At 43.7% G+C, this 144,179-nt stretch overlaps 1 protein-coding gene across 1 annotated transcript; it reads right to left on the bottom strand.

Annotated features, from left to right (window-relative positions):
• Positions 1–87,739: 87,739 nt before the first annotated feature.
• Positions 87,740–88,632, bottom strand: LOC131486246 (L-lactate dehydrogenase B chain-like). Its single transcript, XM_058686362.1, has 2 exons — positions 88,547–88,632; positions 87,740–88,298 (listed from the first exon to the last, which is right to left on the bottom strand). The coding sequence occupies exons 1-2, from the start codon at positions 88,630–88,632 to the stop codon at positions 87,740–87,742; spliced, it is 645 nt and encodes a 214-aa protein (XP_058542345.1).
• Positions 88,633–144,179: the final 55,547 nt, after the last annotated feature.

Raw genomic sequence — 144,179 nt, forward strand, 5'->3', positions numbered from 1 at the left:
ACTCGTGTGCATGCACTCTCTCTCTCTCCCTCTCTCTCTCTCAAAATAAACAAACCTTAAAAAAAAAAAAAAAGAAATCCCATCCTGTTCCCTCCGCTATTGTGGGCTGAAGAAAAACCCTAACTTTGTTGGGTTTGGTGGATGATGGCTTTGCCTTTGCATGTGACAGATACCACACTGCACCACATTTAATTTCCCCAACAAGTTGAGCAGATGGAGGGTTTCCAACAGTGCTGGGCAGAGAGGACGTGTCCCCTCCACATCAGATCTGTCATAAGCCAACTCGGTAAGAGTATGTGGAAGCCGCCAGGCTCACATGTAAATCACAGGGTCAGGGACTCCTGTTCTTTAGAAGCCTTTCCTCCCCCCAACACGTCCCCAGCAGGATATTGATTCTTTTGCCCCTAACTGTCCTTGGAGGCCCCCTGAGCACTGCTTAGCTGCCTCCAGGTGAGAAGCATGTTACCTGGGCAAGGTTTCCCAGAACTGATCAAAAGCCAGGTCGAGAAGAGAGCTGGGGAAGGACTGGCCAGGGGATGATGGGCTGGTCATTTCCTCCAGCTCCTCTCTGATCAGGTCCAAGAGCTGTGCGCCTGGGGCGACCCACTGCAGGCCCCCGGGAGGGCCCGATGCTAAACTTGCCTTCATGCGGCTCCATTGATGCCTTCAAAAACAGTCCAGGAAATCTTGGTTTTCCTATGAATTGGTAATCTGGATATAGAGATCTGATTAAATATAGGTTTTATATTTTTGGAAACACAATCTCATGGGGGGTGGTGTGTACTTTCATTGGGAGGGCTGTAATTTCGGTTGTCTCTTTTTCTTTTTCTTGCCTTTTTTTTTTTTTTTCCATGACCATTGCCTAGATTGATGCATGAATTTTAAAGCTCCTTTTGACTGCTCTGTGCAGAGAGGCTTGGGCGGGTGCTGAGCGTGGAAGTTGAGGGGGGTCTGGCAGTTGTCTGGCGAAGGTAGGGACGGTCGAGATAGGACAGATTTGTGGTATTTTGAGGGAAAATTGACGGGACTTCGAGTTGGGTTGGAGGTGGGGGGATTAGGGAAAGGGAGGAGCCGGGAGGGACTCTACCAGCTTCTGACCTTAGTAATTTGGTTAGATGGTGACGTTGTTTCTTGCGATGACTACGGAAGGACCTGGTTTGAGGATAAAATAAAGAATCCTGTTTGAACCCCATCTTGAATGCCATTTGGGATATCTCAGTTGAAGTATGGAGGAGGCAGTTGTATCTGCATCTAAGGCCCGGCGGGGGGGGGGGGGGGAGGGTGGTCCACAAGATGAACATCTGAAAGACCTTAGCACAGATGGCATCTACAGCCGTGGGCGTACGAGATCATTTAGGAAAAGTGGTGACATAGAAAGGAAGAGGTCCCAGGATATGGTGGCCTGAAGAAACCACAGCACGTGGAAAAGAGCAGCAGCTGGCAATCTGGGAGGAAAACCAGGAGAAGGTGGTATTGCAGATGCCAGAGAGAATGATGTGCGGATAATGAGCGGTCAATCAGGAGCAGAAGTGCTGAGAAGCCAAATGAGATGGGGACAGAGAAATGACCATTGGCGATTATATTTGGTAACCTGGAGACCATAGTGAGCTTGTCAAGAGTGCCTTCTGGGGGCTGGTGAGGCAAGAAGCCAGATGGGGAGTGGGCCAAAGAGAGAATGAGAGGTGAGGGGGCGGGTACAGTGTGTGTAAATGAACCCCAAGATGTTCTACTGTGAAGAATACTGGATTCCTTCTTAGCAATTGGCCTCTTTTTTTTTTATGTATTTATTTATTTTTTATGTATTTGTTTATTTTATGTATTTATTTATTTTTTATGTATTTTATTTATTTATTTTAAGAGAGAGAGAGAGAGCTAGTGAGGGTGGGGCAGAGAGAGAGAGGGAGAGAGAAAATCCCAAGCAGGCTCTGCAGTGTTGGTGCAGAGCCCAATGCAAGGCTCGAACCCACTAACTGTGAGATCATGACCTGAGCTGAAATCAAGAGTTGGATGCATAACTGACTGTGCCACCCAGGCACCTGGCAATTAGCCTCTTTTTTATCATGTGAAAATGATGAACTCGTGTTACCGACTGGGCTCTGTTTTCATGTTTGGTCACTAGAACCCAGTATTCAATGCATGACCCACCTATAAAAGAATTTAGGATTTTTCAACCCAGGCTAAATTTTATGTCCCTATGCTTGTTTTTCGTTCTCTCACTGTGTGTGTGTGTGTGTGTGTGTGTGTGTGTGTGTGTGTGAAACAAGAAAGGAATTGATTTCAGTGAGGCCAGCACCAGGAAGACAGTGGACTAGTGTCTCAAAGACTGTCACCAAAGTGCTGAAAATATTTCCAGTTTTGTATTTAAAAAATGTGGGACAAAGGGCAGTGGGTATGTGCAGGTGGGTAGCAAAGGTGAGGTAGTTACTGTCTTGGGGTCAATCACACGGGGTCTTGCTGACTCAAGACAGTCCTTATTGTTTGAGCAGGTAGTTTCTCGGTTCCCATCAGGGAAAGCTTTGCCCTCGGGGTCTTCTGCCTGAGTTAAGAGATAAGCTGGAAGGAATAATTTAATCAATTAGGAAGTACAGCCTCTTGACTCCTACTTCTAAGTCCATTGTTGATTTTATATACCATGTTAAGATGCCTTAAATATTATCTGGAGAAACCTGAGCATACAAAGAAATTATTTAATAGGCTCGAAAGCCTCACTAAACGATCAACCTCACTAAATAAAGTTCAGTGGATTTTTATTTATTTTGATCCAATTCTTGGCCCCAATTCTATTTTATGTCAAATCAGGTGTTTGGTATATAAACTGTCATTAGAAACAAGCTCATGAATTCCTGCTACGATATTGAGACGACTCGGTGGTGGGACGGGAGGTAGAGACCTGGCCACCTTTGCCACTTGGCTTGCCCCAGCACCTGCACACACGAACACATCCCCTCTGGAAACCCTAAGGGCTGAAGGCCAGCACTTCTCAAGCTTTGCCATGCATCTGAATCGCCTGGGAATCTGGTAAAAACGTGTAGGGAATCAGAATATGTCACCCTCAAATATGCCACTTTAGCGTTAGGATCCTGAGCTGAAGACAGTTGAAACAGCAGATGCCGAACCAACTCTCTGCCTTCCTCCTCTATTTGCCTAAGAGAAGGATGTAAATTTCCATTTGTCCAGGTGTCTCCCTCTCTCAGAGCAGGAAGAGGAAGGCAACTCTAGACTCACCAGCCGGGAGGCAATAGGGCAGAAATCTACATAGCAAACTTCAGCAGAAATCTACATAGCAAACTTCCCTAAAACAGCTCTTACCTTCTGTTAGCTCCCCTCCCCCCATATATTTGCCTTCCCACAGTTTGCCACCCCTAAAAGCCAAAACTACGTGGCCTTTGTCTCGTCACTTCTCCTCTATAAGCCCCAAGTTCTAACCACTCCTTTGAGTCATTCATCACTGAATTTCTCCTGCCTGTATGCATTCTGCCTATGTTAATAAACACTTTCACTCTCTTGACCTGTCTTGTTGGTTTCATTTCCAGGGTCCCAGTAGAACTTAAAAGGATATGAAAAAAAATTTTTTTTTCTCCCTTACAAATATAAATTCTGGTTTGGTAGGTCTGAAGTGGAGCCTGAGAGTCTATTTCTAACAAGCTCGCAGGTGATGCTGATGCCCCTGGGTCCATGGACATACTTTGAATAGTGAAGACATAGGTCACCAGGAGCTGCCTGCAGTAAAACACACCCAGCCTCTCCGGATTTGTTGTTTTGAGTTTATTTTTATTTATTTTGAGACAGAGATAGAGAGCAAGTAGGGGAGGGGCAGAGAGAGAGGGGGACAGAATCCCAAGAAGGCTCCACGCTGCCAGTGCAGAGCCCAATGAGGGGCTTGAACTCATGAACCATGAGATCATGATCTGAGCCCAAGTCAAGAGTTGGACACTTAACTGTCTGAGGCATCCCCTCAGATGCCCCACCCCTCTGGATTTCTGAAATGTGTCTTACTCTCAGCTGATTGACTGTAATCATCTGGGAGGAATGACAGCCACCAACGTGAATCTGACAGCCCACATACATTTGTAAAAGTTTGCTCTGGATTAGAAGGAACAGGCTTGTTTGTGAGAATCACATAACTTTCCAATCTCGTCTACTTAAAATTGAGAGCCAGATGCCATTTTAGGTTCCCTGATTAGATTTGCAGTTGGGTAGAATTTGTCCTGAATATTTTCCTCCTCTCTTCCTTTGAGGAATCACATGCTAATCACTGTAAATCTTTTGGGGCAGAATGCTGTTAACCAGTTGCTTTGGAGGATCTTCTAGCCAAAAATAGTTTGAGGGTGGTGCCTCTTGGGGGTGGGGGTGGGCGTGGCTTTGAGGATTAGCTCATTAATTATGCAGAGATGCAGACTGCATGATAACTGGCAAAGCCCCTGATAAGAGAACAGTACAAGGTATCTTTCAGACAAGCTTTGGGATTAGACAGTGCATTTCTAGAGGCAGGAATGACTCAGGAAGCCCAGAGCCCCAGGAAATGTCAGGCTGAGATAGGAGTGGTGGCTGATCTACCTCCCCACCCTCTCTTGGATCCACTGACTCCAACTTTGTCCTGAGAGAGCCGTGGAATTTCTCCTCACCCCCCTCATGCAGTCTCACCTTGTTAAAGCAGCTTTGCTTCGGGAGGGAGGATCTGTAAATTAATCTGTCACAGTGTCGCCATGGCAACATATTTCCAGATCTCAAATGCCATGAGCCCAGGGGGCCAGGATTTGAAAAACTCCTTTACCCAGTGCCCTAGCTAGCGATTAACAAAGGATTATGTTGTAGAGCACACAGGTCCGGCGGGTTGGTTCCAAGGCAAAGAAGGCTTAGGGACCTAATGTCCATTTCTCTCCTTCAGAAGGGACTGAGACTTCATTAAAGGATTGAGAACCAGCAGATCCTTTCTGGCGGGACATTATAACCTCTCGGGGGCCCCAAAAGAGAAACCCAAAGGAATTGGAGAGTGGGCATTTGCATCTTTAGCACAGTGGGAGCATTGTGTTGTGTGTGGGGGTGGGAGTGGAAAGACAGGGAGGCTGAGATGAATTAAGAATATAAGGCAGAAGTGGGGAAACAGGGCTCTCCCCCACTCCCGGCTGCTCCCCTCTCCTCCCCTCTCCTCCATTCATTTGACAGTTTGTGGCACGGAGGGGTGGGGAGTACCAAAGATGCAGCGAATTGATTCATCCACCTCAAGGCTTGGAGCATCATGCACTAGTCCATACAAGGTCCCTCTCCTGTTTCATTTTTCTCTCTTATCCCTGACTCCACACATTTCCCCCTCCTCATTACAGATGCTTCAGATTGGGTTTCTTAGAAGCAGAAACGGAGCCGGAGACTCTGGGTCAGTGATTTATTAAGAGAGGGCTCTCAGGAAATACCGACTAGGTGAGCAGGACAGGGAAGAGGGAAGACAAGTGTTCAAGTGACAGCTAGCTTCAGCCAGATGCCATGGGCGCTCTAGAGCATGAATGGCATCATAGAACGCTGCTTCCCCCATACCCCCTTCTGCTTCCCTTACCTTTGAGGCGAGGGAGCAGGCCAGCAGTCTGTGGGGTTCAGGGCTGCCCTTGAGGAAGCTCTCCTTCACTGAGGGCAAGTCTCCAAAGAAATGAGGCAGCCGTGCAACACCAGCAGGCAGTACTCAGAGTAGTTGGGGAGCTGGGGACCCCAGAAGGGCAAAAGAGCCGAGTAGGATATGCCCATAGCTGTAAGGGGCAACCACCCTGATGTGTTTAAATGTCCCTGTGTGGGTCTATTTACTCTTGTGAAATACTCGGTGCTCAGACATTTATTGAACCCACTATTTTCCGTCTGGTGCTATTCTTCTTTAAGTTTTTAGTTTTTTTTATTTTGAGGGAGAGACAGAGTAGATGAGAGGGGCAGAGAGAGAGGGAGAGAAAGAGAATCCCAAGCAGGCTCTGGGCCGCCAGCGCAGAGCCCGATGCAGGGCTCGAACCCACGAACTGTGAGATCATGATTTGAGCCAAAACCAAGAGTCAGATGCTCAATCGGCTGAGCCACCCAGGCGCCCGTGTCTAGTGCTATTCTAAGAGCAAGGAGGGTATAGTGGTGGTGGGGACAGGCAGGATCACTCCCCTCGGGTTGCAGTTAGGGGGAGGAGATAGATAGTAAACAATTATTCATACAAATGGATAGCCAGAGGGGCGCCTGGGTGGCTCAGTTCGTTAAGCATCTGACTTCCGCTCAGGCCATGACCTTACTGAACTTTGTGAATTCCCGCCCTGCATCCGGGTCTGTGCTGACATCTCGGAGCCTGGAGCCTGCTTCGGATTCTGTGTCTCCCTCGGTCTCTGCCCCTCCCCCGCTCGTGCTCGCTCTCTCAGGCCAGATTCAAGCTGGGGTGGAGGACAGGTATTTATGGCTAGAGCTGCTTCAATGTTCACGGAGGAGAAAACGGGAGGGCAGGTGCCTGAAGCAGAGGGAGGAACGTGAGCGAAGCCCTGAGGTAGAAACGACCCCTGTGGGCTCAGGGAATGGAAAGAAGGTCAGGGTGGCTGGAGCACAGTGAACAAGGGGGAGAAGGGGACACAGCATAGGGTGCTGGGCCTCCTAGGTTGCATTTGGGACTGAGGGTTACTGCAAAAGCTCAGCGGGAATCCATCAAAGGCTTGGAGCAGGGAAGGGATGTGATCCCCATGGCGGCTCAGGGGAGGTGACTGGTTTGGAGGCAGGAATGGTGGCCAGGAGGCGTATAGAGGAGTCTGGGGAGAGATGCCTGCGGCCTGGACCAGAGGGGTGACAGTGGACACGGAGAAGCAGAGGGCAGATGGTTTCAGATTAGCCATGGGTCTTGCTGGCAGTTTGGATGTGTGTGTGTGGCAGGTCGGGGCGGGGGGGTTGTCTGGTGAGGGAAGAGTAGGCCTGAGGATCCCCCTCCCCTGTGGACTGAAGTGCCATTTTCTGGAGGGGAGAGATGCAGGGCGGCCAACTGGGAGGGTGTGTTTAGAGCTTGGGACTGGGCTGCGCTGGGAAGTTAAGTCCCATGGCGGTCAGGGTGCAGGTGACACTTGCAACGCAGGGAGAAAGGACAGCTAAGGAGGAGGAGAAAAGTGAGAGCAGGGCCAAGGCCCAGGCAGAAGAGAGGCAACCAGCAGTTTCTGATGGAAAAACGAGAGAAGGAGGAGCAGCATAAGATGGCCGTCATGGACCCTCGAGCTGCTTCAGGAAGGAGTGTGGTCAGGCCTGGGGGAGGCAGTCAGGTGGCCATGAGACAGGCCCGAGGATGCGGCCACGGGGGGTGCCGTGGGGCAGCAAGGGTGCAGCCCCGCTGGGGGATGAGGGGGCAGAGTACCACCCACAGACGACTCCTCTAAGTAACCTTGGCTCTTTGTGGGAAGAAAGGGCAGCCTCTGGACTGGGAGTCAAGGAGGAAACTGAGGCGGGGAACATGTTTGAATGTGGGGGAGGAACTGGTTCCTGGGGAGCGGTCGAGGGTGTGGGAGAGAGAGGGGTTAGTTGCTGGGGGAAGTCTGCCGAGGCGGGGTCGGAAGGAGGCAGACCGTGGTCTCCATTATTTGGCCAGCTGGGGTTCTCAGGACTCCGTTCTTCCTATCCTGCACCCTGCCCCCCTCCGCAGACACAGCTTCTTCATGCTGCCCTCGGGATGACATTTCCAAAATGGCTCCCCGCTAACTTCTCCCTCTCCCCAGTCAAATAAGAAAACAAATTTGCGCTCTTGTAAGGAAAGGTTTTACTTGAAAGGGCTATGGAAGGGAGGGGAGTTGCTGTTGCCGGGCAAATGGGGTGGGGCAGATGGGATTCTGGCAACAGGAAAAGCACTCTGTCCATTAAGTCTGCAGTGTCTCGAGGGTTAGGAGAAGAGTTTATCTTTTATAGGGAGTATGCTAGAAAGAACCGGGTGTGGGCACATGGGGTGAAGGGGAGTGGCTTGATTGGACAGTACATCAGAGAATATTATACCCTGGGGCCAGCCAGCCTGCTTTCGGGATGGGCTGCGTGCTGGCTCAGGCTGAGGGTGGGCCAAAGTTCAGGGACCCAGGGGAAGGGGGGAGCTTAACCGAAGTTTGGTTAGCAAGCATTTTGTTCCTATTGATCAGTGGGAGACAACAGTTCAACCAATCATTGATGAAGCCAAGAACGGGCATCTGGAGGGTCTGTGTCTGGCCTTTAGGTAAACAAAGGAGGGCATCCGTGAGTCTTAGATGCGTCCGATGGAGAGGGACGGTTCTTTTCAGTAAGCCCTTTTCAGCAGCACAGAAGAGGGGAAGGATTTCTTAACCATTGCTGTTTTCCAGGAGCAGAGGGTTCAGGGAAAATCCCGCATTTGTCCCCACAATCCATGCCGTCCCCATTGGTTAGAGCAGCAACTCCGTGCTAGATGTTAAGAAATCTGTTTCTCCATTGATAAGCTCTCAGAGGTGTGGGGCTGCTACTTGAGATTTACTTAGTCCTTCTTTCACTTGTACGGGTTTGAGGAGCAGAGGCCTCTCCCGGGGTGGGGGTGGGGGGTTGTCAGAAAGGTCCAGCTTGCAGGTCAACTGGGAGGCACTGAGGGGGTTTGCAGGGTGACTGTAAATGTGTACCTCCTCCTGCAGTTTCCCCTCTGCAGGCTTCTGCTCTCCCCCAGCCCTGTTCCACAGAGTGGGAGAGGTTGGTTGCCCCGGTGACCTGGCCCTCAGGTGATCTCTCCATCTCAGCCGAGCTGCGGGCGCTTAACCGCCTGAGCCACCCAGGGACCCCTAGTTTAAAATATTTTTAACTTGCCCTGGAGATTTCTTCTTTGACCCGTGTGTTATCTAGAAGTGTATTGTTTAATCTCCATGTGTTTGGGGATTTTCCAGTTATCCTTCCGTTACTGACTTCTAGTTTAATTTTATTGTAGGTCTGAGAGCAGACATTGTATAATTTCTATGCTTTTTAACAATCTGTTAGGTGCATTTCTTCCACCATAGAATGTAGTCTGTCTTCATAAAAGTTTCACACAAGCTTGAAAAAAAAAATGTGTATTCTGCTGTTGTTGGATAAAGTAGTCTATTAGATGTTCATTAAATCCATTCGATGGATGGTGTGGTTGAGTTCAGGTATGTCCTTACTGACTTTCTGCCTGCTGGATCTGTCCATTTCTGAGAGAGGGGTCCCCAGCTATGATAATGTGAATTCATCTGTTTCTCCTGGCAGTTTTGTTTTTGCCTTGCATAGTCTGACACTGTTGTTAGGCACATACCCATTAAGGATTGTTTTATCTTCTTGGGAGAACTAATCCGTTTATCATGATATAATGCCCTTCTTTACCCCAGATAACTTTCCTTACTTTGAAGTCAGCACTGTCTGAAATTAACATGGCTACTCCTACTTTCTTTGACTAGTGTTAACATGGTATGTTTTTCTCTACTTACTTTTAATCTATATGTGTCTTTATATTTTAAAGCAATCCTAGGGAGCTTTAAAAAAAATACTGATGGCTGGAGGCACCTGGGTGGCTCAGTCGGTTAAGTGTCCGGCTCTTGATTTCAGCTCAGGTCACGATCTCACAGTTTGTGAGATCAAGCCCCACACAGGCTCTGTGCTGACAGTGCAGAGCCTGCTTGGGATTCATTCTCTCTCTCTCTCTCTGTCTCTCCCTCCCTCCCCAGCTCTCTCTTTCTCTCTCAAAACAAATAAATGAACATTTAAAAAATACAGATTCCTGGGTGCCGGTCTGATGCAGCCGATCTGAGGCATGGATTTGGCATTGGGATTTTTAAAAGCTCCCCGGGTAAGACCAATATGCTGTCAAGGCTGAGAACTGTTGGTTTATGGGCCGGCCAGCAACTCCAGCCCTCATGGTTTGTGACTCTGTGCTGATGGTATGGAGCCTGCTTGGGATTCTCCCTCTCCCTCTCTCTCTGCCCCTCCCCTGCTCATGCACGTTCTCAAAATTAAAAAAAAAGTAAATAAACTTAAAAACATAGAAATAAAAATATTTAAAACTAAATGAAAAAGAAACCAGCATCAAATCTGTGGGATGCAGCAAAAAAACAGAAAACAAAAAAACCCAAAAGAGACGGCAGCAAAAGCAGTGCTTCGAAGGAAATTTACAGCATTGAATGCATGTATAAGAAAAGAACGATCCAAAATCAAAACTCCAAGTTTTCGCCTTATAAAACTAAAAAAAGAATTGCAAACTGAATCCAAAGTAAGCAGAAGAAAAGAAATAAGCAGAGCAGAAACCAATACATTAGGAGCAGGAAGTCAGCATAGAAAAGTCAACGAAAGCAATGCAGGTCCTTGGAAAAGATCCGTGAGTGTCTACAGGCCATTCCAACGTGCACCCAGAGGTGAACCTCACTGCCCTCCATGTTCATTAAGGACAGTGCTTCTCGAACTGGAATGTACATGGGGGATATCGTCCAAATGCATGCAGATTCTCTTTGGCAGGTCTGGGGTAGAGCCTGGGATTCTGTATTTCTATCAAGTTCCAGGGGCTGGGGGGAGGGGACGTGCTGTGGGTCTGGGGGTCACATGTTAAGTGGCATGGGACGAGAACAGAACAGTGTCTCCACGTTGGAATCACCAAGCCAAGGGAACTTTAAAAATTACCAGTGCTCCTGTCCCAAATCTAGAGATTCCAAACTAATGATGCTACATGAGGCCCAGGTGCTATAGGAATTTTCAATGTTCCCAAGGTGCTTTCAGAGACTTTTTTCTTTTTTCTTTTCTTTTTTTTTTTTTTTAGTAGGCTTCATGCCCAGCGGGGCTTGGACTCATGACCCTGAGACCAAGACCTGAGCTGAGATCAAGAGTTGGTCACTAAATGGGCACCTGGGTGACTCAGTCGGTTAAGCATCTGACTTCGGCCCAGGTCATGATCTCGTGGTTTGTGAGTTGGAGCCCCGCGTCAGGCTCTGTGATGACAGCTCAGACCTGGAGCCTGCTTCAGATTCTGTGTCTCCCTTTCTCTCTGCCCCTGCCCAGCTCACGCTTGCTGTCTCTCTCTCTCTCTCTCTGTCAAAAAATAAATTAATTAAAAAAAAAAAAAAAAAGAGAGAGAGTTGGTAACTAAATGACTGAGCCACCCAGGTGCCCCGAAAGAGACTCTCCCCTACCAAGGTGATTCCAATGCACAGCTAGATCTAAACGGATGGATGTAGTGCCTTTAATGGTGTGGATATTATTCCAGGTCTTACCTCCCTTGGTGCTGTCTTCTTGCTCCAGACTGAGCCCTCTAATTTCCCCATTCCAGGTTCCAGAACTATCTGTGGAAGCAGGAAGTTCCTAAACCACATTTGTGCATCCCTCACTTGTCCTGCCTCCCAGAAGGCTTCATCAGTGAATCCCTCCCCGTCAGTGTGGACAGGGACAAGGAACTAAAGCATTCCTCGAGCTAAAGCTTCTTGAGCATGACGTCCCATCCTGAGAGAGGCTTGGACGGTGGAGAACATGGGCCTCGCCCCACCATTTCCACTGTGGGCTGCAGTGCATCTTGGACACCTCTTCTCACTTCCTCCCCTCTCCCCAAGCTCAGAGCAGGTGCCTACCTAACTTTTCCTGCCTTCCTCTTGGGCCAAGAGTCCCAGCCTTAAGCAGCCGGACCAACTTCAGTGATGGTGACCGCACTGGCCCAGACTCCCACAGGCGGCTCAGCCAGACGCTCCCTGAGGGGTCTGTGTCCCTGCTGGCCTGACCGCTGAACCCCCTTTGAGCCATCTGGCCCCTGCCCTGGTCAGCAACTCCAAAGCCCATCTAGCTCATGAGGGTGACCTTGTCCTCAGACCCCAGAGTCTCTCTACTCCTTGTCACTACCTGAGATGGGGCTGTCAACTCTGTTGGAATTGGAACCATTAATTTTATAAGAGAGGTATCTTAGGCAGAAAGGCTCTAACAACCACCATAAGTGATTTGGAGCCTCTTAAGGGCCGTGAAATGTGGGAACAGAGGATGGAAGGGCCTGTCGGAGCTCGCCCATTCCCAGACCCTGGACCGGAGAGGCCTTTGAAGCTCTACTTATCAGATGGCTTTGATCCTCCCAGGCCCAGAGATAAAGGCGAGATGAGGGAGATGTTATTATTTATGTTATTATGTTATTATTTATACTTAGTGCAACTTACATTTGGGACCTCTTTTGCAAAGTGCTTAATTTATATATAATTTCCCTTCTCATAGCATCACTTCTGGGCGGAGGGGAAAGGCTTTAGGCGGTTCTGGAAATCATCACCTTTCTCTAAGTGAGAGTACTCATTAACCCAGGCCAGATGGGAACATGTATTTCCTTTGGAGCTTGGCTTTTATGGGAAATTATGCCTTTGGTAGAAGCTTCTGTACTTCCGTGACCTAGAATGGTTTTTGAAAGGTTTCCATCATTCTCTCCTGCCGAAGTCCTATTATATGAAGCACGTAAGGGTGGGAGTCACAAGCAGTGTGGAAAGGGAGACAGTGATGAGCTGGCCAGGGCCGTGGTCTTGCCAGAGGATCTCCTCCGGGAAAGGTGATTTAAATACAAAGTGTGTCACCAGCATCTATGAAGTACCCAGTGAAATGGTGATTTTCAAACCTGAATATGCACCAGCATCCCCTAAAGGGCTTTTGAAAACTGGGATTGCTGGGCCCCAATATTGATTTTCAGATCCAGTACTGACATCTCTCTATACTGAGTCTTCTAATCCATTAACACAGCATGTTCTGCAAGTGTCTCTTTGGTTTCATTCAATATTTTATCACTTTCGCCATATTTATACCGTAAAGGCTTTTGTTGTTTTTATAACTAAGTCTTTTATTTTTCTTTGGAGTAGTTATCAGCGGTATTGAATCTTTAACTTTGTCTTCTACTTATTTGTTGTTAATATATAGAAATACAGTGATTTTTGTATGCTGATTTTGTACCCTGTCCTCACTTATTACTGAACCGAACTCACTTGTTAGTTTTAGGAGGGATGGTGTGTTTTGTTTTGTTTTGTTTTGGTAGATTTCTTGGAATTTTATACATAGTGATCATGTTATCTGAAATAGGGACAATTTTATTTTTTCTTTTAAATCTACATGTCTTTCTTTTCCTTGCCTAACTTCAGCGCTTAGATCCAGTATCATGGTGAGTAAGAATGGGGGGAGTGGACATCCCCATCTTATTCCTAGTTTTTTTGGAAAAGTATTCAGTCTCTCAGCATCAAGTATGATGTTAGCTGTAGATTTTTTGTAATGCACTTTTATGAAGTTGAGGACTTTCCCCCCTATTCTAGTTAGCTGAGAGTATTTTGATCATGAATGGGTGTCGAATTTGGTTCAGTGTTTTTTCTGCATCAATTTTCCTCTTTGGTCTGTTAATATGGTAGATTCCATGGGTTAGTTTCACATACTAAACCAACCTTGCATACCTGAAATAAATCCCATTTTGTCAGGGTCTGTTGTCCTTATTATACTTTGTTGGATTCAATTTGCTAGTTTTGTTGAGGACTTTGTGGAAATATATGAGAGATACTGGTTTTCTAGTTTTCTTTCTTTTTTTTTTTTATTGTGCCGTCTTAGTTAAGTTTTGGTATCAAGGTAATAGTGGCCTCATGAAATGGATTGTGAAGCATCTTCTGTTTTCGGGAGATACTGTGTAAAAATGTTAATTCTCTTAATATTTGTTAAAACTCTCCAGTGAAACCATCTTAGCCTAGGATTTCTTTTTTGGGGGGTTTAAAATTATAGATTCAATTTCTTGTAGTTGTAAAGCTAGCCAGGCTATCTATTTCATCTTGGCTGAGCTTTGGTAATGTGTGGTTTGTGGGGAATTTTGATCCATTTCTTCTAAGTTGTCAAATTTATGACTGTAAAGTTGTTCGTACTGTTCTGGTTACAGAATCTGTTACGATATTCTTATTAGTGATTTGTCTTTTCAAAGAGCCAGCTTCCCCCTGCCCCCATTTATCTTCTGTATTCTTTTCCTGTTTCCTTTTTTTTTTTGTTTAAGGGGACTTTATTAATTAATTAATTTATTTATTTATTTATTTAATGTTTATCTATTTTTGGAGAAAGAAAGAATGTGCGCATGAACAGGGGCGGGGCAGGGGGGTGTGGGCCGAGAGAGGGAGGCAGAGGACCCGAAGCAGGCTCTGCACTGACAACAGAAAGCCCCACGTAGGGCTCAAATTCAATGACCAGGAGATCATGACCTGAGCCAAAGTTGGATGCTCCATCAACTGAGCCACCCAGGCACCCCTCTTCTCCTGTTTTCAATTTCATCAGTTTCTGTTCTTTGTTGTTTCCTTCCTCCTGCTTGCTTTGCTCTTCTTTTTCGAATTTTCTTGAGGTAAAAATTTAGATTACTGATATAAGATCTTAACCCCTTCCTACCTCCCTTCCTCCCTCCCTTCCTTCTTTTCTTTCTTAGTTAGCTCTATGCCCAACACAGAGCCCAATGTGAGGCTTAAACTCACGACCCTGAGATAAAGACCCGAGCTGAGATCAAGAGGCTGATGCTTAACCAGCTGAGCTACCCAGGTGCCCCTTTACTCTTTTCTTATGTAAGCATTTGTGCTATAAATTTCCTTCTCAGCACTGCATCCCGCCCCCCCCCCCCCCCGCCCCACTCCTGCATTTTGGTATGTTGTGATTTCATATTCGTTAAACACAATCTTAAATTTTTCTTAAAGATTTTTGAAAGAACTAGTCTTTTTAAGATTTCCTTTTTGACTCATGGCTTACTTAGTGCATCGTGCATACCCAAGTGTTTGGAAATTTTTATTTTGACTTTCTGCTATTGATTTCCAGTTTTATCTTTTTTATTTATTATTATTATTATCATCAGAGAACATACTCTGTCTGATTTCATTTCTTTTGCACTTGGTAAGCTTAGCTTAGAACCCCAGATGTGGTCTGTTTTGCTGACTGTTCTATAGGCACTTGAAAAGCATGTGAGGTCTGCTATTCTGGGAGTAGAGTGTTCTATAAATGTCAGTTCTATCCTGTTGGTTGAGGGTGTTGTTCAGGTCTTCCATATCTTTATGGATTTTCTCTCTAGTAGTTCTATCAAGGACTGACAGATGAGAGTTGACGTTCCCAACAATGATAGTGGATTTGTCAGTTTCTCTTTTCAGTTCTATCAGGTTTGGCTTTATGTATTTTGAATATCTGTGTGGATATGAGGATCACTATATCTTGGTGTATTGATCTTGTGTCATAATATAATGTCTCTCTCTGTCCTTGGTAATTTTCTTTGCTCTGAAGTCTTCTTTGGTGTTAATATAGCCACAACTCTGTTCTCATCACAGTTAAAAAATTTAATTGTCTCAAATGTTTCTTCTGTATATACATCAGATGATGTTATAAATTTTGCTTACTTTTGTTTCAACCATAAAATATGATTAAAGAAATTCATGAAATGAATTTCTGTTATGCTTACTTTTACTTTTACCTATTCTGCTGTTCTTTTTTTCCTTTCTGGAAGTCCTAGCCATCTATTGTAATTTGGTTTTTTTCTGCTTTAAGAGCTTCCATTAACCATTCTTTTTTTTTTTTTTTTTCATTAACCATTCTTTAAGAGTGGGTCTGCTGGCGACCGATTCTTAGTTTCTCTTGGCCTGAGAATGTCTTTATTTCCCCTTATATTTCTAAAGAATTGTTTCACCGTATGTAGAATTTGTGGTTGACAGGTCTTTCTTTCAGCACTTCCTTCTGGACTCCATGGTTTCTGACGAGAAACCTGCTTTTGTTCAAATCTGTGTTCTTTTATAGGCAATATGTTGTTTCTCTCCTGCCGTTTCTAAGATTTTTTCTTTCTTTGTCTTCAGATTTCAGAAGTTTAATTATAATGTGTCTTGGTGTGAATTTTATTTGGTTTCTCCTTTTGGGAGTTTACTCAGCTTTCTGGATCTGCAATTTTATGTCTTTTCCCGAATTTGGGAAATTTTTTTATTTCTTCCAATATTTTTCACTCTCATCTTCTTTCCCCTCTCCTGGGACTTTATTTTATTTATTTATTTATTTATGTTTATTTATTTTTGAGAGAGAGACAGAGACAGAGGGACAGAGAGAGAGACAGAGTATGAGTGAGGTAGGGACAGAGAGAGAGGGAGACACAGAATCTGAAGCAGGCTTCAGGCTCTGAGCTGTCAGCACAGAGCCCGACGCGGGGCTTGAACCCACAAACTGAGATCATGACCTGAGTTGAAGTCAGCCACTTAACTGATTGAGTCACCCAGTGGACCTGTCTTGGGACTTTAATGATATAAATGATGGATCTTGTTATCACCCCATAGCTCCTGGAGGCTCTAACTTTTTCCTCTTCATTGTCCAGATTGAGTATATTCTATTGGCTCGTCCTCAGTTTCACGGATTCTATCTTTGTCATTTCTACTCTACTGTTAGCCCATCCAGTGAGGTGTTTTATTTATTTTTTTCATTTTTAAAAATTTTGGTTATTGTGTCGCTGAGTTCTATCATTTCCACTGGCCTCTTTTTAAGACCTTTTCTATTTCTTTGCTGATATTTTCTATGCTTTCATTTATTTCAAGAGAATGTGTAATTCATTGCTGAAGTGTTTCTGTGGAGACTACTTCTTTTTTTTCTTTTTTTTTTAAATATGAAATTTATTGTCAAATTGGTTTCCATACAACACCCAGTGCTCATGCCAACAGGTGCCCTCCTCAGTACCCATCACCACCCTCTCCTCCCTCCCAACCCCCATCACCCCTCAGTTTGTTCTCAGTTTTTAAGAGTCTCTTATGTTTTGGCTCCCTCCCTCTCTAACCTTTCTTTTCTTTTCTTTTTTTTTTCCCCCTTCCCCTCCCCCATAGTCTTCTGTTAAGTTTCTCAGGATCCACATGAGAGTGAAAACGTATGGTATCTGTCTTTCTCTGTGTGACTTATTTCACTTAGCATAACACTCTCCAGTTCCATCCATGTTGCTACAAAAGGCCACATTTCATTCTTTCTCATTGCCAAGTAGTATTCCATTGTGTATATAAACCACAGTTTCTTTATCCATTCACCAGTTGATGGACATTTAGGCTCTTTCCATAATTTGGCTATTGTTGAAAGCGCTGCTATAAACATTGGGGTACAAGTGCCCCTATGCATCAGTACTCCTGTATCCCTTGGGTAAATTCCTAGCAGTGCTATCGCTGGGTCATAGGGTAGGTCTATTTTTAATTTTCTGAGGAACCTCCACACTGTTTTCCAGAGTGGCTGCACCAGTTTGCATTCCCACCAACAGTGCAAGAGGGTTCCCGTTTCTCCACATCCTTGCCAGCATCTAAAGTCTCCTGATTTGTTCATTTTAGCCACTCTGACTGGCGTGAGGTGATATCTGAGTGTGGTTTTGATTTGTATTTCCCTGATGAGGAGAGACGTTGAGCATCTTTTCATGTGCCTGTTGGCCATCTGGATGTCTTCTTTAGAGAAGTGTCTATTCACGTTTTCTACCCATTTCTTCACTGGATTATTTGTTTTTTGGTTGTGGAGTTTGGTGAGCTCTTTATAGATTTTGATGTGGAGACTACTTTCAAATTCTTGTCACATTACTCCTGTCTGATTCATCTCAATATTAGCATGCATCGTCTTTTCTCACTCAAGCTGTGGTTTTCCTGGTTCTTGGCATGATGGGTGAGGTTTTTTACTGTATCCTAGACATTGTGATTCTTTGTAGGACGCTCCTTGATCCTCAATCTTCTCTTTTAGTGAGCCGACACGGGCTGTCACCGCCATGTAGGTTTGGTACATGGGTTCTGGTTGACTTTGTGGGCACTTGGATGGAGGACGGTTTGGTTTTCTGAGCCCTTCAATTCTATTTTTATCTGCTCTGTTCTTCCGGTGTGGCTGGGGCTCCCACTCAGCCCTCTGTTTCCTCTCATCTTGAGGCTCCCAACCAGTCTATCTTCTTTCTTCCAGAGTCCTTCCAGCTTCCAGAGTCCTCTTACTGCTGTCTTCAAATAATTCCCAGGGTATTTAGTTGTACCTAGAGGGGAGAGGCAGGGAAAAGTCATCTATGTCATCTTCTTTTGCAATGAGAAGCCCATTTAGATGACCATGATGTATTTTGAAAAACCCAGGAAAAACGAATCACCACTAAATGTACTTTGTTTGGTAAATACAGTATTTCAAAACATAGAGCCCAGTAAAGGAGATAGTAAGTTGATGTTATGGGTCAAAGTGCCATGCATAACCCCAAACCCTCAAGGTATGTAGCATTCCTAACCCCAGGATTCAGAGTGTGACCTTATTTGGAAATAGGGTCATTGAAGATGTGATCAAGTTATGATGAGATCATACCAGTGTAGGGTGGATTGGACACCAATCCATAATGACTGGTGTCCTTATAAAAAGAGGGAAATTTGGACACAGACGCAGAGGGAAGACAGCCATGTGAAGGGGCTGTTGGTAGAAATATGGAAGCAGAGGTTGGAAGGATGCATCTACAATCCATGGGACACCGAAGGGTCTGGCTATCACCAGAGGCATGGAACAGATTCTCCCTCAGAGTCCTCAGAAGGACTAACCTTACTGACACCTTCGTCATGAACTTCTGGCCTCTAGAACTACGACAGAACAAATTCCCGTTGTGTTAAGCCACCTAGTTTGCGATACTCTGTTACAACAGCCTTAGGAAATTAAGCCAGTGGGGAACTAGTGAGCTTGTGTGCATAAACCCTGGGGATTCAGAGAACAGAAATATGGACATGGGGCATCACAAAATCAGGACGCACTGTCTAGGCAAATGCTCACACAGTGGGACAGGGAATTGAGAGCAAGACCCAGGAGGTTGTGGTTGCTGCCCTCTGGCCTTCCCCAGAGGCCACACTACAGTTACTTGGGTGTCCAGTCTCCACTGCCTGCCTATGAGTGAACTACATGGCAAAGAGCATCTCCCCATAACTATGCTAGACTAAGGAGAGACACCCCCTCTGTGTGCCAGGCAGATTGTAACCCCCTTAGATTCTTGTGCAGCTCCCAAGGCTATGTGGTCCTTCCTGCCACATGGTTTAGATGGCATTTTTTACCACGTGGCATTACCCATACCTCAGTGTGGGGTTGTGGCATTAGAAAGCTATTTCGTTAGTTAAAGATGATTCACGTGGGCCATTTTTGGCTTTCCTGTTTTGGAAAATAGCTTCTAATGAAGAAATGGGGCAGAAAAAATATCTCTCCTAACCACCATCAAAAATAGGAGAACATATCTTTATGTCATCCTTTACAGTTTTTCCAAAAATATTTTCTCTTTGAATCCTCATTTTAAAAACCGATATGCCCGAAAGCTAGGTGACCTTTCAGGGCTATTCCCTGCTGAAAGTGGGCAATCTCTCACAATTTTATTACTTTTCTCAATTAGAAAAATTCAGCTGAATGATATTCGGATATTACGGATATTCTTAAAGTTGGTGCAGAACCAGGGCATTGCCGGGTCCAGTTTGGAGAGAGGGATTCAAGACCACAGCCCCTACTTTGATGTAAACATTGATGCACAGCTTGGATCTGATTTGAAAATTTTCAGGGCCATCTGGGGCAAATGGAAGAAGGCAGTTAATGAGCACCTACTGAGTTCCAGGCTCTGTGCAGGGCACATTTCACTGACATCACATCTGTTATCCTGTCGTCCTATGGCAGAAAGATGCAAAAGGAATGATTTCAAATGAAAAATATCCAGTTAGACTGCAATGATCCAAACACAATTTTATTTTATTTTATTTTATTTAATGTGTATTTATTTTTGAGAGAGAGAGAGAGACAGAGAGAGAGAGAGACAGAGTGTGAGCGGGGGAGGGGCAGAAAGAGAGGGAGACACAGAATCCGAAGCAGGCTCCAGGCTCTGAGCTGTCAGCACAGAGCCTGATGTGGGGCTCTAACCCATGGACCAAACTGTGAGATCATGACTGAGCCGAAGTTGGATGCTTAACTGACTGAGCCACCCAGGTGCCCTGGAACACAATTTCAAAAGAACAAGATAGGGGCACCTGGGTAGCTCGGGCCTTGGAGCGACTGACTCTTGATTTCTGTTCAGGTCATGACCCCAGGGTCATGGGATCGAGCCCCTTGTGGAGCTCCATGTTGAATAAGGAGTCTGCTTAAGATTCTCTGTCTCTTTCCCTTTGCCCTTCTCCCCCATTCTTGCATGCTCTCTCTCTCTCTCTCTAAAATAAAAAACAACAAAATAATAAAATACAAGAACATAGTATTTCTTCCTCTTATTAGAAACCCAGAGTCCACTTCCTTGGAATCTTATGAAATGAGCCTTCTCTTTGCAAATGCAGTGACTCCAGAGATCTTGTAGAAAGGAATCAAATCCTGGCTCTGTTCAGACCTTCTATCCCTTGTAATGAGGTCTCAAGCCCTGCCAGCCTGGAGGCAGCGACGGCCCCTGAGGCGCTTGTTCTCCAGACAGAGTTTCATTGTATTCAACACAGGATCCTCCTGCCAGAAATGAATCCTACAAGCTGCATCTTGAACAACATCCCCGCCCCATGCCCCACACAGTCCGACCGCTCCCCGGGAACTCTGAGTTGGAAACATGCTGGAGAGGGGGCGAGGGCATCTTCTGAAGTTGTCGGGCTCCCGACCGATGCCTTGAAGACCACGCTGCCAGTCACCCCAGAAGCCCGGCTTTGGTTCCTCCACTGTAATGAAGGAACACCACAGTTTAATAACCAGCCCCTGAGTATCGTGTTATCGGCAGCCCTGGGTATCTTCCAATGAGCCGGGCTAGTCCTGTGTCATCCCTGGTTGGCTCTCATCGCCATTGTGTGATTATCTGAAGCATCATGTTAAGACTTGGTGAGCTGGCTCTGGTGAGGTCATCTTCTGAGATTAACCGCTCAGCAAGCACCCTCCAGTGGCTGTCCTAGCCAGAGAGGCCCTGCTGCTTCTCAAATAACAGTTACTATTTGTAGGTTCCCAGAGTCTTGGCGGGTGAGCCGTAGGCGAGGCTTCCTCTGAAAAATCTCAGCAGCTCCACCTGCCACCTGCCTGGCCCTGGCTGCATCCTAGCGGATCCCCTCCCCATGCCTCTCCTTTGTCCCCCACCCCGATTAGTAGGAGTCTAAGATCTTCAGGCTTTACATAATATTATTGCTTATTGTACGTGGGGGTTGGTGGTTGTTGGTGTTGTTGTTTTTGGTTCGGTTTTTCTGACCTCAGTCAACCCGAATTAGTCTCTGAAGCAACGGAGTGGTTGGAATCTCAACCTGGGAATTTTAGGCCTTGTCAATCAGATTGTAATTTTGACCCGGCTGGGTGTGGTGCTCTGGCCACAGATGCGCCAGCCCTCCGCTCCCCCTGCCTCGCCCAACACATCATCCCCAAGCCAGCACCCGATGTGTCTTACTCAGATACCTCCAGGCTGTGCAACTGTCCAAACATGAAACCCGGGGTTGTCCAGCCAGGGCCTCCAAACTCGCCTGCTTCTCCCACCCCCTCCCCAGAGGAGACCCGAAACTACCTTTCCGACTGTCGTTCCCGCTTATGTTTTGTTTTAAAAATCACCTGGCTTCCTCTGAAGTTCCTAGAGATGAGTTCATGGCCAGATCCTGAAAAACTGTCCAAGTTCTCGCCTTCCTAGAGGTCTCCAACTCTGTGCCAAAGATGCCCATCCCCCCGTTGTCACAGCCAAGCCATGCTCAGCCTTTGAGGCCTGTCTCAGATGTCACTGCTTCCATGAAGACGTGCCTTATTTTCCTCCCAGGCAGGCAGGAGCACCCTTCCCTCCTCTGAACTCCCCATCCCTTTCCCTGCCCCAGTTGTGGCCTCAGACACCCCTTCCTCCACATCACGGCTGCTTATTTTCCTGCTTTGTCTCTGCTAGTAGATTCGGCCATATAGGAGCTGGCCTAGGTCATCTGTGCCCATCCCTCTGTACCTGGCCCAGGCTGTCCACACACCTGAAGCCCACACAGCAAATGGCCAACCAGAGTTTGCTTTAAGAATGTTATCTTGGGGGGTGCCTGGGTGGCTCAGTGGGTTAAGTGTCCGACTTTGGCTCAGGTCATGATCTCACGGTTCGAGGGTTTCAGCCCTGCATCGGGCTCTGTGCTGATGGCTCAGAGCCTGGAGCCTGGTTCTGATTCTGTGTCTCCCTTTCTCTCTGCCCCTCCCCTGCTCACTCTCTGTCTCTCTCTCTGTCTCTCAAAATAAATAAATTAAAAAAAAAAAAAAAAAAGAATGTTATCTCGGACGAGGGTGCACCTGGGTGGTTCAGCAGGTTAAGCATCCAACTCCTGATGTCAGCGCAGGTCATGATTTCATGGTTTGTGAGTTCGAGCCCCACATCAGGTTCTGTGCTGACAGCATGGAGCACGCTTGGGATTCTCTCTCTCCCTCTCTCTCCCTGCCCCTCCCCTGCTAGTGCTCTATCTCAAAATAAATAAATAAACAAAAAAGGGAAAAAAAGAACGCCCCCTAGAGATGGTTAGGGGGCGCCTGGGTGGCTCAGTCGGCTGGATGTCCGACTTCGGCTCAGGTCACGATCTTACGGTTTGTGGGTTCGAGCCCCGCGTCGGGCTCTGTGTTGACAGCTCAGCGCCTGGAGCCTGCTTTGGATTCTGTGTCTCCCTCTCTCTCTGCCCTTCCCTCGCTGACACTCTCTCTTTCTCAAAAAGTAAATCAATAAACATTAAAAACATATTAAAGATGGTTAAGATGGTAACTCTGACACTAGAAATTTTGTATTACAAAAATTTTTACATAATTTTACTGTAATTAAAAGAAAGGGATAATGTCGTGACAGCAGGTTGCATCGGAGGGGGGCTGCAGGGGGGAAGAGAGATCACCAAGAGGCGCCGCCTACGTCTCAAGGTGGTGTTGGGGGGGGGGGAATGTCATACCTGTGCTCGGTGATGGTGGTGACAGACACTAGAACAGGGAGACAAGGATTTGAACCCAGTTGTGCCACTTCTTAGCTTGGGAAACTTGGACAAGTCACTTAACCTCTCCTCGTCTCAGAGATGAAACGGGTCATCCCAGTAATAAGTGCTTGGCTCAGCGGCAGGGAGTGGTGAGGCTCTGTGCCTTAGCATTTCCTAGTGCCTTAGCATTTCCTAGCGCCTTGTTGCTCAAAGTGTGGACGGAGGACTGGCCGCATCATCACCAGGGAGCTTTAGGAATGGACGCTCCTGAGTCCTGCGCCTGCCCAACTCTACCAGAACTTCTGGGGGTGGCGCCCAGGAACCTGTGTTTTAACAAGCCTTACAGGTGATCCTTTTGCCCTGGTTGAAGTTTGAGAAGCCCTGGACTGCCATCACAGATGTGGTAACCAGTACTCAGAACTAAAACAAACAAACAAAAACCCAGCAACAGCTGGTTTGCATTGGACACATCTTCAAAGATCCAGAACTCGGTGGAAAGACAGTAAAACTTGGTCCTTGGACGCACACCTGATTTTATCATGAATTCTTCCGGCAGCAGGCCCTGGGATGGGCAATTTCGAAGCCCAGCGAGGGAGAGGACTGACTAGGGGAGCAGCAAGCATCATGTTAGCACCTCAACGCTGTGCATTAATTGCTCAGGGAGAGATGGCTTTTGCAAACTGTCAAGCAGTCAAGTGAATGGATTGTCCTCACTGGGGGCCTGTTCCAAGAAGGGCAGCTGGGGAGGGAGCGGGGCGGAGATAAGGTGCCCGTGCTACCTTTATCTTGGAGAGTCAGAGCTGAGATACGGTCTCCTGGCATGACTGAACACTGGCAGGGCCCTGGGAAAGTCAGCTCAGTGGGGTGATGTCACCAAAATGCATGTTGCCTTTAGAAGGAGCACCCGAGGAGCGCCCCGTCCTCAAGACCTCCCTCACTCAGGGGTGATACCTGGAAGAACAAGAAGGCCTGATAATAAAGACACTGGGTTCACGCCTCCACGTCTCGAGAATAAATCTGCTACAGCTACTCCATCTCCGAGGGCTGGGGGTGTTGAGAAAGTTGGAGTTTTCGCGGGACAAGACACAAGACTTCAGATCTTGTGAGCCCTGCTCGTTTAGAGCTAGAAGCACACAACCCACTTATGAAGGTTTGGGGACAGATTTATAGCCAGTAGAGGAGGGCCACACTGTCCTACTAGGGCCATCCTGTCTGGAGGTCCCTGGGAGGGGTCCCAGAATGCATTCTGCAAGGGACCCACCCTCTCTGGCATGGGTACCTACAGTTAAAAGAGCTTGCTGTGGAAGCTTCATGAGTGGCTCACAGACAGCGTTCAGGGCTGTGGCTCCTGCCCCCAGGCTCCGGCACAAGGTCAAGGCATCCACCTCTATGCCTTTTTGGCAGAAGTGGGAACCTGCAGCAGGGAGGCCATGTGGTGAATGAGAAGGAGGGGCTGGCTGAACAGCTTGTGTGGGGGATTTGGGAGGCTGTACTGGCTGGTGTGGCTGTGGGCAGTAGGGAGGCTTCAGAACTTAAAAGAATTTTATGTTTTATTTTATGGCGGTGAAGTTCATGCAACAGAACCATTTGTACAATTCGGTGGCACTTAGCACAGGCACAAGGTTGTGCCAGGATCACCTCTATCTAGGAGTAGTTTTGAACCCAAGTGAAGGGGCGGGATAGAGCCACGGGGCAGGGGGCAGGGGAAGGCACAGGACCTGGCCTTTGGGGGAGAGAGAGGGGTTGAGCGCACTGGCGGTGAGAAGCAGGTCTCAGACGATCTGGTGAACGCGGTGGGAAGTTTAGGCTGGGAGCCGGGGAGAGATGCACACGTGGGGACCGGCCACAGTTAAGGTTTGAGTGCGAAGGGATTCCTGAGAGAGCACACCCGAGAGAAGGAAGGGACCTCAAACAGAGTCCTTCACATTTATGGGAGAGAAAATGTGCCGGGGAAGGAGGCAAGGGCAAAGGAGGTCTCCCCTGAGGCGGGGCATTCCTTCCCTTTGTGCTGGCTGGAGAAATGTCCTGGGTGTGTGTGTGTGGGGGGGGGGGGGGGGGGGGGGTAAGGGGGGGGGGTTGCTGACGCATGGACGTGACTTTCCCAGATGTTTGGGATGGCTCTGTCAGCTCCTGCCAGTGGTCCTCCCTTCTCCCTTCCCCCAGCTGTACTGGATCTCACGATGACATCATTCTTCAGCCTTTCTTTGAACAGAGATACATTTTGTGAGTTCAGCAGAACAACAATGGTTCCACTAGATCCTGCTCCCAGGCTGTGGGCTTTGGAGGCTCTTCTCTGGCCCTCCCCAGCCACCCCCTGCCCCAGAGCGGGAAGAGCTCAGACAGCTGTCTGCCAGAGCTTACATTCTTCCTTCCACTCATGCTTCGGGTACCTGGACGCGGGGATTCCCAAGCCGGAAGCCCTAAAGATGCCTTCCAGGCCTGTCCTCCCAGGGTGGGCTGCACCACCCCTCCAATCACCCTCGGGCCAGGGGGTGGGCCGAGGGGCAGCTTTTTGAAGAAGCTGTGGATAGAGGTCAGCTGTGAGGCTTGGAGCATCCAGGTGCCTATGTGAGAGCCCCTCCAAGGCTGGATGAGGGAAGAGAGGTGGCTGGGGACTTCTCTGTGTTCTGGTGTGGAGTCCTGGGAGGCCTTTAGGAGGACATATTTGTTGACACCAAGGGACAAAGGATTTTTGTGTGCCGGTCTCTGGAAATCCTCATCCCAGCCTCAGGCTTAGCTCTTCCCTTCTCGGGAGACCCTGACCTATCATAGCCCAGTAAACATCATGACAATCGCTACGTCACCATCTCAACCACTGTCGCCTGTCTCCTCTCACCTCCACTGCCCCTCCCACAACCACGGCCATCATCACCATCATTGCACCGTCCTGCACCACCACTTTGCCGTTTCCAGTACCTCCCCTCTGCCACATCCTCACCACCATCACCGTGACTGCTACACCTACTACCCCCCGTCATGACCAGCAGCATCACCAGTATCACCACCACCGCCACCATCAGCAGCACTGTCACCAGGACCACCATGCGATCCTTTGACAGACAAACACTTACCGAGCATCCACTTTAGGCTAGATACTGTTCCAGGCACCTGGGACGCATCATTGAAGAAAACAGACAATGCCTCTGCAGAGCCTGCATTCTAGAGGGGGGTGAGGGGGAATCCAGTAAATCACAAACATAATACAGGAGATTATCTAGTATGTTGGACTTGATAAATGGCACGGAAAAGAAATAGAGCATCATAAGGGGGGCTGGGAGTGGGAGGCCAGCCGGCAGGCTGCGATTTCATATACAAGGTGGTCAGGGGCAGCATTTGAGTAAAGACATGAAGGAAGTGAGCGGGTTATCACTTACTGAGGGCTTATGGTGTGCTTTTTATACACCCACTAGTTTCTAAACAGGCTTCTGAGAAAGACTGAACCGGTAGGGACTAATTCCGCAATTTTAATCTGGCTCCAGATGAACATCTGAGCTGCAGAGAAGCCTTGCTCAAGTTCCTTTTGCAATGCTGCCCCCTTGTGCTGAGAAAAAGCAGTTGCAGGATCAACATATTCCAAGGCGGTCTGGAATTCATCAAGCCCGTGGCTCCCCCGCCCCAGAAAGCAACACAGTAAATGTTCCAAGACACAGAAAAACGATCGTGATGCAAACATGGTTTAAGTCTCCAAATCTAGCCTGCGTGAGACCCATCTTAAAAAACGCCCCTGTCTGCAGTCACACAAACACAATTCTGTTTTATTAATTATTAATAATTATTATATGTATTGAAAATATTTATGTAATATGTTTTAACCAAATAGAATTTATATCTTAGGCAAGGAAAATGATCACGATCACGTTAAGAAGAAAACTCAGAGAGGTCTGCCTTGTTAATGAGAGTTGAAGCAATTACCACTTACTAAGCATTTACTGTGTGTCAGGCACTGTGTTAGTGCTTTTCACTCATTCTCAGTGAAACTTCTCAGTATTCTACGAGGGAAGTATTATCCCCATGTTTTTAATGAGTTAACCTGAGACTCAACAAGACTATGAAGATCCTATAGCTGGTAGATGGATACTGATCCAGGATTTAACAAGTCCCAAACCAAAAGTTCTGATGAAACAGGCATGATGCGTTCTTGCCCAACCAGATAGCAAGTATATATTTTAAACCAACAATCAACCTGCTACTTAATATTGAGTAAAAAGGAATAGCTGGTCCCATCTTTAATAGGATAAAATACATCCATCTCAACCCAGACCTGAGCTTCATGGGAAAACACTGGGAAGCATCCTTATTCAAGTCACGGAGGAGACAAGTTACCTCTTGGCATCATATTATTTAATGTTCTTTTGGAGGTCCATGCAATTAGGTAAGAGAATGATTCCAGGAACTTAAAAATGAGAAAGGAGGTAAAATCATCCATATCTTCGAGATGGTATACAATTGCGTGCCCAGAAAATGCAAGAAAATAAAATGAAAGTATATTATAGAAGCAAGACAATCAGTAAAGTGGCAGGTAGAAAATTAACATATAGAATAAAATAGCGTCTCAGTAGCAATTAGAAGAGGCCCATTTACCACATCAATAAAAAAGATGAAAGATACAGACTTAAGCTGAATATGAGAGAACTCTATAAACAAGCCCACATGATGCCTCTGGGATGTACAGAGAAGACTGGGACCAATGGAAAGGCAGGCAGTATTCTGAGCTAGGAAAACTCACATCATCAAGGATCCTCTGAGTAACCGACTGGATGCTCGTGGCTTCGCAACTTATGTATAATTGATGAAATACGGTAAATATTCACTCTAAATAACGATAATTATCATGGTATAACAAAAGGCATAGTCATAATGGTGAATTTTATGAATAAGATAATGACCTCTGTTTTACGAAAAGTCAGAACTAAAATTTTAGACAAGAATGACATGGTAGGTAAGAGGAAGCTTAATATAGAAACTTAAACAACTGGAAATTACATATTTCATTTAAGAAGAGGACACAGGGGTACCAGTCCTTTAAGCGTCTGACTCTTGATTTCAGCTCGGGTCATGATCTTACCATCGGTGAGTTCGAGCCCCGCATCCAGCTCTGAGTTGACAGTGCAGAGCCCTACTCGGGATTCTCTTTTTCCCTCTCTCTCTTCCCTCTCTCTGTCTCAAAATAAATAAATAAACTTTTAAAAATTAAAAAAAAATAAGTGGATACAGATATTGTTTAGATTTTTGTGAGAAATATGTGAAAATGAGAAGAAGAAATAAAGATAACTACTAAACGAATGAAAATATGTGTTTTCCAAATAGGTGCCAGTGAAGAAAGAAGTCAAGAGAGCACGTGCAATCTCCTGGAAGTCAGGGAAGGAGAAAAAAAAAAAAAAAAGCAAAGAGGAAACAGGTAAAGAAAAAACACAGAATAAAATGGTAGAAATAAGTCCCGTGTAACGGCAAGCATCAGAAAAATATATAAATGATGGTCACTTAATAGTCATCTAAGCCATACACACAGAGATTTTCAGACTGAAGCAAAAGCAACAATTACATGAATGAAGTCTAGCTCTATGCTGTTTATGAGAAACACACATAAATCAAGGAGCACTAGACGGTGGGAACGAAAGGGTTAAAAGCCGGGCAAAACTTCACAACAACAAAATAAGATGGTGTTGCAGTACTAACAGCAGACAAAACAGGACTTTATGAAAAACAAACAGTGAAAACAGACAAGGGGGGCGGGTTGTCTGGGTGGCTCAGCTGGCTAAGTGTCCAACTCTTGATCTCAGCCCAGGTCTTGATCTCAGGGCCATGAGTTCAAGCCCCACGTTGGGCTCCATGCTGGGCATGAAGCCCACTTAAAAAAGAAAAAGAAAAAGAAAGAAAAAAAAGACGGATATTTCATATAAATCAGAGAAACAGTCCACCAAAAAGATACAAGATAGACACTGGTATGTCCCTAGAAGTAGAGATTCAAAAGGTAGAAAGCAGTACATAAATGACACAGTCACAAAGAGAAATAGGTACAGAATCAGAATTAGAGAATTGGTCACATCTCTCAGAACAGAGTAGAAGGGATAGATTGGATAGACTGAAAGGATGATAAATAGAATCAGGATGAGCAATAAATGAATGAACATCTGTACTACAGTAGGGTTGGGGGGATGGAGACGGGGGGTACTTTTTTAGTAGACACAGTGTGTCAGAGAGCACACACTTTATTTTTTCTAGCCTGCATAGGACCCTTCCCCCGATTGACCATATACTTGGGTACAGAAGAAATTTTAACAGGTTCTAAAGAATTTATTTACAGCCTATATTTTTCTGACCACAATGGAAGAAAATGAGAAATAACTCAGGGGTGAAGAGGGAAAACATACCAGAAGAATCGGAAATATTTAGAATTAATCAGCAACATCAATTTTACTTACCAAAACTTATGCGGTGAAACTATCTTGGTTCTTAGCAGTAAATATTCTAACATAAACTTGTTAGAAAACAATAAAGAGTGAAAAACCAGACCACTGGTTAGCAAGCTGAATGAAATCCAAAATAACTCATAAGTAAAAAAGGAAAAGATTTTGAACATCTCTTTTTAAAAATTAATATTTTAAAGATTACACCAAAGATAATCTCTGTTATATTTGGTGTATGTCTTCGTTGTATAAAATGTATCTTACAAGATACATCTGAGTGTAAAACATACATGCATCACATGTATATAACAAATTTGCCTTCAAAAAAGAGTCCTATTTTTAAATACTCAGAGCTGCTTGGGAGTTTGCTCTTGGCTTGATTCTTGAACCAGAAGCCTATATAATGCATCTGATGGCTGTTTATGGCATAAAAAATAAGCAAACTTTAGATATTCTATTTTTGTGTATAGTTTACCAGGCCAGGACTGGGCATGCATGAAGGTCAGGTGGATATGTGAAAAAAATAATAGGAAATAATATTCAACTTGGCCAACTTTATCTAAGGAGTATCTGGTTAGTTGTAGGAGAGTATTAGTATCTTGTGTTCATTTCAGATTTTCTTCTGGAAAATACAGCCCGTTTTCCAGTGGTACAAGTAACTGGCTACTATATTCAACCTGCATCTATATCACTTTGAATTTGCTAAAATACCTTCTTTATAATGATCCTCAGTGTATAGGATCATTTCTTAATCAATGTATACAAAATAAACTTCAATTCACGTTGCCGCTGAGTTCAAGAGAAGCTACATAAAATCTGAATTTTTATAAGTGTGATGCCTTTCCCTCATTGATTTACACTATAATTACACGTTTTGATTTCATTTAAAAAAATTTTAATGTTTATTTAATATTTAATGTTTTTAATGTTTATTTTTGAGACAGAGAGAGACAGAGCATGAATGGGGGAGGGGCAGAGAGAGAGGGAGACACAGAATCGGAAGCAGGCTCCAGGCTCTGAGCCATCAGCCCAGAGTCCGACGCGGGGCTCGAACTCAGGGACCGTGAGATCGTGACCTGAGCCAAAGTCGGACGCTTGACCGACTGAGCCACCCAGGCACCTCTGATTTCATTTTTAAAGCCTTTCAGTAAAAGGTGGGTATAGCCAATGACACTTTTAGCTACAAAAGTCTCTTTAAATGACTAATAATCCATCAGAAGCTTTTCAGTTGCCTTAAGTTCATTTTTAATGGAATCCTCTCCTACTAAATGTATTTATGGCTCCTAGTCACCAAACCCCATTCACTAAACCCTTCCACGTACAAATAATTATCTACCTAATTATGGTCATGCAATCCTCTTGTCAGCCAGGCTCTTTCCTATTCAACACAATGAAGTGCTATGCAGAGGTCACATGGTGAGTTAAGCTCACTGTGTGTTCCTGTGTGCCCAGAACATGGGCAGGAAAATATGCAACTTTTCTTTTTGGTGGAAATTCATTTTTTTCAATTTATGTTTGACCATGAGTTTGAAACCATCTCTCCTGTCAAACTCTACTTTTTTTTTTTTAATTTTTTTTAACGTTTTTTTAATTTATTTTTGAGACAGAGAGAGACAGAGCATGAATGGGGGAGGGTCAGAGAGAGGGAGACACAGAATCGGAAATAGGCTCCAGGCTCCGAGCTGTCAGCACAGAGCCCGACGCGGGGCTCGAACTCACAGACCGCGAGATTGTGACCTGAGCCGAAGTCGGCCGCTCAACCGACTGAGCCACCCAGGCGCCCCTACTTTTTTTTTTTTTTTTAATGTTTATTTATTTTTGAGAGAGAGACAGAGAGTGAGCAGGGGAGGGGAAGAGAGAGAGGGAGACACAGAATCTGAAGCAGGCTGCAGGCTCTGAGCAAGCTGTCAGCACAGAGCTCGAAGCGGGACTCGAACTCACGGACTGTGAGATCATGACCTGAGCCGAAGTCGGATGCTTAACCGGCTGAGCCACTCGAGTGCCCCTCTACTTTTCGTTTGTTTGTTTGTTTTTCTGATAATGGTTTATATTCTGGGAGTCCTGGAGAAGGAATAGACTATTTCAGCAATAAGAGGTGTTCCGGCCAAGGTGGATCGGGGGTATTGTAGGGCAAGTACCTGCAGCGGGGGGAGGATGAACTTGCTGACCTGAAATTGTGTGAGTCCACACAAGGGATGATGTCAGGCCTGGAGAGATAGTAAGGAGCTCCCAGTTCAGGGCCAGGCCTTGGAAAAAAAGGCAGGGGCCAGAGTGGAGCCCTGGTGTCCTGTGGACAAAGACTTTAGGCACCTCAAATACCTACAATAATAGTATTAATAGTAAAATATTTGAGTCCCTACTATGTATCTGATACCTGTCTAAGTGCTTTACATATTTTCTTGGCCTCCCCCAAGAACCCCCTGTGAGGAAATACATGAAAGAAATGGATTAGGAAGCCAGTCCAAGGATAGTCTGCAAGAAATGAGAAAGGGGAACTGAGCAGGGAAGGAAGGCAGACGGTGCAGAGTCAGGCTGGAGTATTTGTCCCCCCTGTTTCCCAACTGTCTGTTGTTACTTCAGATGAGCTGCTTGGGGCGGTGAAGGTTATTATATGTCGACTGGGCTGCAGGTACTCAGATATTTGGTTAAACATCATTCCGGGCATTTCTGTGATGATGTGTTTGGATGAGATTAATATTTAAGTTTATTCATTTTGGAGAGAGAGAGAGAGAGAGAGAGAATCCCAAGTGCCCGATGTGGGGCTTGATCTCACGAACCATGAGATCCTGACCTGAGCTGAAACCAAGAGTCCGATGCTTAACCAACTGAGCCCCCCAGCCCCCCCCTCCCCCGATGAGGTTAATATTTAAATCGATCTGCTGAGTAAAGCAGATCGCTCTCCCAACGTGGGTGGGCTTTATCCAATCAGTTGAAGGCCTGAATGGAACAAAAGGTTGACCCTCCTTTGAGTAAGAGGGAACTCCTTCCCACCAGACTGCCTGCAAGGTGGTACATCGTTTTTCCCCCTAATTTCGATCGGAACTGTCACATCAGCTTTCCTGGGTCGCAGGCCTTTGGACTTGGGCTGGAACTATTCCATCAGCAGCTCTCCTGGGTGTCCTGCTTGCTGACTGTAGACCTTGGGACTTGTCAGCCTCCATAACCACATGAGCCAGTTCCTCAGTGTGTGTGTCTGTGTATGTACACGTTAGGAATGATCAGACTCGGCTCTGTTTCTCTGGAGAACCTCCACTAACACGGACAAATAGATTCCCGGATGATCTGGCTGCTGCATGGGGGTTGGGCAGGTTCCAGCAGCCTGGCCCAGCCCTGCAATGAAGAAAAGCAGGGGCTGCCTGGGGGGGAGTGAGGACAGGAGAACCAGAAAAAGGAGAGGCATCAGGGAATAAGGGGAGACACAGGTCTGCAACACATGTAATAACTCATTTATCTCACACCAAGTTTGTGAACAGGTGCCACAATTACCCTCATTCCACAGATGAGGAAGCCGAGGCACAAGGGGAGTGAGTAATCAGTGACCCCAACTCACACTTGTAAGGGTCACAGCCAGCGTTCAGCCTCAGGCCATTTAACTCTGGAAGAGAGATGTGAAATACCCTGTTAAGCTACAGGTAGAGGGAGTAGTAATTAGTCATCGACACCCTAGGCAGGCTTTGCTAAAGGGTGGGACATGGGTAGAGGAAAGCAGCGGAGAGCGGTCAGGGGAGAAATGCTTGGAAAGGGGAAGGGACGTGTGAAACCCTCGCTGGCGCTTCCCGGGGCGGTCTCCAGTGTGAGCAGCGGTGGGATCGCGGTGGGGACGCTCTCCGCGAGCGCACGCTGGGTGCTCCCCGAGCCCTCAAACACTCCGCCCGGGAAAGCTGCCAACGGAACCAGCAGTCCCCCCTTCGAGGATGCTCCGGGCTCGGCCGGTGGAGTACCCGGAATGGCCGCGAGAGGGCGCTCCAGCCTCGGGCACCAACGCGATCGCATTCTCCGAAGGAAGCGGGAGCGACCCAGCTGTCCCCTCCAGGCAGTCTGCGGAGTGCAGTGCGGAGAAGGGGCGTCCCGGGAGGCGGTTCCTCAGAGCCCGGCAGCTCCGCCTCACCTTAGAGGCCCCTCCCTCAGGAAGTGTGCAGTCCCCTCCCTTTCCGTATGGGGCGTCCCCACCCCCTGCTAACCCCCACCTGCCCTCCCCACGGCCCCCCTCCCCGCCCCCTCCCCCCCCCCCCCCCCCCCCCCAATCTCAGTGCAAAGTCTGACAGTGCCAGGGCAGGGAAGTGGCCTTGTTGGGGCCGGGAAAGAATGTAAATTGGGACAAGTAAACAAAATCCGAGGCAGTCTCTCAAATTTAAAATCTGGGCTGTGCTTCTGTTTGCTTTGGACAGAGTACAATTATTTTTAAGAGGGGGGCGGTGAAGTAAAGATTAAAGGCAAGTTTTGTGGCTCACCATCTTCACACATTAGATGGTTCCCTCTGCATGAAACACTGTCCCCAACTATCCAAGGCAAGGGCCTCCCGAGGGCCACCTCCTCCAGGAAGACCCCAGGGGCAGGCGGACCCTCTGAACTACCGCGCAGTCAGGGTATCCCTGCCTGCTCCTTGGGCCCTCATTCTTCCGCAAAGCAATGCGCCGGGAGTATGCCTGGCAGGGGCCAGGTCCTGTCTGTGCCCCAGACCCTAAACCCTTGCAGAGACGGCACCATCGCGTGCCCATTACCCCCACAGGTAACTGAGGCCTCGAGCTCAGCTGTTCCCAGATAAAGGATAGTGCTTTCCTCCATTTGGAAATGTAGGTTGGAGTCTACCTGGAGCACGGCAAAGCCAAGCACTGGCCTGGAATTCCTAGAACCATTTCGTTCTGGGCCTTCAAGTCAGAGTTGGCTGCAGGTGCATGCCTTCGGGGTAGGGGGCTTACAACAGATTGGGCCATTTGGTGAAGGGGGCTGGGAAGGAAAAGGCCAGGGGGATTAACGTCCCTTTCAGGCAGTCTCCTGGCCCCTGGAGTGAGCGTTTACAGAAAGGAAACAAGGCCAGAAGGGGAAACTGAGGCCAGGAAGGGGAACTGTCTCAGCCGGCGTCACACAGGTTATCAAACACAATTCAGATACACAAATTGATTGGATCAATAGGCCAAAGATTTCAGGCCCGGCTGTGGGCAACTCGTTTACACCCTGAGATCCTCTATTTCTCCATTTGTAAAATGGAGACTTACCGTGGTGTGCGGTGTGAGATGGGGGGGTTGGGGGGTGCAAAGAGTGATGACGTCTCCGTCAGCCTCTGCCTCGGCCAGGAACGCGGTCTGACCCAGGCAGTCGCTGTGAGGGCCTCGGTTTCCTCCTACAGAGATGAGACAATAACAGCTCCTAGGACCTAACAGCCTCCATCCCAAGAATGAGGATGAGGAAATTCAAGGAAAACCAGAAGCAGAATAATTAACACTCCATTTTAACACAAGACCATAAAAATATAACAGTCGGCAACATTCTTTCCACTTAAACAATAAAGGTATTTTCTTTAAAATAGATAAAAACCAGAATGCGGAGTCTTTTTAAAAATTTAATGATCTGAAAGTTCTAGATATTTTAATGAAGAAATAAATTAGAAACAAAATTTTTAAACGTTTATTTATTTATTTTTAAGTTTATTTATTTTGAGAGAGAGAGAGGGAATCCCAAGCAGGCTCTACACCGTGAGATCATGATCTGAGCCCAAATCAAGAGTCAGATGCTTAATCGATTGAGCCACCCAGGTGCGCCTATTTATTTTGAGAGAGATGGGGAGACAGAGCGATAAAGAGAGAGAGAAGGAGAGAGGCAGAGGGAGAAGGAGAGAGAGAATCACAAGCAGACTCCAACTCAGTGCAGAGCCTGTGTGGGGCTCGATCCCACAAACCATGAGATCATGACCTGAGCCACAATCAAGAGTCAGATGCTCAACCTACTGAGCCACCCAGGTGCCCCAGAAATAAGATTTTTTTTTTTAACCCTTGGAAAGAAGGAAAGATGTTTTGTTTTGTTTTTTTTAACATTGTCATTATTTGAAGATGTTAGGATTTGAAAATTCACTTCTAGAAATTAAAAAAAAAATCTATTGCGAACACTACATTAAAAATGAGATAGGGGGGGCGCCTGGGTGGCGCAGTCGGTTAAGCGTCCGACTTCAGCCAGGTCACGATCTCGCGGTCCGTGAGTTCGAGCCCCGCGTCAGGCTCTGGGCTGATGGCTCGGAGCCTGGAGCCTGTTTCCGACTCTGTGTCTCCCTCTCTCTCTGCCCCTCCCCCGTTCATGCTCTGTCTCTCTCTCTGTCCCAAAAATAAATAAAAAACGTTGAAAAAAAAATTAAAAAAAAAAAAATGAGATAGGAAATAAGGTGGTTGGACATAACAGAAATATATGGCAAAAATGTTTTTCTGTGTGCCAACAATTACAATGCTGGAAAGTAAAAAGAAAATTTCCATTTGCAAAAATAACAAAGTATGAAATGCCTAAAAATAAAAGTAACAGAAAATGTGTGAGAGCTCCATGGGGGATAAATGAAAAGTCCACTGAGAAACTTAAAAAGAAACTTTAGTAAATAGCATCAAAGCATGGTCCTGGATGGGAACCGTGAAAACTCTAACAATGCAGGTTCTTTTCTAAATCATTTGTAATTTAAAAATAGTTCCAATGAAAAAACCTCAACAGGACTTTTATGGGAAATTAATGATTTTGAACTTATCCTGTGTTACCTGGAAGAATAAATGGGTAAGAACATTTTCTTTAAAATGAGGACAAACTGGTTCTACCAGATTAAAACAGATTAGAAAACTATAGTAAATAATGGAATTGTCTGTATTTCCCACTCACTGAAAGAAAGTTTAGTTACTTAAAAAAAAAAAAAAAAAAATATATATATATATATATATATATATATATATATATATATATAGTAAATAGAACAATATGGATCTGCATTAGGACTGATGGAGCAGTGGTAGGAAAGATATAACTCCAGGAGTAAAGTTAGCATTTATTAGGTTGAGTCACATAAAATAATGGTATTCAATGGTTTGACCTATAAAAACATGGATCTCATAGGGTTCAACCTAATATGTAATGCCAGGATTTTCTCATTTAATTCATAATAAGTACTTTTTTTGAGAGAGAGAGAGTGCATGTGCATCACATGCACACGATTGGGGGAGGAGCAGGTGGGGGGGGGAGAGAGAGAGAGAGAGAAAGAGAGGGAATTCCAAGCAGGTTCCATGTTCAGTGCAGAGCGCCATCCCACAAGCCTGGGATTATGACATGAGCCAAAATCAAGAGTCAGAAGCCGAACCAACTGAGCCACCCAGGTGCCCCTCGTAACAAGTACTGTTAATATCTTCATTTTACAGAAGGGGAAACTGAGGCACAGAGAAGGTTAGTGACTTTCCAGTGATCACACAGCCCATGGGTGGTGGAGCCAGGTGAACCCAGGCAGCCTGTCAGAACCACAGTCAGGCTACTCGGAGTTCACCTGACTCCACAGACCAAGATTTCATCACAATGCTTGACCTAATAGTAGGTGATGTGATTTGGTGGGAAGAAATAAGCTGTTTAAAAATAATGGTGGGAGTAATCACTGTGTATTAAAACAATCAAGATCGATCATTACAACACCACAAAAATAAATGATGACTAGATTAAAAGTGAAATGTAGGGACACCTGGGTGGCTCAGTCGGTTAAGCATCCGACTCTTGATTTTGGCTCCGGCCATGTTCTTGAGGTCTACAAGTTCAAGCCCCACATCGGGCTCTGTCCTGACAGTCTGGAGCCTGCTTGGGATTTTCTCTCTCCCTCTCTCTGCCCCTCCCCCACTTGTGTTCTCTCTGTTTCTCTCAAAATAAATAAATAAACTTAAAAAAAAGAAAGATTTAATTTAAAAAAGTGGAATGTAAAAAAAGTATCAAAACATTATGAAAAAATACTGATGGATGATGAATTGAGCTCAAGTGAGAAAGCCTTTTTTAGCATGAAAATAAAATAATCACAAGGGAAAGGAATGAAGATAAAATTGTGTGTCAAGAATTATCAAAACCAACTTTTAAAATCAATGGATAAAATAGAATGACAAAATATTAAATTGGAAGTTTCAACTGAGGTCTCCAAATAACAGGAACTATATTACCAACTGGGGCATGGACCCATCAGAACTTGCCGAAAGGATATGGGGAAAACATAATTTGCAGTCAACCTGACAGTTAATGTCCTTAACATGCTAAAAATAAAACATTAACATTCCAGTATAAATAGTGGCAAATACAGGAATACACAAATCACAGCAGAGAAATATACATGGCCAGCAAACATATTTCAAAAGCTCATCCACACTGCCAATCATAGAAATATAAATCAAAATGGATACAACTTTACCTATAAAATTGGCAAAGCTCTTTTAAAATTTTTTTTTTAATGTTTTTTATTTTATTTTTGCGACAGAGAGAGACAGAGCATGAGCAGGGGAGGGACAGAGAGAGAGGGAGACACAGAATCGGAAGCAGGCTCCAGGCTCTGAGCTGTCAGCACAGAGCCCGATGCGGGGCTTGAACCCACAGACTGTGAGATCATGACCTGAGCCGAAGTCGGATGCTTACCTGACTGAGCCACCCAGGTGCCCCGGCAAAGCTCTTTTAAAGAATCCACTTTTTTTGCTACTGAAGGAGGAAAGAGAGGCACCTTCATTCACTTCCTGTGGGTATGGAATTGATATGATCTTTCTAGTAAGCAAGTGGGCACCATGTAACAAAAGTCCGGAAGTGTCCACACTCTTTGATCCATTAATTTCACTTCCAGAAATTTATCCTTAAATAATAGCCAAGAATTTTCAATAAGGACATGTGTATGATGAGGCTCATCATAGCATTTTTCTCATGAAGAAAAACTGGAAAATGTAATGTCTAATGGGGAGATGATTAAGTATATTTTGTTGTATTCTTATGTGAAAAATATACAATCATTAGAATTTTTTTTTTTTTATTTTTGAGAGAGAGAGCACAAGCAGGGGAGGGGCCGAGAGAGAGGGAGAGAGAGAATCCCAAGCAGGCTCCATGCTGTCAGCACAGAGCTCAATGCGGAGCTCAATCTCACCAACCCTGAGATCATGACCTGAGCGGAAACCAGAAGTAAGATACTCAACTGACTGAGCCACCCAGCCGCGCCTGGAAATGATTTTAAATAGAATTTAATAATATGGGATAGTACAGTATGAAGTCAATGAGAAGAAAACAAGAGATTGAACTGCATATCCTGTGTCCCATGTTTTCGGGCAATGTATTTTATATAAATATACTGACTATACAGTATCTCAGAAAATCCACCTTTCCTCCATTTATTTATGATGCTTTATGCTTGCAAAAAGGCTGGAAAACCCCTATTCATATTTGTATATGAAAATATGAGCATGGCGACGAATGTGGATGGTTACATAGTGGATTGACTCAACATAGGTCACTTTGGAGGGAGCTGTGATGTGAGTGGAGCAGCGCGGGGGGGACCGGAAAGGAGAGGGAGCAAATAAAAAATAAAGGGAAAAAACCACTATTCACAAATTCCACAAACCGTGAATAAACTGTGATCCCTTTACTCCACCATGGGTGGGGTGGGGTGGGATGTTACTCTATATCCAACTTCCTGCTCTACTCCCCTTTCTGAGGGGTCAGAGGGGCAATGGGGGTGGGGGAGGCACGGAGGCATCAGGGGTCTTGGGGTGTTGTTTGGACCATGGACGCCTTTGGAGTCTTTATGGAGCCTTCTCAGAATTTCATCTCTAAAAAAATAAAATACTTAGAATTGCAAAGGAAGCCAATTACATTGGAACACAGTTACCAAAATACTTTTCAAAGACCCAGCTGATGACATAATGAGACATGTACATCTTTATTAACATATTAAACAACCAGATCCAGCAGTCGGGTGTCTATGATTTTGAAGTACTGTCTGAATGTAAATGACATCTTGAAGTATCTTCCCCAGCTGTCGTGTGACTTGAAATTACCTGTGTTTTCCCCTGGTGACAAAGTCATGGATTCTGCTATCACTCCCGGGGCTTGTCAAAACCATTCTCAAATGAAGAAAATGCTCAATATCAGGTGCAGGATACTGAAAACAAGAGTATTTTTTTCCCCCATGTAAGTTCGTAGATCCCCTGAATTCTACCCAAGGTCCCCAGATTCAGCGCCTCTAGCTGTTGTGACCCCCCAAGATCCCGTCCTGGCTTTGCCAGGCCACTGCCCCTTTTTGTTTTTGTTTTCCAGTCCACAGGAAACAGTGCAAATAGTTGTCCATGACCCCTGGCTAGACTAGAAGCGACACAATGTGGACTGGCCATACTCTGCCTCATGCTGTCCCCTGGCCTGGCCAGAAAGAGCAGGAGAAGCACCAGATTGCTGCGGAATGCTGGACGTTCTCGAACACACAGACGTGGACGTACACATTCATCCCAACCCCCAATTGTTTATTACTGTCCCCGTGATACACAGTCAGATATTGCCTCCGGACATTTTAGGCGCCATCTACTCCAGTATTATTGGGATAGCACTCTGGTTCCTTCCATTTCCAGGCCGTGATGACACAGAGGCTGGAGGTCCCCTTCCCACAGAGCCACTGTCACCCCTCTGTTTTCTTTACTGTCCTGTTTAGCTTCCACTTTTCAGTCTTGTTTTCCCCACATGCCTTTTCACTTGTGTCTGAAAGACTGTGAGATTTACTTATAATTTCATTTTCCCCCATCACCTTTTGTGACTCAGTGATGAACCAGCCTTTCAAAGGGACCACAGTGATCCTCTGACACCTCTCTCTTTCTCTCTCTCCCTAGCATTGACACAAAGCAAGTTTAGTGGCCCTTGGGACCACCTGCTTCATTTGTTATATCATTGCAGATTATATTTTTATTCAGTATGAAATGAATCTGTCCCATTGGATGCCTCGAATTCTATATAGTCTGAAATTAATTTTGCTATCCTTGCTCTTTTTGTGTTTTCTGATACACTTTGGCTGTTCTTTTTTTTTTTTTTAATTTATTTTTAACTTTTCGGTATAATTTTGTTTTAGGTTTGTTCCTGAAAGCAGCATGTAATTAGAGTTTCTATTTTAACCTAATAATTTGAGAGTCCTTCTTTAAAAACCTTTTTATTGTTTTCTTTTCCCCCTTGTCGCATGCATCCAAGCTCACTGTTGAAAATATACAGAAGCAAAAAGAAAACTAAAATTACCCAGTTTGGCCTACTCCGAAGTAACTACTGTTTCCTGAAGCTGGTTCTGTGTCTTTCCCTTTGATTTTGTTAACTCTCCTGTAACTTTCTAACACATTCATTGTCTTTCTGAATTACCCACGTTCCCAGGTTCATTCTGCTGCTTGCACTGGGCGGGGGGTGGGGGAGGGCTCCTGACATGTTCTCTAGGCTCAGAGGTGTGGCAAGAAGGGCTTCGGGAAACTGGGGAGGGGCACGTCTGCTCTACGCCCAGAAAGAAACTTCTCTCTTCACTCTAATGTCCATTTCCTTGGGTTTGTCTTCTTGTCACAGGGTTGGAAAGACTGTCAGGGCCAAGATTAGGGTGAGGATCTAGAGGAAAGGGTCAAGCAGGCAACTGTGGTGTTTAAAATACGTCTGCAAATTCTTTGACACTCCTGCCTTCAAAAGGTGGGACCTAACTCTCCTCCTTCGAATGTTGGCTGGGCTTAGTGAGTTGTCTTTGACTAATGGAATGTCATGGAAATGATGATATGTGACCTCAAGTCTAGGCCATGAAAAGGATGGCTTCTGCTTAGTGTCTTCTCTCTCTCTATCTCTCTCTATTTTTATCCCCCCTCCCCCTGCCTCATTACTCGCTCTGAGGGAAGATAGCTGCTATGTTGTACAGGTACTCAAATATCCCTGGGAGAGGCCCACATAAATAGTAATGGAAAATCTGCACCAAGATCCAGTACCAGCTTGCCACGTGGTGAGGGAGCCACCCTGGAAATGGATCCTCCAGCCCCAGTCAGGCCTTCAGATGAGCGAAGCCCCAGCTGAAATTTGACATAACCTCATGAATGATCCCAAGATAGAAACGTCTGGCTGAGTTGGTTCAAAATTCTGAGCCACAGAAACTGTGAAGATAGTCATGCTTACTGTTGTTTTAAGCCACCGAGTTTGGGATAATTTGTTACTCGGAAATAGAAAACTAATATAGCAACCGTTATGCCTTTAGCATGTGTGTTTGAGTAAAGAAACAAGAGGCTCATGTAATCCAGCCCAATTTACAAGGGTTGCAGACTTCACCATAGAGTTCAGGGCTAAAGCTCAGTCATAACAAACAAGGCCTATTTTCCTTGAACGTCCTTCACCACATCTCCCCCTTGGGTCTTGGGTCGTCCCTTTGCTGGTCAGAGGTACAGGAAGCATTGTTCTAGCTGTTTCATGGCTTCCCGTGGGGGAAGCCTCTGATATGTCTCAAGTGACTTCTCTGTAGCACTATTGCTACCACACTGGACAAAGACTTGTCTCAGGATGGGGTCCCCCAGGTGCAACTGTGAGACAAGAATCCGAGTGCAAGTGGTTTACTTGAGGTGATCTTAGAAAGCTCTGGTGGTGGGGGGGGGTGGGGATGTGGGGGAAGGAAGGGAAGGCAGCCCTACAGGATGGGTGATGAACAGATTAGTGGGCAGCTGAGGCTCAGTCGGCAATGGGCAACTGCGAGGCACCCTCCACAAAGCTGTCACCGGAAAGACAAGAGACTTGGAGTATTTGTCTCCCATCTTCTGCCCGTCACTTGTTGAGGGCCACTTCTGAGGACATCAACTCCTTAATACTTCTGGTTTGCCCCACATTTGAGCCTAGCATAGTTCAACAGCCAAGGAAAGAGAAACTCTCAGGCAGCAAGACACCCTCGACGTGTGGGGAATGATTAGAGCTGATGCTTATGGGTAGGTGACTCACAGCATCTGCTACAGACCTTCATCTTGTGTCTGAATAATTGCAGTAGCCTCCCAGCAGGTCTACTTTGCTTTGTTCTTTCACTCCTAAAATGCAAGTGCGATCAAAGTACTCATTTCTTAAAACATTACAAAGTTTCTTGTTTCCCTAAGGATAAAGTCCCCATTCCTTAGCACCATACCTGGCACCTAGAAACCATTTGGTGAACGTTAGCCTTCATATCATTAATCATTGTTATCATTGTCTCGTCACCATCATCATCACGAGGACATGAGCACTCGAGAGCATGTCCTTGTCTTTGAGGATCTTTTACTTCATCTTTTATTTACCTGGAACAATCTTTCATATAATCCACACCAGATTTTCATATGTTTCATGTGTCTTACCTTTCCAACTGGACCGTTACCTTTCTGAGAGTTGAGGTTGTGTCTTGTCCTTCTTGTTTTGTTTTGATTTTTTTTTTTTTCACACTGCCCATCCCAAGGAAGCTTTGAGGAATTAGTAGTTTCTGGTTGAGGCATTCCATTAATTACTATAAACTCCTCCTTTTCCCACCCCACTAATGGCCAAGCCATTGGCCAAGCTCCAATGCACTTCTCCCCATCTTTCAAATCTTTCCACTCTTTTCCATCTCAAAGACCACCACTCTAGCTCAGTTACCTTCATCTTTTGCATGGATCATTGCACAATCCTTAGTCATCATCCCTGTGTCCGGCCTCATTTTTCTCCAATTCATTCTCCACAAAGCAACAGAAACAATCTTTAAAAACCAACCCTAACCATGCCAATTCACATGCCTAAAAGGCTTCTGGGCTTTCTCATTATTCTTAGAACAAAGGCTTAGGGGTGCCTGGGTGGCTTGGTCGGTTGAGCTTCCGACTTCGGCTTAGGTCATGATCTCATGGTCCGTGAGTTCAAGCCCCGCGTCGGGCTCTGTGCTGACCGCTCAGAGCCTGCAGCTTGTTTCGGATTCTGTGTCTCCCTCTCTCTCTGCCCCTCCCCTGTTCATGCTCTGTCTCTCTCTGTCTCAAAAATAAATATACGTTAAAAAAAAATTAAAAAAAAGAACAAAGGCTTAGTCATGTTCCAGTCCCAGTATCTGCATGGATCTGGCTTCTCTCCACCTCCCCTCCCACCTTCCTTCCTCTTATGTCTGGGCACATGTGACACTGGTTTTCTTTCTGTCTCTCAGATGTTCCAACATCCTTTCCAACTCAAAAATTTTGCTAACACTGTTTCTTTTTTCTTTTCTGTCTAGAGTGTCCTCACATCCCTTACCCACCTATGCATCTCATCTTACTTAATTCTCCAAAGCTCTGTTTCAATGTCATTTCCTTGGGGAAGCCTTCACTGATCACCCAGAGTAGGTCAAGTCTCTCATAGGAGCTATCTTAACATCTCATATTTTTTCTTTTTTTTTTTTTTTTTTTAAATTTTTTTTTTCAACATTTTTTATTTTTTTTTATTTTTGGGACAGAGAGAGACAGAGCATGAACGGGGGAGGGGCAGAGAGAGAGGGAGACACAGAATCGGAAACAGGCTCCAGGCTCCGAGCCATCAGCCCAGAGCCCGACGCGGGGCTCGAACTCACGGACCGCGAGATCGTGACCTGGCTGAAGTCGGACGCTTAACCGACTGCGCCACCCAGGCGCCCCTCATATTTTTTCTTAAAATCACTTATTAGTTGTAACTGAGTCTTAGATTGTGGCTCCCCAGAAAACAGAGGCTTAGATATCTGTTTTGGGGAGGGATCCCAGGGAACAGGAGTTGGAGCCTGGAGACAGGAAGACATGGTGGGAGGGAAAGTTTATCTTCACTAACTTGTTAGCTCATAGATGCCTTCCATCCGTTGATTTTTGTCCAGTGTTTCTAGTTACTCTCAGTGGGATTGGTTTGTTGAGTTTCCTTAGCACACAGCTGAGGTAACCACTTTCAAACTATTTAGTTGTTTCTTCCAGTATGAACTTCCATGTTTCCAAATAATGTTTATATTGCTTTTAACATTTTAAGAAATTACCTGCTGTCTCTCAGAATCCTCCCCTCCAATTTCCTTTATTCAATCTTCTGGATACAGTTATGCCAAAAAATGATTTAACTAAGTGTTTAGAGATTAATCTACTTATTCAGATATTATTCACTATTCAATCAAATAATAAACTCTTAATGTTTTGTGTCTTGTGCAACTTTTTTTCTCTGAAATTAGTGATTGCCTCATTTTAGGGGCACCTGGGTGGCTCAGTTGGTTAAGCATCTGACTCTCGATTTTGGCTCAGGTCATAATCTCATGACTGTGAGATTTAGCCCTGCATCCACCTCCATCCTGGGCATAGAGCCTGTTTGAGATTTTCTCTCTCTCTCTCTCTCCCTCAACCCCTCCTCAACTCACAGCATGCATGGGTGCTCTCTCTCTCTCTCTCAAAAAAATTGCCTCATTTTAAAGTTTGCTTAGTTTTTACTCTGATTGCTAAGTATTTCCTCCTCTATGCCGTCATAAATCTGTGAAATACCTAGTAAGCAGCCAGTGATGCAGAAGACAAACCAGAACAGTGTGATATTCTGGAGGCCAAGTATAGACAGTGTTTTGAGGAAAAGGGTGTGATTGACTGTGTTACCTGCTAGTAGTGAGTCAAGTGAGATGAGGACTGAGAATTGACCAATGGATATGGCAATGTGGAAGTCACTGGTGACCTTGACAAACAAGAGTAAACTCATGGGGATAGAGGTTTGATTGGATGAGGCACAGTCAGAATCAAAGAAATGAGAACAGAGGAAGGAAAATCATACATTGTGGTTTTCTTAAAAAAATAATGTTAACAAATTGTTTGAAAAAGGTAAAAATTTAAGGAATTTTGCTCTAGAGGGAGCAGAGAAATGAGAGAGATGTAGGATCAAGAAAGGGATTGGTGGCAACCAGCTTCCAAGATGGCTGCCAAGGGTCCACACCTCCTGGTAGCCACACTGGTGTCTAGTTTCCTCCCGTGTTGGAGTGGAGTTGATGTGTGTGACCAATAGCACAAGAAGTGATGGTATGTCATTTTCAAGGTCAGGTTATAAAAGACTGCAATTTCTGTGTAGGTGCTCTCTTGCTCTCCCTCTCTCTTGGATCTCTCATTCTGAGGGAAGTAAGTGCTATATCGTGAGTAACCTTTTAGAGAGGCCCACATGATGAAGAACTGAGGCCTGCCAATAATTGGGTCAGTGAATTTGGAAGCAGATTCTATAGCCCCCATTGAATCCTGAGATGACTATGGCCCCGGCCAATAGCTTGACTAGAGAGTTAGAGAATAAACCACCCCAAACTACAAGCGTACACACAGAGCTAAAATCAAGACTTTGAGGTAGATTCCTTGAGGGGCAGATGCTTGTCCCACTATCACATCTGTACTAGCAAGGTTTCGGAGAATGGTTCTATGGCTGTCTGTGAGGGATGAGAAATGGAGCAGTGGCCTGGGTGTCTCAACGAAGAACACCTATGGCTGAGCCTACTATTGATGGGTACAGTTGCCCAAAGAGTTCCCTTTTAAAAAATGGTTTCTAAAGTGGTGCCTGGGTGGTTCAGTCTGTTAAGCACTGGATTCTTGATTGCGGCTCAGGTCCGTGATCTCATCATTTGTGGGATTGAGACCCACATCAGGCTCTGTGCTGACAGCGTGGAGATTATCTCTCTCTCTCTCTCTCCCTCTCTCTCTTCCCCTCCCCCACTCCCTCACTCTTTCAAAATTAATAAATAAACCTAAAAATTTGTTTTTATAGCTCTGAGCAGTAGCACTAGACGTCTAGTGGAGATTTAGTTGGTGGTAGCAAACGCCAATGGTAGAAAAGATAGCCTTAGTCCAATGGACAACAGAGCTCTCCCAGCCTGTAAGTTGAAGTCTGTGGTTCTGCCATTTTGGTTTATGTACACCTGGCTGTTATTTTATAAGCTGGGTCAGGGTGGAGGACCAAAAGTGAGATACTGGTCTTCCTACAAATCTGGGGGAAGTGGTTCTAAGCTAGTTTGAGAAACCAAGAAAAGTGCTTCCACCCTAAGTGCTATTTACACTGTTAGACGTGTAACTGTTGGGTTAAACAAGCATGATTCAGGGCATGTATTTGGGAAACATCTCACTTCCCCTGGAGCTAGATGCTCTTTCTGATCCTTTGAGGCTGTCTCGCAGAGAGCACTGTTTCAGAGGCTTGACAAATGCAGCATTCTGACACATACTGGATTCCTTTTGTGAAATGTACTTGGGCTGGTACAATGGTCTCTTCCTCCTGTTTAGAGAAATTCCAAGTCATGGGAGAAACTGAAGTCAAAGGGGTAGGGCTTACCAAACCTCTCATACTTCAGCCACATTATCCTGAAACTCTGGTATAATTACCTCATTATCTGAGATGATTGCAAAAACTGAACTTATCAAACTGGACCACCTCATTATAAGTTCCAAGTACGGGGTAGGTATAAAGTTTTACTATGCCGCTGGGGCCATCTTGGTTATATGGTATTGACAAGAATCAAATAAGTGTAGTCATGTTGCTCATATGTAACGATGACCAGTCTGAGAAGGAATAAACGAATTAGGGACCTGCAAGGGCCTGAACCCAGCAGGCCTGCCTAAGAACGATCCCATCCTTTAGGTATGACTGTGGAGGGTGGACAAGGTCAGAAAAGTTCTTACTTGTACTGGTACTGGTACTGGCTTAAGATTGGTGTGCCTTCTCTGGGCTTCGTACATGTTTGAAACTGAGTCTCATGGATGGCCTCTCTAATGCTACCCTTTGGTGATATCCTTTGACTGGTCACTCCCACTGCTCCCTTGACTTCTGGTTTTCCAGTGGTCCACCCTACTGTTAGGGTTTTCTTGTTTTCTGGAAGAAATATTCTTATAAGGTAGGTTCCTTTTCAAAATGACCCCAGGCCAACATTCTTATTTTGTGTGGCAAGAACGGTCCCAATTGTTCATGCTTAAGAGTTTAATAACTCTCCCTTCCATGCTTTTTGCAGTGCTCCCAGGGTGGCTTCTATATCCATACCCTTTGAATCTGTCTTGGCTTTGAGACTTGCTTTTGCCAATAAATACAGTGAACGTGATGATGTGTCAGTTCTGTGTCTATGTCTTAGGAGGCTATATTTAATTTTCTATGGTTATGTAACAAATGACCACACGCTCAGTGGCTTAAAACAATACCCATTTATTATCTCATACTTCTGTAGATCAAAAGTCTGGGGTTGGCTAGTTCCAGTCCTATGGAACTCACAAAGCCAAAATTAAGATGTCAGCAAGTTCGGCTCTTATTTGGGAAAGAATTCTCTTTCCAAGCTCATTCAGGACGTTGGCCAAATTCAATTCCTTGTGGTTGTGGGATTGAGGTCCCTATTTGTTTGCTGGCTGAGAGGCCACCTGATATTTTTAATCTGATTTGCTCTTCTGCTACCAGCTTGGGAAAATGCTTTGCTTTAGGGCATTCATGTGATTAGATCAGGCACATGCATAATCTTTTTTTGATTAACTCAGAGCTGACTTGTTGGGAAAAGCAGTCTCTCGATGCCTAGGCAGCTGTGCAAGAATGGGCTTTGGCTCTGGAACATTTCCTTACCAAGAGAAATCACCTTTTGTGGGAATATCTTTCCTTGTTTCATGCTCAATGAGCTCTCCCTTGTTCTGCTTAAAGTATGTGCAACTTATGGCACCTGGTTAACCCCACTGCTCTGTCTTATGCAGGGATGAAGTTTCTCCCACTATGGCACAGGAGAGGTGCATATAGGTGAATTGCTCTGCCTCAGCTGCTGAGAGAGATACTTGCTGGCCACAGGTGACCGGGACAGCTGAAAGATAATGCTTTAAAGTTTCCTAGAAGCCTTCTTTTTTTGAAAGATCTATGAGATCTTTTACTGTTTTATTGAAAAGATCTATGAGAAACACCCTTACTCGAAGGATTTTTTGGTGTGTGGTTGAGTAGACCAACCTTTTGATCTCATCCTTTTAAGCTAATGAGAATTAGATGAAATCTGAGGTTTCCACATAGGGCAGGATGGTCGCACACTCAGATTTTTCTCTGTGTCACAATTTTCAACAGCTGTTTTGGACTTTTAGCATGTTTGACATCTGGAGAGGCTGAGAATTTCCAAAATCATCCTGGTTCTTTTTTGTTTAATAGCTCTTCCTTCAATTTCTCTCTCTCCTCTTTCACCTTACTATAAGCAACAAGAAACCAGGCAGCATCTCTAACACTTGACTTGGGAATCTCCTTAGCTAAACATCCAAGTTTATTGTTTACAAATTATGTTTTCCACATGACTGCAGGACACAATTTTGGTAAGCATTTTGCTGCTACATAACAAGGATCTCCTTTTATCCCATTTCCAAGAACATATTCTTCATTTCCTTTTCAGCCTTCACCATGAGCACTCTTAAAGTCAAGATTTCTACTATCAGTCTGCTTATGGTTTAATATTTCTTTATCACATACTTCCATCCTCTCTTTTGGAAGCTGGATTTGTGTCCTATAAACAAGCCCATATAAGCCTGCTACAGGATTAGACCATGTTAAAGACAGATGAGTTGTTTAACTGAGGGCAGAGCTTATTCTAGACTATCCAGTCCACAGCAAACCCACCAGCTAACTGACTGTGGGTGCACGAGCAAACTCAGCCAAGATTGGCCAAGCACAGCATGGCCTAGAACACCCCAGGTGACCCATTAACTTGTGAGTTAAATATTTACTTAATGTTCTATACTACTGAGGTTTTCTGGTCGTTTGTTATGCAGCATTATAATACAGCAGAAAACTAATACAGATGGGATTTACGTTTAGCCCCTTGGACTCTTACAACTCTGACCTAGCTTGGAAAGGACAGTAGTTAGTTCAAAAATAGCAACAATTCTTTCCTTTTCTTCCTCTCTCCCTCCCTCCTCCTTTTCTCTGCTAGCTTAGGCTACCTCTAGAATCCTCAGGCCAGTAAAATACACTACTGTTCCTCATAATTGCAGGAATAGAAATAAGTTTTCCAAATGGTTACATTGAAGAATCCCATATTTGGCCTGAAGAGAAAAGCACCCCAATCCTTTCCCTTTAGGGGGAAGCTTATGTAAATGCTCATTTGCAGGAAATCCTCCCCCTTTCTCCAATTACCCAGTGCTCTTTCACTTGTGCCCTTTAGGGAAGGGTTTTGACAGACCTTTTAAAAACTCACCTGTTGTTCTGGCAACTCATTTTGGAATGCATTGTGATACCTCAGTTGAAACTTCCATTTAATACCTGGGTGCGCGTAATTTGGTTAACTTCTGTCTCTTCCACAAGACTGGTCCATGAGGAAGAAGCTCCTCTTGCTCATGTCTTTAACATCAGCACCAAGGACAGTGTCAGGCCCAACCCATGCTCCACAAATACTGTTTAATGAGTCGGTGTGAATGAACCTGTTGTACCTCATGCCATGAATATGAATGTGTAAATTGACTATATTTCTCTTCCACAGAGCATGGATTTGGTCATTCTCCAACAAATATTTTTTATCTCTTTTGTGGAGTGCCACATACATTAAAGATCCCTCTCCAGGGGTGCCTGGGTGGCTCAGTCAGTTAAGTGTACAACTCTTGATTTCGGCTCAGGTCATGATCTCACAGTTGTGAGACTGAGCTCCATGTCAGACTCTGAGCTGAGTGTGGAGACTGCTTGGGATTCTCTCTCCCTTTATCTTTGCCCCTCCCCTGCTCTCTCTCTCTCTCTCTCTCTCAAAATAAATAAATACACTTAAAAAAATATCCTTTCCCAGAAATTCTTAGCAAGGTGAATCTCAGTTGACTTTCCCATTTGATGCATTGTTGCCTGGGAGAGGACAAAATGAGGTAAGTCTTACATAAGAGAGAAGTCTTCCCTGATAAGTTTTCTCCGAAAATTCTTTCACCTCAAAAGCAAAGATAAAAATCAGGATGTTGCATTTCACAGATATTATCACAGCTGTACTTTATTCTACCCACTTATGTATATGAAGGGTCAAATCTGGCTCCTCTCTGGCTAGAATACCATTTATGAGACTATCCAGAGGAGTAGCAATGAAGTTCTTTTGGTTCTAATTTTAAGGCAGCCCAATTAAAATGTCTGACTCACCAGGCTGTTCATGGGAAGCATTCATGCATTCATAAATTATGGAATGGGCTGTAAAGGCTCTGAATGTTCCCTGGAAGCAGTTTTAGTATCTTTCTAGATAAGAAATGAATCCAGATTCTCTATCTTTTCAATTATTACCATTAGTCATTATTATTTAAATTACATAGCATGATTCATGTCTGGAGATCAAGAGATCAGAAGGATTTTAAGGGCAAACTATGAAAATGAGAATGAAGATAGGAAATGAGAAAGACAGGGACTAAGAATTTAGGATCACTGAGTTCTTTCTTTCAGTGGCTATTTATTTGTTGGTAAATCGATAATCTGATTAAATTAGTAAACACTTGTGAAGATTTGGTAACAAACTAAAATCTGATTCATTTAAACATAATCAAAGCCTCAGGGCCAAAGAATAATATTTATGGAGAACATTTAAGACATGAACAACCAGGGGTGCCGCGGCAGCTCAGTCATTTAGGCAACTGACTCTTGATTTTGGCTCAGGCCATCATTTCACAGTTCATGAGTTCAAGCCCCGAGTAGGGGCTTGGGATTCTCTCCTTCTCTCTCTGCCCCTCCCCTGCTCATGCTCTCTCTCTCTCTCTGTCTCTGTCTCTCTCTCAAAATAAATGAACTTAAAAAAAGATATGAACAACCAGTTTCTAGGAGAAGAATGGGGTGGTCCTGGACACTCAGGAATCATTTTCAGTAGGCAGGTCTGCCACAAGGGGCTGAAAAGTCATAAAAGATGTAACTAATACTTTTTCTATGTGATAGTTCATATTATTAAATAGGAAATGTTTATTCTCTTTCCACCTCTAATTGTGGGCAGAGCATACCTCCCTGCCCATCACTGACACTGAGTTTGGCCAGAGAACTTGCTAGTGAACATGATGCAGACCAAGGCTTGAACTGTGCTTTCAGGGGACATCTGGCTGGCTCAATAGATCAAGCACGTGACTCTCGATCTCAGGGTCATGAGTTCAAGTCCCACATTAGGCATAGAGTCTACTTAAATAAAACTGAACCGCGCTGTCAGGTTTGGGCTTGCCCTTTGGCGCTTCTGCTAGAGTCTTGTAAAGATTAGTCTGTCCTTGGTCATCCCTTGGTCCAAGGAAGATGAGAGCCACATGAAGCAGACCTAGACCTTATCAAAGCTTGGAGCTGAGTGCAACCAATCTCATCCTAGATCAGCTGAGCGACTGATGTGTGAGAATAAATAACGACTACTTTAAGCTACTGAGTTTTGGAGTGGTGTTATGTAACAGAGAATTTGGCTGTTTCCCTCCTCACCCCTTCACTTCTGGGAGCTTCTAAATCCTTGGAACTTCCTGACTGATAAGAGAATTTTTTTTTATTCATGGTGGGCCCCTTGAACCACACCTGAATTTATGCTAATAAGATGACTCAAGATGGGGGCTGGTCATGCCGGAAAGCCAATCACACGATTAGAATTTGGGAGGTTTGAGCCTTGTGATATCAGCCCAACCTTCTGGGAGGGAGCATGGGCTAGAGACTGAGTTAAGTCACATGGTTGATGATTCAATCAATTGAGCCTATTTAACAAAATTCTAATAGAAACTCTGAACACCAAAGCTCTTGTGAGCTATTCTGTCTGGTCATACACATCAATATGCAAGGAGGGTAATGCATCCCGAAGGCACAGAAGCTTCATATTTGGGCCCTCTCAGACCGCATCCCTGTGGGTGTCTCCTTTCGGCTTGTCTGATTTATATCGTTCAAAATAAAACTATAATAATCAGTATAATGTTTTACCAATTTCTATGAATCCTTCTAGCAAATTATTGAACCTGAAAGAGTGGTAATCCTGAATTTGTAGACAGTTGGTGAGAAGTGTGGGGGCTGGGAACCCTGTAACTAGTGTCTGGTGTCTAAAGTGAGGATAGTCTTGAGGAGTACTGTGCCCTTAATCTGTGAAATTTGACCTAACTCCAGGTAGTTAGGATAAGAATTGCACTGTAGGTGTTTTGTTACACATTAATACCTGACTGATGTATCTACATGGAATGATAGTCAAATAAAATACGACTATGACGGTATGCATATATATGTATTTGAAAGTGTTTTCCACTGTAAATGCGATGCAGAGGTAAGAAAGTGTTACTGTAAGCAAGCCATAAATAAATGTGTTTACTTCTTCAGAAGCAAGGCAGAGTCTCGTGATTGTTTAAGGTTTTGTTCATCTGATACCTTCCTCATGATGTGTCTCTGATCTCCTGCTTTTGAATGCATGGTTCTCTTGTAGCTGTGATTACTTTCTGCCTCAGAGATGATTGTGTTTATGCCTGTGTCTCATCCCTTCTGTGAAATTGTGGATTTTAAGGTCAAAAGTTGCCTCTGACATCACACGCCTGAGCATTCCTGGTATACCTAGGACAGCTCTTGACATTTTCACGGTATTTGACCTATCCAAGCATGGAACCTGGCCTCATTTCTGATCCTTTTGAGTTGGCTAGAACTCAATCACTCACTCATTCATAATTCATTCATTCACCAATTATTGGATAGTGTCCACTGCGTGCCAAGGCATTATATCTGGCAGTTGGGAGACAACGGTGAACACAACAAAATTCCTGACTTCCTGGAATTTATATTCTGGCCAGAGAGATACCTAGTAAACTAGTAACAAATGTCTTAGTATGTCAGATAATGTCAAAAGCTATGTGGAGTGGTTATTTCCTACAAGATGGTATAGAAAAGTCTCACTGAGCGTATGGTGTTTGAACAAAGAAAGACCTGAAGGAAATGAGAGAAAGGGCCATGTAAATATCTGGGGGAATATAGTTCCGGGCAGAGGGAACAACAGAGGCCCCAAGCTATGAGTGTGTTTGGAGAATGTGAGGATCAGCAAGGAGCTTGGTGTGGGTGGGGCAAAATGAGCGGTGGAGAGACATTCTAGAATTGAAGTCAGAAAGGTTCTGAGGGTAGAGAATGAGGGGCAGATAATTCAAGTCAGTAAAAGTGTTGGTTTTTACTCTTTATTGGATTTTTGAATCTGTCTCCATCCCCTCCTGACTTCCGGTTCCTGGCAATTCTCAGCCTCAGCCACTGTCTCAGGTAGAAGTTTCTGTGTCAGCCTCAGCCCCTGATCACCTATCCCCAAACCAGAGGGCAGGGCCAGCCCTGCCCCCTTGTGAGATGGGAGGCGGATGAGCATTGACTCTTTGTCAACGTAGATAATGTTTCTCCCCACACTTTTTTTTTTTTTTTTTTTAATTTTTGAGGAAGTTGAAGTATCAGGATTCCAGCAGAAAACAGATAGCTTAAGGGAGGTAATTGATAAGAATTGGGCCTGTTTGTAAAGTAGTCTGGGGTCAAGGAAGCAAAAAAAGAATTGGTAAGTAGGGGGAGTTTTACCTACCCTAGATGGAAGGGACAGCAGAAGAGATGTTTGTTGTAACACAGCAAACTCAGAGACACCCAGCAGGGAGGAGGTGGGGGGTACACACTCCCCAACCTCACCCTCCTCCCTTCCACTGATCTCTTGCTAATACTTCTCATTCATTGGACTCAAACTGAAATCAGAGGGTCAAAGAGCCTATTGTGGTAGTCTTTACTGGTTGGCCTCAAAAAGAGCAAGATGGGGAAAGGGCGTGAGTGGTCTGAGCATCAAACAAAAAAAATCCAGCCCAGAAAGGTCATGTAATTCACCTGAGATCATGCGGGTGGTCTAGCTGAATCCGCATCTAGCTTTGTCTGAATCCATGGCTCCAATGACTGCACTAAGTTCTCTTGTATAGCGGTCACTATTTCTATTTAAACACTTAAATTGTGTTCTGGTTTTGTACGATACCTTCTCACACTTCCCTTCGTGGAAACCTTGTGTTAGAAGACAAGCCACTTGAAGGCCAAGATTGTTTCTCCCATATTTATGCTCTACCTGATGTATTCAGCTCTGTGCCTCGTGCATCCTGGTGAGCATACAGATATGCACAATCAAGATCGAAAGTGACAAATGCCATAAGCAGTAAGGGAAGTGAGCAATTATCTTGTTAGCCGGAACGATCCAGGAAGAGGCCAGGGCTCGAAGGAGTGGTTGGATAGGAGAGCAGCAAAGGAGAGCATTCCAGACAGGGAGAACGGGGCCCAGGGAGAAGTAAATGGCAGGAATATTCCAGGAGGCCGCTATGGCGAGAGGGCTTGGTGACAGCAGGGCAGAGCTGTGATGATGAGGAAGGAAGAGTCAGGGACCATGGCCCATGGGCCCCTGGCTTACAGACAGAAGGTCAGCCCCAGGAGAGGCTTCTCATGTTCTGCTGGAATTCATGGAAAACTGCCGCTTAAGCCAGGTGTATTCTTGCATCAAAGTAGCAGCATAGAAACTGAGAAACTCAGTCCAGAATTGGTGAATCTTTAGAGTGTCAATTTGTTGAACTTCTGTTTACCAAATCCACTGGTTAGACACAAGTGTTTCACAGTATAATCCACTTCCCCACAGGTTACCCGTGACCCTTTAAGAAAAAAAAAGTATGGGATGAAGCCCTGAGTTTCCCAGGAAATTTGATAACATGTGAACACAATTAAAATGAGCAATGATAGACATATATGGGCATGATAATAATAGCTTGATGTGTTACTTTTGGAATGTAAGCATGAGTGAATAAAGCAAAATGAATATCCCTAAACTATGCTTCTTGGTTCCTTCTTTTAAGAAACCAAAGCATTAAGACAAGTCCTTTCCAGGACAAACGTCTGCTCCTTGTGGGTGCCTCAGCTTGTCCACCTCTGATCAGAAGTCCTCTTTGAAGCTACCAATTGAAGGTGACCAATCTTCTCTTGTACCAAAAAAGCCTGACCTTATCTCTTGCAATAAAAAATTCCAACACACAAGTGAATATGGAACAAGGCATATGTCTAATGTGTTCCAGTAAGTGTGAGTTCCTCCATGTACGGGATAGGTGAATTCCAGTAAAAAATGGCTCGATATCTGCAAGGGGCATCTTGTTTCCCTCTGGTGTTCTTTTATACTTTTGGAAATGTAATTGAAGAGCCTCTTCTCTATAAACAATAGTGGTAAGATCCTTATAAGTCTGGAGCCCCCACAATGCAAAGAAAAGAGCCTTCTAGGTAGTATTTATGTAACTCAAACAAAGTGGGTTATAGGCCAGATGAATTCCTTTTTAACTCTAGTATCTATTTTTAAAATAAATGTTTTATTTTAGAACTCTTTATGTTTGCAGAAGAGTTGCAAAGATAGTACAGAGAGTTCCATTTACCCCACACTCAGTGCTTCCAACTGTTAACATCTTACATTCGTATGGTACATTTGTTGCAAAGGATGACACAATATTGATACATTAAGAACTAAAGTTCACAGTTTATTTAGATTTCTTTAGTTTTTACCTAATGTCCTTTTTATGTTCCAGGATCCCATCCAAAATGCCATGTTACATTTACTTGTCATATCTCTGTAGGCTCCTTTTTCACAATTTCTCAGACTTTCCTTGTCTTCGATGACCTTGAAAGTAAGGTATTTTTCTTCAGTTGGGGTTTGAATGATGTTTCCTCATGACAAGACTGAAGTTACAGGTTTGGGAAAGGAAGATCACAGAGGTCGAGTGCCATTCTCACTGCTTAGATCAAGGGTATAGTCAGTTAAGCATCTGACTTCGGCTCAGGTCATGATCTTGTGGTTCGTGAGTTTGAGCCCCGCACTGGGCTCTGTGCTGACAGCTCAGAGACTGGAGCCTGCTTCAGATTCTGTGTCTCCCTCTCTCTCTGCCCCTTCCCCACTCATGCTCTGTCTCCCTCTCTCTCTCTCTCAAAAATAAACAAACATTTAAAAACTTAAAAAAAAAAAAAAAGGTTTTAAAAAAACGATGTCAACTGACACACTAAATGGCCTGAATGAGTCACCAGAAAATTATGCTCTGTGAAAAAAGTTAATCTGAAAAGTTCACTTACTGTATTATTTCTCAGTTTCCCTAAGTTACTTGGAGTCTTTTCTGTAGTTAACAGTATGTACAATGATCATTGTCCAACCAGTAACTAGATCTATTCGGTATATTCTCTAAAATGGAAAGAAAAACACATTAGTAATTTCAGTAGATATAGCCATATTGCCTTTGCAGGGTGCATTCCCATTTGAATGCATGAAAGTGCCTGATTTCCACACACTCACCCACACCATGTGGGCTCACAGGCAAGTCACTAAACTCTCTGTGCCTCAGTTCCCTTATCTGTAAAATGGGGAAAAGATGGGACCCGCCTCGTGAAGTTACTGTGAGGACCAAATGAGTTAATACATGTAAAGTGCTTGCAAAGGTGCCAGGCACAGTTAATGCTGTGTCCAGGTAGTAGTGGTAATTGTCACCGCAGCCAAGCTTTTTGACCTTTGTCAATCTGGTTGGTGAAAAGTGATATTTTGTTATGGTAGTTTCAATTAGTATTGGTCTTATTCTGAGATTAAGCATCATTTCAATTGTTTAAAGCCATTTTCATTTCCTTTTCTGTGAATTGTTGATTCAAGTCCTCTTACACCCTGGTATCATTTCCATTCATATCCCATTGGCTAGAACTAGCCACACCTAGATACAAAGAGGTGCTTCTGGGAAATGTAGTCCATTGGACAAGCCTCTTTGTGGTGATCATTCTATACTGTGTATGTTTTCCATATTTGTGTCCCTCCCTCCCTCCTTTTGGACTAAGATGGGTAACTATTTATTTAATTTTTTATTTATTTATTTTTTTACTAAACAGTTAACAGGCTTGTTTATTAATTCTATTTATTGTCGTTACATTTTTAATTCATCAGTTTCTGTTTCATACTAATTTTTTCTTTCAATCTGAAATCATTAGGTTTACTTTGTTGTTTTTTAGTCTTCTTGACCTGGGTCCTTAATTATTATTAATTTATTTTTATTTGATTTCTTAAAATATTAAAGGCTAAATTCGCCTCTGAACACGGCTTTAGTCATGTTCCATATGTTATTATGTAAGTGGTCTTCATAGTCTAGACATCTGTCACTTATGAGTTTGGTTTTTCTCTTTTAGGTAAGAATTATTCCAAATTTTAAAATTCTAGATGTGGGGCGCCTGGGTGGCGCAGTCGGTTAAGCGTCCGACTTCAGCCAGGTCACGATCTCGCGGTCCGTGAGTTCGAGCCCCGCGTCAGGCTCTGGGCTGATGGCTCGGAGCCTGGAGCCTGTTTCCGATTCTGTGTCTCCCTCTCTCTGCCCCTCCCCTGTTCATGCTCTGTCTCTCTCTGTCCCAAAAATAAATTTAAAAAAAAAAAAAAAAAAAAGAATTAAAATTCTAGATGTATTTGCGTTAGCCTCAGAGAATGTCATCTGCTCTAATAGTACTTTTTTAAGTCAACTGGTCTAATATAGAATCATTTTATGAACATTCTATGGGCATGTGAAGAGAAGAAAAACATTTATTCTTTATTTTCAGGGACGTACACAAACACAAATACACACTCATATATAAAATCTTTATGTGTATTATATACTTATAATCTTTAACAAGAGATGTGACATTAAGTCTTAAAATCATTGAAAAGGCCCCAACCTAGGTGGGTGGACACCATGGAATCATTTAGAATTATTTCTTAGAAGGGCATTCAGGGAGGGTTCTGGGAAGAATCTTCACATGGGTCCTAAACTTCTTAGAACTTTCCATGTATTAATTTTTCTTATTGTTAGGGGGAGGATGTTATTGGGTAATTATGGCCTTGGCTCTTAAAAGTTAACCAAGCTTACTCACATCTGTAAATTTGCAGATGTATATATATATATATATATATATATATATATATATATATACACACACATATATATACATACATATATGTATATATATGTGAATATATATGTGAATATATTTAAGAGCATATCTTTTATTTAAGAACACTCTGGGTCTTTAGTTGAGAGGTACGGACCCAAAATTTATTGAGGCAGAGACTTGTCTGTGTGTCCCAAATAAATCAAGTGACTGTTTTTAAAATAAATGTTTATTTATTTTTGAAAGAGAGAGAGAGAGAGAGAGAGAGAGCATGCGAGCAAGGGAGGGGCAGAGAGAGAGGGAAACAGAGGATCTGAAGCTGTCAGCACAGAGCTCGATGCAGGGCTTGAACCCACAAACCGTGAGATCATGACCTGAACCAAAGTCGGATGATTAACTGACTGAGCCACCCAGGTGCCCTCAAATGGCTGTTTTAATGGGATTTAGTCTAAATAGAAATATGGGGAATTGGTAAAGGAGTAGGTGTTGAGCAAAATTTGCCATGGGCCTGAAAGCACTACCCTAGAAATGGTGACACAAAAAGGTCAAAACATATGTTGCATTTGCTAGAATCATAGCCCAGAGATTTGGTTAAAGGTTATGGGCAATTCTGCTGTCATTGCCCACCCATATTACTAAATGAGAAATGCAAGCTCTGTGACTAGGTCGTCTTCATGTAGACAAGGCTGAAAGAATTATGGACAGCATCTAAAGATTGCTTGAATGTTGCATGTGGCTGAGAATAAAAGACAGGTGAGGTTTTTTTTTATTATTATTATTATTCTGTTTCTCAGCGTCCTAAATTTCCATTTCATTACAAATAAAGGAGTCATACTGTGGTATGGCCTAGAATGGGGAAGAATACTCAATCACATCAGATCACACTGCAAAGGAAAATTGCCATTGGATCACTGAGAGTAACCTCCAAAGACCAGCTTAGAATTCTGTAGTATCCGAGGTGAGTTTCCCTTAGAGAGCTGGGTGATCAGTTGCAATGTCCAAGGAGAGGAAAGGAAAATAGACTTTAAGATTTGCAAGGATATGTTCCTGACTAGCGGTGTGGGTCCTTGGAGATATGAGGGATCCATGAAGTGGGGAAGCCTGCCTTGATTCTTGAAATCACTTAGTGTCCTGAGAGGTGGGTGCATGTATAAATGAAAAAGAAAATAATAAGCAAGCAAGAATTACAAATTTGGGACACAAACTGAAGTGGGGGTGGGGGAGGCCCGGGCAGAAAGACCCAGGAGGGAGATGACGGATGTTGTGCTAATAAGGCAAGTGGGGTTTAGGCTAAAGTTTGGAAAATCGAATATGATGTTCTTGTTTTTACCCTGAGTGTGTGGGGCAGTTCTTACTGATTAACTTCTTCACTATTGGCTATTAACTTTTTAAATTTAATCCATGGATTCCTTTTCCTCTTGAATATGATTATCCAATTTGGGATTATGTGAATAAATAACCGAAGCATATGCTCCTAAATGTATAAGTTTGCATAGAATTTCAGCGATGGGGGAGGGGGGCTCAAAAATGTGTGGAACATTCCTGCACACTTGAATGAAGACCGTTTTCTCTAGGAGGCAGACAAGATCTATGTTATCCGTGCCCTATCAGTGAGGAAATGGAGACCACAGCGGACAAATGACTTGTTCTAGGTCACTCAGTAATTGAGAGTCAGAGCAGAACTAGAACCCGGGCTTCTTCATTCTCTGTCCCCAGAGAACCCCTTAGCATGCCATCAGTATGCTGATTTCCAGCAAAAGCCACTGGGAGTGTACCTCTTTGCCAGGACACACTGTTGTAATGTAAGAAGGGCTTCTGGTCCAGGTTTTTGACAAGGGAGCTGAGGCTGGAGGAGGCTGCACTGCATTCTGCTTAATTTCCTCATCGATAACCTTGATGGACTTGCCAGTCCTTGCAAACACCGAGAAATTGGCTTGTCTTCGAATTTTTCAGTGCATTACTATGCTTCCAATCAATATGCGAATCTCTACAGTCCTCTTGCCCTTGGAGAAGGAGGCATCAGTAGAAATTTGTATTCCGAGTGCTGCCTTGTAGTTATTCTCTGGGAGAGAGGTTGAGAGCTGGAGCTTGCCAGGAGACGGAGACACTTGAAGTGGGGTTGTTACCAGGCGTTTTTGTTATATGCACCCCTGGCTCAACACAACTGGCCTCTCTGGTTAAAAAGCAGACAGGAGTGTGCTGGAGCGTGTTTGTAGAGGTGTACAGTTTCCCTTTGGTGGTCTTTTGCCTCCTGCTTGGATATCCTGCCACCTTCTGGGGCTCTTGCCCTCTTCCCAACACCCATCTTGCTTGTCTGTCAATCAACTGCTAACTGACATCTGTGTTGGTGTTAATAATGGTGTAACTGCTTCAATCTCGGAGGGATCCTTACCTGTTAATAAAAAGCTCATGGAAAGCACCACTAGATGCTCTAATAACAGGCTACATGACAGGTCACTGAGAGACGCTTTAGCATCAGAGTATCCCCTGAATAATGTCGTGTAGGGAACCATCCCCCTTTTCTCCCATGCATAAGAAAGACCTTGTGATGAACGTTATGGCTGCTTGCCTGGCTTCTGTTACATCTCCTCCTATCATACAAAGCCTAGAAAGCCAGAAACCATAATTTCTACGCTATCCTGGGTTTAGAGTTCCAGGTATGGGTAGGCTCCACCGATCAGATAAACTTGTGCAAAACTTTGAGTTGGAGCTTGGGAAGAGAGGAAGAGTGTGGAGAGTCTCTTCTTCTGGTGGGGACTGTGGCATCATTTTGTAGGCTCTGCAGCAGGGATGATAGCTTTCCTGGTGTGCTCGTTCAGCAGGTGACAGTGGGAGCGTTTCCTGATCCATCAGTTGCTGCAATAGGCCTGCACGGTTCTGCAGAAACAACTCCTGGATGCTCAGGCTAGAGTCTTTTCCCTTGATTTTTCCAACAAAGTTTGGACGCACCTAACTCCCCGCATCGTATTCCTTTCTGGTGACACCAGCTAGAATGAGTGCTGTTGTGTGCACCCAAACTCGGGTCAATTCAGTAACGGATACCAGAAATGGCTGCGGGTGAAAGGTTTTCAAGGCCATGGGAATCTGGGTTTGACCATCTGACCCGGTTGGACTTGAAGACAATGAGGGCCCAGTTGCACATTTTTAAGTTGACATCCAAATGTGTGTTTTTTTTTAATTACAAATTTAAGTAGCATCAGTAAAATAAAAAGGGTATAATTTCTAGCATATTGTAAATACTAGATTAAGATTTCAAAATATAACAATTACATCACTCTGTTAAGCATTTCCAGTGAAATCTAGCTATCGTGGTGATTTATTACCCGCAATCGCCCACTTTTAAAAGTACACAGTCGTCTTTAGCAGAAATTTTACAATATTTACATTGTCTTCTTGAATTTGTATTTCTGTTTCACATCTACCATAAATCATATCTTAATAGAAAGTGTTTTATGCTCAAACATCTTTTATTGTTTGCCCTAATGTACTTCTCTGCCAAAAAAGAAGTTTATAAAATGAAATTTTATTTATTTTTTTATATTCTGTGGCCATAGAGGTCCTCAAGTTTAGGAATTTCCTTATGAATTGTTACTATTACAATTATGAGTAACATAATTAATCAAAACCATATAAAGGTGTTACATATTAAGTAATTATTGAACATAAAAGTAAGCTACTAATGGAAACGTTGCTCTCAATGAGACAGATGAAGCTATGTTCACATGAATGAATATTACTTTGTACTAGAATGAGAGTTTCAACATCAATTATATTCTCATTTTTCATTTTTATATATGTAACCATTGAAAAACCTTACTCACATCAACAAATCAAAGGGAATGTAAAGAGTTTTGTTATAAGAACTCAGTTCTTTGAAATCCTTCCCAAAATAGTTCTTAAAATTATTTTAATGATCATTGAAAAATTCTAGTGGTCCTCCTTCAATTTTTTAAAAACAGAAAGCGAAAACCTCCTGATTTTCAAAAAGGGAGAAAAGGAGAATTGTTGCCTAGTCATCAGATTCAACCACTTTCTCAATTTCTGGGAAACGCACCAAGAAAGCTTTATGAAAACCTATAAATGACCATTAATTATAACATTTGTCTTTCACTTTAAAAAATTTATTTAACCTCATAATTCAGAAAGGTTTGGGAGAATAAAAAATATTCTTAATTTCAATATATTTTTATCAATACATTTTAAAGGTAAGATAGCTTTATCTTAACAATGTGATTTAAATATCTTTTATCAAAATTGTAGAGCTGGAGATTAAGCTCATTCAGTTTATGGGAAATGCCTGCCGTATATCCAAATTGGCAAAGTCAGTTCTCATGGTCAGATTAATGAGCCAAGTCAGATCTAGTTTCTGTCTGAAATACTCTGACTTATTTTTCAATTCAAATAAGTGTGCTATTATGCATTCCTATGACAGCCCTTTAACTTCTGAATTCTAGGTCCGAGACAGAAAGAAAGGTGGGATAAAACACAGAGCCTTACTAAGTTACCACCTAGGTGAGATATCAGATGTCTCCATCTTCAATAACGCTCACGGATCGTTTTTTTGTTTTGTTTTCATGGCAGTTTCCATAAAGACTGATACATCCTTCATTAAGAGTCAGACAATACAAGTGATGAGATCATTATGACACTTGTCCCCACTCTACAATATATGACAGCACCTCAGCAGAGGCCAGATACCTGTTTCTAATGCCAAAGTCGTCCCTTACTAGACATATACAGAAGACAAGAAGTATCATTTTTTTCTTAAAGTTTTTATTTTAATTCCAGTTAGTTTCCATTGTGTTATGTTAGGTCCAGGTGTATAATATAGCAATTGCATATGTTATAATTGTGTACATTACTCAGTGCTCATCACAAGAGCCCTCCTTAATCTCCACCAACTATTTCACCCCTCCCCTCTGGTAACCATCAGTTTGTTCTCTATAGTTAACAGTATGTTTCTTGGTTCCTCTCTCTTTCTCTCTCTTTTTCCCTTTGCTTGTTTGTTTTGCTTCTTAAATTTCACATACGAGTGAAATCGTATGGTATTTGTCTTTCTTTGACTGACTTATTTCACTTAGCATTATACTCTCCAGCTCCATCCATGTCATTACAAATGGCAAGATTTCATTCTCTTTTACAGCTGACTAATATCCCATTATATACATTCCACACCTTCTTTATCTGTTCATCTGTTGTTGGACACTTGGGCTGCTTCCATAGCTTGGTTATTGTAAATAATGCTGCTATAGACATAGGGGTGCATGTATCCCTTTGAATTAGTGCTTTTGTAATATTTGAGTAAATACCCAGTAGTGTGATTGCTGGATCATAAGATAGTTCTATTTTTCACTTTTTGAAGAACCTCCGAACCGTTCTCCACAATGGCTGCACCAGTTCGCATTCCCACCAACAGTGCGAGAGCGTTCCTTTTTCTTCACATCCTTGCCAACATCTGTTGTTTCTTGTGTTGTTGGTTTTAACCATTCTGACAGGCGTGAGGTGACATTGCGTTGTAGTTTTGACTTGCATTTCCCTGATGATAAGTGATGATGTGAATCTTTTCATGTGTCTGTTGGCTATCTGTAGGTCTTCTTTGGAGAAATGTCTGTTCATGTCTTCTGCCCATTTTTTAATTGGATTTTTTTTTTTTTTGCATGTTGAGTTTTATATATTGAGTTTTGCATGTTGAGTTCTTTATATATTTTGGATATCAACACTTTATTGGATATGTCACTTGCAAGTATCTTCTCTCATTCCATAGGTCACCTTTTAGTTTTGTTGATTGTTTCAGAAGCATCACTCTTGATAGGTCTTGGATTAAGGAAGCTTCTTGATGCAAATATTTGGAATTGTACTTTTGATTGATGCCCCGGAAATGTTTAGCTCTTGTGCCAATGCAGCATATGTGGATGAAATGTTATGATTCTCTTTTGAAAAGTAGCTAAAGGTCAGTTTTTAAAGAGAAGGTTGAAATGAAAAAAACTGGCATGACACTCCAACCTTTAGGTAGGTCAATTTTAGGAAAGCACATACGGAAAATAAGGAGGTAGCAAGTGATTCCTTTAAAACTATCTGCATCTTAGAAAGACTTGTAGACATACCCTGGTTTAAAAAATGCTGTTGTCTGAAGCTGGAATTTGACCAATGGGAAGGAAATATTCAGAAACTTCACCTGCAATAGTATCCATGCTGCTGGGGCATTTAAATAAGAGTTGGTACTAGTCGTTTAGAAGAATGTCTTCATGGTTCTTTTTCCAAAGTGACGGACTATGGATGGTGCTCAGTGGCGGCCGTGGTTGGACCTGGGGGAGAAGAAACATGTACACTGAGATTCTGGGCCGGATAGTGGAGGTGGGGGGAGATGATAGAGCAGTGTATGCAAGGAGTTTGGTATATGTGGAGAGATAAGAAGCCTGAGCAGAGCGGGGAGTGTGAAGTCATCACAGAACACAGCCATCGGTAGGAAGACAGTCATCTTTGGGTAGGTATTGTAACGGACTTCAGCAGGGTTCAAACGCAGAATAGCATTGGAGTGAAGGGCAAAGGCAGGCAGATCTCAGGCCCCGGAGGAACTGGAGTAACAGGTTACTAAGGTAGAGACTCCATTCAAATAATAAAAGTAAAGCCCAGTTATGGAAAAACGAGAAGCCACTGTTAGGAAGGCAGTTTGGCAAAGCGGTCAGGGTGCTGGCTGTACCGTTAGAGGATCGAGGTGTGAACGCTCACTGAACCTGGTGATCAGCTATGTAACTAAAAAGATTGATGGTCAAAAAAAAAAAAAAATGGCCTCAATTCTCCACGCCTCCCTATAGCCTCACCCTTTGCAACGTATCTTTGCAGCTCTTCCCATCAAGAGGAGGAATCTATTTTTCTATCCCTTGAATCTGGGCTGGCCTTGTGGCATGCTGTGTGTAGAATTGTGATGTTGTGCCAGCCCTAGCCCATAGCTCCAGAGGCCTGGCCGACCCCAGATCTTCTTTTGGAGCCCCATGTGGCTGCCATGTGAATGGGCTAAGCTAGCCCACGGGAGCAGAGTCAGCCCATTTGTCCCACTTGAAGCCCCAGGCGTGTGAAAGAGTCAAGGCTGACGTGCGGCTGAGTCCAGATGTTGGAGAAAGCCCATCCAAGACCAGAACCACGCAGCTGAACCCCGCCTACGTTGCTGATCCACAGAATCGTGAGCCAACTAAATGGTTATTGTTCTAATCCACTGGGTGTGGGGTGGGTTGTTACACAGGGGTAACTAATACAGTGATCCTGGGAAAGTTAACAAGCCTCTTCCTGCCTCTTTTTCCCCTACATAAAACACAGATGATAACGGTGCCTGCTTCATACAGTTATTATGAAGATCTAATGAATTCATGCCTAAGAGTATTTAAAATGCCACCTGGTAACTACTTGGTGCTCAATAAATATTTTTATGATGTTATTCCTAGAACTGAGGCATGAGGAGGGTTGCAGGAGATAGGGTGGCGACACAAGGGGACCCTTAAGATCCTCCCCAATGTATTATTCCAAAAGCTAATGGGGGAAGTGGGTTAGTAAATGCATCTATGGGGAAAAGGAGCTGGGTAGGAAGCCAGCTTGGGCTTTATAATGAGTAACTACCCTCTTATTTATGAGGTTTGTAAATCTAGGTTTCTGCATTTCAAGCTTTCTGAAAACAGGGCTTGTCTATATTAACTATTATACATTCTCAATATAGAAATCCAGATGAAGCTGTTCTTTTGTAAGGATTTTCGAACCCCAGCCCTCTACGAGGCAGTAAAAACCTATTTCAAAAAGAAATCTGAAGGCTGTTTAGGTACTAATTGTGCTGGAGCTATTTTTAAGAAACCATTTTCGTTCGGCTTACAATTTCCCATTTGCTGATAGCCCTACACAGGTAAAATGAAGTACAATTCATCTTGCCAGACTAAAATATCCATCTAGCGCTGAATGGATTTTAATCCAAAGCAAGAAATTAATCGTCATAGCCTAGTAATTACCAAGTAGGGATGGGATTTCATAAAAATTGCTGTTGGATAGAATCATGCATGACTCCATCCAATTTTAAAATTCTTATTGGACTTAGCCTCTGATTTATGGGTCAGCTGCAAAAGGCTGCAGCAGAATTTGGTGCCAGCCCTTGTCCAAGTGAAATCTCACTCTCCATTTAAGTAATTAATGGAAGCCACTACAACTCAGGTCTAGTTAGGCTCCTTCATCATCAGCTGCTTCCAGGGATTGAAATGAGATTCTTGATTGGGGAACGTGAAGGAGACCCAGCAATCTCAACTTCCTGATTGCAGGGCACAGTTTTTAAAGCTTCAGTCACTTGAACTTGACAAATAATACTCCTAAGAAACACTTCAGAGGCGTGGAAGTCGGCAAGGTAGCCCAAGTCAGAGGACTGGCAACAGATCCAGAAGAATCACGATATAGTTCCTGACAACTGGGTTTCTGCACACACTGGTTTATTATTATTTTTGTGTGTGGTCATGTCGTATACTTCCCATTTAGATGAGGCCAACTCAAACAGCGGCGTCTATGTCTTTTCTGTGAGACCCGTTATTCTGATGTTTTTAGTGTTTCTAAAATTTTTTAAAAATTTTTGTTTATTTTTGAAAGAGAGAGAGAGAGAGAGAGAGAGAGAGAGTCAGAGCGCAAGCAGGGGAGGGGCAGGGAGAGAGGGAGAGACAGAGACACAGAATCTAAAGCAGGCTCCGGGCTCCAAGCTGTCAGTACAGAACCCAATGCAGGGCTTGAACTCATGAGCTGTGAGATCATGGCCAGAGCCAAAGTTGGACACTCAACCCACTGAGCCACCCAGGCGGCCCTAAAACATTTTTAAACTTTATTTATTTATTTGAGAGAGAGGGCACAAGTGAGCAAGGGGCAGAGAGAGAGAGAGAGAGAGAGAGAGAGAGAGAGAGAACAAGAGAGAAGTGGGGCTCATCCGAAGCAGGGCTCGTGCTCACCCGATATGGGACTCAAACTCAAGAACTCAGATCATGGCCTGAGCAGAAGTCAGATGCTTAATGACTGAGTCTACCCAAGTGCCCTTAAAACTTTTATTGCACAAAAGATTCATCAAGGGATTTTTCAAAATGCATATTATTGGTTGTACGTTTGATTTGGTAGGCCTGGGGTGAGGACCTAGAATTGGGATTTTTAATAAGCTCCCTAGATGATTTTGATGCAGGTACTCCAAGAACTACACTTTGAAGATACTGTTCTAGGCATGGATTTCTTGAAGTTCTGTTTGTCTGAAAGGAAAGGAGGACGAGACTGTTATGTTTGCAAGGCCTCTATGGTAACCACAGCAATGCCCTGCACACAGTGGTATTCCAGTATAAACGATCATATTCCTCATGGGGCTAGAATTTGAACTCAACCATTAATTTATGCTATAGAAAGTTAGGGATGTATTAGTGCACAGATAAAAGTTGGTTCTTTGAGAAGAGTAATACAATTGATAACTTCTTAGCAAGAATAATCAAGAAAAGAAAAAGAGATGGCATGAATACCAATATTAGGAATATTAAAAAAAAAAACGTTATCACTACAGTAGCAGACATCATGTATTAATCACGCCATTTTATTTTCTGATATTTTCACATCTGAGGCCTTGTTGACCCCGTCCCAGGGCCGGCCAATTCCTAGAGATGGTAAAGGATTGTCCCGCAAGTTCACCTTGCATATGCAAATCAGTCCGATGCCCATACCCCTCAACACCTTCTTACTGAGCTCTCACATGTCACATCATTATCCCCCTGCCTTAGTCACCCCAGGGCCGGGCATCAGACAACTGGGGGCAGCCCCTCCACCCTGGAGCTCACCGAAATCAGTCAAACTGGTCAAGCCCACACCTGCTTCACCCATTCCTTCCTGTGAAAACCAGAACAGAGGCTCTTATCTGTATCTTCCACTCCCTCCCTCTGCTTCCTTGACCTTGATGCTTCCTCATATAGCCCTTAGTGGTGTGCTATGCCTTCTGCTTCTAGGGAGTGACTAAATCTTCTTTCTTCAGCATAGTTATTTTCAGGTCTGCTTGCTTTATCATACTCCATTAAAACAAATCCCAGGTACATTGATACAACACATCAAAAAGATAGTCAGAGGATATCATAAACAAATGTATGCTACGGAGTTTGAAACTTGATGAAAAGGGACAAATTGTGAAAAAACACAATTTATGAACACAAGAAGAAATAAAAGTCTCAGTATCCCACATCAAATTAAAGAAGTTGAATGTGTAACTAAAACATCTTCCCATAAAACAAACAAAAACAAAAAAAACCAAAAACCAGGTGCAGAAGACTTCACTCTCGAATTCTTCCAATTTATTTTTTTTAACTTTAAAAAAATTTTAAACAGAGCTCCAGAATTATACTTTGAGATGACTTTTACTTAATTTTCCATTACCATTATTTGAGTTAGGTATATCAATGAAAAGAAAGCATTAAGGCAAAACTGTATTGTGAATTCAGAATTAGTGAAAATACTACATTATTAACTTCTTATTTTGTTACAACAGAGACCTAAGGACAGTCATTTAATTAAATTTTAAAAATTTACACAGATTTAGATGAATTTTTCACTCTTCATTGCATTAGTAAAATACAGTCTCAATATCCATGTGTAAGGAAATATCTCCACTAAGCCCATAAATTAATTTTTAAGTAAAAAGGAGATAATTTGTTTAGATATATTTAGAATTATTCATCTCGTTTTAAGTGCTCGTTTAATTTTTTAATAGACTTTATTTTTTAAAGCAGTTTTAGATTCACATCAAAATGGACTGGAAAGTACAGACTTACCATATACCTCCTACCCCAATGTATATACAACTCTTATTATTTTATTTTATTTTATTTTATTTTATTTTATTTTATTTTAATTTTATTATTAAAAAACTTTTTAAAAAACATTTATTCATTTTTGAGAGACAGAGATAGACAGAATGTGAGCAGGGGAGGGGCAGAGAGAGAAAGGAAGACACAGAATCTGAAGCAGGCTCCAGGCTCTGAGCTGTCAGCACAGAGCCCGTCATGGGGTTCAAACCCACAAATTGAGATCATGACCTGAGCCGAAGTCGGACGCTCAACTGCCTGAGCCACCCAGGCGCCCCTAGCCTCTCCTATTTTAAACAACTCACACCAGGGTGGAACATTTATTCTAATCCATGAACCTTCATTGACACATCGTTATCAATCAAGGTGCATTGTTTACATTAGGGTTCACTCTTGTACATTCTATAGGTTTTGACAAATATATAATGACATGTATTCACCATTATAGTATCATACAAAGTAGTTCCCTAAAAATCCTCTGCGCTTTACCTCTTCATCCCTCTCTCCCTACTAAGCCATGGGAACCACCGATCTTTTCTGTTGATTTCATAGTTTTGTCCTTTCCAGGATGTCATATAGTTGGAATCATCCAGTATTTAGCCTTCTCAGACTGGCTTCTTTCACTCAGTCATATTATTTAAGGTTCCTTCATGTCTTTTTGTGGCTTGATCGCTCACTACTTTTTAGTGCTGCATACTATTCCATAGTCTGGGTGCACCACAGTTTACCAACCCATTTACCTACTGAAGGACATCTTGGTGCTTCCAAGTTTTGGCAATTATAGATAAAGCTGCCATAAACATCAGTGTGCAGGTTTTTGTGTGGACGTTAAGTTTTAACTCATTTGGGTTAATACCAAAGAAAGCGATTGCTGGATCATATGGTAAGAGTATATTTAGCTGTGTAAGAAACTGCCAAACTATTGCTTTCCCCGGTAGCTGTATCACTTTGCGTTCCCACCAGCAGTGAGTGACAGTTTTTGGTCTCTCCACATCCTCACCAGCATTTGGTGTTGTCAGTGATTTGGATTTTGGCCCCTCTGATAGGCGTGTGGTGGTATCTCACTGCTGTTTCAATTTGCACTTCCCTAATGCCATGTGAGGTTGAAATGCTCCTTTAATTTTAAGTAACCTATTCATGTTAATTTTATTTCTTCCTGAAACATCTGCCATTAAGAGTACCATTACTACATTCTAGTACCATTAAAAGCCTTATGATCTCAACTGTCTTGTCTTAACCACGCAGGTGCTTTTAACTGAAAGAAATTCTCATCTATATAATTACAAATGATAAGGGGTTTACTCAAATATTGATATCAATATACTAATTTATGTATTATTTTACATGAGCTATGCATATTGACAATAAATTATAATTAATTAAAAAATAAAGGGGCGCCTGGGTGGCTCAGTCGGTTGAGCTTCCAACTTCGGCCCAGGTCACAATCTCACCTTCTGTGAGTTCGAGCCCCGCGTCAGGCTCTGTGCTGACAGCTCAGAGCCTGGAGCCTGCTTCGGATTCTGTGTCTCCCTCTCTCTCTAACCCTCCCCCACTCATGCTCTGTCTCTCTCTGTCTCAAAAATAAAATAAAAAACATTAAAAAAAATAAAAAATAAAATAAAATAAAATAAAATAAATTTCAAGCCCCCCCCCCCCAAATAAAACAATGCTTATAACATTTATGGCTTAATTGCCACCTACTGTAGTCATTTTTAAAATAAACTTTTCGGGGTGCCTGGGTGGCTCAGTCGGTTGAGCATCCGACTTCGGCTCAGGTCATGATCTCGCGGTCTGTGAGTTGGAGCCCCGCGTCAGGCTCTGTGCTGACAGCTCAGAGCCTGGAGCCTGTTTCAGATTCTGTGTCTCCCTCTCTCTCTGACCTTCCCCCGTTCATGCTCTGTCTCTCTCTGTCTCAAAAATGAATAAATGTTAAAAAAAATTTTTTTTAAATGATAAAATAAACTTTTCATTTTAAACTAGTTTTAGATTTATAGAAAAGTTGCAAAAAGAGTACAGTATATTATTAAGTAAAGTCCATTTTATTCTTATTTCCTTAGTGTTTGTTTGCTTGTTTTTGTCCCAGAATCCCACCCAGGATGTCACAGTAGGATTCTCTAGACTGCGACAATTTCTTAGATTTTCCTTGACAGTTTTCAGGAGTCCTTGTCAAGTATTTTGTAGACTGTTCCTCAGTTGGAATTTGTTTCAAGTCGTCTCATGATTATATGGGGATACGGGCTTTGGGGACAAAGACCACAGAAGTAAAGTACAATTCTCATCACGGCGTATCATGCTATGGACACGACATCACTGAAGATGTTAAGCTTAATCATATGACTGAGGTAGTGTTTCCTCTAGAGAATAAACCTAAAGCAGACCTTTCCACTGTAAAGTTACTCTTCTTTCCTGATTTTTGTACTGCATTCTTTGGAAGAAAGTCACTATGTGACTTGAAGAGTTTTAAGAGGTAAGGAGTTACGTTCCATTTCCTTAAAAGGGGAGTATCTGCATAAATTATTTCAGTTGTTCTCTCCCATTTATTTGTTCAATCATTTATTTATATCAGTATGGAGCTGTAGATATTTAGTTTACACTCTAGGTTATAACCCAATGCTACCTTATTTATTTTGTTGGTCTCATTGTTCCAGATTCCTCCAAATTTTCAAGAAAGAAATAATATCATTGTTATATAAACTCTTCCAAAGAAATGAACAGAAGGGAACACTTTGAGGACACACTAGTCTTCATACCAAATATGACAAAGATGTTATAAAGAGAGAGAGAGAGAGAAAGAGCAAGCAAGTAGAATTTCTTTCATGAACATGGAGGCCAGCTTTGGATGGTACTCAAGACACATAAGGATGTAACTTCAGGGGCTCCAGATAAATAGGCTGGATCCACCAGGCTTATATTATCCACGATTGGTGGATCCCATGGTCCTCAAAATTTTTGTGTCAGTTTGGGAAGTTATGTAGGACATTTGACAAGTCCAATATGAAAACTACAGAGCAGACCCAAGGATTTTTGGAGCAAGGCAATTAGACTTCCAATAAGTGACAGTTATCCTTTAAGTAACAGTTTCAGGCTTGATATTAGGCTACACTTGATACTGAACATCTGATCTTGGGAGACCAGGTGATCATGAGTTCTGAACAGCCAATCATGTCTGGGTGCTGTGTTCTCTAATTCGCCATGAAGTAAGACATTTTCAGGAGTCAGCATCAGTGGAAAAGGGTAGGTATAAGACCAGGCCTCAGTGGGTAGGTCCTGAAGGGGCAGGTTGGTTTCAGAAGGTGGTGACTCAGAATCCCTCTATGCACTTTTTTTTTTTTTTTTTTTTTTTTTTGCCACTCTTCAATATGCACCCAGATACGGGGGAAGTACCTTATGACTAGTTAACTAAGAAGGAAGAAATTACCTTATTTACAGGTAACTGTGCACAATATATCATGGGTTACTATGGTATTAGAGCCTTGTAGCCTTCAAGGATAATAAAGAACAGGAAATTCTCCTGTGGGTAGAACTTTGATGATTATATATATTTCCCACTTTTCCTAGAAGGAGAGATGGACTGACATAAGGCTCTACACTGAAAAATGAATAGTGGTTAACGTTTTGGCTGGAGGTTAGCGACAAGGAGAATGAAATATGAGTGATAAAGAGGTTTGGGAAATATATGTGGGTCTAAAATGTCAGAATATTTCTACTCCATTTAAATTTCATCACAAATCCCTCACTTCGGCAGAGCATTTTAATAACCAAACATGGATGGGCTCATCCGGATGTCAGTCATCCACCTTCCCTAACCACCTGGGGTATTGTTCATGTGGTTCAGGACCAAAGATGCGATGGTAAAAGAAACTTTCCCTCACCACCACCAGAGCCTAAAATGGCAGCAAAATAATCATCTTTAAGACCCTCCTATGTGGCCATACCAAATACTTGGTAGCTAGCCAGTTTCACTGGACCCTTCCCACCACATGAACTCCAGTGAATTTTCCTTACCAAACTAGACACTTCCGGGGCTAGATTTTCTGTCCCTGCTTGACCCATCACACGTGGACTTATGGAAGGCCTTATCCACCATTACAGTGTCTATCCCATACATCACTTCCTCTAACTAGAGACTCACTTCTGAGTGTGAAATTGAAGGCAATGGGTTGAGAGGATACACTGGTCCTATCATGTCCCTCATAACCCGGAAGCAACTGACCTCATAAAATGGTGGAATGGTCTGTTAAAAATGTAGAAAAGGCAACAGAAGGAACTCAAGGGACTAGGGCCTTTCAGGAATGAAAATTTGGTCACCACCTGGAAGGAATCCTACCGACTGAGGAGCTAAATAAAGGCAAAGCTAACATTGAATGCACAGGGGAGGAAAGAACTCACAAATAATAGCTAGGGCTTAGTGAACAGCTGCAGAAACAAAGGTCTATTGGTCATGGCTCAATTGGCCTTTTAGTCTGTAGGCTACAAATTTTTGAGGGGGGTCTGTGACAGACCTAGAGGGTGAATGAAAAATACCCAGTGACTTAGAGCAAACCCCGAGACAAGACTTTGTGTTCACTTCATTTGAGATATGAGGTATGGCTGTGTAATGTTGGATGAGGTTATTAGTGAAATTCTATGGATGAGAATATAGGCAAATGGATAGCCAGGAGAAACAATGTAGCAGACATCTACATACAGCTTCCACGTACCCCGCATCTCTCTGGGAGAATTTGCCCGTGAATATTCTGTTCTGGTAGAACAGTTCATCGGAGGACACCCTGTCTACTGACTACAGGAGTAAGCACATGCCCAAGGTAGGCCAATCCAGTTGTGCCCCTTCGGAACATAGCTCTGAATGGGAATATGCAGGGACGGAAGGCGGTTGATTCTAAGTTATGTGAAGGCAATGCTGTAATGAAGAAGTCTGTGACTTTCTATGGAATCCGTAGAGCTGCACTGGTTGCATCCTTCCAGAGGCTGGTTTGTTCAGCTCTTCCTTCACTTGTTTGAAGTACGAAGCATTCCTGCAATATGCCCCCCTTTCGCTTAGAATCAGTTTGGGTAGCTTACCTCCAAACAAGCCGCATGCACACAAAAGTTCAAAGTTCCTGGAGTGCCAGAGTCAAAATTGCTTGTATAAGAAATTACATGAGCCCGTTTCTAAATAATTTCAGGTTTATTTTCCCCAGATGACATTAATTTCTCTGAAGAAGGAGGAAAGTGAAGGCCAATAAAAAATTAAAGCTGGATATCTGCCTCTTTCAAGTTCAACAGGAGAGAGATTCATTAAGCAACTACAAGACCAAAACATTTGGCATGAAGCCAACTATTGATACAAACTGATTAAGCTTCAAAGTGCTGAAGTCTTCAGAGGATGGAAAGTGACATGATAAAAGAGGGAGAAACCAGGCAAAGTTATTTGGAATCCATCTTTCTGAATGACTCTTAGGAGAAATTCACAGCTCTAATGAGAAGTCACTTCAGCAGTCCTTGAGGATGCCCTGTTGTCGCCTGGACGGTGGGGAGAAAAACGATGCCATGTAACATGGTGGGCAGGGAAGGTGAGTTGCCAGTTGGCTCACCTCTCAACTAGAAATTTCTTTGTATGATGGAGAGGAAATTAGGTAGCAGCTGACTTGGCAACTTTCATGGGCTTTTGGATAATAATGAGCTGTTGTGAATAAATGCCAAGAAAGGTTAAATGCCTGTGATATACCAGTCTACACTGATTTATTGGCTGTGGCTAAAGACAGGGTGAGAATAGATTAAAACTTTCAACATGCGGCTCATTTAGAGTTCTAAAAGCATGTAAATTTGTAAGTATCTTCCCAATTCAAAGGCAAGATTTTTTAAAATTTTATTTATTTACCTTTTTATATTTATTTATTTTTGAGACACAGAGAGAGACAGAGCGTGAGTGGGGGAGGAGCAGAGATAGAAGGAGACACACAATCCAAAGCAGGCTCCAGGCTCTGAACTGTCAGCACAGAGCCCGATGTGGGTCTCGAACCCACAAACTGCGAGATCATGACCTGAGCCGAAGTCGGACGCTTAACCAACTGAGCCACCCAGGCGCCCCTCAACTGCAAGGTTTTTCAGAGAAGGCTTTGACATTTATACTTAATACCTGTCTTGGTTTGGGTTCCCCCAGCATCAGAGGCTAAGATAAGAATTTGGGTGCAAGGGGTTTGTTTGGGAGGTGACCTCAGGAAGCACTAATAGAGGGGTGGGGAACTGAGATGGAGAAGGAAAGGCAGCTAAAACAGAGGAGCTATTGACCAAGCTAGTTCTTCTCCTTCCTGAGTTTCTTGCCTTTCGTTCACATTGTGGATTGTTCTGGAAGTCTTTGCTTATCATTATTATTATAATTTTTTTTTTTTAATATCAGCTTTGGGACACCTGGGTGGCACAGTCAGTTAAGCATCTGACCTCAGGTCATGGTCTCACTCTCAGGTCATGAACTCTCTCTTGTGAGTTCGAGCTCTGCATTGGGTGAGCCCCGCATTGGGTGAGCTTAAGCCCTGCTTTGGGCTTTGCACTCTCTCTTCCTCTCTCTGCCCCTCACTCACCCACAGGCGCTCTCTCTCTCTCTCTCTCTCTCTCACACAGAAAAAATAATATTTTAAAAAGTAATAGCTTTATTAACATATGAGTCACATACCACAAAATGCATCATTTTAGATGCCCTATTCAATGTTTTTTAGTATATTCACAGACTTGTACAACTTCCCCACTAGAATATTTTCAATGCCAAAGAAAGAAACCATGGGGGAAGGGAAGGGGAAAAAATAGTTTCAAACAGAGAGGGAGGCAAACCATAAGAGACTCTTGAATACAGAGTACAAACTGAGGATTGATGGGGAGGTGAAGGAAGGGGAAAATGGGTGATGGGCATTGAGAAGGGCACTTATTGGGATGAGCACTGGATGTTGTATGGAAGTCATGAATCCTGGGAATCCACTCCCAAAGCCAAGAGCACACTGTATACACTGCATGTTAGCTAACTTGATAATAAATTGTATTAAGAGGAAAAAAAAAAAAAAGAAAGAAAGAAAGAAAGAAACCCTGGATTCATTAGCAATCACTCCTCATTCTGTCCTACCCTCTGGAAATCACTAGTCCACTTTCTGTCTTTGTGGATTTGCCTATAGAATGGGAAAGAATATTTGCACATTATATATATGATAAGGGACTTGTATCCAAAATATCATAAGAACTCAAATTTAACAATAAAAAGATGAATAAACACGGGCAAAGGATTCGAATAGAAATTTTTTTCCAAGAAAAACATACAAATGACAAATAAACACAGGGAATGATGTTTAACATCATTAGTCATTAAGAACATGCAAATTGGGGGCGCCTGGGTGGCTCAGTCAGTTAAGCATCCGACTTCAGCTCAGATCACGATCTCACGGTCCGTGAGTTCGAGCCCCGCGTTGGGCTCTGGGCTGATGGCTCAGAGCCTGGAGCCTGCTTCCAATTCTGTGTCTCCCTCTCTCTCTGCCCCTCCCCCGTTCATGCTCTGTCTCTCTCTGTCTCAAAAATAAATAAACGTTAAAAAAAAAATTAAAAAAAAAAAGAACATGCAAATTGGATGTATAGTGAGCTACCACTAGGTATCCGCAAGGACAGCCATTATCAATAGAAATAGACAGTAAAACGTGTTGGGGACGATGTGGAAAATCTGGAACCCTCATACATTGCCACTGAGATTATAAAATGGTGCAGCCACTTTGGAAAAGAGTTTGAAAGTTCCTCAAAATATTAGACAGGAAGTTGCCGTATGGCCCAGCAATTCCATCCCTAGATACGTGCTTCCGAGAAATGAAAACATATGTCCACACTAAAGCATGTGTATGACTGTTCACAGCAGGATTATTCATAATAGCCAAAAAGCGGAAACAACACAAATGTTCATCCGCTGACGAACGCATTAAAACAAAGGGGTATATCCAAACAATCGAAAATTATTTGAATGATAATACTTATTTGATAACAATTATTTGAATTATTCAAATGATAATACTTATCTCAAAGGGCTATTATAGTATTAGCAAACGTATGCAAAGTGCTCAGCGGGAAGACTGGCACAAGAGAGCATGTAAGGGGTGGCGGTGATAAGCCTGCTGTCATCAGCTGACACAGGACTAGATAGAACAGATGCTTCGAAAGGACATTTCGACAGCTCCAGAAAATTCCATGGTTGGCTAACATTCTAGGACACATCTGAACCAAAACTGCGAGTCTGGCCGCTGTTGGGCAGGCGAAGAAACGCTTTCTAACTTCCTGATCCGGTGGCCCCGCCAGAGCTGGCCTCTGATGAGATGCCACACATCCTCCCCCACAGGGCGACAGTGGCCACCCACCTGACTTAGAAAGACATTCTTCGAGCAATGAAAAAGTCACGTAGTGTTCCAAGAAGATTTAAATCTGGTCTCCTGGAAAACTCTGTTTTGGGTTTCTTTCTTTCTCTGGCAATTCACTCTGTGGAATCTTTCTACCCTTTTGCCCAAATTTAAACAGCAGAGTTTTATGGAGCAATTGGCCTGTGGAAGACCTCTCAGGGGAACGGTTTGTGGGCCCAGGCATGCTGACCATGGTAACTGAATCCTGAAAGACAATATCCCTAAGAGATAAGTCAGTTTTGCTCTTCTCTGGGTCCGGTCGGAGCAGATACTTTACAGGCTTTCTGCTTTAACCTGTGCCTCCTTGCACAGTAAATTACTCATCCAGAAGTGTACCTGCGACTCAGGGATGTGGTGCGGGTATGCACAGGGTATTTTTCACAATCAACAAAGATCCAGGGCACTTAAAAACATCTATTCTCAGGGCACCTGGGTGGCTCAGTTGGTTGAATGTCTGACTTCAGCTCAGGTCATGATCTCATGGTTGCCGAGTTCAAGCCCTACATGTTGCTCGCTGCTGTCATCACAGAGCCCGCTTCACATCCTCTGTCCCCCCTCTCTCCACCCCTCCCCAGCCTGCATGCTCTCAAAAATAAATAAAACATTTAAAAAAAAGACACAAATAATCAATAGCCAAGTCGCTAGTAAGACCCTTGATGATTGCTTCTTGAATTTTTGGGTCATGTTCTTGCTCATTCGCTCACTTTGACCCACTGATCCCTTCCCTCAAGATCTCATAGTGGGGGAGAAGCTGCCTCACAAAAAGAAAATTACTGGGCATGGGACATTGTGAGTTAAGCCCAAGATGAGGCCAGCCCAGGATCCAGAGGGAGCATGGAGGGGAGGGCAGGGTGCATTGGTTTCTAGGGAAGGTTCCCATCTGAAGGAAGAGACACCCAGCTGAACCTTGCAGAGAAGGGGTGGAGTGAACAGGGTGCTTGCATTGGAGCTAAAGAGCACACGACACTGGCAGATGTCCAGATTCGACACGCAGCTCAGAGTCTGCGGGCACCTGTGGTGGCTGAGAGAGAACTGGGGTGAGGGGTGGTGGCAGGCCTTGGCAGGGCTTTGTCCTGAAGGCAATTGATGGGGGGCCCCTGGGGAGCAATGACGAGTGATAAGGAGGAGAGGGGTATGGTCAGGCTTGAACAGGGGGGTCCAAAAGTCTTGGTGGAGTTTTAAGCTTTAAAACCATGAGAAGTATAAATGCTACAAACTTTCAAAACACCATCACTTGTGAGTTTCATTATTCGAATTTCTTTTGTCGTCTTGTGTGAATTTTGTTTGAATAAATGCCCTTCAATCAGACTGGAGAAGCTCCAGTCGTGTTACGTTAGTTTCGGGTGTAATCCTAGATGTATTTAAATCCTGTGGAGAACGCTGATATTTTTGTTCTAGTAGGTAACTGATCCAGCTGGGTTCAGATTGCACCTTCTGACCTGGCTTCTATGGTCTGTGGGTCCAATGTCAATTCCGTTTTCAAAGCCTTGGCGGTGCTGTTCAGATCTGTCCCATATACATGCCGTCCAGTGCCCCATCTGGGATCTGGGCTGCGGTCTGCCCTATAGTTCAACTCTCAAAGTCTGTGGTATGCTGTTTAGGAGTACAGTCACGCGTGTGCAGCGTGGAGGTGAGCCCGAGAGGTCACAACAATTGGGGGGGATTACTTTTCTCCACCTCTCATTCCCTGTGACCTCCCTGATACTTTCTGGTTGTCTGGGGATTCTCTTTTCAGTCCTTCCGCCAGAAAGATGGGGCTTCATGTATTCTGTTAGGTTACACGCTTCCTGATACTGGGCCTGTTTCTGGGGCCAAGTGGTGGGAGAACAGAAAAAGAATAAAGGCAGTAGGGGTTTCCCCACCTTTTGGGGACCACAATGCTCTTGCCTGGAAAGGAGGGGTACCCTTTCTCACAGTAGTAGATTCCTTTGTAGCCACCCCCTAGCCCCCTGTTGCAGCCCCTGATGCGTTGGATGCTTGGGTGGGAGGGAATGGAGAAGAGAAACAAGGACGGGAGATCTCCCCACTCTCTAAGTGTTGGGAGACATTTCCCACTTCTCTCCCAAGAACTAGAGGGCTTCTGAATCCCCCCGTTGACAGCAAAGGCCGCCTCAGTGTCTCAGGCTGCGTTGCATTCTGGCCAAGGGGTCCTGGGGCAGGATGTCAAGCTCACCGCCAGCTTGGTGTTATTTCAAACACTCATCTTCCCCATCTGTCTGCTATAATTGACTTTTTAGAGTCTTCAAATAGTCCTTCCATGAGTGCTGCCTGGGGTTTTATAGCTGTACTCTGTGGCAGGGACATTTTGGCATGAGCTTACTCCGTCTTGCCTTGGCCCACGAAAGATAAACTTTTAATTTTAATGTTTTGTTTCAGCGAACATTTGCTGTTTTCAGCCGGAAGCATATTGGGTAGCGAAACTGTTTGCTCGTGCGCACGTGGTGCCCACAGGAGTACAGAGTTTGCCCAACCACAGCAGGTGGCCAGCCCAGAGGGTGGCATCCCCAGAGGACTGGGTGGCATTCCTCTACAGCAGGGGTGAGCAGCGTTTGGTTTGTTTGTTTGTTTGTTTGTTTGTTTGTTTGAAAGGATCAGAGAGTAAATATTTGGGGCTTGCGGGCCATGTGGATTCCATTTCAGCTACTCAACTGCACTGTTACAGCATGAAAGTAGTCACGGATATTATGTAAACCAATGGGCAAGGCTGTGCTCTACTACATGATTCTTTGCAAAACCAGGTGATATATGGGGCGCCTGGGTGGCTCAGTCGGTTAAGTGTCCGACTTCAGCTCAGGTCACGATCTCGCGGTCCGGTCCGTGGGTTTGAGCCGCGCGTCGGGGCTCTGGGCTGATGGCTTGGAGCCTGGAGCCTGCTTCCGCTTCTGTGTCTCCCTCTCTCTCTGCCCCTCCCCCATTCATGCTCTGTCTCTCTCTGTCTCAAAAATAAATAAAGGTTAAAAAAAATTTTTTTTTAAAGAAAAACAAAAAAAACCCAACCAGGTGATATAGGCTGGATTTGGCCTGCAGACTGTAGTTTGCTGACCACTGATCTGAGAGATCGGTTAGGGCTGATGAGAGCAGCTATCTTTCTTCTGAAGTGAACTCCTTTACTCTTTCTTCAGTTTTTACCTCCCGGGAGCAAGGGTTTCTATCCTGGGAGTTCATGATCTAAGAAAAGAAACAAATATATATATATTTCTTTTCATTTATCTACAGCCAAAATCTAGCATTTTTTATCATGAATGTAGGCAACAAAAGACAGTAGTGTTAACAGTACCTGTGACTTTGCCACAAATAGAAACCACAGATCTTTTACCATATCGTATCAGTTCTTGTAGATTTTCCAAAATGTTGTTTTTGCTTATCACCATTTCACGATCAGGGAAATTCTCCCACATGTCACTGGGTCTTGATCTGATCATTACATAAATTATTACATGTTACATGTTGACCATTGGTGGTAATGGGCCAGCCATCCCAGAGTTCTTAGCTCTTGCTTTTTCTTTTTAAAGTGAATTTATTGAGGTGAAATTCACATAACACAGAATTAACCTTTTTTTTCAATATATGAAATTTATTGTCAAATTGGTTTCCATACAACACCCAGTGCTCATCCCAAAAGGTGCCCTCCTCAATACCCATCACCCACCCTCCCCTCCCTCCCACCCCCCATCAACCCTCAGTTTGTTCTCAGTTTTTAACAGTCTCTTATGCTTTGGCTCTCTCCCACTCTAACCTCTTTTTTTTTTTTTTTCCTTCCCCTCCCCCATGGGTTTCTGTTAAGTTTCTCAGGATCCACATAAGAGTGAAACCATATGGTATCTGTCTTTCTCTGTATGGCTTATTTCACTTAGCATCACACTCTCCAGTTCCATCCACGTTGCTACAAAAGGCCATATTTCATTTTTTCTCATTGCCACGTAGTATTCCATTGTGTATATAAACCACAATTTCTTTATCCATTCATCAGTTGATGGACATTTAGGCTCTTTCCATAATTTGGCTATTGTTGAGAGTGCTGCTATAAACATTGGGGTACAAGTGCCCCTATGCATCAGTACTCCTGTATCCCTTGGGTAAATTCCTAGCAGTGCTATTGCTGGGTCATAGGGTAGGTCTATTTTTAATTTTCTGAGGAACCTCCACACTGCTTTCCAGAGCGGCTGCACCAATTTGCATTCCCACCAACAGTGCAAGAGGGTTCCCGTTTCTCCACATCCTCTCCAGCATCTATAGTCTCCTGATTTATTCATTTTGGCCACTCTGACTGGCATGAGGTGATATCTGAGTGTGGTTTTGATTTGTATTTCCCTGATAAGGAGCAACGTTGAACATCTTTTCATGTGCCTGTTGGCCATCCGGATGTCTTCTTTAGAGAAGTGTCTATTCATGTTTTCTGCCCATTTCTTCACTGGGTTATTTTTTTTTTCGGGTGTGGAGTTTGGTGAGCTCTTTATAGATTTTGGATACTAGCCCTTTGTCCGATATGTCATTTGCAAATATCTTTTCCCATTCCGTTGGTTGCCTTTTAGTTTTGTTGGTTGTTTCTTTTGCTGTGCAGAAGCTTTTTATCTTCATAAGGTCCCAGTAATTCACTTTTGCTTTTAATTCCCTTGCCTTTGGGGATGTGTCGAGTAAGAGATTGCTACAGCTGAGGTCAGAGAGGTCTTTTCCTGCTTTCTCCTCTAGGGTTTTGATGGTTTCCTATCTCACATTCAGGTCCTTTATCCATTTTGAGTTTATTTTTGTGAATGGTGTGAGAAAGTGGTCTAGTTTCAACCTTCTGCATGTTGCTGTCCAGTTCTCCCAGCATCATTTGTTAAAGAGACTGTCTTTTTTCCATTGGATGTTCTTTCCTGCTTTGTCAAAGATTAGTTGGCCATACGTTTGTGGGTCTAGTTCTGGGGTTCCTATTCTATTCCATTGGTCTATGTGTCTGTTTTGGGGCCAATACCATGCTGTCTTGATTACAGCTTTGTAGTAGAGGCTAAAGTCTGGGATTGTGATGCCTCCTGCTTTGGTCTTCTTCTTCCAAATTACTTTGGCTATTCGGGGCCTTTAGTGGTTCCATATGAATTTTAGGATTGCTTGTTCTAGTTTCGAGAAGAATGCTGGTGCAATTTTGACTGGGATTGCATTGAATGCGTAGATAGCTTTGGGTAGTATTGACATTTTGACAATATTTATTCTTCCAATCCATGAGCAGGGAATGTCTTTCCATTTCCTTATATCTTCTTCAATTACCTTCATAAGCTTTCTATAGTTTTCAGCATACAGATCTTTTACATCTTTGGTTAGATTTATTCCTAGGTATTTTATGCTTCTTGGTGCAATTGTGAATGGGATCAGTTTCTTTATTTGTCTTTCTGTTGCTTCATTGTTAGTGTATAAGAATGCAACTGATTTCTGTACATTGATTTTGTATCCTGCAACTTTGCTGAATTCATGTATCAGTTCTAGCAGACTTTTGGTGGAGTCTATCGGATTTTCCATGTATAATATCATGTCATCTGCAAAAAGCGAAAGCTTGACTTCATCTTTGCCAATTTTGATGCCTTTGATTTCCTTTTGTTGTCTGATTGCTGATGCTAGAACTTCCAACACTATGTTAAACAACAGCGGTGAGAGTGGGCATCCCTGTCATGTTCCTGATCTCAGGGAAAAAGCTCTCAGTTTTTCCCCATTGAGGATGATGTTAGCTGTGGGCTTTTCATAAATGGCTTTTATGATCTTTAAGTATGTTCCTTCTATCCCGACTTTCTCAAGGGTTTTTATTAAGAAAGGGTGCTGGAGGGGCGCCTGGGTGGCGCAGTCGGTTAAGCGTCCGACTTCAGCCAGGTCACGATCTCGCGGTCCGTGAGTTCGAGCCCCGCGTCAGGCTCTGGGCTGATGGCTCGGAGCCTGGAGCCTGTTTCCGATTCTGTGTCTCCCTCTCTCTCTGCCCCTCCCCCGTTCATGCTCTGTCTCTCTCTGTCCCAAAAATAAATTAAAAAAAAAACGTTGAAAAAAAAAATTTTAAAGAAAGGGTGCTGGATTTTGTCAAAGGCCTTTTCTGCATCGATTGACAGGATCATATGGTTCTTCTCTTTTTTTTTGTTAATGTGATGTATCACGTTGATTGATTTGCGAATGCTGAACCAGCCCTGCATCCCAGGAATGAATCCCACTTGATCATGGTGAATAATTCTTTTTATATGCTGTTGAATTCGATTTGCTAGTATCTTATTGAGAATTTTTGCATCCATATTAATCAGGGATATTGGCCTATAGTTCTCTTTTTTTACTGGGTCTTTGTCTGGTTTAGGAATCAAAGTAATACTGGCTTCATAGAATGAGTCTGGAAGTTTTCCTTCCCTTTCTATTTCTTGGAATAGCTTGAGAAGGATAGGTATTATCTCTGCTTTAAACGTCTGGTAGAACTCCCCTGGGAAGCCATCTGGTCCTGGACTCTTATTTGTTGGGAGATTTTTGATAACTAATTCAATTTCTTTGCAGGTTATGGGTCTGTTCAAGCTTTCTATTTCCTCCTGATTGAGTTTTGGAAGAGTGTGGGTGTTTAGGAATTTGTCCATTTCTTCAAGGTTGTCCAATTTGTTGGCATATAATTTTTCATAGTATTCCCTGACAATTGCTTGTATCTCTGAGGGATTGGTTGTAATAATTCCATTTTCATTCATGATTTTATCTATTTGGGTCATCTCCCTTTTCTTTTTGAGAAGCCTGGCTAGAGGTTTGTCAATTTTGTTTATTTTTTCAAAAAAACCAACTCTTGGTTTCGTTGATCTGCTCTACAGTTTTTTTAGATTCTATATTGTTTATTTCTGCTCTGATCTTTATTATTTCTCTTCTTCTGCTGGGTTTAGGCTGCCTTTGCTGTTCCGCTTCTATTTCCTTTAGGTGTGCTGTTAGATTTTGTATTTGGGATTTTTCTTGTTTCTTGAGATAGGCCTGGATTGCAATGTATTTTCCTCTCAGGACTGCCTTCGCTGCGTCCCAAAGCATTTGGATTGTTGTATTTTCATTTTCGTTTGTTTCCATATATTTTTTAATTTCTTCTCTAATTGCCTGGTTGACCCACTCATTCGTTAGTAGGGTGTTCTTTAACCTCCACGCTTTTGGAGGTTTTCCAGACTTTTTCCTGTGGTTGATTTCAAGCTTCATAGCATTGTGGTCTGAAAGTATGCATGGTATAATGTCAATTCTTGTAAACTTATGAAGGGCTGTTTTGTGACCCAGTATATGATCTATCTTGGAGAATGTTCCATGTGCACTCGAGAAGAAAGTATATTCTGTTGCTTTGGGATGCAGAGTTCTAAATATATCTGTCAAGTCCATCTGATCCAATGTATCATTCAAGGCCCTTGTTTCTTTATTGACCATGTGTCTAGATGATCTATCCATTTCTGTAAGTGGAGTGTTAAAGTCCCCTGCAATGACCACATTCTTATCAATAAGGTTGCTTATGTTTATGAGTAATTGTTTTATATATCTGGGGGCTCCGGTATTCAGTGCATAGACATTTATAATTGTTAGCTCTTCCTGATGGATAGACCCTGTAATTATTATATAATGCCCTTCTTCATCTCTTGTTACAGCCTTTAATTTAAAGTCTAGTTTGTCTGATATAAGTATGGCTACTCCAGCTTTCTTTTGGCTTCCAGTAGCATGATAAATAGTTCTCCCTCCCCTCACTCTCAATCTAAAGGTGTCCTCAGGTCTAAAATGAGTCTCTTGTAGACAGCAAATAGATGGGTCTTGTTTTTTTATCCATTCTGATACCCTATGTCTTTTGGTTGGTGCATTCAATCCATTTACATTCAGTGTTATTATAGAAAGATACGGGTTTAGAGTCATTGTGATGTCTGTATGTTTTATGCTTGTAGTGATGTCTCTGGTACTTTGTCTCACAGGATCCCCCTTAGGATCTCTTGTAGGGCTGGTTTCGTGGTGACAAATTCCTTCAGTTTTTGTTTGTTTGGGAAGACCTTTATCTCTCCTTCTATTCTAAATGACAGACTTGCTGGATAAAGGATTCTCGGCTGCATATTTTTTCTGTTTAGCACACTGAAGATATCGTGCCAAGCCTTTCTGGCCTGCAAAGTTTCAAAGGAGAGATCAGTCACGAGTCTTATAGGTCTCCCTTTATATGTGAGGGCATGTTTATCCCTTGCTGCTTTCAGAATTTTCTCTTTATCCTTGTATTTTGCCAGTTTCACTATGATATGTCATGCAGAAGATCGATTCAAGTTACGTCTGAAGGGAGTTCTCTGTGCCTCTTGGATTTCAATGCCTTTTTCCTTCCCCAGTTCAGGGAAGTTCTCAGCTATAATTTCTTCAAGTACCCCTTCAGCACCTTTCCCTCTCTCTTCCTCCTCTGGGATACCAATTATGCGTATATTATTTCTTTTTAGTGTATCACTTAGTTCCCTAATTTTCCCCTCATACTCCTGGATTTTTTTATCTCTCTTTTTCTCAGCTTCCTCTTTTTCCATAACTTTATCTTCTAGTTCACCTATTCTCTCCTCTGCCTCTTCAATCCGAGCCGTCGTGGTTTCCATTTTGTTTTGCACTTCATTTAAAGCGTTTTTCAGCTCCTTGTGACTGTTCCTTAGTCCCTTGATCTCTGTAGCAAGGGATTCTCTGCTGTCCTCTATACTGTTTTCAAGCCCAGCGATTAATTTTATGACTATTATTCTAAATTCACTTTCAGTTATATTATTTAAATCCTTTTTGATCAGTTCATTAGCTGTTGTTATTTCCTGGAGATTCTTCTGAGGGGAATTCTTCCGTTTGGTCATTTTGGATAGTCCCTGGAGTGGTGAGGACCTGCAGGGCACTTCCCCTGTGCTGTGGTGTATAACTGGAGTTGGTGGGCAGGGCCGCATTCCGACCTGATGACTGCCCCCAGCCCACCGCTGGGGCCACAGTCAGACTGGTGTGTGCTTTCTCTTCCCCTCTCCTAGGGGCGGGATTCACTGTGGGGTGGCGTGGCCCGTCTGGGCTACTTGCACACTGCCAGGCTTATGGTGTTGGGGATCTGGCGTATTAGCTGGGGTGGGTAGGCAAGGTGCACGGGGGCAGGAGGGGCAGGCTTAGCTCGCTTCTCCTTAGGTGATCCACTTCAGGAGGGTCCCCTCTTCCGTGGGCCTCTCGTCTGCGCTTGGCTCCGGAGACTCCGTTCTGCTAATCCTCTGGCGGTTTTCTGGGTTCTTTAGGCAGGTGTAGCTGGAATCTAAGTGATCAGCAGGATGCGCGGTGAGCCCAGTGTCCTCCTAGGCCGCCATCTTCCTCAACCCGAATTAACCATTTTTTAAAAAAAGTTTATTATTTACTTTGAAAGAGACAGAGCCAGCACCAGCAGGGGAGGGGCAGAATTCTTCCCCTCCACAGAGGGAAAGAGAGAGAATTCCAAGCAGGCTCCACACTGCCAGTACAGAGCCAGTACAGGCTGGAACTCATGAGACTGTGAAATCATGACCTGATCCAAAGTCAAGAGTCAGATGCTTAACTGACTGAGCCCCCTAGCACCCTGGAATTAACCATTTTAAAGTGAATGATTCAGGTACTTAGTACATTCACAGTATTGTGCAACCACCACCTTTATCCAAACATTTCTAATCACTTGGAAGTTAAACTCCTTACCCATTAAGGAATTTCTCCTCATTTCCCCTCCTTCCTCTCCCTCTCCCCAATCTCTATGCATGTATCAGTTCTGGATATTTCATATAAATGGAATCATACAGTGTATGACCATTTGTGTCTGGCTTCCTTCGCTTAGCATAATGCTTTGAGGCTCATTCTTATTGTACCATATATTGGTACCTTATTCCTTTCTTCAGTGAAATAATACTCCGTTATATGTATGTATATCAGTTTATCTACTCATCCATTGGTGGGCATTGTATTGTTTACACCTTCTAGACATTGTGAATAGTGCTGCTACAAATACGTGTGTACCTGCACTTGCTTGAGTATCTGCAACTTTTTTTTTTTCTAGCAGCACACTATTATAGTTAGTTTTATTTGTTTAAGGGCTCCTGTTGCAAGCATGGGCTTTGAGACCGTGAGCCCAGATGTGCATAGTTAGGAAGATAAAAGCAAACCGTGATCCATGTACATGGGTGAAAACTAAAGGTCTCACGGTTAATCACGTTGTAGGGTTTAAATTTCTACAGCCCAGAAGCCAGAAGTCACAGGTGAATTTTAGGTCTTTCTGGATGACCCATAAGGTCTCTGCCCCTTAAATCATCCTTCAGCTTCCAGTTGGTAACGCTGGTTAATCCCTGAGCATTCAGGAAACACGGAAGGCTCAGGAAGACTTCGTTCTCAGTGCCATACATTTCCTTCACCATTGTTGACATCGGATGAATCCTGGATAGGTTTTTCAACATGGATTCAGTGAGATCAGTCACACTTGATCCAGTAGCCCTGTTGGTATATCCTTTTAGCTTGATGACGTCATAGGTACTTTCAACATTTCTTCCAAGTTTCACTGCTACTGCCTCCTCCCAAGTCTGGATTCAGTTCCTGGAGAGAAACCCCTCCACATGCACTCCACTCCACCCAGACACGCTTGAGTTGCCATGTTCTCCCCAAATCCATCCACGGCAACTTCTGGGATGGATGCCAACTTTTTCAGCCACATGACAACAAAATCTAGCAGAATTCAGATTATTACACCCACTTCCAATCACATGGTGCTTGGGTAGTCCACTTAATTCCCTGGTAACATATGTGAGAATATCCACTGGGCTAGAAACCTCAATTATGGTGGAGTCAGGACTGTACTTGACTAGCTGAGAAATAATACATTTGAAGACATTAATATTCCTCTGCACCAGATTGAGATGGTTCTCTCCCTCCTGCTGGAGGACTCCTGCAGTTACCACCACAGTCTTAGAATTGGAAATCACAGAGTAATCTTCATCTGCCATAATGTTAGGTGTCTGAAAACATAAGCTCCCATGTTGCAGATGCATCGTTTCTCCTTTGAGTTTATCTTCCAAAACATCCACAAGGGCAAGTTCATCAACCAGAGACTTTCCTAGAACGCTGATGGCACATGCCATATCGACTTGTTCTGTTGGACAGGACACTGCAGTGGTTTTTTTTTTTTTAATTAAAAAATTTTTTTTAATGTTTATTTATTTTTGGGAGAGAGACGAACATGGCATGAACTGGGGAGGGGCAGAGAGAGAGGCAGACACAGAATTGGAAACAGGCTCCAGGCTCTGAGCTGTCAGCATAGAGCCCGACGCGGGGCTCGAACTCACGAGCCACAAAAACATGGCCTGAGCCGAAGTCAGATGCTTAATTGATTGAGCCACCCAGGTACCCTTACAGTGGTCTTATTGTTTGGGACAGTTTCCTCATCTGCAACTGGTGCAATCAGTTTTTCCTCAAGAGTTGCCATTGTGCCTGGGAGAGAGACGGCTGTAAGAGTCACGCGAAGAAGACAATGTCATCCATGTGCATCTCCTTGGATGCAGGGTCTGCTTCAGTTTTTTCATATAGACCCAAGGGTGAAATTATAGGGCCATATGGTAATTTTATGTTTAATCTTTTGAGGAGCTACCGAACTGTAAGTGGCCCAACCATTCTGTATTCTCCCCAGCAATGTACAAACCATTCAATTTCTTCAAGTTCTCACCAATACTTTTTATTATTATTATAGCCACCGTAGTGGGTGTGAAGTGGCACCTCCTTGTGGTTTGAATTTGCATTTTTCTAACTAATTAAAATTGAGCATCTTTTCCTGTGTTTGTTGGCCGCATATTTATCTTCCTTGGAAAGATGTCTATTGTGTCCATTTTTTTTTTTTTAATTTTTTTTTTCAACGTTTTTTATTTATTTTTGGGACAGAGAAAGACAGAGCATGAATGGGGGAGGGGCAGAGAGAGAGGGAGACACAGAATCGGAAACAGGCTCCAGGCTCCGAGCCATCAGCCCAGAGCCTGACGCGGGGCTCGAACTCACGGACCGCGAGATCGTGACCTGGCTGAAGTCGGACGCTTAACCGACTGCGCCACCCAGGCGCCCCTATTGTGTCCATTTTTAAGTTGGGTTGCTTACCTTTTATTGTGTGAGAATTTTTTACATAATTGGGATACTAGACTGCTATCAGGTGTATAATTTGCAAAAATTTTATCCCATATGTAGGTTGTTTTTTCAGTTTTTTGATAATGTCCTTTGGCGTTTTTAATTTCTTTTTAATTTTTTGATATTTATTTATTTTTGAGAGACACAGAGACCGAGACAGAGAGTGAGCAAGAGGAGGGGCAGAGACAGAGGGACACACAGACTCTGAGGCAGGTTCTAGGCTCTGAGCTGTCAACACAGAGCCTGACATGGAGCTTGAACTCACTGACTGTGAGATCATGACCTGAGCCAAAGTTGGACACTTAACCAACTGAGCTACTGAGGTGCCCCTGGTGTTTTAAATTTCAATGGACATTTGATTTATCTGTTTGTGGTTGTTGCTCATGCTTTTGGTGCCATATCTAAGAATCCATTGTCGAATCCAAGGTCATGATTTACACCCATATTTTTTTCAAATAGTTTTTTAGTTTTGGCCCTTATGTTTAGGTCTTTGATTCATTCTGAGTTAATTTTTGTATGTAATATAAGGTAAAGGCCCAACTTCATTCTTTTGCTTGTGGATATCCAGTTTTCCCAGCAGATTTGTTGAAAAGGCTGTCCATTCCTATGGATTGTCTTGGGATCCTTGTTGAAAATTAGTTGACCACGTATGTGAGGGTTTATTTCTGAGTTCTCTATTCTATTCCATTGGTCTATGTGTTTATCCTTATGCCAGAACCACATAGTTTTTTATTACTGTAGCTTTAGAGTAGACTGTGAAATTTAAAAATGTGAGTTCGTTCATTTCAAGATTGTTTTGATGATTTGGAGCCCCCTGTAATTCCATGTGAATTTAAGGTTTTGCTTTTCCATTTCTTCAAAAACGGCCATTGAAATTTTGATTGGGAATGCACTGAATCTATAGATATTTTTGAGTAGTACCGACATCTTAACAATATCAATTCTTCCAATCGACGAACATAAGATGTTTTTCCATATATTTAGGTCTTCTTTAATTTCTTTCAGCAATGTCTTATTGTTTTCAGTATATAAGCCATTCACCTCCTCAGTTAAGTTTGTCTTTAGATATTTTATTGTTTAGGATGCTATTGTAAATGGAATTGCTTTCTTAATTTCCTTTTCAGATTGTTCATTCTTGGTGTGCTGAAACACAAATGATTTTTATGTGTTGAACTTGTATCTTGCAACTTCGCTAAATATCTTACCTCTGGTTGCTATTGTGTAGATTCTTTGGATCTTCTACATGTGGCATCGTGTCACTGGCAAAAAAGATCATTTATTTCTTCCTTTCCAATATGAATGCTTCTTATTTATTTTGCTTGTCTAATTGCTCTGGCTAGGACCTCCAGGACAATGTAGAACAGCAGTGGTGAAAGTTGCCATCGCTGTCTTGTTCCTGATCTTTGTCCGTGATGTCACCCCTTAGCTCTTGTTTTGAGGGTCTTCTGCCTCAGGACACCTGGTTTCCCAGATACAGGGCAGTAGTTTCCTCTGAAATAAAGCTTTTGTAGCCATATGGGTTGAAGTAATGAATCACGAAGCCTTTATAGAGCCCAAACATACCTATTTCTGATGGTCAGTGAGAAAACAGGCAGGATCTAGAAAGAGGGATGTGTTTTATCTGTTGACCATAATAAGACCTAAGCATGTAAACAAGATTTTTTCACTTTGGTGCCCTCAACAGCTCGCCATCTGCAAATGTGGATCTGGGCATCGTACAGGCAAGTGACTGCTTAGGTTCCATGACTGAAAGAACTGAACCTGAACCTTGTTCCTCAGGCCACTGCTTGGCTTTCAATCCCTGACTTGGAAACTTCCCAAGCATAGTTCCAGAAGAGCCCTTAGGCATTCGCTCCTTCCCTTCACATTTTCTCCCCTCTGGCCGCACTTGTCCAGGTAGAACGTGAACTGTCTGCTTACTGGTGTGGATTAGACCTTGGTTGTCCCTGATGTTCTTTAGTTTTGTGGTGGCGACTTTCAGGAGCTTCCCATTTGTTGGTAGATAAAACCCTGCCCATCTCAACTGCCACCAAAGCCGATAGGCTGAGCCTTGACAGCGCACCCCAAGTCCTCTAGGGGGCACTGTTGGCCCCAATTGCAAGATCCTTAAACTACACCAAGTCCTCACCCGCCCATGGATACATTCCAGTGCCATATGGGGGCCCGGATGCCAACACAGGGCCAACCTGAAGTCTGGCTAGCTCACGTTCTCTGCTTCATGTATATATTTCTTCTTTAAATAAAGACAAATAAAATGCTTACCCTTGTAAAATGCAAACAATACAAGAAATGCTGAAGGTAAAAGATTATGTTTAGCCTTGTGTTTCCTAACTAGTGGATCCAACACCCCCGAGTGTGCTTAGGAGAGCTTGTCTGTGTTGCTCCAAATGAATCAAGGATTCGGCACATGGGAGGAACGCAGTCATCACAGAATCTGCCTTCAGAGGGTCCCAATTACGTCCCAGGTGTGCCATTCACTGTTGCACTAGCTGGATGGCCTTCAGCTCATTTCTCTACTTGTTACACGGGCATAATTATAACACATACCCTCCAGCGTGGCTTTTAGGGTTGAGTGAAAAGTGCTGGGTCTACCCTCATGTTTGGCACAAAGTGACTTTCAGTACTGGGGGGCCATGAGTGAGGTGAGAACGTGTCTGAGCCCGGGTAAGCACAACAGCAAAAAACACAATTCCAAAAATAAGAAAGGGGTCTCCGCTAGAGCCCCCAGAGGCCCCCCCTCCATGGCCCCCTGCCTCTCTGAGCTCTGCAGAGGCCAAGGAAGCTGGCAAATCTCCTTGTTCAGGCTGACAGCTTCCTTCATCTGCCCGCATGACCGCCACCCTTGTTTCCTTTTCTGCTGGGGCTTCTGTCTGTTTATGTGAGACAATCAGTTCTGATAATCTGAGCTCCCTCTTACCTTGAGTCTGGGCCTGTGCTACTCCGTGCACAGGCTGCTTCTTCCCCTAGTCAGAACCACAAGTGCTAACCCTATGACCTTGAGACTCAAGATACAAGAAGGCATTGCCCAGCTGAGGTTTGGGGGACATCTTCCCCTGTAGTTGTGATTGTGTTTATTCCTTTTCTAGTCTTTACTACCCCTCCCATTGCTTAAGGCTGGGGTGGGGGGTAGGCGGCGGTGCTTAGACTGGAGCTCCAACCGGATCTGGCATAGGATATAGGAGGTCTATGGACTTGGGCAGGGAAGAAAATTACATCTTAATTTTCATCAACCGATGGTTGAAATTTAGTATTTCTTCCCATTATGAAAATAATCATCATGCCCTAATGGAATTAACAATAACTGATTTTGTCACCAATAGAATTAATAGATATTTCACATGCAAATGATAGATTATTTATGCTTATCATGACTTGAAAATGAGAGTCATTATTAGACCCACAGCTAGATCTTGTATTTAATACAGAGCTTTTCAGAGCATTGGTCTGTGGCCTGCTGCCAGTCCACACACCATTAGAGCTTCATGACAAGGGAATACAGGAATTGAGTGTAAACACTTAGAAGCTTTTATAACAATTTGACAAAATAATGTTTTTTTGAATCATATAAAAATTGGGTTTTGTCTTTCAAATGATCTTTTATTTCATATTTTTATTCAATTTGTGAAAGTTGATAGTCTGAGATGGATTAGATAAGTAAATTAGTCCTTCCCCACAGAAAGTGTGAAAGCATGATTTAATGCATTCACAAGGAAGCATACATCAAAAAATATTTTGATAACTATGTTTCAGCATAGTTGGTTTCCTTTGTCGTCCTGTGCTGTTTTATTTAAAACACTATTCTGAAGTAGGATCAGTTTGCGTCACCGGAAGGCTAATGGAATCCATGGCAGAGAATAGGTCGGGGATATTTGAGGAGGGGCTCTGGGACCCTTCATAGGCTTATACCTAAGTCTCCGAGTGGGTAGAGGCCTATCCCTCATCTCAATTCTGGAACATGAGTGAATAACCTTCTCCCCTCTCTCCTGGGCATGATGGGATATGTCCACTTCAGCTTCCCTCCCAACATTCCCTCCATATTTTGATTTCCCACTTCAGATGTATAGATGGATTCACCTTCTCCTTGAGTTTATGATCACACTATGTTCTTTCTTACCATTGCCAAAATTAGGAATAACCTCTCCTAGAATGCATACTTGCCTTAACTTTCTCTATGCATCAAGACCCAGCTGAAGCCCAACTCCTCCAAAGGAGACCAAGACAACAAGTCCATTCCACACTAATCTCTTCCTCGTCTGAGCTCCTATAGGGCCGTGACCTGGCGGGGTAGGTGGAAGACTGGACAGAAAGGGTGGGCAGGTAGGTGGTAGGGTGTCTACAGTACTAGATACTCGCAGCCATTCTAGCTGACATGAGAACAGTTCCAGCTGGTGAAGTAGAGGGAAGATGTTACTGAGCAATGTCAAACTGTGCCAAGTTTTAGGGAGGTGCATCTTGCACAGGAGGAAGTTTTGCCCACACCTTACTAGTATCTGTCTGTTAACAAAGGCAGAGCTGGTAATCTGCCTGTTCAGGCCACACGTGATTAGATCAAACCTACTTAAGAGTCAGAATCCCTGGTCTTGCCCGTGTATAGGTCTCCGTCTCTGGCCCTCTCTTCTGTTCTCATGGTGGACCTTTCTCTCCAGCCATTAGAGTCACACATGAGCATGTTGACCTTTGCTTTTGGCTTAGATTTGAATTCCCAAAATAGCTTTAGGAGGCCTCTGGTAATTAATGTCCGATAACCTCACCCCCAATGCAGAGCTGAGCACTTTGGATAGCTATCTCTTTATGGCTGGACTGGTGGTTTCTTCCCTAGCCTCTAGCCTTATTCTTTCCACAGACAGGCTACTTATATGCACTAATGTCTGGGATTAACATTGTGGCAGTTAGAACATAATAAATTGGACTTAGGACTGTCTGAAACTAGGGTCTGAATTAGAAGAAGACTGTTATCAATGTCCAAGCACTGGCTCCAGTCCCTTCCAACCCCTTTCACTCTCACATCTCACCATCCCCTGAAATCAAGGTCTCACTGGATTTCCAGGATGGGGAAATGAATACAAGAGTCTTAGGGAACCATCTAGCCCTTGGGGTGTCTACTGGAAGAAAGGAGGTGAGCACTGTGACATCTCCAGCTCAAAAAGTAAACCCTTCCTCAAATTCCATAAAAGCAAAGCTTTTTCTCCAAATTATAGCATCTTCTCCAACCACCTTCTGAGTTTGCTTTCTCCTATCATGACAACCACTCACCTTCCATAATAAGCAGTTGGAATCATTACTGAAGGAGGCAAACGAGTAAAACTTTTGATGTTTCTCTTCCTCCTTCTTATTTTTCTTCTCATCCGCCTTTTTCTTCTTCATCATCATCATCATCATCATCTTCATTATCATTCCCATCACTAACATTTGTTACATCTTCCCATGAGCCAAACACTAAACCTAAATTACTTCATTTAATGCTTTCATTGTCCCCATGAGACACATGCTATTAATATACTGTTCTCTTTCCTACTGGAGATGTATATGTGAATGATGGTTAATAATTCAGGTTCTGGAGTCAGAGGACTTGGGTTCAAATCTTTCTTCAATATTTATCGCTCATGGGACTATAGACCAGTTACTTAAACTCTATAAGCTTCAATTTCCTCATCTATAAGTAAAGATAATATAGTGTCTACCTAGTGCTTAAGGCTACTGAATGTGCAAAAGGAAGGAGAAAAGACAGGGAAGCCTAGATATGGTTACAGAAAGACATTTCTTACAAGTAAATGGTGTGATTTGGCTCTAAATTATGGGAAAAAGGTGAGTGATTACAAAGAATTGGTGAATTAGAAGAATTGAAACTTTGGTCCAGAAGGTCGTGAGAGGGGAGTGTCGGTGTTGCTCAGTTAAGCATCCAATTCTTGATCTCAGGTCAGGTCTTGATCTCAGAGTTGTGAGTTCAAGCCCTGGGTTAGGTTCTGCCCTGGGCATGAAGCCCACTTAAAAAAAAGAAAACGAAAAAGAAAAGGAAAAGAAGGTAATGAGCGTACATGGGCTACAATTTCCAACACTCCTGGGTTCAGAGGCTGGACAGCCATGCTAAGATGGTCACATAGCCTTGAATACGGGAATCTGGGGAATGGGTACAACTGGAAGTCAAGTGGATCCCACTGATACCCAACTTTCCCCCTGAAGCATTCCTCCTTTGTTCTCATAGTGACTTTGTATGCTGTTGGGAATGTTGGGACAGAAGGGGCTCCCTCCCCAACTCCTGTGTCTCCCTCTGCCTTTTGGGCTCTGCTGGACCAGGTTGAGGACATCTCCCACATAACCATTCTTATAAGTGGGAATGGGCTTGGGGTACAGAAAGCCCATCTCTCTCAACTCTCTTACTCCCTCTTACATGTGCACATGCACACACACACACACACAGATGAAATGCTTGTACAGACTTGCTATGTATGAAAGATGTCAATGCCTGTTCTCCAAAAACTTTATGAAAGCTCCACGGCCTTATAAACAAGAAAACAGAAAGATATTCCCAGAAAACAAGATGCTTCCAGATCTAGAGGTCCCAATTTGTGGACTGGGTTCCAAAAGTATGTGTCAGTTTCAGTGGTTGGAAACTCCCATTGAAATTTTTCTTAGTAGTCGTATTCTTAATGGTAGTTGTGTCCCAATAAAAGTCTATATCACTCAATGTGGCTGAAATGCTGTATATCCACGGTAAAAAATATGAAGCTATATTCCTTCAAAATTTATAAATAGAGCATCAAATGCTAACTCGGACTCCGAGCAAGGCTTTTTCGCCCCCTTGACTATTGGTGGTTGATAGCAAGAATACTTAGTTGAGGAGGAAAAGAGGGTTGATAAAGAACTGAATAATTTCTGGACACCAGTAGACAGTAGCATTAAACACTTCGGCTCAGGCCACGATCTCACAGTTGGTGAGTTTGAGCCCCGGGTGGGGATCTGTGCTGACAGCTCAGAGCCTGCAGCCTGCTTCGGATTCTGTGTCTCCCTCTTTCCCTTCCCCTTCCCCACTCTCAAAAATAAATAAACATAACAAAATAGAAATAAATAAGCAGGTCAGGCAGGTCTTTAATCTTGACTGCTACCTGGAGCTGGAGGAGAAGGTGAGATAGAATTTGGAGATTTCAGAATGATTCAAAAGAAGGGGGGCTATATCAAATTTGAATTTTGCATGTGTAAGTCTTTGAAGAGTCAGATATTCCAACTCAGGGTTTGCCTATATTTGCCCACCCCCCCACCGCCCATAACAACTGCTCATCAAGTGATTATTAAACTGAATATTTTTGTCCTATTATCACTCCCACTAACTAGAGTCTGGCATTGACTTATCAAAAAGTGGGATTTCTGGGTCTGGAAAATCTGGATCAATTGTTGGATCAACTGCTGGATCAATATGTTCCATTACTTCATGCATATATGTGAACAACCTTCTACGAAGCATCACAGATCCCCTCGTCCACACCAAACTCTGTCTCTAACTGAGCCATTGAGTCCTCACACAATTGAGAAATCTGACTAAACACATGATGTGTCTACAGCAGCAGTCAGAAAGAAGAGGGAAGAATTTTGTGAATGGAGATATTTCTCTTCGCTAGACATGGCAATTCAATAGAAATGGTTATCAGATGAGTCATCCTTGACTCATCCTCTATAAATGGAAAATTCAGCCATGCAATAAAGCTTCTAGCTTTTGTTCTTTAGTCTGGAACATGTCTCAAATGATAGGTTGTTGCCTAGGGAATCAAGATGTTAATAGCTGGGTTCTTGAATAAGCAAAGTACTTCTCAGGAGAAGGTTGTCCAAAAGACACGTCATCAATACCAGAACAAAATCAAGTGCATAAAAGGCTCTTAATAAATATTTGTTGAATGAACTAATTTATGAATGGACAGGTTGATGAAGAAGAGAGGAATTAGGGGTTACTCTTAATTTTCTGGCATGGGGGACAGTGCTAGGTTGCTAGGTGGTAGCATTAACTAAGTAGATATATGAGGGGGGTAGGTCTTAAAAATTGGTTATAGACTGTTAAATTCAATGAGTTCAATTTTGAACATGTTGAATTGAGAGGTCTGTGGGAAGTCCAAGTGGATATGTGGGTATATGTTGTATAGAGCATAAATTATGAAAATAATAAAGCCCTTGCTTATATAAAGGTAACCTGGCCAGGATTAATTTTCCTTCCTTCCCTTGGACTTACTCAATTTTCTGTCCTTCCAGATTTTCTATTTTCCTTTCACAAACATTTCTGGGCTGTCTGTCATTTGCAAAGCTTTATCTTAGGCACTGAATATATATGAAAAGAAACAGTTTTAACTCATTCATTTAACAAACATTTTATTGAGCACCTACTATGTGCCAGACATCGTCCTGGTTGTTATCATGGTCCGTACCCTAGTGTACCAAACACAGTCCCTTCTCAGAAAGAATTTTAAATCATTTAGATTACCAGACACTAACAAAATAAGTAAATTACTGTTCAAGACCACAGATTGTTCTTTATCCCCTGCACAGGACATATATACATTAAATAAATGATTATTCTTAAATAAAATAAGTGATTTTTTCAAAATCGAAAGCTTCCTAGGAAATTGATTCCAACAGAAATCAACTGGCTCTTTCTAATTTCCATCCTGCTTGCCATTTTGAGCCTTTTAAGAATATATATTTTTAAATAGCCCTTCAGTAAGCATCTTTATCCATAGTATAAGTGGTGGAAAACAAAACCTGTGAGCCTTCCTAAGGTCCAGATTCAAAGAGGAGACTGAAGGTTTTGAAAGGGTCCCTTAGTAATGGAAATGCTAATGACTACTGGACTCCATTACTTTAATTGCTATATTTTTGCAAACCTGAGTAATAGATGATCTCATTCAATCCATCAAACACTGCTTTACAACTCCAAGAGAGTGAAAAATGAAAAACAACATTAATTCACTTATTCTGTTTTTAATGCTAATTCTGAATGTCATAACTTAACAAACAGAAACATTTTTTAAAATCTCAAAAAGAAACGCTGATGAAAAACCACAATACACACCCACCAGAATGTAGAATGGCTAAAAAAAAAGTGAGAAGAGATCAAAGGTTGGCAAGGGTGGGGGGCAACTGGAATCGTCATTGGTGGGGGGAGTAAAAATCAGCTGCAAACACTTTGAAAAATTGTATTACAATTTCTTATAAGGTTAAATATAACGACTCTATGATTCCTAGGTACGTGTCTAACAGAAATGGGTTAATGTTTTCACCACAGGCATCTACAAAAATGTGTATAGCAACATTGTACATAACATCCTAGAGTAGAAATAACCCAAGGATTCATTAACAGAATGGAGAAATAAATAGGGATATATTCATACTACTGTATATTACTACTCAGGAATGAAAAGTTCCCTACTACTGCTATCTGCAACAACATGAATGAATGTCTAGTAAAAGAAACCAGATACAAAAGAGTGCGTGCTGCCCGGTTCCATTTATAGGAAGTTCGACTACAGGCAAAATGAATTGATGACTATAAAAGTTACCATAGTGGTTATCTTTGTCGCACATGACTGGGAGGATACGAGGCACCCTTGGGGATGCTGCAAATGTTCCAGGTTTTGCACTGAGTGATGGATTACACAGGTGTGTACATAGGGAAAAAAATCACTGAGGGGAGCCTGGGTGGCTCAGCTGGCTAAGTGTCTGATTTCGGCTCAGGTCATGATCTCACGGTTCATAGATTTGAGCCCTGCATTGGGCTCTGTGCTGACAGCCTGGAGCCTGCTTCAGATTCTGTCTCCCTCTCTCTCTGTTCATGCTCTGTCTCTATCTCTTTCTCTCAAAAATAAATAAGCATTAAAAAAATTTTTTAAAAGAAAAGAAAAAGAAAACATCATTGAGCTGTACATTTAAAATTTGCGAACTTTGCTACAAACAATCTACCCCTTATCTAAAAAAGTTTTTTAAGAATATTTTTTAATTTTTTTAATGTTTATTTAGTTTTGAGAGAGAGAGCGCATGAATGGAGGAGGGGCAGAGAGAGAGAGGGAGACACAGAATCCGAAGCAGACTCCAGGCTCTGAGCTGTCAGCACAGAGCCCGACACGGGGCTCGAACCACCTTCCCCCACTCCTATCATTTACAGATGAGGAAATTTTAGACCTGGGACAATTCCACAATCTGTAAGCGAGGCCACGAGTAGGCGTAGGCAGTAGACTTCGTTCATGGGTCATTCTGATCACTTTTGAAGTAAAGATCCTTTAAAGGCATGAGACAGCAGACTGGTGAATTTCAAAAAGAACAATGAAATAAAACAAAATTATGAAATGATATAAGTGGAAATAACCATATCTATTGCAAGCCTATAGAAGGTGACCAGTGAAAGTTACTTAAAGCCCATGGTCTGCCTTCAGAGTCCAGGCAGCAGTCAATGTCAGGGGAGGCAGAGAGGGTGGGTAGTGGGATGGGCAGGAAAAGTGAGTGACTAGAGCAATGATACAAGGTGGATCATCTCAGGGATTTGCTCTCTTGCTTGAATGGACTGGACATTTCCCAAGGACAGCAGAAGTGAGCATTGCGCAGAGGAATGGGGCAGAACAGGGCACCCACTCTGGAGAGTGCCAGGATTGCTTCATCTTTCTTTGGCCTGGACATGTCAGTCTCACCTGATGGCCATGTGGTCCTAGGGTGGTGCTGAAGCCTATGTTTGAGGAACTTACGGCCCTGGGAAGTGACGTTTACCCACCATTTCATGTGAGACACGCCCAAGAAACTACTGAAGAGTACTCTGTCTGGGGGCACCCATAAATCCCACTGAGGTCTTAGTGGGTCCACCATGTTGGTTGGTAAAAGGCAGCCATCGGGGTCTGAGTAGAGAAACAAAGCTGTTCCCTTCCCATGCTCGTTCACACCAGGTAGCAGCTTTGAGTATATTACTTAGACCCCTTTTCCAGATGTCTTACAAGCATCACAGCCTCCCAGCCTTTCATGGAGAAGAAAAGCATGATCTACGTAAGAAGAGAAGGAGAAAATCCCTGCTTCTAGTCGCAGCCACTCCATCATCTGGCTGTGACACATTCTGTAAATGTCAGCGTCTTCATCTACAACAAGGGATTATTGCTGTCCCACCCACCTCTCAGGCTTTCGGGGAGGATATAATGAGAGAACTGATGTGAAAACACCTGAAAAGGTGAAGCATTTTCCAGTTTTTTTAAAAAAGGGGGCAAATGACTTGAACAGATCTTTCTCAAAAGAAAATAGGAGTGCCCAGAACGCAAATGCAAAGATGCACAACTTGACAAGTTATCAGGAAAATGCAAAGTGACAGCAAAAATGCCACATCATGCTCATTAGAATATCTAAAATCAAGGACTGATAATACCTGGCCGTGGTGAGGACACAGAGCAGCTGGACCTCCCATACGTTGCTGGTGGGAACGTTAGATGGTACAGCCACTTTGGAGGTTATTTGGCAGTTTCAGAAACAAGTCAACATACACTTAGGATCCAGGAACTCAACGCCTGGGTATATATCCAGGAGAAATAAAGGTTGATGTCCACAAAAGCACTTGTACAAGAATGTTTGTAGCAGCTTTCTTCTCAATAGCCCCAAACTGGAAACAACCCAAATATCCATCAGCAGGAGAACTGACAACCACAGGGGAATATTGACAGCACTAAAAAATAATGTACTTCTGATACAACCTGGATGTATCTCCAAACATTATGCTGAGAAGAGAACTGATACTGTTATGCCCAGAATTCGTGATCCCCAAAGACCGCCAGGGAGCCGAGTCCGATGCAAAAGCAAAGACCCTTTATTCGAGCTAGCTCGAGCTCAATCCCCTACCTGCACCGACGCAGCGGTGAGATACCGGGGGAGAGAGAGCAAGTTTCAAAAGCACAAAGGTTTTATTGGGGTCTAGGGGCAGTTGGTGAGGTAATGGCTGTGGCCTCAGCCGATTGGCTGGGGAAGGGTCGGAGGGCATGTTTATGCAGGTCGCCGGGCATGTTTTGATTGGGAAGTTTGAACGGATGAGCGGGAGGTTCTCAAGGGGAGGAGGCGTGGTCAAGGTGGAGGACACAGAACAAGATGGAGTCGGCCGGCGTAGGTCCGCCCTTTCAATACAACAGAGTCCATACTATGATTCTATTTTTTGGGAATTCATGAACAGACAAAACCAAAGGGGGGTGTTAAAAATCGGAGGACAGCTGGCTCTGGGGTGGGATAGAGTGGAAGTGTGACAAGGGAACTTTTGGGGTAACAGAAGTGTTCTACACCTTAAAAAATTTGGGGGGGATTGCATTTTATTCTATTTTTTTTATTGAGGTATAACTGACATATAACATTATACTAGTTTCAGAGGTACAGCATAAGGATTCATATTTGTATATATTATGAGATGATCACCCACAGTACGTCTAGTTAATATTCATTACCACATATAGTTACAAAAAAGTTTTTTATTGTGATGAGAAGTTTTAAGATCCACTCTCTTAGCAACTTACAAATATGCAATACGGTATTATTAACTATAGTCACCATGTCATACATTATATCCCATTACATGACATTTATTTTATGGAAGTGTCCTATATCTTGATTTGGGTATTGGTTATAGGGGTGTATACATTTGTCAGAACTCATCAAACTGCATACATCTGTGCATTTTAAATATGTAGATTATATACTTTAATTTTTTTAAGTTTGTGGAGTTTTGGGGGGTATATTGTAGAACCGCGGGGGCATTTCAAATATTTTTAAAGTTCAGAAAGATATGGATATTATATTACAGAAATTACAAAGAAGGAAAAGAAATCTTCCAGAGTCAACCAACATTCATTGTTTTGATTTATGTCCTTCCTGTATTTTTTTCTACATGTATATGCTTTGCTTTGCTGAATCAGACCTCTGAAAGTAACCATGTCATTCTTCCATTTACATAAGAAGATACTGAAGCTGAGGTGGAAAGAAACAAATCAAGGCAGGTCCTTGTCAAACCCAGTGAGACTCAAGTCCTAGTTCTCCCACCTCTAAATCTGTGGTATAATCAAAGATGTATCTGGTCTTAAGCTTCAAAAACTCTTGGAACTCCCAGAGTGTTAGGAGATTCTTTGTTATGCCAATTAGGCAATGCCAACGGGTGCCTCCCTGGGTGGTTTCAGGATGGGAGCTGGTGACCAGAAAGACCAAACTCATGATTAGAAGGTTGGGATTTTTCAGTCGCTCCACCACGAGAGAGGGGAGACCTGTTGGAGCTTGAGTTCAATCACGTGGCCAATGAGTTAATCAATCATGCCTTTGTAATGAAACCTTAAGAGAATCTCTGGATACTGAGGTTTGGTGAAGCTCCCTGGTTGGTGAACGCGGATGCACCATGACTCCATACCATGACTTCCTGGGCATGGAAGTTCTGTGTCCAAGACCCTTCCACCCTTTGTCCTACGTGTACCCTTTATAATAAAAGTACAATAATATATATATTATTATATATATAAATAATATATTATATAAAACATATTATTTATATATATAATAATATATATATAAATATAACCCTTTCAGTGGGTTCCCTTCCTATTTCTAGCTTCTCAGTTGACTTGGTGTCCATCCCACAGCCCTTCCCTTGCCTCACCCCTAAGTGTCCTCTTCTGAGTGTTTGGACCTCTGTTCTCCACTTTTGTGATCTGCAGCCAACAACACCGATAATGCCAACGGCTTACTAAGCCTGTACTCTGTGCCAGGCCTTTACACATCTCTCTCTTAAATGCATGCAACCCCATGCAGTAGACATTACCATCATCCCTGCTGTGCAGACAAGGAAGCCGTGGCTCAGGGAGGATAAATCACTCGCTCAAGGTCACAGAAGGTACTAAGCGACAAGGTCTGCTGCTTCACACCTGTGCCCTTCCGTGCACATTACTTTCCAAACGAAATTCCCTCCCACCTCCGTTCATTCCCTATGACATTGTCCCCTCGGCCCCCCCACCCCCACCCGACAGGAACCATATCCTCCCACACACCACCAGTCTTTCAATAAATATTTGTTAATTTTTATTTTATTACAAGTGTATTTATTTAAGAGCTGGAGGCCCTGGAGAGCAGGAGCAAAGTGGAGACCAGTAAGAGACAAACTTTGCTCCCCTCTTTGGAGCCTGGAGACTTTGTTACTTTTCCTATTGACCTTGTTAGCTAAGGTTAAGTCTTGTTAGTTTTGAAAATTCCATGCTGGCCCCCAAGGGCCAAGGAGATGACCTCTGGCAGCTGGGAGGAATCAGGTCTGATTCTAAGGGAGGAAAACAGCCCCTGGTGCTGATTGCTAGTGGTTGTGCTCTCGGCAATTGTTATTTTAATCAATTTCTCTGTGTTCAGAGTGCAGGACAGCAGCCTTCTAAGCATCCAGGGAAATTAAACACATAAATCATTTAATCATCTCCCTCTACCCCCTCAAAACACACGTGGCACAATAGAGAATTGCATCAATAATTATGCTAAGGATTCAAAGGCAAACTTCCTACAACTTGCCTCCCATCTTCTATCTCTATTATCAGCTTCACAGAGTGCATGACTAGACTCACCAGGTTTCCTATAAAGGGATTTAAATGGCATACTCCTCCTCAGCTTTAATTACCTTCGTCCCTCTCCTTACACAGAATTCTGTCATCTTTAACAATCTACAGCGAAAGTAGACACCTAAATGTTGGAAACCATGTCTTGGGGCCAAAGAGGGAAAATCTGGTTTCTAAAAAAAGGCCCTTATAATCCACACTCCACTTCTCTGGACTCAAGGAAAGCCTATTTGAGGGGCGCCTGGGTGGCTCAGTGGGTTGAGCATCCGACTTTGGTCGTGACTTTGAGCCCCTCGTCAGGCTCTGTGCTGACAGCAGGGAGTCTGCTGCAGATCCTCGGTCTCCCTCTGTCTCTGCCCCCCCCCCCCTCCCGCTCACACTTCTCTCTCCCTCTCAAAAATAAGTAAACATTAAAACTAAAAAGAGCCGATTTGACTCTTTCTGAAGGAAAGTTAAAAATGTATTAAATTGCCTTTTTTTTTTTTTTTTTTTGAGGTTCAAGTGTGGATCATTTGATGTTTTCATTTTGGTAAAATGTATAAACAAAACTTGCCATTTTAGCCATTTTTAAATGTATAATTCACTGGCATGAATCATATTGTCAACATGTATGAGAATCGCCGTCAACACTATTTCCACTATTCAAAATTTTTCATCATCCTAAGCAGAAACTGTAATCATTAAGCAATAATTTCCCATTTCCCTTCCCCTAGTTTGTCACCACTATTCTGCTTTCTGTCTCTATGAATTTGTCATTCTAGATATGGCATGTAAGTGGAATCATACAATATTTCCTTTTGCATCTGGCTGGTTTCACTTAGTATGTTTTCAGAGTTCATCCATGTTACAGTAGGTATTAGAACTTTTTTTTATGGCTGAATAATATTCTTTTGCATGGATATACCACCATTTTTTTTTTTTTTTTTATCCTTTCATCTGTTGATGACGCTTGGGTTGTCTCTACCTTTTGGCTACTATGGACAATGCTGCTATTAAAATTGCATACAAGTATTTGTTTGAGTTCCTGTTTCAGTTCTTTTGGACAATTACCTAGGAGTGGAGTTAATACATCATCTTTTTATAAGAGGGTGCTCTTGCTTGGGTCTGCACTGGCTCAGCCACAAAAGCTTCATGTTCTTGTCTCTGCCAAGCCCTCCTCCCTCCCTTCAACCCCCTCCCCCCCTGCTTTTCCTTGGAGTTGACCATTATTTCTTTTTGGTCCATGTACCTCCAGACATTTTTCCATTTCATAACCTAAACTTAGAAAACTGCTGCTTGGAATTCCATAGCATGGATAAACATGGCTTATTTGGACTTTCCCCTATTGGTAGAAATTGAGTTTGGGTTCATGACTGCAACAGAGTTGTAATCAACATTCTAGTGTATGCCTCTTTAGGCCTCTTGGATTAGTACCAAGAAGTAGAATTGCTAGGTCACGGGACAACCTTGTTTTGAATTTTAAAAGTTTTGGCCACAAGATCCTCTGAGGGCCTGTAACCAACTCACTTTTCTGCCAGTTGCATACAAGAGAACCCATTTAGCTCATTCTCACCAACACGCTGACGGTGCCTGTGGCAGAGGGAGGCAGCCGTTCAATAGTGAGCCCTGCTTTAGTTCTTTCTTTTTTTTTAAATACACTTAGTTTTTGGGGCGCCTGGGTGGCGCAGTCGGTTAAGCGTCCGACTTCAGCCAGGTCACGATCTCGCGGTCCGTGAGTTCGAGCCCCGCGTCAGGCTCTGGGCTGATGGCTCGGAGCCTGGAGCCTGTTTCCGATTCTGTGTCTCCCTCTCTCTCTGCCCTTCCCCCGTTCATGCTCTGTCTCTCTCTGTCCAAAAATAAATAAAAAACGTTGAAAAAAAAATTAAAAAAAAAAAAATAAATACACTTAGTTTTTTTTTTAATGTTTGTTTATTTTTGAGAGAGAGCAAGAGCGAGCATGAGCAGGGGAGGGTCAGAGAGAGGGGGAGACACAGAATCCGAAGCAGGATCTGCACAGTCAGTACAGAGTCCGAGGCAGGGCTCGAACCCTTGAGCCCCGTGATCATGACCTGAGCCTTAGTCGGATGCTTAATTGACTGAGTCACCCAGGGGTCCCAGTCCTGTTCCGGTTCCATCCTCCAGAGTTGTTGCTGAGAAACAGTCACTCAGCCCGCAAACAGCTGCATTTCCCAGCTGCTCTTGCCTTTGCCATCAGGGGAGGTCACGTCACTGGTTCTGGTCAAAGATAACCCAGTAGACGTGATGAGCTGGCTGATTAAAACCTCTGGTATAATCTTTCCTCTGAAGGGAGGCAGAGGGTCTCAGGAACTCCAAAACACATAATGGGAAATACTCAGAAGAGAGTATCAGCCCGAATCCATGGAGGACTTGATGCAACAGAGCATCCCTCCCCATCACGGCATGTTTTTTGTTTTTGTGTGTGTGTGTGTGTGTGTGTGTGTGTGTGTGTTTTGGGGGGGGCACATTTTCATATATTTTTTGTCACAAGCTCTTTATATACAACCTCTCTTAATTGACAGTAGTCTAGTAAGCTAGTTATTAAAATAACCATATGAAAATGAAAAACTACCCTGGGTCCCGTTGCTAGTAAGTAATGAAGCCAGAATCTAAACCCAAGTTTGTTTGGTTCCAAAGCCATTTATGGGGGGTGGGGGGGAGGAGGTGATGGGCAAGGTTTTGGGCAAAGTCAACATTATATTCATCAGCGCATTCGTTTTCAAATTTTGATTTTTAGTCATGGAATCCTGTTCCCAAAGGAAATTTTATGTGGAAGCCTAATAACACTGGTGGTGATGGTGACAATGACAACCGTGATGATGGTGGTAACGACGAATAAGAAGATGATGAGTGTCAGAGCCCAGGTCCTAGGATGGAGGAGAACCAGGTTTTCCCATAAAGAGGATCCTTATCATGTTCTACATTCACATTCATTTATTCATTCACTCAAAAAAGATTTGTTGAGCATCTCCTATGTTCCAGGTACTGTTTTAGGCATTTGGGAAACAACCATGAACAAGATGAAATTTCTACCCCCACACGAGGCTACTGTGCTGTACAACTTTGGGTAGCACTATTCACTTTGTGTTATACATGAATGGTACGCCCCAGAGCTGAGCAATATGGCAGTGCTGATTCATGGACCTTACCCTCTCGTGGAGAACAGAGATAACAAAGGGTAGACCAATAAGTATAGATTAAGTCCAGAATGTCATATCAGGTGCTATATCAGTGCTGTAAAAAAAAAAAAAAAAAAAAAATAGAGTGACACGAGGACCTTCTTTTGCATCCTGATGGTAAAAACCCAGTGAAAGGCAAAAACATGAAGGACAATGGCAGGGGAGCAAAGGTGAAGTTTTCTAAGAATAGGTTGCATCGTTTGCTGGACAAGGACTTCTCTGGGCTCCCACAGCACTAATTATAACTAGGGCAATCATTCTTGGCTGCAAATGGAATCATCTGAAGAGTTTTAAAAAATATTGATGCCGGGGCACCTGGGTGGCTCAGTCGGTTAAGCGTCCGACTTTGGCTCAGGTCATGATCTCGCGGTTTGTGAGTTTGAGCCGGCCGTTGGGCTCTGTGCTGACAGCTCAGAGCCTGGAGCCTGGTTCGGATTCTGTGTCTCCCTCTCTCTCTGCCCCTCCCCTGCTCACGCTTTGTCTCTGTCTTTCAATAATAAATAAACGTTAAAAAAAATTAAAAAAAAATATTGATGCCTAGGTTTCTCCCTGGAGATTTTGATTTAATTGATCTGCGGCATTGTCGCCTGGGCATCAGGATTTTGTACAACTTTCCCCTCTCATCCTCCCCTTTCTCATCTTGGCATTAGAGAAAAGGAGCTGGATTTAGTCTCGTCTTTTATGCAGGGCATTCTCTTGGGCTTTCCCTCTTCTTACCTCCAAACATGTGCAGGATCAGGGGACAGTTTGCAGAAGGGTTGATGTGCTGCTGTGACACCTGGTGTGGTGGTGACCCACAGTGCTGGGTCACTAGTCACTTGACAAGCTGCTATTGGAGCAGAATTCTCTGGAAGCTCTGTTTGCAGGTGGCAGCGTCCCCTCTCTGTCTAACTCACATCCCTACCATCTGCCTACATGGAAGATTGACTTGTTTTTCTCTTCTGTGTTGTGACAGTGGCTTTTTCCAAATCAGAAAATATTAGAGTTTGCTGCAGTATCCTTTTTTTTTTTTTTTTTTGAAATCATGTCCTAGCTCTGCCCCTTATTAGAGGTCTGCTCTTGAGAAAGTTAAGGAATCCCTCTGCCCTTTTCTCCCTCATCCATAAAGTGGGAATAATAATGTCCACCTGGAATCACACCACCAGGAAGGGTTAAACCAAGGATTAAATGCGAAGAATGTAGCAGAGTGCCTGGCTCGTGGGCTTCACAAACACTAGTCCTCCTTCTGCACACTGCCCCTGAACAGCTATTAGGAGTTGTGCATCGAATTCTCTCAAAATTCCCAATGAGAGGGGCGCCTGGGTGGCTCAGGCGGTTAAGCGTCCGACTTCAGCCAGGTCACGATCTCGCGTTCCGTGAGTTCGAGCCCCGCGTTGGGCTCTGGGCTGATGGCTCAGAGCCTGGAGCCTGTTTCCGATTCTGTGTCTCCCTCTCTCTCTGCCCCTCCCCCGTTCATGCTCTGTCTCTCTCTGTCCCAAAAATAAATAAAAAAACGTTGAAAAAAAAATTTTTAAAAATTCCCAATGAGAAAGGCCTGTGATTTTTCTCCCTACCTTCCTAACCCCATCCAAAGTCCTCAGCCCAAGGCCCTGTTGTTCTACCCTGTCGTGCCTCCAAGTTTACTCAGGGCCTTCTTGTACAGGCCCCTGAGAACAGGATCTAGCAGGGTAGATTTTGCTAGAATGTCACCTTGGTGTAGAGGAGTTGAAGGTTGTGGGAGGTGGTGCTATGGGGCAACGGGCAGGCAGGTGAATATACTGTATCTAAGCCTTCACCCACCAAATCTATTCAGTCCTCTGGCCCAGAGCCAGTTATGTCTTGTAACTGTGTTGGGGTGTGGGTGTGTGGGGTTGGCTCCTCTAAGATTTCAGCCACCGTCCCCCACTTTAATAGGTGGGTAGCTCTAGCAGGAAGTCATAGCAGCATGAAGTTGGTGGTTAACAGACCTTAGTCATGGGCCAGCTCTTTTCATCTCTGTCTGGTTAGAGATCCAAAGCTGAATCTTGAGCTTCCGTCTTCCTGTCTTCTCTCTAATAGCCCCTCCTACCAGATGGAAAGGGTTGCGGGTAGGATTTTTTTTTTAAAGGAGATAAATATCTAATTCATCCTTCGGCATCCCCTCTACATCCTTGCTCTTTCGTTTGTACGAATGGTCCCCAAGTCCATGTAGCAAAGACCATGGCTCCCGAAAGCCAAGCCATTATCACAGTGCCCACTTTTCCCATTTGGTAAAACACACAAGGGCCCGGTAGCACCCTCTCCTTTCCCCGTGAATATGTCACCCTCCTCAAGAGTCAGGCAATTCTGCTTTAGAATCCTGCATTTCTCAGGGCGCCTGGATGGCTCAGTCGGTTAAGTGTCTGACTTCAGCTCAGGTCATGATCTCACTGTTCATGACTTTGAGCCCCGTGTCGGGCTCTGTGCTGACAGCTCAGAGCCTGGAGCCTGCTTTGGGTTTTGTGTCTCCCTCTCTCTCTGCCCCTCCCCCGGTTGTACTCTGTCTCTCTCTCTCAAAAATAAATAAACATAGAATTCTGCACTTCTCTTTGATGGGGCCCAGATATCCCTACATCTGCCAGTTGCCCAGAATCCACGGAATGGTGCTCTGGCTATTCTGCAGCCCCCTTGTATGTGGAATTTCCTTTTCTTATTTTGGTTGTTTTTTGTTCATTTTGATAGGTTTCAGGAAGTGGAGTTCAGCAAATGTGTACTGACACAGCCACCCTTCTCTGGGCTGCTTTGAAAAAACAAGCAAAGGGGTGGCTCAGTTGGTTAAGCATCCAACTCTGGATTTTGGCTCAGGTCGTGATCTCACGGTTCATGAGATCGAGCCCCACATCAGGCTCCATACTGACAACTTGGGGCCTGCTTGGGATTCTTTCTCTCTCCTTCTCTGTCTGTTCCTCCCCAGCTTGTGCCCTCTCTCTCTCTCAAAATAAATAAATAAACTTTAAAAAAAAGAAAAAACAAACAAATCCCCTAATTTGTATGCAAGATTTCATCTCAAATGTCATAGATTTTTACTCATATAATTATATCAGATCTTAAAATAATTTCATTTCTGTAGTATTTAGGGCTCCTGTGGTTGCAAGTAACAGAAAGTCTCTGCATCTAGATATAGAAAAAACAGGGTTTCAACCTCAGGACTACACAGGTGTGCAGGGAACCCAAGGGCAGGGAGACAGCTGGGTCTTCTGCAAGGCCATGACCAAGAGCTGGAATACTGTAAGGAGCTCGAAAGTCTTTTTGTCAGCCTTGCAACCCGCTTCTGATTGTTGCTTCCCATGACAGGCCAGTTTTCTCTGGCAGGAGACAGGGTGGAAAATGGTGACTACCGATAGCTCCCAAGTTTACATGTTGGTTTATGAGAGCAGCTAGACCAAAGTGGAGTCTATTTAGGAAAGATGCTGATAGAACTTATTTGGGTCAAGTGTATAGCTTTGGTCCAATCAACTGTAACAATTAGGACTGCTTGGTGTGAGTATGGATGCTCCTATGGTGTGAATAGGGGTTTTCAATTTCCATAAGGAGAGCTGAAAAGCTTACTATAATTAGTATGGCCTTTATTCCTTAATACCTGGAGGAAGAATAATGTTCTCCTCCCAGTTGGATGGCTTGAACTGCTGTTACTGGTTGTAGTAGATTACCTCTTCCAAAGATGGTCATCATAATATACCGCATCCTGTCTGTACTTCTATGATACAATATTAAGTGATGGGGGTTCACGTTCTCTTCCCTTGAACCTGAGTGGACTTTTGTGACCACCCAGCCAGTACAGCAGAAGTGAGGCTATGTCACTTCCAAGGGTGGATCACAAACACTCTGTGAACTACTGCCTGTTCTCTTGGGACACTCATACTTAAAACCAGCCCAAGAATCCCCATGGAGACGACACGTATAGGTGTTCTGATCAGCGGGTGAGGTCTCGGCCAACAGTCAATGTCAACTTCAGATAACGTGAGTGAAATGAATCTTCAGATGATTACAGCCCCCAGCTGTTGAGTCATCCCAACCTTTAAGCCACTTCAGCTGATGCTGTGTGAAGCAGAGATGAGCCCTATTCAAATTACAGATTCCCGAGCAAAATAAATGATTGTTGTTACTTTAAGGCACTAAATTGTGCAGTGAATTATTACCCAGTAGCAGATAATGGATGTGATGGTCATTTTGTTATGCCGATATTTGATTATCTAAGGACTGAGCCGCCCTGTTGTTGGTCGAATGAGATTCTGCTTGAAGGGAAGACCTCCTCCACCTGAGTTGCAAGTATGTGTCTCAGAAGAGAAGTTGAAATATGGAGTCAGAACTTTAGGGAGGAATGTTCAGCAAATATTCGCTCCCTTTCCTGCCCACTGTGGAAGGAGGGTATTTCCCCTGCCCCTCCTTCACTGTGGACCAATTGGCTATGGATCAATGGCATAGTGGTGGAAGTAACAGTGTGCCAGTTCTGAGCTCATGTTAGAAGCCACATGGCAAGTTTCCACTTGTCCTCTATAGCATCTGCCATCCACCATAAGAAGAACTTGGCCTAAGCATTCAGGGCTCCTTTGGCTTCGGTTCCAGAATGCAGACAGACAAAAGACCTTGACCAGACCTGAAGCCTTGAGGCCATCTACACTCAGCTGAGCCCACAGCCAACCTACAGCCAACCCACCTACCTGGGAGTGAGAAACAGATGTGGCCGTGAACCTCTGAGATCTTAGAGTGTGTTTTTGCAGCAGTGGCTAACTGATTCAGAAGGCAGCCAGAGTCAATGTTGATCTCAAAGAGCCCATCGCGTGGATGAGCACGTGTTTTAAGACCCACGCTTAAAACACTGAGTCCTGCGTTTCTGAGTCCTGCGTTTCTGACTAGCTTGACTTTGGGAGTTTCACTTAACATCTCTAAGACCACAGAGAATAACATTTGCCTCACAGGACACTGTGAGAGTTAAGTGAGATGATGTCTGCGAGTTCAATAGTCAACACATGGCGGGCAAGGCTGAAAGATTTATTCCCTCTTCTTCACTTTTTTCCCATTGGGATTCCAATGGGTCTAAAAGTCGAAGGAACAATTTCTAGGAAAGGGATTAAAAGATGACATACACCAAATCCAGGATGTGTGACAGAACCCAAGAATCCCTAAAATCAAGTTAAGCTCTGATGGAATACCAGCTGTTAGCAGAAATTTTCTTGTTTTGATTCTGTTGAGTATTTTGCTGATTTCCCTTAGGATTTAGCATTTTTTCATGTTTCCGGCTCTCTTAGCAATGAAGAGAGGATGGGGGGGGGGGGCACTTTTGTTCCCAAGTGAGCCAGGCTGTGATAGGGGAGCATCCCAGTGCTGGGGGCAGTGGGCTGACAGCCTGAGAGACTCCAAGGGGAAAACAGAAACTCAACTTTCCCATCAGAAAATTTTCCTCATGTTCTACATGACAAGTACGCATATACATATACATCTAATACATGGATATGTGGCAACTGTCAGCATCCTGTCAGGGAAGCAGAACCACTATGAGTATTATGAAATAAGGGATTTATGTGGGAATCAAACCTACACAAAGGTGGGAGGAGCTTGGGAGGTAAAAGTCCAAGAAGGGGCCTTGGAAAACGAGAGAAAAGTCTTTCCCCAGCCGTCTTGGGGCACTGGGGCAGGGGGACAGGTTGGAACTTGCAGGGGAAGTGAGGAAGCCACGCAGGCACACCCACCTGCCAGAGTGGGCTTGCAAAGGGGAGGTGGCGAGTCTATACAAGCCTACTGCCTCCTACAGCTACCACCTCTGAGACTGTAGCCAAGAGGGGGAATCCAGAGGGAGCACCCAGTGGAAATGCCCAGGGCTGCTGTTGGTCAGCCGGACCAGGGTGGAGAAGTGCTGGATGCTGGGTAGGGGAGAGTTAGGATGACGTAGAACCTGCCCCCACCTTGTTTGCCTTTGTCATTATATCTGACCACAGATTTCAGAGAACAGAGGCTGCTGCCATATTTTTTTCCCCCACATCTCCTGCAAACTTCTCGTTCAGCCAACTCTAACCCAGAATCACACAGAGAAGGGGATTCTGGGAAGAAGATTCAGTGTAGTCAGGTCAACACAAGCACAGGACCGTTGTACACGTGTGTGTGTGTGTGTGTGCTTAATCGCAAAATTCACACATACACCTGTGCTTGCTGAAGCAAATGGAAATAAAATCATATGATATAAAAGAAAAGAAAAATTTATCTCTCCATTTCCATTCAGGAGTAACTACTTCTAAGTCTTAGTTTTTCCTGTGTGTATATATGATATATATGTACATGCATATACATTGTTATACATGTACAGATTATACATATTTACAGACTTTTTATATATATAAAAAACAGAATCAGGCTATAAATATTCTTTTGCAGCTTGTCTATTCAATGAATGCTTCGTTGGCTTCCCGTGCCATTGTTGCATTGACTATATAGCATAGCATTTGTTTATATGGGCTAGAGAGTGAGATCTTCCTGTCTTTTTATTGCAAATATGTATATATGTCGTTGGGTGTGTGTATGTATGCATACACATGTTTCTGAGTTTGTGCGCAATTTCTATAAACCATATTTCTAGAGGTATAATGTCATTTAAAATTTTACATTTTGGGGGTTCCTGGGGAGCTCAGTCAGTTAAGCGTCCAACTCTTGATTATTTCAGCTCAGGTCCTGATCTCACCATTTGTGAGATTAAGCCCCTCGTGGGGCTCTGAGCTGAGAGCAGGGATTCTCTTTCTCTCTCTTTCTGCCCCTCCCTCGCTTGTACCCCCTCTCTCTCTCAAAATAAATAAATAAACATTAAAAGATTTTACTTTAATGACTCTAAATGAACAGTCCCCCCCAAAGTTTATACTAATCCATACGCTCATCTACAGGATACACTTACTTCTTCTGTTCCGCATGGATTATGCCCATTTTTCCAATGTACTATTTGTCTTTTTATATTTATTTGTCAACTGTTAAGTATAGTGTGGATGTATAATCTAATTCAGCTGATTATCTTTTAATTTGTTTGGCGTGTCTTTATTTCAGAAATTTTATGTTTAGACAGAACCTCTACACTCCAGGATTATAAAGCTTTCACTTATATTTTATTCTGGTTCTTTAACTTGTCTTTTATTCAGATCTCCAAGCCACCTGCAATTTGTTGTGATGTGTACGTGTGTAGTAAAGCATTTAACCTTGTTTCCCAAGGGGTCTGGCCTTTAATCTCAGATTCTGGGAAGTAATCCCCAAGTCCTTGAAATGTCACGCTTGATAGGAGTGTCTTGGCTTGCCCAGGAGCCTGATGTCAGGATGGATAGTCTAACTGTATGATTTATGGTAGAGGCCGAACAGTCTTAGAACAAGGGCTGGCCATGCCAGAAGAACAAACAATATGACTTAGGCTAAGGGCTCTGGGGTCATGTGGTATCAGATGACCGGCAGATCAAAATTAGCTACATGGGCAATCAATCAATCAATTAATCATGCCTATGGTATGAAACCCCAGTAAAAACTCTAACATCAAGGCTTGAGTGAGCTTCCCTGGGTGGCAATAGTCTGTGCATATTGTCACACATCGATACCAGGAAAGTAATGCATCCTGACTCCCAGAGGAGAGAACAATGTATATTCTGTATTTGTTACACGCCCCCAGATTCCACCTATGTGCTTCTTCCCTTGGCTGATTTTCATCTGTTTCCTTTCCTTGGAATTAACTGTAACCATAGAGATAATAGCTCTCCATGAGTTCTATGAGTCTGGGCAAATGATGGAAAGTGAGGACAGTTTGGAGGATCCCCCCCACACCCACAATGGCTGTCAAAAGTGAGGGTGATCTGATGTAGACTACCCACTCCACCCCCCACCCCGCCTTCTCTGCAGTTGGCTAAACTCTCTCAGGGAGATAAGGCAAGAATCCAAAACTTTTCTCTCTTTTCTAAATGGACAACCAACATCACCAGCTCCTTTTCCCTCTCACAAACTTAGAAGGAGAGCTCAATCATACACCGAACTCAGGATGTTGCGTAGAAATAAAATATTGACCTGTCTCAACATGAGACTGAACTGTTTAAGGAAGTTTGTGACTGGGTGGAGATTGGTAGGAGATGGAGGTGGGTTTGGCGTGCTCCTTGGGACCATGTTGAAATCAGCGCCGTTCTGAAGGAAGGAGTAAGACACTCTCCATACCTGTGTACTTCTCAAGGCCTGTTCCCCATAGCTGTGGCCATAGGTTTCATGCCACAACCCCAACCCCATCACCAGCTGTCACACAAATGCATCCTCAGCAGGTACTAATTAGACTCCTTTGGATGATACCGTGGAACCATCACAAGAGGCACCCATCTGAGAGTCGTTATTTTACTCCATGTGTCAGTTTCTTCTCATCTCCCATTCTTACGTGTGTCCCTTCCCGGGGTATTTATGGAGTGACAGGAACTGTCTCCACAACCCCCCATCCAACAGGGTCTTCCCATGGGGCTTCTGGCCGTGTCCTCGTTGGAGACATAGGCCCAGGAACAGTAGAATTCACCTCAGGCAGTGGCCAAGTTTTTCTGCAATTCCATTGTTTTGTTTTGATACTTAATCAAAAGCACATTATGCATAATTGCACAAGAATCCTCTTGAAGCTGGGGGGTCACTTCTTTCAGAGTAGAAAGTCATGGGAGAGAACAGTGTTTCTGACCCGTCCTGTTTTGAAAGGCCTTGCCTAGCTCCTCTGATTGCCTTTGCTTTTCATCTGTCCTTATCCTCTCCTCTGGCTGTAGGGACAACACACTTATGAACGCCTCCTCACTCCTTAGTCAAAAGGCCAATGCTTTTTTTCTGTCTGTAAAGGACACATTCCAATGAGGAGAGATTCCAAAAATCTAGAAATATTTCTTTCAGCTGCTCTTTTGCCCCGGGAGTGCAACCACCTTGGCCTTCAAGGCACCCACATGCTTCACCCCAAATTTTTCCATGCTGAGGTTTATCCTCTTAGGCTAGCTGCTTCCAAAGGGACTATTCCACACGGCCTGCACCACCTGAGCCCCTCCCACACGGGGAGAGGAACACAGCCAAGCATGCCAAGCAGCTTACGTGGACACAAGAAACCCAGCTGAATGTGCAGAACAAAATACAATTTAGTAGAGAAAGCAAGACTCTGGAGCTACGCCGTCCAATGTGGTAGCCGCTGTCCACACATGGCTACTAAAATTTAAATTAAGTGAAACTTAAAAAGGGTTCATAAATAAAAAAAAATTTTTTAAGTTTATTTTTGACAGAGAGAGAGAGAGAGAGACAGAGCATGAGCAGGGGAGGGGCAGAGAGAGGGAGACACAGAATCTGAAACAGATTCCAGGCTCTGAGCTGTCAGCACAGAGCCTGACACGGGGCTCGAACTCACAGACTGCGAGATCGTGACCTGAGCTGAAAGTCGGACGCTCAACTGACTGAGCCCCCCCAACAAAGGGTTCATAATTTAGTTTCTCAGTTGCACTAGCCACATTTAAAGTGCTCAATGGCCACAAGTGGCTAATAGCTGCCATGCAGAGCAGTACAGGCGTAGAACATTCCCAATCACTGCAGAAAGTTCTATGGAATAGTACTGCTCTACAATAAGCCCTTCTTGGTTTGCCTGGAGGCCTGTCTTCCACCTCTACTGAGTCATCTTGGGGAAGCACTCAGTTCCTTTTTGTAACTACCATTGTCTCTATGTCCCTAGGGCCTTGTCCTCTCTATGGCTACGAGTGCTGTTTTCGCTGGTGTGCCCCAAGTCATATATTTTGGCAGAAAATGTTGTTTACAATTCCCAGGAGGCGTTTATATTTTGATCCTCGGCAGACCAGCTGAAGTGAGAATGGGTGCCATCAGTCACAAGCATTGAAAATCCAGTAGGTTTCAATGGAAGCACATATGAATGTGTGATGGACGAGCCCAGCCATTCTTCTTCAAGGAGCATAGTTCTTTTCCTACTTGGTAATTACCATATGAATAGAGAGGAGACTTAGAAGACAAATATTCCAGCAGAAAATCTGTTTATTAGCAGGGGCTGCGTCCACGTCTTCATACTTCCAGTCGGTGGTGCCGGGAGACACGTCTGTGGGTGGCAACAGAGGCGATCCTCTCACCCGGACTTCCTCTCCCTGCCCCTTGTCATAGGCCATCGATACAGCGTGATGACATTTTTATTTGGCTGTCCAGAGATCCCCAGATGTTCTCATTCTTGGGTCTCCCCACTCCTCCCCAGGGGTGTCAGTGGTTTCGTAGCTGCAGCCAGACCACAGCTTCTCTGTGCATCTTTCTAGTAACCAGCGACCGGCGCACTCTTGCTTTTCGCTCTTTTGGAGGGTCACTAGCATCTCTTGAACATGCACCAGAGTGATCATAACCGTTGCCCAAGGAGCTGGCAGAAAAGCAAGTAGAAACAAAAGAAATGCCTCCTGAAGACCAGCGAGGTCTTTAACTGTATGTTCGTTTAACTCCTAAAGCTGTTAGCCAGTGGAGTGCTAGCCATGGCCTTGCTGTGTGAGGGTCCATTGCACACACCAGCAGACAAAAGGAAGCCATCACCTCCTGGAAATGGCCGAGCTGGAAGCCGTGGACAGCCGCGTCCTGCCCTAGGAATACAGTGGCCCAGGATGCTTCAGGATCCGAGGGTGCAGCCTGCGCGAGGCAGCTCAGAGGGCAGAAGGAACCCCAGGGTGAGGAGCTGAGAGAATCAGGTCCTGGTTGGGCGCTGCCATTTCTGCACAGTGGTCTGGGCATTGCCTTATTCCCTCCCGGGCTCAGGAGGAAACGTAGATCACTCTCAGGAATCTACTGATTCCTGGAATTGCATGAACCCCATGGAATCGCAATGTGCTGAAATGAGATGCACGTAACCGTGCTTCTCAGACTGCAAAGATCATTTATTGGGTATGTGCTGTGAAGAAACACTACCCTTTTACCCTCCTCCCCTGGAGGGGTCTGAGGGACACATGAGAACCCCACACCTGCAATGTCTATTTCATAGTTACCCCCAGTTAAACCCAGTTCTGTGTTCTCTGTGGCCACATTCAATATTCGCACATTAACCATGATCTCTAGTTGTAGACTGGAGGCTCTGATTAATCTTTGACAATTGGGAGTCAGAATTGGCAAGGAAAGTTTGGGGATATTACTCCTGATAGTGTAATTCACTCATGGTCCCGTTTCTTCACCTCTCTCCCATGGCTACACTTTTGGCCAATAACTTTTCACTTTCTCTCACTAAACAGGGGAAGTCTATTTCCTCACCATTTGGATATGGACCCAACCAGGTGGTTTGCCTTGGCCAAAGGAGTGTTGCAGAAATGACAGTGTGACAATTTTGAGCCTAGACCTGAAGAAACCCTGCATGGAGCAGAGATACTCGCCCCAGTCCTCCTGGCCAAGGCCAGCCTTTGTGACTGACTACACAACAGTCAGCCAGCCCCAGACCACGAGTGAGTCCGGCCAACACCAACAGAGCTGTCTAGAGGACCCCAAAAACACAAGTGATAAATGTTGACTATGGAATGCCACTGAGGTTGCGTGGGTGTTTTTTATGCAGCGTTATTTTGGCAACAGAAAACTGATACCCCCTTGTAAAATGAAGAATGACCCCTTCTTTATATTGGGGATAAAGTGAATCTCTCCGAGGGAAACAGGATCTTGGTAGCTGTTCTAGAAAGACATCTGGGCTTTAAAATTGTAATCTCTTTCTGCCACTGTAAATTTTTTTTTTAAATTTTTTTTTCAACATTTTTAATTTATTTTTGGGACAGAGAGAGACAGAGCATGAACGGGGGAGGGGCAAAGAGAGAGGGAGACACAGAATCGGAAACAGGCTCCAGGCTCCGAGCCATCAGCCCAGAGCCTGACGCGGGGCTCGAACTCACGGACCGCGAGATCGTGACCTGGCTGAAGTCGGACGCTTAACCGACTGCGCCACCCAGGCGCCCCTGCCACTGTAAATTTTTAATTCTCCTGGGTAAAGCCATTGACTCTACCTTGGGCCCATTCTTGCTCAGACCCCTAGGCCAGTCAGTTTACCATTCTAGTAAGATTTAGGGAGCCCTATAGCACTAGCTCAATGATTCAGAAGTTCAACCTAAGGCTACTTTGCTGCAGAATCTGTTCTGTTCTCATCTCCTTCCTTGTGACTAAGCCCTGTATTATTCTCAGATTCACACAGCCATGACCGTCTCGGTTCTCAGGGTCCACACTTTCTTACTCCTTTGGGCTACTGGAGCCCTATGGCTGATGTCTGCTTTCCAAAATGGAAGCACCACAGACCGCCTCTTGCCATAGTTACATGTCTAGGGTATAAGTAATAAACAACAACAATGGATTACCTTTACTCTATAAAGTATTTTCTACTTTTACAGCTGGATTCTGTCTCCTCCAGGCCCCAAATGCCTGGTCCACTCTGGAGGAGTACTTTTTCTGTCTTCGGTCTCATCCTACCACCAACCCAAACCTTTCATGACGGAGAAAGCTGGGGTTTAGAGAGGTTACATGACTTTTCTAAGGTCAGAACACTAGTAAATAGGTTTAACATCCAGGTCTACCTTCCAAAATCTGTGCCATTATTAACTCTTCAGCATATCAACTAAGTTAACCTGCCTAGGATGATCTGGCATGGAATATTTGGTCAACATTCCCAAATTTTCTAAGTCTAAAAAAATCAGAACCTGTCTTTTCTCTGATTCTTTGCACCTAGGAATGCTAATGGCTTTCAGTCTAATAGCAAAACAAAAACAAAACCAAAACAAACGACGACAACAACCAAAAACAGGAGGACTTGAGTCCCTGACTTGGGGGGCAGTTGTACACACAGAATACTCGACACCACCAACAGATTATTTTTCAAACTCTCTCCTCTGTGCCACAAAATGATGTTATTTAAATGTTTATTTATTTTTGAGAGAGAGAGAGAGAGAGAGAGAGATAATGTGAGCAGGGAGGGGCAGAGAGAGAAAGAGGGAGACCAGCTCTGTGCTGTCAGCGCAGACCCCGATTATAGGGCTCAAACCCACGGACCATGAGATCATGACAACTGACTGAGCCACCCAGGCACCCCTTCACAAAATTATTTTCAGTGATAATGATCAGTGATAATCATTATTTTCTTCATTTGTTATTTAGTTTTAAAAACAATTAATTAAAAAAGAAGACTGCATTTCAATTTTAAAGGCATTATTCAATTTTGGTAAAAATACTTCACGTGGGACCTGAAGTTTGCACTTACCAAACAAAAATAGTACACTTCAAAGTTCGCATGCTGTTTTACAATTTCAACGTAAATGACTTCTCACCGTCACATGACATGGCGGAATTGAAGGCATTGAAGTTTGGTTTTGCCCTCTTTGTATTCCCTGCATAACCATTGTTACCTTCAATCTACTGGTTAAGGGCAGGAATATGCAGAAGCCTGGTGATGGAGACATACAGCACTAGAAGGTTATAAACTAACTTTTAAAAATATTTATTTATTTTGAGAAAGAGTGAGAGTAGGAAGGGGCAGAGAGAGAATCCCAAGCAGGCTCCATACTGTCACTGTCAGTGCAGAGCCCAACGCAGGGCTCGATGTGGGGTTTGATCCCACAAAACATAGGACCGTGACCTGAGCTGAAATCAAGAGTCGGAGGCTTAACTGACCGAGCCACCCAGGCGCCCCATTAACTGCCTTTCAAAATGAATGTATGAGGCATTGTGTTAGGGCTGACCGTAACTGGGAGAACTTCAAATTGTCTTCTATGTAGAATACAATGTTTATGATGGATAAATAACAAACATGTATTGATATGAAGTTCCATATACGTTATCAAAACTCTACAATACTCATCATAATTATGCAGAATGTGGTCTAACAAAAAATTTGGGGGGCAAAGAAGAATTTTATCACATTGTTTAGAAATGCTGGCTCACATGATAACAGAAAGCAGACTAATTTTTACTCAGTTTTTAATACTCATCTGAATTCTCAATAGACAGTGTACCCTTTCACTGCCAATATCTGAACAGAACACTCCCACTGCCCACTGTTGGCGTCCCACTGCTTTGGGGGACCTCAACCTGGTTCAGGGCCCATTCCTTCCCATAGGGAATGCCTTACACTGTTGGAAAGATTTAGGGAGTTCCCACTTCAGGAAAAAAATGACTATTTGGGGAGTTCTCAATCTTATAGGGGAGAAGTAGTGACTCACCTCTTTAGAGAAGGCTGAGGTCAGGAGAACAGGGTTCTTCTCCTGGGGAACCTGAGTCTGGGTGGTCTGGAAAGAGTTCATGTTCAGAAATGGGGCTACCAAACAAGGATGGCTCCACGGATATGACTCTGGTTATGATGGTACATCATTTGTTACGGTCATGGAGAGACTGACATGGGAGGACCCTAAGATGACATTAAAACACAGAGGGAGTGCTCTGCTCCTGTATGTTTGAAAGTTTACATCTTTGGATTAGGTTTGGGTTTACCATCAACGAAGCTTGCCTTTGAAAAACTTTTTTTCTTTAATGTTTATTTATTTTTGAGAGAGAGACAGAGCACGAGCAGGGGAGGGGCACAGAGAGAGGGACACACAGAATCTGAAGCAGGCTCTAGGCTCTGAGCTGTCAGCCCAGAGCCCGACGCGGGGCTCAAACCCACAAACCGTGAGATCATGACCTGAGCTGAAGTTGGATGCTTAACCGACTGAGCCACCCGGGCACCCCCAGGAGCTTGCCTTTCGAAGCAGGTAGACAGGAGCATGCTGACAGTGATTCCTAGATGCACGCTAGGGCTCCCCAAGGGCCAAAGGCGGGCGAAGAATGATGGAGATTATCTTCAAACCACCCTTCAGAGCCTGCCAGAACTGACCAGGATGGATGGGACCAGGGTGCAGAAACTATGCTCTGCCATCAACCCGCTGGGACGTATTCCTCTCGGAGCCTGCCAGAGATTTTAGCAGGCAATGATTCTTTAATCCGAATGAATTATGGAGAAAGACAGCTTATGAAAACTTATGTGAAATTTGGAAAGACTGGAAGCTTTATTGTTCTCAGCCATAAACGGCACTCTTCAATTAAAACAACCAAGGTCTGGCCAGATGTACTTTAATGAATGAAAAAGAGGAACTTCTGATGATAATTTGTGTGCCTGTCTTCATTTAGGTTCTGAGTGGTTTAAAGAGAGTTCTCAGTAACATTTTTCTGATTACAAAAATAGTGAAATCATTCTAGAAATCACAGAAAAATATCAAAATCGTCGTCACCCACAATTTTATCTCCCATTGTGTGTACAGATTTTTACATCTTGTCCTTCTCACTTAATAGTGAGCTTAAACATTTTTCTCTGTCGTTCATCATTCTGTGGAAATACTTTCAATAGATGTCTATTATCTCTTTGTGTGAATATGCCCTAAATTATTCATTCTATCACCAATCACCAAACTTAAATATTTTTAATGTTTTCATATAGTAAATAGCACTGTGATGAACACCCTTGCCGAGAAATCTCTATATAATTCTGAAGGCTTCCTTATCATAGATGCCAAATTACGGAGTTATTGGAGAAAGGGGTGGAAGGGTTAAATTGTAGTGTAGGGCTAACCTGTAGCCTTGAGAAATAATAGCTTTGTTTTGACACTATAGGTTAAGAGATAACAGCCTTGTCTTATCGATCAAGGAACAAAAGTTCAAGGGAAATCAACTGGATTGGTGTTTGATTGGATTGGGGCAAGGGCGTGTTGAGAACTTTGAAAAAATGGCATGGGAGGCAGCGTCAAGGAGGTCAACTGTTTGGGGCTTAAAGGCAGAAGGTCTGAACGGTTTCCACCCCCATCTGGGAACTATTTCTTTGTTCTGTTCCCAGGTGATGATAAGAAGATGCGGTCGGCTATAAAAACTCTGTACCATGGCTGTTCTTGGCTGCACTCTGGTCAAGAGTGTCGGTCCCGATCGGTCGGCCTTGCCTCTCATTGCAATAAACTTTGCTGTGACTGTCACTGGTGCAGGTAGCACTCTGTTTCAGGAGTCGTGTGGATGCAACACCTAGCACACAAGAAAAGAACAGCTGGTGAGGTCCACACTTTCAGGATGGCTCAAGAGGGTACCTAGCCCAGGGTGTGGCTTAATGAATAAATAATAACAACTGAATCTGAATGTGAATGTAGAAATCAGTTCTTGTTCAACTGGAATTTATACTGAATTTAGAATCCAATCAGGTCAGGGACAAGATGCTTACAGAACTGATTCAGGAAACAGAAATTTCCACCCATGTTTTATAATAAAGATTAAGTTGGGGAGCTAAGAAAAATTGGATATAACTGTCCTGACTACCCCCAAACCCCCTCCTCTAAACAAACCCCTATCATTTTTTTTTTTTTTTTTTTTTTTTTGGGACAGAGAGAGACAGAGCATGAACGGGGGAGGGGCAGAGAGAGAGGGAGACACAGAATCGGAAACAGGCTCCAGGCTCCGAGCCATCAGCCCAGAGCCTGACGCGGGGCTCGAACTCACGGACCGTGAGATCATGACCTGGCTGAAGTCGGACGCTTAACCGACTGCGCCACCCAGGCGCCCCAAACCCCTATCATTTAAAGCAGAGACAGTCTTCCCATATCACTCCTTCCAGCCCAGGGAAACAGTCTCAGTCTCTCTCAACACCATACTCTGGACAACCAGTACCAATTAGGTGAGCCGAACTGGTATACCTGGTGAAAGGTATTTGCAATCCCTTGCCCCAAGGTATTCAGATCATCCAATTAAAATGGATAATGTAAATGAATTGCCGATGAATAAATAACAATTATCTTTGTACACCAATAAAAAATCCAGCACTACATTGTCCCAGGTTACTGGATATCCACACCAATATACAATCATTAGGAATAGCTATAGTTTTTGTTTCTGTTTTAAGCAGTTAAGCAGTTGTGATTGCTAATTAGGTAAAAATGAACAGATTCAAAAGAGTCTGAATGTGAGTGTTCTATCCAATTTCTCCTAGAGGCACGAGCTCAGACTCGCAGACACATGTTAACATCAAGGTCAGGATTGGTGGAGATAATGCAGTGAGGGCAAAATAGAGATAGAAGGCGGTTCAGGGCTCAACGTTATTCTAGAAGAAGCTGCAGGGTCACAAAATGATACCCACGTGGGTGCCTAAGGTTTCACAAAGAAGGCAGGGCCAAGAGAGTTATTAGCATTAATAACTGTCATCTATGGAGCAGTCTGCATGAGCCAAAATCTCACTTAAATATCACAGCTATTAAAAAACAAAATTCGAGGGGCCCCTGGGTGGCTCAGTCAGTTGAGCATCCGACTTCAGCTCGGGTCATGATCTCATGGTTTGTGAGTTCGAGCCCCGTGTTGGGCTCTGTGCTGACAGCTCAGAGCCTGGAGCCTGCTTTGGATTCTGTCTCCTTCTCTCTCTGTCCCTCCCCACTTGTGCTTTCTCTGTCTCTCAAAAATAAATAAATGTAAAAAAAAAAAAAATTAAAAAAAAAATAAAAAACAAAATTCAATGGAATAAATTCGAAGGTATGATTGGTCTCATTAAGTGATTCATGAAAATTCATGAATTGGGCAGCATCCCATCTAACAAATAGAGAGATGTTCCAATGAATTGTATAAAATTAAAGATTTTTGTAGACGCGAGGTTGGGGCAAGAAAGTTATTCGCAAAAGGAAAGAAAGGATCGTCTCAGGCCAGGACTTCTCCTTTTGGGGGAATGGGGCCCTGAGGGTTTTTATCACGCAGATGACCTCACTAGTGCTGGTTAGGAAATTTCCCATGGACTTGAAAGGTCTTGTTCTTGGGGCACCTGGATGACTCAGTCAGTTGAGCATCCAACTCTTTGATTTCAGCTCAGGTCATGATCTCACTGTCATGATGATGAGGGACCATAAGGCAAGCTGAGGGCCAAGCACAAATAGCACAACACCCAACCCCCCCCCCCCCCCCAAGTGGGACATGTGTGATATTCCTCAGGTGTTCCCGACTGCCCAAGAACAAAGGAAAGGACAGAAAACAGATCGTTAAACTGATAGAGTCTCCAATCAGTTTACAAATATCAATAGCCAATCTCCTGGAACTCTCTACTGTCTTAATGATAATGCTTTGCCAGAGGGTAAAACAACTTTAGCTTTACAATAGCAGGCATCCAGTAATCTGTGAGTTTTTATCACATGGAAATCTCTTCAAGAAACTTCCTCTTGACTTTACCTCCCCCACCAACTCCACATTATACAAGCAGTCACTCTTCACAACCCCAGTGCAGCTCTTTCTGCCCAGGGGTCCTATCCCTGTGCTTTCATAAAATCACCCTTTTGCACCAAAGATGTCTTCAAGAATTCTTTCTTTGCTGTCAACTATGAATCCCACCATCACTCCAGAACCTTATAAGTGAGATCAAGCCCACGTCTGGACTGGGCATGGAAACTGTTTGAGATTCTCTCTTTCTGCCCCTCCCCCCTCACACTCTTTCTCTCAAATAATAATAATAATAATAATAAAGTAAAAAAAATAAAAATAAGGGGCTCCTGGGTGGCTCAGTCGGTTAAGCGACTTTGGCTCAGGTCATGATCTCTCAGCTACTGAGTTCGAGCCCCGTGTCGGGCTCTGTGCTGACAGCTCAGAGCCTGGAGCCTGTTTCAGATTCTGTGTCTCCCTCTCTCTCTCTGCCCCTTCCCTGCTCTTGCTCTATCTTCTCTTTCAAAAATAAACATTAAACATGAATAAAATAAAATAAAAATAAAAGAATAAAAAAAAGAAAGGTCATGGTCCTAGAATAGGTTGAAACTGTAATCAAGTCTTGGTTCACTGCTGTACGGGCAAATGACTCCATTTTGGGCTTGTCTCTGTCTCTCTGTCTCTCTCTCTCTCTTTTTCTTTTTCAACACATCTGTGTAGGGTAAGTTTTATTCTCCTTTGGCCCATGAACAAGCTAAGGCTCAGGGAACTGAGCGGTATGCTCGGGGTCACACAGCCTGTAAGTGTTAACACTTGAATTTGATCCAATAACAGCGGGATCCAAAGAAAGCTCTGTAAATAACCACACTAGACTCTTCAGATGTGGCAGGCATGTGGCCCCAAGGTAGATGCTGGGAGGGTTAGGCCCAGGGAAAAACATGCCAAGAAAGGCCAGAGGTTGGGCCACTTCGTGGGGGACTCTCGGCAGAAAGAGTGAAGGGTCCCTGGGAAAAGACAGGCATAGTTTTCTTGGTTGGAGCGAAGTCATCCTAGGGCCCAGGCCCTCTCGGCCATCTCGTAAAAGATTGTAAGAACAAACAGCCACTATCGGGAGGTAGCCTAATCGCATCAGGGACAATAAAACTTCCAGCACTGATTCAAAATTGAAGGTTGAACTGAGGCACGTTGAGTTCTTTACAGGATGTAACCCCCTTTGAATACTCAGATACCAGACCAACTGCAGCCGGAGAACTGAAGTAGACCGTTTGCCCAACTCCATCTGTGTTCCCCATTGCACAAGCCCCTTCATGAATTTACTTGCATCCTTAGCTTAAAACTTGTCCAACACCGCTTGGGGAAAGATCCCTGGGGTTCTTTACTTGTTGCCAGTAAATCTCTGTCTTGGTCGTGTCTTTTGGCTCGACACCCTGAAATGCCCAGAGTCTAAGAGACCCCCAAAAACGAACCACCAGAGTCCAGAGTCAAAGCTAAGCAGCAAGGGTCATTTATTGCAGGTTCGAACCTGGACCTCTGCGCCCTCATTGCCAGTGACGCCGAGAGGTCCTGAGAGAGGTTTTTACACCCCTTTTATAGACAGGTACAAACAAGTCATGGGGAAATCAGGAATTTTCCACAGTTACAGAGCTGCGATTGGTTGGTGTTTAAAGTTGGACACTTAATAGTATTCGATTGGTTCCTGCCTTTAGGTCAGACCACAACCGGGGGTACGGGTATCACAATGATTGATCAGGAATACACGGATGTGCCAGGCAACAATGATTGATCAGGAATACACGGATGTGCCAGGCAACAATGATTGATCAGGAATACATGGGCGTGCCAAGCAATTGTACAGAAGCGGAACAAGCTGGTTAAGCTTGGTTAGGTTTCAGTTTCCCGTAACTTAAGCTTTTAAGTTTTAATTTTCTCGGGCCTCTCAACCCACCACAGGGCCAACCCGGTGTCAGGTAACTGGATGAGATGTTGGATAACGCTGTCACTTAAGTTATGCATTTTAATTTACCCGATATCATTAAAATAACAGGATGCGGGGTGCCTGCGTGGCTCAGTCGGTTGAGGGCCCAACTTCAGCTCAGGTCGTGGTCTTGCGGTTTGTGGGTTCGAGCCTCCCTCGGGCTCTGGGCTGGTAGCTCAAAGCCTGGAAGCCTGGAACCTGCTTCAGATTCTGTGTCTCCTTCTCTCTCTCTCTCTCTCTCTCTCTGCCCCTCCTCTGCTTGTGCTTCTCTCTGTCTCTTAAAAATAAATAAGCGTTAAAAAAAACCCAGGATCTATTAGTTAACTGCTTTATTTAGAGCTGGCTAGATACAGAGCTGCAAGAGCCAACAGGGTGTTAAAGAAATAGAGCATCTGAGTATAACAGGTTCCTTAATGTTACCTTCCACGCGCCTGTGTGTGGCCCCAGCCTCGATACTCCCAGTCCAATCTCTGAGCCAGTAGTGCAGGCCTTGCCTGGGTACATATAGACATAGTCTCAGCCGCCACCCAAGACCTACCGAATCAGAATCTGCATTCTTTTTTTTTAATTTATTTTTAATTTTTTTAATATGAAATTTATTGTCAAATTGGTTTCCATACAACACCCAGTGCTCATCCCAACAGATGCCCTCCTCAGTGCCCATCCCCCACCCTCCCCTCCCTCCCACCCCCCCCCCCCCCCAGCCCTCAGTTTGTTCTCAGTTTTTAAGAGTCTCTTATGCTTTGGCTTTCTCCCACACTAACCTCTTTTTTTTTTTTTTTTTCCTTCCCCTCCCCCATGGGTTTCTGTTAAGTTTCTCAGGATCCACATAAGAGTGAAACCATATGGTATCTGTCTTTCTCTGTATGGCTTATTTCACTTAGCCTAACACTCTCCAGTTCCATCCACGTTGCTAAAAGATCCTCAGACTATGTGCACTTTAAGGCGGGAGAAGCACTGATCCAGGGGGCACAAACCAGAAGGAAAGGTAGGACGTAAAATATCAAAAGAACCAGCTAGCTATACTCAGAAAGGAAACAAAAAGGCAAAAAAGATGTTTTGTTTTGTTTTTCTCAGAAAAAAAAAATAAGGTAATTGCAAGTTTAACTCAGGGAGGTAATTTTTTTTCTCCCTGGTAAAATTATAAGCAGGATCTGTTCACATAAAACAGGATGAACGAGACTACCAGCCTAGGAGAGTTGTTACATCTGGTGGGCACAAAATTGGAAGGAGCTGAATAATACAGTCTTGCTATTCCTTTGTGCGTGAGCTAGGCCCAGTGGCTTCAGGGTCGTTTTCTTCCTTTGTGACATCCCAAACCCAAGGAGATGCATGCTGTTAGAAATTATAAAATGCCCATAAATGTCTTGCAGAGGGAGTGGGAGAGTGGTAGGGTGGGGACGGGAGGGAGAGAGACCACTGGCTTAGGCCAGAGAAACGGAAAACGCTGGAATGGAGGAGGGGGCTTAGGAAGCTGACACTAGCTGAGGAGCTCAGACTTCTCCGTGGTTACGTTCAATTTCAGCCGTCTACAAACACAGCTCTCAGTAAGTAAAGAATAACTTTGTTGACCAAGAAATGGCCACCTATTTTTTTCAAAATGGAAATAGCTGGGGCACCTGGGTGGCTCAGTCGGTTGAGCGTCCGACCTCAGCTCAGGTCATGATCTCACAATGTGTGGGTTCGAGCCCCGCGTCGAGCTCTGTGCTGACAGCTCAGAGCCTGGAGCCTGCTTCGGATTCTGTGTCTCCCTCTCTCTCTGCCCCTCCCCTGCTCATGCTCTGTCTCTCAAAAATAAATAAATAAATGTTAAAAAAAAAAAATGGAAATAGCTTTATTGTTTTCTTTCCTGATTATGAAAATACTTATTGCAAAGAAATTAAGAGTGAAGACAAAATGTGAAATGGAAAATGAAAATCACTTCAAACCCCAGACAGAGAACTATATACTAATATACTCACACACGCGTGCACACACACGTGCACACACAGACACGCACCATCACATGCACGGAGTTTTACAGACCTGGTATCACATAAAACACTTTTTCAATGCCAGACTCGGAGAATGTAGTGCTTTGTGCTCCTAAAACCCAAGGGATGGACAATTGAGATGGTCCTCTCTAGTTTGAGGGCTAGAAGTATATACAAGTAATTAATAATAATCTGAAAAAATTTTTAAGCTGTTTTATCAGGTCGACGCTAAAACAATAATATTCCTCCTGTGAAGTTCCCCTAGGTCAAGGTATATTTGTACAGCTAAAAAAAAACCCAAAACACCGTAGCAGGTCAACCTACCCTCATTTAACTAGAATCTGTAACCCTCTTTCATTCGCCCTAATTCTGTGAACTCAGAGAAAAATAGGAAATGGGGAGGGGGGTTGTGGGGAGTGATGGTTAATTGCTTCAGGGAGGCTGCACTAGGTTGTAGGTGCCTGTGGCCAAAGCGCTGAGCTGGGGAGGGTCAAAGTCTCTTAGATGGATGCCTTCAACACATTCCAGAGCTACAGACTAGTCAATCCACCTAAACTGAGTCTCGGGGGCCCCGGGGGCCTCCTCAGTAGCCCCAGGCTTTGGAGCAGCAACCCCACCCACCTGTCTGGGGCACAACTGGTCACCCACCCTGCAGCCTGGATCAGTCCTTAACTTACAGATTGCAGTCTAATAAATGCTTGCTGTGAGCCTCCACTGTGAGTCGAATGTTGACAGAGTGGCTTCGGCACTGCTCAGACACCAGGCTTCTCCCCCTGGCCTGGCCCATGTGCTCCTCCCCACTCAGAACCCCCACCTCTGGCCTTCTCTCTTACTAACCTTAAGAATAAGACCGCCAATGATTCCACTAGCAAAAAATGGATTTATTTGCGAATAGTAGAGAACTGCAATCTGGGACAAGCAAGCCATGGCAAAACCATAGGTAAGTCCAACAAACAGAGGAGAGGACCATTGTTTTATGGAGAAGAAGGGAGACGTTGGGAGGGGTCATTTTGAACAAAAGTCCATCGAGGAGAAGCAAGATTTCACACTGGCCGAGTTAGGGGGTGTTCCATTTCTTGTGGGAGATACACAATACATCTTTTCCTGTTGGGACCTGTCATCGATATTCTTTCCTCTTGAGATTCTTCTGTTGGGGTTGGTAATTGACAGTTCTTGTCATTGACATTGGGTGGTAAGGCTCTCCCCACCAGCCTCCCCTTCTAGCACCCCAAGTCCACGTTAGTCAGGTTTCTCTTTACTGTCACACTCTCTTCCTCTGGAACCTAACCCAAGACCGACCACCTTGGCCTTGCCTGATGCTTGCAATCTTTCCCTCTTCAGACTGTGGGTCTGCTTTGTCCCCACGCTGCTTTCTTTGCTTTGAGATTTGACATCAGTGCCCTGACCCTGGCCATCCCGTAATCAAGCATCCTGTGACTCTTAGAGCTTTTAGCAAGAGGGTTCTGACAGTCCTTCCTTCCTTTGCTAGCCTCCACATTTCAGGTTAAGTTTTCTTGGGTCAAGGCCTTGGCCACTTCCCCCACCTCACATTTTATTTGCAAAACTGATGTATCTGCATCAGGGAAGGTGGTGATTCAAGGGCATAAGAGAAAAGTTAAGGTAGTTTCCATTACACTAAGTGGGGCAGAGAAAGGGGGCAAATTCCTCCACTGGAAATCCCACAAATATGAAAATAGATGAGAAGGTGGCATTTTTTAATGCCTTGCTCATCAGAGGATAAAATCAGCATCATTTCCCTATGCTGTGAGAACTAGGTTGGAGGTGTCCCTTTAGGAAAAGGTTTTTTTTTTTTTTTTTTTAAATATAGAGTTCTTGGTCACTTTCCCAGATTCTTTTTAAAAAACAAACAAACTCTAACCCAAAGGCGTGTGCGCACATGCACACACACACACACACACACACACACACACACACAGATGCACACACTCCTAATTTGCATTGATTCTAACCAATCCTGACACTTTGGTTACCAGTGCCCTTGAGGCCAGAATGAGGACCTGGCTCCTACCTGCTTCTTCTTAAGCTAAGGTTGATGATGCTGAACATCACAGCTGAAGACTGGCAAGTGGTAGCCAAGTCACAGAGCTCATTGGCAGAGGAAAAACTTGGCAAACCATGGGTATCAAGAAGGGAAAAGACAATAATTGAGCTCTGGGTATTATTTATAGATGTCTGGGGCTGGCTTGAGGTGGACTCCAAACAAGCAGTTGATTTGGTAGGAAACTCAAAGGAGCCATCTTGTGTCATGCTGTCACGAGAACCCTTGGGTCTGAGTGAATTTTTACCTCTTCCTTTGGCTGATCTGGTTCGTACAGTTATTTTCCTGTTTCTTCTTGTGGATCCTCTCAGGTCTGAAGGTCAACCTGAACTCACCCTCAGCTTCTTCTGCTGCGTGATGATGGCCTTAAACATAGATTTGGCTCACTCGTCAGAACAGTTCTTTGAAGAATCCAGTTGGGAAGATGGCAACATGGGAGGTGAGGTAGCCAAGGTCACCAGGAGGGGTAGAGGAGCTGGAGCTAATCTTCCCTACAAGTCATCTGGCCTTGTTGGCCTTGCTGTGCAGAAATGCTGTGACTGTATCATGTGTCCTCCAGGCATGGCTGATGCTTGAATAACTGACTGTATGTCCTACCCCAAACCCTGTTTCTTGTGCTATTCAGAGCAGTCTTCGCTATTGATGGATCATCTTAATTTCTTGTGTCACGTGGTTTTGGTTTTGGTTAAGCTTAACTTGTAGGACTTGGGCTTGAACTTGGGCTTTGAAATGGGGTAGAATAATACTGGAATAATATCTCCCTGCCACTTAATACCATAAGCTTAGTGAGTTTAACCTCCCACTAAATCTCTCCGAAGAATTTTTGCCCTTTTATATTAGGCCGTAGTTCTGTTCAAATGCTTGATGTCAACTTTAATTATCGTTTGGAATAGGTACTCAGCTAAAAGGATCCGTTTCTTGCCCAAAAGGTAATTATGAGAATAAAATCGGTCCTATAAAGACATGTAATTTACTTGAAACTCTTTATAAGGCCGCCACAAGGATACAAGGACAGGAGGGTAACTCCTTTTGCAGGCACAAGAAAAAGTGGAGAGACACAGGAAACACACATCACCAGCTTCACGGCTGTCCTCAGACTTGGTCTGTCGGGAAGGTTCCTTTGAAGCAGCCACTGGGGGCGAAGAAGAAAGGATCAGAGCGATACTTTCCCCAGGCATGGGCAGGAATGGGAGGTAAAATTTAATTTGCGACAGTTTCATTCTCGTCACAGTGATTGATTTGGGGACTGAGTTGAGCAAATTCGTTGTTGGCTTGGGGTTTCTGGAGATAAACCTCATCTTCAGCCATAATTCCAGGTCTTTTGGTGGCAAATCGATGCAGTGAATTCTGTCCAAAATCCAGCCAGCCAGCCAGCCAGGATGTTTTGGCATCATTATTGGGGTTTGACTGGATCATTGCCTGAATTCAGAGAATCTTTTGGTGTAGAACACCGATGTTGCTACTTGAAAATGGCCATTTTTAGCCCCCTATAACTGAATTGACAAGGTATTTGGCTGTGGTATGGCCGAAACCCAGCCATGGTCATAATCTCTCTGGGTCTAGTCTCTTCACTGGTAAACCGGGAATGAAAACATCCGCCTTGTTTCTCACACATGGATGTTGACACATCACATGAGAAAAGAGTGATCCTTTACCACGGTATAACAAGAACACTGTAACTACAATGAAAGTTTCCAGAAAGGAGGGACACAATCAGTCATCACCAGTCCATGGCAGGACTGGGACCCTCCCAGGCAGACCTTATGAAGACTGTGCCCTGGAGGTACTGGAAGCTTCCTAATTGGCCCTTTTTCCTCTAAAGCACTGAGTGCATTGCAGTTCTTGGCAGGGAGCATACGTTTCCCTGAACTCACCCTACTCTTGTAACTTTGAGGTTTCCGTGTAGCTTTACAAGCACAGGCTTTGTAGGCCAGGCTCATTGTTTCTCTGACAATTCCTTAAAAAATATGGCACACTTCTCTTCAAGTGGCTTCTGGTTGGCTCCCTGTGCCAGAAACAACATCCTATATTTTTTCCCCCAAACGTATTCCCCAAGTCTGCTTGATTTCTTTGCTTCCCAACCTATACGTTTGTTTTTTCCATTATAGGTAATGTACCTATATTGAGACCAGTTGAATCAATGGGCTTGAGAAGGCAACATTCTCAGTGTGACCCTTGCAACAGGTCTAAGCCCCATTGGTTTACTGGAAAGTTCTAATGAGATTGTGCTGTTCAAAGCCTTTTTTGGCCTTATCTCTTAGGATTTAGAGTCCGGAAGCTGTCGGTCTTCCTAATATCTTAAGGCCCTTAGTCTCTGAACTTTATGGCTTTCACTCTCTGCTTATAAACCAGACACGCTTGAGTTCATCTCTCTCTCTCTTTTTTTAATTTTATTTTTAATTTTTTAAAATTTACATCCAAGTTAGTTAGCATCTAGAGCCACAATGATTTCGGGAGTCGATTCCTTAGTGCCCCTTACCCATGTAGCCCATCCCCCCTCCCACAACCCTTCCTGTAACCCTCAGTTTGTTCTCCATGTCATCTCTTTTTTATAGTGATATCTTCTAAGCCCAGCAGCAGCCAATACGCACTCTCACTCCGGATTGTTCCACCAACTTCTTTAGAGCCGCAGACTCAGCAAGCGTGTGGTCTGCTGCCACGACATCACACCAACACGGGTCTCCATCTTTCCTTCCGCTACCTGTGTCACCCCAGCACTGCCGCCTGATTAGGCCAATGCTGTGCAATTTTAGTCTTTTGAAGATGGCAGCATAGCACTTCCTGGCACACATTTTTGTGCTAGGTTGACTAGGGTAGACCGCCATAACAAACAGACTCAAACGCGTAAGAGCTCAACACTCGGACACTTACTTCTCACTCGCAGAATAGTTCAAGCGGATTCCAGACCAGCAAGGAGATCGTGTGTGTGTTTGTGTGCGTGTGCTTCTCTGCTCCATGCAAGTCATTTTAGAGACTGACGTTTCCTATGTGGCTTCCGTGGCACTACCCCATCATCCCATCAGCTGGAAGGGAAGCGAGGGGGGGGAGGCTTTCGTGGGCCCGGACTTGCAGTGGCACACATCACTTCAGCTCATCTTCCTTCAGCTGGAACTCAGTCACATGGCCACAACTAACTTTAAGAGAAGCTGGGGGATGTAGTCTCGCCGTGTGCCGGCCCAAGGAGAAGAGACGGACTTCTGTAACTAGCCACAGTGTCTGCCATAGTGCTCACACATCTCACCTGTAGAGAACTGGCCTCCCAGGTCTATGAGGAGGAGAAGGTGAGGCAGTGTTGTGGGAAAGCCCCTTGAAATGTTAAGGCATTGGGGATAGCATAATAAAACACCAGGTAAAATATAATCCAACAGAGAAACTGTCTCCATGTAGACTACATTAGTAACGGTTTTCATCTGCTCTAGATCATTCCCTTATGGAAAAGGATGCCTCTCCATCATCAGAAGTAACCTCCAGATACAGGCTTACACGCACCCAGGAACTGTACATCCAGCACATAATTTCTGGCACCTTTTACAAATTGTCATTGAGGAAGAATGTGTCAGCCTTTGATGCAAGAGCTTTGACAATAATGTGATACCTGAGCCAATCCTAGATGCTCTGTCTACAGTAAAAAAAAAAAAAGAGAGAGAGAGAGAGAGAGAGCTGGAAAAACGAACTGTCGCTTCTGCATGGCTACATACACATGCCCCGCATCTATGCCAACTTGGGCCATGTCTGTCTGTCTGTCGGTCTCTCTTTTTAATTGAAGTATAGTTGACACACACTGTTACATTAGTTGCAGGTGTACAAGGCAGTGATTGGACAACTCTGTGCATTATGCAATGTTCATCTGTCACCATACAAGGCTGTTACAATACCACTGACTATATGCCCTATCCTGTACCTTTCATCCCCACAACTTAGTCATTCCATAACTGGAAGCCTGTACTTTCCCCTGTCCTTCACCCATCTGGGGCCGTGTCTCTTCATAAAGAGCCTGGTGGTGGAGCCCAACCCTACAGGGAAATATTTTCGGAATGAATACTGGGGAGCATGTGCATCCCAGGATTCTTTGATCTCAGGAAGGGTCCAAGGGGATGCAGAGATGGAGAGAAGTCTTCTGGTGGCTTCTGGGATGAGAAAAGGAGGCAACCTTTGTCTTTGGAAATACCTGAAGCGTTAGAAAAATCTGGTGGCAGTGGAATGGTTTCTGGGAAAAAAATCCAAGCAGTTAAAGGGCATTTGATTAAGTCTCTGCATTTGAGGGCTAAAAAGAGACTTTTTTGACATGCAAGGTCGTTGTAAAAGCGTATCTCATTTTATTCTTTTGATTACAAAACAATGTTTTCACTAAGCCCCCTCTCCTCTCTTCTTGAACCATATTAGCACAAAAATTGAAAGGTCTTGGCTACCTTCCCAGAACAAAATGAGGTATCAGTGTGTGTGTGTGTGTGTGTGTGTGTGTGTGTGTGTTTCTAAATCGTTGGAAAAATCCTTGTCTTTCTACTCCTCAAGGTCATCCAGGGGTATAAGCAAGTAGTGATTTTTTAATTTTTTTTTAAGTCAAAGTGAAGTCTGTAACTTTAGCCTTAGACTATGTTTCTTTTTTTTTTTTAATTTTTTTTAACGTTTATTTATTTTTGAGACAGAGAGAGACAGAGCATGAACAGGGGAGGGGCAGAGAGAGAGGGAGACACAGAATCCGAAACAGGCTCCAGGCTCTGAGCCGTCAGCACAGAGCCCGACGCGGGGCTCGAACTCACAGACTGTGAGATCGTGCCCTGAGCCGAAGTCGGCCGCTTAACCGACTGAGCCACCCAGGATCCCCTGAAAGAAATTTTTTTTTAATGTTTATTTATTTTTGAGAGGGAGAGAGAAAGGGAGACAGAGCATGAGTAGGGGAGGGTCAGAGAGAGAGAGACACAGAATCTGAAACAGTTCCAGGCTCTGAGTTGTCGGATGATGCCTGATGTGGGGCTCAAACCCACAAACTATGAAATCATGACCTGAGCCGAAGTTGGATGCTTAACCGACTGAGCCACCCAGGGGCACCCCCTCCAGTTATTTTGAAACCTGCACAGGGTCTGGGGTGGGGTGGGAACAGCCTGGCACTGCCCTTTGGGGTTCTTCTTTGGGACCTGAGTCTGGAGATGGTTCAGTCAACATAGGGAATCTGCATGAGAGGGTAGGGCGTCATTTGGGCCAAACCTGAGGCTACCTGGGGGCATGCTCAGAATTCTGCATGTTTGTAGCCCATGAACACTCTAGCACTTAAATATCCTTGCCCACTTTTTTTTTTTTTTTAATTTTTTTTTTTTCTCAACGTTTTTTTTTTTTATTTATTTTTGGGACAGAGAGAGACAGAGCATGAACGGGGGAGGGGCAGAGAGAGAGGGAGACACAGAATCGGAAACAGGCTCCAGGCTCTGAGCCATCAGCCCAGAGCCTGACGCGGGGCTCGAACTCACGGACCGCGAGATCGTGACCTGGCTGAAGTCGGACGCTTAACCGACTGCGCCACCCAGGCGCCCCAATCCTTGCCCACTTTATGAACGGCCAAAAAAAACCAACCTCACCTCAGCGGATGCAATTAGTGCTGTCAGCTGAACTAACACCCGAGATCATTTCCTTCATCAAAACTCAGTGCTTCCCTGATCAGCTCAGAAATCCTGCTCAAGAAATGCTAGAAAGACAGATAGGAATAGGTGCTGCACTTTCAGAGTTTAAAGCCTATTTCCGGGTTTCTTTTCTTTTCTTTTCTTTTCTTTTCTTTTCTTTTTTTTTTATGTTTGTTTTTGAGAGAGAGAGAGTAGGGGAAGGGCAGAGAGAGAGGGAGACCCTGGATCTGAGCGCAGAGTTTGATGCGGAGCGAACGCACAAACCTTGAGATCATGACCTGAGCCCGGAAACCGAGAGTCAGACACGTAACTGACTGAGCCACCCAGGCGCCGCCTACTTCCAGGTTCTAAGCCAATAGTCCACACCTGGGCTTCCAGCCGCGGGATTTCGTGGACTTGTCCATGTACACATTTCCTCCCTAGGTGAGAGTTCTTTGCTTTCATAAGATTCTCAAACGGGTCCATGATCCTAGAAGTTTAACGAGCATGGGTTTGGTACAGAGGCCGAGTGTAAACAGTTCAACCTTTGATTATATCGTGCTGTCGCCACATGGAAATGGGCCACCCAGCTCCTTCTCGCGCGCTCTCCCTAGAAGGGCGCACATCTCGTCTTCCACTCTGGTTAGAATTGCACAGCCACCCCTCCTTCCTTCTCTCCCCACTCTTCTAGTCTCAAAAACCTCCGTACCTCATCTCCCCCTTGACTCACCAGCATGGCTAAGGCCACAGAGCTATATGTTCACAAGGACCGAACCAACCTTTCCCACTGCTTTAGGCTGCTCCCGTCTCTATGTTCCTTAGACTATTGGCTCTGTCAATAAAGTGTTGACATTTCGTGCTATCCTGGATTTTTTTTTTTAACGTTTTATTTATTTTTGAGACAGAGAGAGACAGAGCATGAACGGGGGAGGGGCAGAGAGGGAGACCCAGAATCGGAAGCAGGCTCCAGGCTCTGAGCCATCAGCCCAGAGCCCGACGCAGGGCTCGAACTCACGGACCGCGAGATGGTGACCTGAGCTGAAGTCTGACGCTTAACCGACTGAGCCACCCAGGTGCCCCGCTATCCTGGAATTTAATAGAGACCAAGCCTCGCCCACGTCTGCATGCCCTGAGGTGATATCCCAGTAACGCTTTCACAAATGTCACCATCCTCATTACCATCAATAACCAACATTCGTAATTATAACCATAACACCATATGTCATAAAATGCAGTTTCGTTTCTATATATGTCCAGATACGCTTTCTCCCGTAAGCCTGACGATATTGCTAGAGGCAGGCAGAAGAGGTGCTCCCCATTCTTTCAGAGGTAGAGTAGCAGAGCACAGCCTAGAGAGACGGGCTTGCAGTCCCGGGGAAGTTAGAGGCAGGAGGAAGAATGAAACAGAGATCTAAATTCCCCTGCCTGCTCCGGGCCACACTACACCTTTGTGTACATTTTTTTTGGGGGGGACAAGGAGTCGGGCTTTTTATTTTAAGCCACTCCAAGGCCCTTAACTGGCATCTTGTTTTAATTATGCCACTTGCATGCTGAATTTATTACGGTTGCCATGAGAAGATTTGACGGCTTAAGTCACTCTGGAGGAAAGCACCAGAACCGGATTTTTAATTGGATTGGCTGAAGATAAATCAAGCATAACCACAAGTGAATTTTTAAAATGCTTCTATTAGGCAAATAGAGCCAGCTTTTACCCCTGCACATTAGAGTTACTAATCATCTCCTATTCCTGATATTTTTTTTCTATTCTTTTCTTTTCCTTTTGTTAGCCTGCTCTGCTGGAGATGCTGTGCCTCATGGTGTGGAAACGTGGATTATCGCATTGAACTTATTATGTGAAAATGCTGAATTGACTGCAGTTAGGACACAGGAGCAGGCTCTTTGCATCTCCATCTCCTCTCCTCTTCCTTACTCCCTCCACACTGAACCAAACCGGGATACCAGGCAAAGCTTTAGATGGTCTGGAATGGGATTAAGAGCCGTGTGCATAGTCCGTCACTCCCAAGAGGGAAGATAAGAAATAATCCCCACCATTTGGAAGTCCACAGTTCTGAAATGTCTGCAACTCCACAAAGCTCTTGGACTGAAGGAGGTGACAAAGGCCCTTTCCCAGTGTGATTGCTGGCAAACAACCCTTGCCTATTGGACCACCTTCTGCTGGTGACAAGTTTCCCCAGTATAGTGTCAAGGAGGGGCTAAATAAGGTAGATAATTGGGAATCGTGGAGGCAATCGTGTGGGTAATTCATACTAATTAACCCGTAGACCACCAGAGCTAGCCGTGGGCAAGCCAGTGCTTTCATATGTGCTGGATGATGCCATTTACAGTGCAGGGTAGTTGGTGGGGTGGGGAGTGGGGTGGAGGGTGCAGAGGCCTGGTTACCCCAGAAACCCTTTCATTTTATGAGATTGCGTTCTGGAGCCGATGTGGCCTGGGAAGCATACTGGAAAGAAGAAGGGGGATTACATCGGAAGGAACCGGCCCTGTGGGAAAAGAGGCTGGAACCCTGGACATGGGCTGCTGGACTTGAGTCTTGGAGATGGACAGGGCAGCTCAGGGCCAGAGGGACACTGGGATTCTTAGCACTGGAACTTGCCATAAGAATCGCACTTGAATTAAACCAGGCTCAAATAGTCTGGACATTGCTAATTGCAATATTTCCACCAGGCTATGTGGAAGAATGGCCACCCTTCCTGCACCTCTGGTGTCTCTATTAACAACCAGCCCCCTTGCCTCAGGGCAAACTAATGGAGCCATTAACTGTGATTTAACTATCCAGATCCTTTGATTTCAAGGAAAAATTCCAAGAGCCATAGGTGATCTTTTGGGCACAGCTGAAAAGGAAAACTCGATGCGAGTATAAGTCGGATTATTTCCTTATTACAACAGAAAACCTATTTTGAAATTTCTCATAAACCCAAACAATAAGAAATATTTTGCCAAACCGGGGTAGAAGATCAAATGGCTAAGCCGATGCTTCCTTGGGTACACTATGCCTCCAAAGCTTTAAAGAAAGGAGCAAATATGTTCTGCATTCTTTAGGTCAACTCAGGAAATATTTCTTAACTCCTCACTTTGTACAGAGCATGGCACTCTGGGAAAAGAATTTCAGCAAAACTCTATAGCGGGGGACGTAAGACAGAGCAAGCCCCAACACAGAGTTGGTATCTTTCCATTTGCGGAAGCTTCTTTTTTAGCCTGACAAATCAAAGAGAAGCTGGAATCTGACGCTTAAAAATGGAAAGATGTGGAAACCCACCATGACATTCTCTGCAACCCCGGTTTCCTAAAACGCGAAAGCCCTCATGGAACACGTTAACTCCAACCCAGTTTTTCTTGGTTCCTAAGATACTTCTTGACTATTACCACATTTGAGAGATGCATTCATTTCTTCAGAAGCCTAAAATCAAGTGGCCCCAAAGACTGCCTACTGGTGTCCATGGGGAATATTCAATAGGGAGAGGCTTCAATAGTAGAGGAATTCAATATTGCAAAGTTTTCCATTCAGCAAACGGACATGGAATAGACCAAAGATTTGCTTCATGATGGAAAGAGAGTGTATCTGCTAGATAATTTCAGCAATATGGAGGCAGATCCCCTATTTCTCAACAGTGACTGGTCCCCAGACACAATTACAAAGTTGATGAAATTTGCCTTTAGGGACTTTTGCCCTGTTCTCTGCTCTATCCCTGACTTCCAGATGCTCTGCATCCTGGTCTACAGCATGCTGCCCTCGGATAGTTGTCTGTGGACGGTGATTCTGCAGCCAGTTGCCCTTGGGACTTTTCTTCACCTTCCACTCCAAATCTGATCCCGTAGTCGAATGCTACTGTTGGCCCACTTAATTCTCCCGTGCTAAGAGGCTAGAGAACATACTGTTAAGATGTCGGTACTTTGAATTTTGTTGCACATTGCCTCACATCCTAACCCATAGTCCATTTGGACAAGTGTTCCACATGCACTTGAAAAGAGTGTGCATTCTGCCGTTGTTGAACGCAGTATTGTGCTAAAATCTCCACGATAATTATGGGCTTGTCTATTTCTTTTTAGTGCTCTCAATATTTGCTCACGTATTTTGAAGTTAAATTATTGGGTACATAAAAATTTAGAGTTGTTTTAAATTTTTTTTTAAGTTTATTCATTTTGGAGAGAGACAGAGAGACAAAGTGTGAGCAGGGGAGGGGCACAGAGAGGGAGACACAGAATCTGAAGCAGGGTCCAGGCTCCGAGCTATCAGCACAGAGCCCGACGTGGGGCTCGAAGCCACAAACCGTGAGATCGTGACCTAAGCCTAAGTCGGACGCTTAACTGAGTGAGCCACCCAGGCACCCCTAGAGTTGTTTTAGATTTCTGGTGATGCGTGCTTTCATCATTATGCAATATTCCTCTTTACCATTGGTAGTACTCTTCAGGTCTACTTTGTGCAATACCCACATCCTCTGTCTTTTATTTAACGTATACCTCATTATATTTAACTGCCCTTTTACTTTTTTAAAAAAAGTTTATTTATTTATTTATTTTGAGAGAGAGAGATTGAGCACGGGAGGGACATAGAGAGAGGGAGAGAGATAATTCCAGTCAGGCTGCCTGCTGTCAGCTTAGAGCCTGATGTGGGGTTCCGTCTCACAACTGTGAGGTCATGACCTGAGCTGAAATCAAGGGTCAGTCACTTAACCAACTGAGCCACCCAGGCGGACCACTGTCCTTTTACTTTTAACCTTTCTGCATCTTTATACTTAAAGTGTGTTTCTTGTAAGCAATAGTTTTGTTTTGAAAATCTAATATCACAATCATTGTCTTCTAATTGAAAGATTGTCTCTATATTTATTTTTAATGGTATATTTGAATTTAAGTTGGCTATCCCACAACTTATTTTTTCACTTAGCTCATCTCTATTTGTTTCTTTTTTATCCTTCTCTTTTTTTTTTGACCAATTGAGTGTTTTTATAATTCCATTTCTCCTTCTCTATTATACTATATATATATTTTTTTTTAATTTTATTTTAGAGAGAGAGAGAGAAGGAGGGGCAGGGGGAGAGAGAGAGAGAGAGAGAGAGAGAGAGAGAGAGAGAAACTTAAGTAGGCTCCAAGCTCAGCACAGAGCCTGACATTGGGCTTGATCCCACGACCCTGGGATCATGACCTGAGCTGAAATCAAGAATCAGATGCTCAATCGACTGAGCCACCCAGGTGTCCCTATATTCTATTTTTCAACGTTACCAAAATGACAGCATTTATTTGTTATTTAGGATATAATATACATTGTATTTTACTGCTCCCTGGATGATTCGGAGGCTTTAGAACACTTTAACTCCATTTATAAACCAGGTCTTCAAAAATATTTAGACATCTGGGGTTTTTTTAGATTTTTATTACTCATCTTTTTATGACATTACATTCTTTTATTGTGATTACATTTGCTTTGTCTTTCTGTTATTTGGCATACAACTGGAAGCAATTTTTTAAGGAGTTCTGACCAGTGTGTTTTCTGAACCTCTCAAAGTCTAAAATTGGCTTTCTCTTGCTTTCCCACATGAATGACAACCTCCCTGAACATAAACTGTGGCATTTACATATTTTAACCCTTGTTGATAACATGACTTTGTTTTTCATTGTGAGGTTTAAAGGAACTTTGCTTCAATATGGTTCAAATGTTTCCCAGTTTTTGTCCAGGGGCAGGTCTTTCCCCATTGATTTCACCTGTTACAGTTCTGTATTTATTTGTTTATTCCTTTTAAGAGACCAGCTCTGTGCCAACGATACCACGTGGTAAGATAACACGATTGCTTTCAAGGAGTGTCAAGGAGTATCCTTGGGGATAGATAAATAAAATATCCTTTACAATTTAAAGGATTAAGAACAATGATATGGCAAATATGAGACAGTGTGGAATCCCAGAAGAAAAGCACAAAGCCCAGATAGAGCTTTACCTGAAGTAAATGTTTCCTGGAGGAAATTTGTGATCTTTTTCGCAACCACAATTCTCTCTGGATGTTGTCACTGGTATTATTACTTATGAAACTAGCCTCCACCTCTCTGAAGGAAAACGTGATTGCCACTGTAACAAACACAACTTTGTGCACATGGCGGGGACCCGTGACAGGTTGCCCCCAGGGAACCTGTCTTCTCAACCAGTTAGCCCAGGTGGCGGATCTCCAAGTTACACCTGCAGGAGGAGCTGGAATTTAATATTATTTGTGGCAATTAGTGACTGGAAGATCGTTCATTGGTCTCAGTACATCCAGTTGACTATAGAGTCGGGGCTTTTGAACTGTGCAGTCTCCCCTCCATGCTCCACAGGTTTGCTGAAACACATTTCTATGGCCTGATCAAGCAGAATGTGATAAATGACTTGTATGACATCTTCAAATACTGATGGAACCATCCAAGTGTGACTTCTTAGCTTGTACATTTCTCACCTTCCTCCCCCAGCAATGCTTGTTTACAAAGACTAATGAGGCTAAACGAATCATAAAAATTACCGTTTGTCTTAATTTGGGTATTCCCAGAAGAAGACAAGTTTTCAAGGGCAAGGAGTGAACTTGGAATGCGTGGCTGGCAAACACCAGCAGGGGAGCGGGGCAGTGAAACGGGGAAGGGAGGGTAGCCGATAAGAGCAGAGGAGCCCCAGGGGACCTGGAGAAAGCCCTCGCCCAGAAGGCTGCAAATACGGGCAGCTGAAAGTAGGCTGGGGCTCTCTGAGGTGGGGAGACAGAGGGACAGGGAGCCAGTCAGTGTTGCTCCTGGTTCTTCATGCTCTTCGCCCAAAATATGCCAGTCTTCACAGAATAATTTATTAAAAATGAAAAACCCATTCCTTTTAGATCCTTGAGATCCTTTTAGATCCCAAAACCTTTTAGAGCCTTGAGGAATAAAAAACACATTTGAAGAGTTCAGGTTACATCATCTCTCCCTGGACCATACAGCAACTCACAAGGAGTTCAAGATGGTCCCTTGGGCCATCCTTACTTACCCAGTCTGCCTCCCCTCCTGAGCTAACTAACTCGCATGGCCCATTTTCAACCTAACCATCTGGGGGGGAAGAAATCCATTCTTTCATGGAGGAAACATATTTGAGCAGCTCCTCTGCTCAATAGAACTCCTAGTGGGCCAGTCCGATCCAGTATAGTTCCATTGCTTTGTAATCAGCCCCAGGAAAATAACAAAGTCAGAAAGATGAATATATGCAAACCATGTTCTCGAAAGTATAACAGAAACTAATAAACAAATAAAAGGTAAAGCGAATTTTACACATGCTCTTTTGAATAGTAATTGGATTAAGGAGGAAATCAAAAGAATAAAGACAGCTAATTGAAAAATAATTAAAATCAGGGTAATTCAACATTAAAAATTATGGGCTATGCATAAAGTTGATC

The sequence above is a fragment of the Neofelis nebulosa genome, chromosome 9 (assembly GCF_028018385.1).
Source record: "Neofelis nebulosa isolate mNeoNeb1 chromosome 9, mNeoNeb1.pri, whole genome shotgun sequence".
Lineage (NCBI taxonomy): Eukaryota > Metazoa > Chordata > Mammalia > Carnivora > Felidae > Neofelis > Neofelis nebulosa.

Bases quoted from the DNA above. Each gene is read 5' to 3' on its own strand.
- LOC131486246 (XM_058686362.1), bottom strand. From the start codon at position 88,632: ATGGCAACTCTTGAGGAAAAACTGATTGCACCAGTTGCAGATGAGGAA. The intron at 88,299-88,546 runs GTGGCTCAATCA...CTGTCCAACAGA, and splicing joins ACCACTGTAAGGGTACCTGG to ACAAGTCGATATGGCATGTG.